This window comes from Gossypium raimondii, chromosome 11, assembly GCF_025698545.1.
Source record: "Gossypium raimondii isolate GPD5lz chromosome 11, ASM2569854v1, whole genome shotgun sequence".
NCBI lineage: Eukaryota > Viridiplantae > Streptophyta > Magnoliopsida > Malvales > Malvaceae > Gossypium > Gossypium raimondii.
In genome coordinates this window covers 12328755-12472933 of record NC_068575.1, presented here as the reverse complement: position 1 = coordinate 12472933, position 144179 = coordinate 12328755, and the positions used below count along the sequence as shown (strand labels likewise).

The following is a 144179-nucleotide window of genomic DNA, read 5'->3' as shown; positions in this document are numbered from 1 at the left end:
TACTTGAATTTTGAGTTAGCCACAAACCATTGGAAACACGAAAATATACACACTTTTTCATGACCTTTAAAACTCAAGTTCATGCAGTTTTGATAAAAATTATTGTCAAAAAATATTTAATTATTATAAAATAATTAAATTGTACTTAAATTATGAACATGTTTAATTTTACTTAATTTTATAATAAATTTTGATTAATTTTGATCATTTTCGACAAATTTATAAAAGGGGCGAAAAATAACTCAGCAGACACTGCTAGAAGCGCAAAACCGAAAAGCAATTTGAAGCATCAAGGCAAATTAATTTTTCAGCCTAAGACGGTCCAAATTATGTGTATTAATTCATAATATAATGAATTTTAATTTTGATCTAATTTAATTTGGGTTAAATAAATTATTATTAATTAATTATGAAAAATGACCCAATTGAGCTAAACCGAGAAAACCAATCCAATTGAGCACTGGGTAGCCCAAAACCGTCCCACATGATGATCCAATCAGCTTGCTTGGCTGATTATTTGGCTTGCAAAATGACCCTTGAAGACTCCTTCAAATTGCATTCAAACCCCTCCACTATTTATGCCTTTTTGGATTTGCCCCTACCTTAAATAACATGTTTGAAATCATCAAACATGCCACATGTGTGACGGCCATGGGAGGAGTCTTTGCTACTGATTTTGGCTATTTTTAACAGTCTTCTAAACCTATAAATACCCCATTGGCTGCTCACTTCAACATCATCTCAACCCTTCTCATCTCTTCACTTCTCTCATTTTTCTCTCTTCATTCCCTTCCATTGTTTTCATTTCCTTTCCCTATTCCCTTGTCGATTTCACCTCTTGAAAAAGAGTCAATCAACCACCATTTGGAGCAGCATTCAAGTGTTCGTAGAAGCCTCGGTTTGACAAGAACAAGCAGAGAAGGAGGAGTGGAGCAAACTAGTCAAGCCACGGATAAACACCGGATTTGATTCTTGTTCCCTATCCTTTTAATTTTGTTGTTGTTATGATGAACATGTCTATAAATATTTGTGATGTTGATATGTTTAATTTAATTAATATGGCTTAAATCTAATTCATGTTAGGTTGATTGCATTTCGTTTACTTAATTTATTAAAGTTGTGTTTGTGTTGTTATAGGCCTTGGTAAGATGTTTGATTAAGTAAAACCATGACTAAGTTATTCTTGCATTAGAAATTTTAAGGTAGCTAATGAATTAATCATTTAAATGGATTGAAATTGTAATTAATTGACACAATACTTAATTAGTGCATGTTTAATCATCTAAGGTAGCTGAGGGTTAAATTAGCAACGGTATCTAACGATACATTAGCCTTGCATAACTTGTAAGATTATTGTAATTAAACTGTTTCAAGGTAGAAATACATTGTTACCCCATGTAATCTTTTATGTGCTTATTGAATTGGCATAGGATATGTACAAGAGATTATTTTAATTTTATAAGTATGTATGTGCATTAATGCATTTGCTTATTAAAATTTATTTAATCGGTTGAATTGACATAGAGATATAGTTAAGAGATAAATGGATTTTGTAGGTGAATATGTTCATAAGTTAGGAAATTACCGAGTTGCCGTGAATTTATTTGTAACAACATAAACATGAGTTTAATAATTCTAATTAAGAAATGTAACTAATCTAACACAATTATGTCATCTTGATTAAAATCATCTTTTGAAATCGTGCATTGGAACTTTTATTTTATTTTTATTTATTTACTTTGTTAAATCCTAGTTTTTAATCACTTCTTCAAATCAAAATATTTTTCTTCACCAAAGTATTTTTTAAAATTGCGTTCATAAATAATTCTTTTCACAGTCCCTGTGAGTACGATAACTCGACATTTACTTGTCACTTTATTACTTGTTGCGATTGTGTACACTTGCACATTTTCGTCATTTCAAGTTTTTGGTGCTGTTGCCGGGGACTGTTTTAAAAAGTCATTATTTGTGAATTTGTTAATTTTTCATTTTGGTTTATTTTCCTGTTCAATTTTAACTTAATTATTTTTTCTGTATTTATTTTAGGTGTTTATGAGTATTGACCGAATTATCGATTTACTCCTTGTAGACCCTGAGATTGAAAGAACTTTTCGACAGCGAAGAAGACAAGCAAGTCAGAGAAGGACTGAAGAGATGAACTTCGAAAATTCGAATCAAGGAAACAGAGCAAACCCTATTCAAAATCCTATCCTTATCGTTGATGATAAAGATATAGCTCTAAGACAGTATGTTGTGCCAGTGTTTCACGATCTTAATTCGGGTATTAGGAGACCAAAATCAAGGTACAATAGTTCGAGCTAAAGCCAGTCATGTTCCAGATGCTTTAGATAGCATGCCAATTCAGTGGAATGCCTACTGAAGATCCGCACCTGCACTTAAGATTGTTTATAGAGGTGAGCAATTCTTTCAAGTTAGCCAGAGTACCCGAAGATGCATTACGATTGAAGCTATTCCCATATTCGCTAACGGATAGAGCTCGAACCTGGTTGAATTCATTGCAACCAAATTCAATTTCCACATGGCAAGAGTTAGCAAAAAGATTCCTCATAAAGTATTTCTCACCTAGCAAAAATGCTAAGTTGAGGAACGAGATCACTGCTTTCCAACAAATTGATGATGAGTCCTTGTATGAGGCATGGGAAAGGTATAAAGAATTATTACGGAAGTGCCCTCATCACGTAATCCCATATTGCATCCAACTTGAGCTGTTTTACAATGGTCTCAATGCCCACACGAGGATGGTAGTGGACCATTCTACTAATTGTACTCTCCTTTCTAAGTCTTATAATGAGGCTTATGAAATTATTGAGAGGATTGCCAACAACAATTATTAATGACCAACCAATCGAGCAGCGTTAGGAAGGCGAGTCACTAGAATACATGAAGTAGACACTTTTACTTCATTCGCATCTCAGGTATCGTCAATATCCTCAATGCTTAAAAATCTTACCACTAATGGGTTTAATAGTTTTACAGCACAGCCACCGAATCAATTTGAAAACGTAGCCTATATCTATTGTGGGGAAGGAAATTTGTTCGAAGAATGTCCATCAAACCCAGAATCTGTGCATTACATGGATAACTAAAACCAAAATCGAGAATTGCAAGGAATGCAATCCAATTTCTATAGCCCATCGTGGTAAAACCACTCGAGTTTTTCTTGAAGTAACTAAGGGGCTAGAACCAGTAACACTTACGCCCAACCTAGACCGACCCAACCACTTGGTTTCCCCCAACAAGTTTAGAAACCAACCCAAGCTAAACCGTTCAATAGCTTAGACAACCTATTGAATGCATACATGGCAAAAAATGACGCCACTCTAAGGAATTTGGAGAATTAAATGGGTTAACTTGTAACTAAACTCAAAAACTGACCACAAGGTGATTTACCTAGTGATACGGAGAATCTGAGAAATCTAGGGAAGGAGCATTGTAAATCATTAACATTAAGGAGAGGAAAGACATTAGAGCCCAACACCGTCGAAGTTGAAAAAGAGCCAGCTGATGCTCAAGGCTCAGAAGAAGTTCAATCGAGTGTTGAAATTCCAGTTTCACCGGAACCTGAATTTGCAAAATCTAATAAGGTAACTTCTAAACTAGCTAATTTTGATAAACTACAACTTCGTTAGATACAGAATTGCCATAGAAGACGAATCAACCAGTTCCAGTAAAGAAGCCTCCACCACCCTACCCTCAAAGACTTCAGAAGCAAAAGCGGGAAATTTAATTCAAGAAGTTCCTAGACGTACTCAAGCAACTTCATATTAACATCCCATTGATTGAAGCACTTGAACAAATGCCGAACTACGTCAAATTCATGAAGGACATCATCCTGTTTAAAAAATGAAGACTTAGAGGATTTGAGACGGTAACCTTGACAATGGAGTGTAGTGCATATCTTCAAGACGAACTACCCCCAGAGTTGAAGGATCCTAGATGTTTTACCATACCTTGCAACATTGGAGCAACATATTGTAGTAAGGCAATATGTGACTTAGGTGGGAGTATCAACTTGATGCCAATGTCAATATTTAGAAAGTTAGGGATATGTGAAGTTAGACCTACAACGATTACACTTCAATTAACAGATCGTTCCTTAGCATATCCAGAAGGAAAAATTAAGGACGTATTGGTACGTGTAGACAAATTTATTTTTCCTACTGACTTTGTGATTCTAGACTTTGAAACAGATAATGAAGTGTCAATCATCCTAGGAAGGCCTTTCCTAGCAACCGGAAGGACTCTTATTGATGTGCAAAAAGGAGAACTTATTATGCATGTTCAGGACGATCAAGTACCATTTAATGTTTTTAAGTCTATGCAATTTCCTAACACAATTGATGATTGTTCTGCAATTTCTAAATTAGAGGAATTAATTGTGGATAAGGAACTCAACTATGTTGAGGACCTATTGGAACATATTTGACATTAGACCCACCAAATGATGAAGAGGAGGATGAATACTTAGCTTTGCTAGAAGCTAACCAAAGGGGATTTAATTCGCAATCCCGTTTTGAATCTTTGGAGTTAAAGAATAGAGATCATGCCCAACCAAAAGCGTCAATCAAGGAGCCACCCAAATTAGAACTCAAGGTACTTCCTTCGCATTTAAAATATGTTTATTTAGGTAACGCTTCTACTTTGCATGTGATTGTTTCAGCGGAATCAACCATTGAGCAAGAAGAGAAACTCATCTTAGTATTGAAACAATTCAAAAAGGCTATCGAATGGACCATAGTCGATATTTGCGGCATTAGTCCGTCTGTATGCATGCACAAGATCATCCTAGAAGATGGTGAGAAAGGGACGATTGATGGACAACGAAGACTGAACCCCATCATGAAGGATGTGGTAAAGAAAGAAATCATCAAGTGGTTAGATGCGGGTATAATTTACCCCATCTCAGATAGTTTATGGGTAAGTCTGGTCCAATGCATGCCAAAGAAAGAAAGTATTATGGTCATTGAGAATGAGAATAACGAGTTGATACCGACTAGAACAGTTACGAGATGGAGAATTTGCATCGATTACCTGAAGCTAGACAAGGAAATTAGGAAATATCACTTTCCATTGCTGTTTTTAGACCAGATGCTGGATAGACTCGCGGGGCGAGACTACTACTATTTTATCGATGGATACTCGGGGTATAATCAGATTATAGTATCACTAGAAGATCAACACAAGACAACATTCACCTACTTGTACGGTACATTCGCATTTAGATGCATGTCATTTGGTTTATGTAATGCACCTGCTACATTTCAAAGATGTTTGATGTCCATTTTTATTGACATGGTTGAGAAATACTTAGAAGACATTATGGATATTTTTCAGTATTCGGAGATACATATGATGATTGTCTAGCCAATCTAGCCAAGGTACTAAGACGATGTGAAGAAACAAACCTCGTACTCAAATGAGAAAAGTGTCATTTCATGGTACGAGAAGGTATTGTTCTAGGGCATCGGATAATGAGACATGGGATTGAGGTAGATAAAACAAAGGTAGACGTTGTTGAGAAACTCCCACCTCCAACATCTATAAAGGGTGTTAAGAGCTTTTTGGCCACGCCGATTTCTATCGAAGATTTATCAATGACTTCTCCAAAATTGCTAAACCTTTATGCAAATTATTAGAGAAGGACATGGCATTCAAATTTGATGAGGAATGCTTAAGAGCTTTCAAATATTTGAAGAGTCGGTTAGTTTCGGCACCCATAATTGTCACACCAGATTGGGATTTTCCATTTGAATTGATGTGTGATGCAAGTGACTTCGCGATAGGAGCTATCATGGGCCAGCGAAGGAACAGAGTTTTTCATCTCATCTACTACGCGAGTCAGACTCTAACAAGAGCTTAACTAAATTTTACGGTAACAAAGAAAGAGTTACTTACTATTGTGTTTGCTTTTGACAAGTTCCAATCTTATCTTATAGGTACCAAAGTGACTGTCTATACAGACCATTCGGCAATTAAGTATTTACTTACCAAGAAAGACGGTAAGCCGAGACTGATCTGATGGGTACTGCTACTTCAAGAGTTTGATCTAGAAATTGAAGTTCGAAAGAGAGTAGAAAACCAAGTAGCAGACCACTTGTCCAGATTGGAGCTACAAGAAGCGAATTCTCCACTTATACCCATTCAGGAGACATTTCTAGATGAACACATACTAAAGGTAAATCATGTTCATAATACCCCCTGGTTTGATGATATTGCTAACTATTTAGCTTGTGGTTTGATGCCAATTGATAAGACGTATCATCAAAAAAAGTTTCTTCATTATGTGAAGTACTATTTCTAGGAATAACCATACTTGTTTAAAAGTGTGCAGATCAAATAATCAGGAGATGCATGGCAGAAGATGAAGTACATAAGATTATATATCATTGCCACTCAGCTCCGAGTGGGGGACACTTCGGAGGTACACGTACTGCGGCCAAAGTATTGCAAGCCAAATTCTTTTGGCCAACACTATTTAAAGACGCGTTTACTTACGTAAAGAGTTGTGATTGATGCCAAAGGGTTGGAAATGTCACCAACAGAAATGAGATGCCTCGAATAAACATTATTAAGGTAGAATTATTTGATATTTGGGATATTGACTTTCTCGGTCCTTTCGCTCCGTCTTTTGCTCTTAAGTACATATTGGTAACAGTAGACTATGTGTCTAAGTGGGTTGAGGCTGAGGTATATCCGACGAACGATGCTAAGGTTGTAATAAAGTTTTTGCAGAAGCATGTGTTCACAAGGTTTGGAACCCCAAGAGCCATCATTAGTGATGAAGGGTCCCATTTTGTGAACAAGTGGTTGAAATGGTTACTCGACAAACATGGAGTGAAGCTCAAAGTTGCCACAGCTTACCATCTGCAGGTGAATGGGCAAGCTGAACTGGCAAACAAGAGGATCAAAGGCATACTCGAGAAGGTAGTTTGCCCGAACCGATGAGATTGGTCCAAAAGACTGGATGATGCTTTATGGGCCTACAGGACAGCATACAAGACACCTTTAGGAATGTCACCCTATAAGTTGGTCTTTGGGAAAGCCTGTCATCTACTTTTGGAGTAAGAACACAAAGCTTACTGGGTTCTCCAACAACTCAACTTGGATCTTAAGCTTGCTAAAGAGAAACGGAAGCTCTAACTCAATGAGTTAGAAGAGTTCCGAATGTTCTCATACGAGAATGCCAAATTACTCAAGAAAAGAATTAAGAGATGGCATGACAAACACATTCGAGTTCGAGAATTTGAAGTAGGTTAGCAAGCCTTGTTATTCAATTCCAAGTTAAGGTTCTTTCCAGGTAAGTTAAAATTACGTTGGTCTCATCCATTTACGATTCACCAAGTTTATCCATATGGAGTTATCAAACTTCAAAGCAAGGGAGGTAATTTTTGAGTTAATGCTCAGCGCTTAAAACATTACTGGGGAGATAAAATTGAACGGGATCACATCTTGTCCATTTTATCTTATGATTAAACTTTCTTGTTTTCCTTTTTAAATAAATGATTAGAGTATATTTTCGGGATTAGTATGTTTAAATAAATTCTGTCTAGAAGATTGGAACTTAAGCGGTACCGCTTGTGACCCCTCCAATCTTTCCTCGGAATTGATTTTAACATAATTTTCTGAGAGATTATTCCTTAAATGGGAAAATAAATTTTTAAGTTTTCAAATAAAAGGGTCAATTTTGATCCAAGTTTTAAATTGCAACTCAATTTCAAATTTTCTTTAAGTCTAGGTACTTAATTGAACTATTTTCAAAATTTGGTTGCTCTTTTTGTAAATATTAAAAATTAGATGTCTTTTTGTAAATATTTTCAAAAGGCATCTAGAATAAATATTTTAATTTAATAAATAAGATGATAATCATTAATATATAATTATATCTATTATAATATATATTAATTATTATCAACTTTGAATAGAATTAGGATTAGTTTAAATTTGATCATATTTTATTTAATAAATATTTATTTTAATAAATTAATAGCAAATAATAATTTAATATGCATTATATTAATTATTAATTGTTGTTAACTATATGTAGAATTAGAACTTGAAATATCTTAATTATTAATTTGTTCTAAGAATTCTAATTAAACTCCTACTCTTTCACCCACTTTTGCCATTTTTTTCACTCATCCCTCCATAACATCCAAAACCCACCAAGTATCAAATTACCTAGTGCCGAACTTTCTAGCCATAACACCTCCCAGCCTCGCACATCACCCTCACACCCAGCAACCCCACGCACACCTTGAGTGCCAGCAGTGTGTTCCCTGTCGCCGCACTTGTTGCATGTCCTCCAGTAGCTCATCAGGCATGCTCGATGCACCTGCTTGCTACCCACTTCCCTGCATCCGTATGGAACACGCATGCCCTACGATAGGTGCGGTGAGTTTCACAATGTCTAATTACAGTCTCTAACATGTGTAATAAAGTCTCTACCAAGCCTAAATCTCTTGGAACTCTCTTACTCGGCTCCTCAGCTCCTCAAGCTCGATGATTGTCTGCGTGAACTGTGAGGGTATGAGCTTTAAAAAGCTCAATGAATGTTAATAAAATGACTAGTAAATCAATATCCAAATCATGCTTAGTTCACATCCAATCGATCACCAACTATCAGCTATAATAATAATATATGTCAATTTAACTTCTATATGCATTATTAATATCAAGAATCAATTATTCACGGCTTACAATCATTAAATGATTTAACAATCACACATAAATATATTTCATACACTTCTCATAGCTTAACCGAGTGATCATACATCGAATAAACGAATCTCCAAACTCCCACAAATAAAAAATACAATCCACCAAGTTGAGCGGGCCGAAGCACACGCTCCCTTATAGCGCCTCAAGTAACCAACTGAGTGGACAATCATGCACAACACTACCTTATCTACTCCAAACAAATAAGTCCACCTAAAATTATATACTCATAATGTCACAAATAAAGGTGAGTACTCACATATCCTATGGTATGCCAACTATATGTAATTAATCCACCATGCATGTTGCCAATATATTCAATCAAGCATAGCATATAAATTAGTCATTATTGTGCTCAATTTAATGTGACAAAATGTTTATGAGTAACATTTAACATAACCATTTAACATCCAATTAAATCAAGCATTTCATTTTCCATTTTCCAATATTCAATTACTAATTGTAACACCAACATATCATGATAAAAAACTCTAGTAAACATGCTTTAATCATCTTTATAATTAACCTAATTAAATAGCATAACATCACTCAAAAACTTACGTACCATTATTCAATAAAAATTCAATTCTTGCACATTTAATATCAATCTTGCAATAATTAGTCATTCAACCAAAATTAATCAATTGGAGTAATCAAATAAGCTATTAATTAAACATAAATGAGGGTCAATTTACCAAATCACCCTTATAAACACTCACCACACAATTTATCCTACTACAAACAAGTGATCAACCAAGCAAATCCAAGCTTCAATTCCGGTTATCTTGGTCCTCCTCAAGATACCTTAGCGGATTTGTAACATCAAGTCGAAAACTCGATTCCTCACAAAAACAATCTCTCCAACCCTGCTAAACACTTTCAATCATCAATACTAGACCAAATACTCTTATACCAAGCATCAACTTCATCTTTAAATCAATTTCACAAAACTCCGAAAAATTGGTTCATGAAGACGATGAACTTCAATTTTTTTTTAAATTACCTGCAAATCAAGTTTAATCTTGATAAATAAGATAAGAAAAACCTTTTAATAGATCTATTTTGAGTTGGAACAACCATTGATTTGTGGATTTTCTCTCAAAATTCAAGATCCACCATTCAAGAACCATGTGTTTAATGGTCACTAAACTAACTATAATTACGGCAAAGGCAAGCGCACCTATCGAACAATAGTACAGTTATGGTGAGTAGGAAAAATCGTATCCACGACGACTAAAAATACTAATAATTACCATTTTTCTATTATTTAGCCAAAAAATTAGAGTGATTGTTTTTAATCTAAAATTACTAAACTAATCTAATTAAGAATGCAATAGAAAATAAAATAGGAAAATAATCGAAGATAACCAATGAGATAGACAATACCCAGGAAAGAATCCACCTAGACTTCACCTATTATTTTGAATCTGAATTAAACGATTTACTCACTCGTGTCTTGATCCGTAGGAATCCTAAATTATGTTAATATCTCTTTTGAGAGTAAGAACAACTGACTCTAGGTTGATTAATTGAAATCTCTTTCTAATTAAAACCTCTATTGTTGCATTAACTCGATCTATGGATTCCCCTATTAGATTTGACTCTAATCCGTTGATTTATGTCCTCTTATTTCTAGGATTGCATGCAACTCCACTCAATTATACTAGATCTACTCTTAAACAGTGACTTTTATTCCATTGAAATAAGCACATTAAACATGAATAAATATCCTGAAAATATTAAAACACGAAATAAGCATACATAATTGAAAACAATAATCAAGTATTTATCATGTAAATCAGAAATAAAATAATAAGATTCATCATTGGTTTCATCTTCGCTAGGTATCTAGGGAATTTAGTTCATAATTTGGAACGAAAACATCTCAAAATTAGGATAACCACAAGAAAAAAAAGAAACTCAATAAAACTTCGAAGGAAATTAAATGGAAATCTTCAATCTTGAAGGAGAGCCGCTTCCGAGTTGATTCTAATGCCTTTCTTCGATTCTTTTCTTCAATCTTTCCTTGAATGCCCCCTTAGCTCTTCTTCTAATTGGTATTTATAGACTTTAGAATGCTCAAAAAGCCTGAAAACTGGGTTTTTCCGCGTATTTGAGAAGTAGGGTGCGATATTGACACGGGCTGGCACATGGGCATATGGCCAGCCCGTGTGGATACTGGAAACATCTCTATTTGTCTGATTTTGGCTCATTTTTCGCTCCTTTTGCTCCCAAATGTTCTCCTAATTATAAAGACATGAATTTAAAGGATTAGGGGCATCAAATTCACTAATTTACATAATTAATCATCCAAAAACACATCAAGAATGGGATTAAAACTATGTTACTTTTATGGCTTATCAAATATCCCCACACTTAAGCGTTGCTTGTCCTCAAGCAAAATCCTCAACTTTCAATTAAAATTAATCTTTCTCAACTTATAATTCTCATCAATGATGTTTCGTCATAATTCACAAATAATCATACATTGATAATTCAACTAAAACATCACTAAAGATTCAAACAATCCAAGTCGAACATTTTTAAAGCATGAAAACATAGGTATTTTCCCTTATCTAAGTAATTACCTTTAATTCAAAATTGACAAGAATCGACATCCTCACTAAATATTCACTCAAATCACTCAAAATGTTTAAGGTTCAATAATAAGCACTCAATAGTCAAACATGAAAAAGTCATTACCATATGCTTGCATGAAAATTAAATCTCCACAACTATAAAATGATATGATACACAAATCAAAAGGTCTTTAAGAGGTTGTAATAGGGCTTAGGTTCAGGGTGTGGAGAAAGGCCGAAAAAGATGGTTAAAATCAAGATTGGATTGATACATTACCAAACTAAAAAATAACGAATGTTGAATTAAAAATAAGTGCATAAATCAAGAAATATTCAAGAATAAGAAAATGAGCTTCTTCTCTAAATATGAATTTAACTGATCAAGCTTAATCATAGAACTAAATAATAATCAATTTTTTTATATTTTCTATTTTTTTTTACAATAAGAAATAATTTAGCAAATTAAACAAATGAGATTAGTTAGACAACTAACCAAATGAAATCTCGACAAAAAGAGAGTCAATAAAACGGGAAAAATTCTCAACGAACAAAAAAATGAGTTACGGGTGAACATTAATAGGTAAATCAAGAAACGGTGTGTTAGGCTCAACGGGGTTCACTAAGGGTTATTTATGTAGGTAGGCTTTTTTATGGGATAAGTGAGTTAAAACCTAAGTGCCTTTATCATCTCAGCATATCAAATCAAACGTGTGATCTAGACATGCATAATCAAAGCAAGTTCTAGAATAACAAATCAAATCGACACACTCATAACCAATAATAAAATGAGCAAGAAAAATGTATGCTCTAAAGGCTCAAAATCTCACAAAAAAATCATGGTTTTTGATGTCAATCTTGCAAATTTCAAACTTCAAGATAATACTTCAATTTAGAGAAACAACCTAAAATTTTTAATTCTAAAAAAAAACTTATCATGCTTGATTCTCTCATGTCTTAAAGTTTAAATCAACTAATACACAATTATCGACAAATTAATCTAAAACACATCAACAAAAATCACAAATCGATAAAAATTCATTCTAATAGAATTATGAGAAAATTACTTAAACACAAGACATAATTCAGGGATTTTCTAATAATTATATAAATAACCTCCCCACACATAAGATGTACAAACAGATATAATCATAGTAGAAGCATAATACCATAAGAGAGGAAGAAAACTGAATCTGCCTTGAATATTGGATGAAATTGTCAGAATGGTGAAAAGCGAAAGTGTAGACAAATCTGGATGTAGTGCATGATTCCGAGCAAACTAATAAGAAAATAAACACAAATAGTGAAGAAGATTAAGGAGTTACTACTCGAATAAAAACAACCATAAAAAAATATAGTTCAAAAGATAAAAAATGAGATAAGTCTAAGAAAATAACAATAAACATAAGAAGAAAAATAAAAATAAAAATAAAACAAATAAACTTAATGGTCCTCATCATCAGAAGCGTCGATGTCGTTAGTCGTCAGCGCTGAGGAAGAGATATGGAGATGCTGACAGATCTGCTGTAATATCACGTCAATACTGTCAAACCTCTGAAAGCAATATTGCTCGAAGTGAGTGAACCACTCAGAGAGGTCCTCTAACGTAGCAGCAGAAGACACATGATGGTGACACAAAGGTGGAGGATGAGATGGGACTTCGTGATGGAAAGGGACATCATCAATGAAGTTCTCGGGTTCATTCTGAGAGTCAAAATGAAATAATCGGTACTGAGAGGGATCAACTCCACGAAGTCGCTCGATCATCCTCATACGGGTCATGCTCGATATTCTCTGTGGAGACATCAAGTCGGCGAGTGTAAGTTTAGAGGACTACTCCAGTGTGTCAAGAAGACCGAAGTGTCGAACTAGTCAAGTCACATAAGGGCCTAAATAGATAGGACCCTTCCTGTTGCGATCTTTCTGATGGCGGAAAGTGAGGGCAACAAAGTATGTTAAATAAAAAATATGCCCAGTAGCCATACTCTATAGAAAATAGGCATCGATAATACTGACGACTCTGGTGCTCTCTCTCCTAGTGGTCAGAGCATGAGCTAAAAGGGCATGAATATATCGTAAAGCCGAAAGGAGAGAAGTTACCTTCGAGCAACTCGCATCATAAAGTGCCATACTCACCGTAAGATCTGCCCAACAACTCGATGGCGGTACTGGATGTGTCGGTGTAGGCAGAGAAAGTTCTTGGCACTCATAAACTCCTCAGTATATAATCCCAAAGTAGTGCCGAACTCAGGGACACTCATATGGCGCACCAGGCCACCGAGTCTAAAAGTGATGGAGTGTAAATGTCAAGCAGAACTCCAAAGTTAGCTCCATGTATGTGGGCCCGATGATAAAGAAGAACCGGTTCCATAGAGTTGTGACAATAAAGGCTCAAACAAGATCATCGAGGTAGACCTGCTCCAAAGTGGCCCAATCAATACATCGGTCTAAGTCGAGTGGTCACAATCGAAGTAGCTGAAATAATTCCTCTTGAGGACCCACTAAAAATCAAAGATAAGGGTGGCGGGTCTCGGTGGAAGCGCTCGATGAGGAAGGTGCACTAGGGGTCTTCCGCTTTTTTGAAGCGGGGACAGCAACCTTGGACTTGCTATGAGTGTTCTTCATGATGAATCTGCAAGAAAATCAAACAGTCAAGTATTAAAACAAAACGAAACAAACGGATGAACCGAACATAATAGAAGGAAACGTATATCTTATGCTATACTCAAAGGTAACATCAGTAACTAAACAAATTAAAGAAATCGATAGTGAACAGACTATAAACAAGAACTACAATTTGGAGATATCAAAAGACATAAGACGTAGTTTTAACCAATCAAGAATCATGGTACTAAAAATAATAAGAGGCCTATAAAAATCAAACTAAATTAAAAATAACTACTGAATCAAATTTTTTAGACTAAACGATATATTCATAAATGGAACAAAACAAAATGTAGTAGCAAAACCTTGAACAAAATATAATAAAATACAACGAAATAATAAAGAAAACTTAAAAGAAAAACTAAAGTTAAAGCAGAATAAAACAAATAAATAATAATAATAGCAAGAAAAGAGGAATAAAATAAAAATAAAGGATAAAAAAGTACGAATATTAATCAAATAAATAAAATAAAAATAAAGAATGGACAAATAGTGGTGGCGGCTACGAGGAAAGGACAGTGGCATGGTGGTGGGTCGGGTCGGGTCGGGTTGTGCTCGTAGGTGTGTGAATGAGGGGGAGGTGCTGATTATGGGAAAGCTAGTGGGTCGAGACGTGCGTTGGTGGTGGAAAGGGGTATGCGCATAAGGGGAAATCAGGGAGAGGGACGGTTGCAATGGGAAAGAAGGGAGGCACAAGCGACGAGGGTTAATGACGGTGGCCCTAAAAGGGTGAAAAGGGTAAGAACGGTGGCTAGGGTTTGTTGGTAATTTGGGGAAGATGAAAGTAAAAAGAAGTTAGGGTTTGAGGGTTAAAAAGGGAGACACGGTCGTGTAAGGGCCCGTGTTGGGCTACATAGCCGTGTCACACGCCCGTGTGAAAGCCCACACGTCCGTGTGACTCGGCCGTGTCTTACACATGGTCGTGTGCCTTGCCCGTGTAACTCATTAACTTGATTTAAAAATTAAAAAATTAGCTCCAGGTTTCACACAACCAAGGACATGCCCATGTGTCCAGGCCGTGTAACTTACTATCGAACCCCTTTTAGTGCACACGACCTGGGACATGCCTGTGTGTCCAGGTAGTGTGGCTCAAAAACACATTTTTTTTAATTTTGAAAATTAATTAGTTTTAAAAATAACATGAAATAAAATTAAAATAATTAGCAGTGTCAACACTCGGGTTGCCTCCCGAGAAGCTCTTATTTAAAGTCTATGCTCGACCTACTCTGCATTTGCACGGTCACGATGGTTCGAGGAGTCGAAACTCCTCTTTCTCATTATCAATTCTATTATCAACATAAGGTTTAAGTCAAGTACTATTTACCTTAAATGTGCCAAATTCAGAATGAGTTACCTTAACTGTACAGTATGGGAAGACATTTTGTACCGTAAAGGGATTTGATCCGTTTGCTTCAAGCTCTGAAGTGGCAATTCGACAATCCATTTTATCTAAAAGTACCTTGTCTCCAACATTAAATTGTTTTGTTCCATCCACATTCTTATCATGGTGTCTCCTTAACTCTTCATCGTGTTTTTGTGTTTTCTCATTAACATGTGTTCACCATTCATCTAGTTCATCAATTTGCAACATCCGTTCATCATGAGTCGTTCTGTTTCTGTCACATGGACTGGAACGTGGCTCCATCACATTTTTTCGAAGGGTTTCCTGCAAAGAAGTTTCAGCCACATGGTTACTCATATTAACATCACTTGTAAAATCATCTCGATCATTAGATGTCTTAACAGAATCATGAACTTGGAGAGTAATCGTTTCGTCACCTACACGAAGTACTAACTCACATGTACCAACATCAATAATAGTTCTTGTAGTTGCTAAAAATGGTCTTCCTAAAATTAAAGGTACTTCATTACCCTCATCCATGTCTAAAATAACGAAATCAATTGGGAATATGAATTTATCCATTTTTACGAGAACATCTTCAATAATACCTCTAGGAAATCTAATGGTTTATCTGCTAATTAAATAATCATCCTAGTTTGTTTGGATTTCCCAAGACCTAATTGTTTAAACATTTTCTAGGGCATGACATTTATACTCACCCTAAATCAGGCCAAAGCATTATTAATATTCAAACTACCAATTAAACAAGGAATAGTAAAACTCCCTGGATCTTTCAATTTGTTGGGTAGTTTATTTTGCAAAATGGCTGAGCAAACTACATTTAGCTCCACATGCGACGAATCATCTAACTTCCTCTTGTTTGCCAAAGGCTCCTTTAAAAATTTAACGGAATTGGGCATCTACGAAATAACTTTAATAAACAGTAAGTTAATATGTAATTCTTTTAGAAGTTTAAGAAATTTACCAAATTCTTCATTTGTGTGGTCTTTCTTCGTCGCGTTAGGATATGAAACTCGAGGTTTATATTTTTTACCAATCAGTTTTTGTTCATTCTGGCTTACCTCAAGCTTACTGTTACTTACCATACTTTCTTGCCTCAGTTCTGATTCAGATTCAACCAACCCTGCTTCTTCTCAAACGGTAATTGCATGAAGCTGCTCTCTTGGGTTAGTTTCGGTATTACTAGGCAAGCTACCTTGTGGTCTTTCTAAGAATAGCTTAGCAAGTTGACCTATTTGGTTCTCGATCCCTTGAATTGATGTTTGTTGATTTTTAAGTGCTACTTCAGTGTTTTGAAAGTGGATTTCCGACACTGAGATAAACTTCGTCAACATCTCCTTAAGATTCAGCTTCTTCTCTTATTGGTAAGGTTATTGTTGGAAGCCTGGATGGAGTTGTGCTCTTTGATTTCCTTGATCACCCCAATAAAAATTGGGATGGTTCCTCCAACCTGCATTATAGGTGTTACTGTAAAGATTATTTTGAGGCCTAGAATTATTACCCATATAGTTGATTTGTTCGTTCTCTATGCTAGGAATGTAGGGTAAATATTCTGGATTGTTCATTCCTCCTCCATTCGTATCGCATTTCATCACCAGACGTACCTACGTAGAAACACATAAACCATCAATTTTCTTATTTAATAGTTCTACCTAATTTGATAATGTGGTGACGGCATCTAAGTTGAAAACATCGGCTGCTTTCATCGGCTTCATCCTCATGACTTTCCACTAATAATTATTCAATGCCATCTCCTCTATAAATTCATAAGCCGCTTCGGGTGTTTTATTGTTAAGTGTTCAAACCATTGTAGAAGGTCTGAAACTGTAGCCATAGAGGTAACCCATCATGAGGGCACCGTCTCAATAAGTCGTTATACCTCTCTCATGAATCATATAGGGTCTCTAAGTTAATCTGAACGAATGAAGAGATATCATTCCTCAACTTAGCTGTCTTAACCAGTGTAAAGTACTTTAGTAAGAATTTCTCAGTCATTTGATCCCATGTAGTGATAAAACCTCGTGGTTAAGAATTCAACCATTGTTTAGCTTTGTTCCTCAACAAGAAGGTAAATAACCGTAGGCGAATGGCATCTCCAGAAATGTCATTTATCTTGAAAGTATCACAGACTTCCAAAAAAATTAGCCAAATAAGTATTTGGATCTCCGTCTTGCAAACCATCAAACTAAACAAATTGTTGTACCATCTGAATAGTGTTCGACTTCAGTTCAAAATTATTTGAGGCAATAGTAGGTCTCACAATACTAGATTCAACCCCAGTTAGAGTGGGCTTGGCATAATCGTACATAGTACGAGGAGAAAGATTTGGATTTACAAGATCTGCAGCAACCACAGCAAGCAGCTGATTATTTTGATTATCACCCATCTCCTCAATAACAAAAATGGCCTCTTGCTCGTCAACTATACTCTGTCAACTCTGCCTTGCTTCTCTACAATTTCTATGAGCCGTACTTTCAATTTTTCTATTAAACAATAATGGTTTCGACGGGTTTCTTCTAGTCATAAACTAAAAGGACCTGCTAGAAGCAAATAAAAGAAAAAATAGAAAACAAAAATTAAACTAAAAACAAAAATAAAATTCAATAAAAATAAATGGCTAAATTAATAAAAATCAAGTGTTCCTAATATTTTATTCCCTGGTAACGGCGCCAAAAACTTGATAGTCACTAAACTAACTATAATTACGACAAAGGCAAGCGCACCTATCGAACAATAGTATAGTTATGGTGAGTATGGAATATCGTGTCCACGAAGACTAAAAATACTAATAATTACCTTTTTTCTATTATTTAGCCAACAAATTGGAGTGATTGTTTTTAATCTAAAATTACTAAACTAATCTAACTAAGAACGCAACAGAGAATGAAATAGGAAAATAATCGAAGATAATCAATGAGATAAACAATACCCAGGAAAGAATCCACCTAGACTTCACCTATTATTATGAATCTGAATTAAAAGATTTATTCACTTGTGTCTTGATATGTAAGAATCCCTAAATTATATTAATATCTTTTTTGAGAGTAAGAACAACTGACTCTAGGTTGATTAATTGAAATCTCTTTCTAAGTCAAACCTATATTGTCACATTAACTCGATCTATGGATTCCCCTATTAGATTTGACTCTAATATAGTAGATTTATGTCGTTCTATTTCTAGGATTGCATGCAAATCCACTCAATTATGCTAGATCTACTCTTAAACAGGGACTTTTGCTCCACTGAAATAAGCATATTAAACATGAATTAATATCGTAAAAATATTAAAACATGAAATAAGCATACATAATTGAAAACAAGGACCAAGTATTTATCATGTAAATTGGAAATCAAATAATAAGATTCATCATAGGTTTCATCTTCCCTAGGTATCTAGGGAATTTAGTTCATAATCTGGAATAAAAAATCTCAAAATTAGGATAGCAACAAGACATAAAGAAACTCAATAAAACTTCGAAGGAAATTAAATAGAGATCTTCAATCTTGAAGAAAATCCGCTTCCGAGTTGATTCTGATGGCGTTCTTTGAGTCTTTTCTTCAATCTTCCCCTGAGTGCCCCCTTAGGTATTCTTCTAATTGGTATTTATAGACTTTAGAATGCTCAGAAAGCCTAAAAATTAGATTTTTTTGCATATTTAGGAAGCAAGGTGCAATATCGACACGGGCTGGCACATGGGCATGTGGCCAACCCATATGGCTCAGACGAGTGTGTGGCCAGCCCGTGTGGAAATGCCCAGGCCGTATGGATATTGGAAGCAGCTCTATTTGTTTGATTTTGGCTCATTTTTCGCTCCTTTTGCTCTCAAATATTCTCCTAAGTATAAAGACATGAATTTAAAGGATTAGAAGCTTCAAATTCACTAATTTACATAATTAATCATCCAAAAACGCATCAAGAATAGGATTAAAAATATCTTACTTTTATGGCTTATCAGTGTTCTTGGAAGAAGATGACATTGATAAAAATCATTTCATTGACTCTCAAATCATGTAAAAATGTTTCTAATCATCATAAAAACAAGTTTAGGATTGAAGATTACCTTTGATTCACTCTAAATTCGTTGATTGAAAATCTTGATTGAAGAAACTTGAGAAATTTAAAATATTTTTTGCTACTTTTGAGAATAATTGCAGGTAAATTGAAAGAGTATTTTGACAAGGAAACTGATTTATTTTCTCTAATGATAGATCTTTAAAATCATGCAAAGAAAATAAATTTTAAAGCTCTCTAATCTAATGCAAAATGTGTAAAAAGTGGGCTAGATACATTTGTTTTAAAATTGAAACCACCCACCCAGAAATTTAAAAATTGAGAAATTTGCCTAATGGCCACTCCAACATTTCCCTTATTTTACCATTTAATCATTTCCCTCCAAAATTCAGAATTTTAAGGTATACTTGTCATATAAATACTTTAAATTTTCCTTTGTTTTACAATTAAATCCTATTTAATTAATATTTAAATTTTACTCAATACCCCCAATAAAAATTATTTTAAAATTCTTTTCAACCCAAATTGATTATTTTCACTAATAATTATTTAAAATATTTTAAATTAATTTTTGAAAAAAATTTTAAAATTTTCTAGATTATTGTTTTAATCGATTTTAGATGAAATTAACTTCCTAAATTAAATTAAAATTACTACAAACCCTATAAATTCCTAGTTTCACACTCAAAACCCGAAAATTATACCCGAAACTACTAGACCCAATTTAGGGATATTACAAATAATATTGTGTCAGACTACTGTAGCACCCGTATGAGTTTAGTTATTGAACACATTCTTGAAATTAAATAGAAAGAGGGTATTTATATTTTCACTTGACAGACACAGACAATGTCATCACCTATTTATATGTAGTTTCTAGAACTTGGGGTAATTGAAATTGTTGGTGTTTTAAGCCAAGAAGAACATAGAACAAAATTAGAAAAGTGCAGCAAAGAAGCATGAAAAATAGCAGCTACTTCATTAAATTAGAAAAGTAATACCAATCCTACTAATGACATAAAAACAAGAAAAACTTAACTTGCACTCAAGGTAATTATGTCAATCAGCACCTAATTACATAAAAGAAATGAAAAAATAAGTTTATTTTCTATAGAATAACATAACAAGAGAACTAAACAAAAATTGAACCAAGTCAGCATGTTATCGAGCTGACTTAGCATGCAACAGAAAAGTAATAACTGCATGGTTGGCCAGCTTTCAACACTCCTCCTTGGCCTCCATACTGTAAATACCAATATCATTCCTTAATTTTTCAAACATGGTAGTCCCAAAAGTCTTTGTTACAATATTTGCAAGCTGATCTTCAAAACTACAATGAATCAATTTTATCTCTTTTGATTGCTCCACTTCCCTTACAGAGTGATATTTGATCTTAAAGAGTTTTGTTTTGTTTTTAAACACTAGATTCTTTGCAATTGCAACAGCAAATTGATTATCATTTTAATCTTTGTTGTTTCCTCTTGGCTCAAGTTCAAATCAATCAAAAGTTACCTTAACCAAATGGCATGGTTGACAGTTGCAGCAACTACAACATACTCTATTTTAGCTGTTGATTGATCCACCGATTGTTACTTCTTTAAGCTCCAACAGAGAACACTTGAGCTTAAAGTGGAAAAACAACCTGAGGTGTTTTTCATATCTTCAATTGATCCTACCCAGTCACTATTTGTGTAACCAATCAGCTTAACTTCATCAATTTTCATGAATTTAACCCCAAAGTTGAGTGTTCCTTTCACATACCTCAAAACTCTCTTAGTTGTTTTGTAATAAGTCATATTGCTGCAATGTATGAACCTTGACAAAAGACTTACATCAAACATAATATCAGGTCTGGATGTTGTCAAATATAACATGCGTCCAACTAAGCTCTTGTAGCTTGTTTCATTCACCCTTTCAAAGTCTCCCTTATTGGTGAGCTTCTCTCCTTGAGCAATGGAAGTGCTTGTTGGTTTACAATTCTCCATACAATATCTGTTCAGAATCTTCAAGCAAAAGTCATTTGACTTATGAAAATTGTTTGATCAATCTGCAACACTTTTATGCCAAGGATATATGTCATCTCCCCTAATTCTGACATCTCAATACTTGTTGCATCTGCTTTTTAAACTCGACAACTAACACAATGTTGTTGTCAATCACTAGTAAATCATTAACATACAATACACTACCAGCAATGTTTCTTTCTCAACTTTTTTCACATGCAAGGTTGGCTCACTTGTGCTTCTTTCAAATCCCAATCATGCTAGATGATTTTCAATTCTTTCATACCAGGCTCTTGGAGCCTATTTTAGGCCATATAAGGCCCTCTTCAATCTGTAAACTTTAGTCTCAGTTTCAGCTACAACAAAGCCTTGAAGCTGATCAACATAAATTTCCTCCTTTAGAAAGTCATTTAAGAAGGTTGACTTTACATATAGTTGATGTATCTTTCATCCTTTTTGAGCTGCAAGAGTAAGCAACAACCTAATTTTGTCTAACATTGCCACTGGTGCAAAGGTTTCACCATAGTCTACACCATATTACTGATTAAATCCCTTTGAATTCAGCCTAACCTACAATTTGTTGACTGAACCATCAGGATTCATTTTAGTTTGATTACCCATTGGACCCCAATGATCTTCTTGTGAATTGGTCTATCTACAAGTTATCATATCTGATTCTTGTTGATCATGTTGATTTCATCCTTCATGGCTTCCCTCCAATTAATTTCTTGTTTTGTTTTTTCAAAACTAACTGGCTCCAATATTGCTAAGTTACATCTTTGATAAACTTCAGTAATAGGCTTGGTACCACTAACTGGAAAGTGATCAAACCCTTCACTAACTTGTGCTTCATCTTCTTTAAATTGCAAGTCCAATTCAAGCTCACTTTGCTTGAGCATTTCTTCTTCAATCACATCTCATTTCCATGTTCTGCTTTCATTAAACTTCACATCTCTACTTACCTTGCTTGTAAAAGGATCAAAGACCCTATAACCTTTCTATTGTTGTTGTATCCAACAAAGATATCTGACTTTGATCTTCTTTCTAGTTTTCTCTTCTTCACTAATGGTATGTGAGCAAAGCAGATACAACAAAATACTTTCAAATGAAAAACAAAATGTTTTTGTCCAAACCAAGCTTCAAATAGAGTCTTTCCCTTCACTATCTCAGCTTCTTTCATCTTCAAATTTTCAAAATCTCTCCTTTATGAGTTGTTCCTGCCTTGTCTTGCCTAAGCCTTGAAACTCCTCCTTCAGTCTGTCCTAAACTTGTTTGGGAGTCTCACATGCCATGATTCTGGTAAAGATTACATTTAAAACATTATTTTGGAGGCATGACATTACTTTATGCTTTTTGGCACACTCCTCATTATGTTGCCTTAATTGAGCTAATGAGTTATGAAACCAAAAAATCTGACTAAAGCAAGTGCACCTATCAATTAATAGTATATGTACGGTGAGCATAGATATCGTTCCCACGAAGACTAAAAGCACTAGTAATTACCATCTTTCTATTATTGAACCGATAAATTTGAGTGATTGATTAAAAATAAAATTAACTAATTTAATTAACTAATGAACATGATAAAGAACAAAACAAGCAAATAAAGAATTAACAACCAAGAAGCGAAACAATATCCAAGAAAGAATTCACCTAGATTTCATCTGTCATTATCAATCTAAATTATGCAATTTCTTTACTTAGTATTTTGATCCGTAGAAATCCCAAGATTATGCTAATATCTCTTTCGAGAATAAGAGCAACTGACTTTAGGTTGATTAATTGAAATTTCTTTCTAATTAAAACCCCTATTATTGCATTAACTCGATCTATGGATTCCCTATTAGATTTGACTCTAATCTGGTAGATTTATGTTGTCCTATTTCTAAGATTGCATGCAACTCCAGTCAATTACACAATATCTACTATTAAACAGGGTCTATTCCTCCTCTGATTTAAGCACATCAAACATGGATCAATAATCTAGAAATACCAAACCAAGAATTAAGCACACATAATTGAGAATAAGATCTAAGTAGTTATTGCATAAAATAAAATTCATATGACATAATTCATCATAGGGTTCATCTCCCCTGGGTATTTAGAATTTTAGTTCATGCTTGAAAATAAAAAAAAACATTTAAGACACAATATAACCGAAAGAAATAAAGAAACTTATGATAATCTCTTGAGAAAACAATTGAGAGTCTTCAATCTTGGCGGAAATCTAATTCAAAATCGACTTCAATGGTGTTTTATGAGTTATTTCTTGAATATTCTATGACGACTCCCTCTTATCTTTTTATGTTTGTCATATATACATCTTAAAATGCCAGAAAAACCTAAAAATGTGTTTCCCCATAGTTCAGAGTGCCAATTTGCTAAATTGACATGGCTTGCCACTTAGCCGTGTGGCAGCTCGTGTTGATAGCCCATGTGGCTCCTGCAGCTTGCTTTGCTTTTTCGGGTTTTGTTCGTTTTTCATTTATTTTACTCTCAAATGATCTCCTAAGTATAAAAACATGAATTTAAAATATTAGAAGCATAAAATTCACCATTAACATCAAATAATCACCCAAAAACGAATTAAGAATGAAATTAAAACATGTTATTTTTAGCACTTATCATGAGCAATAATTGGATTTGCACTCAATATTAGTGGCTCGATGTCAGCATTTACAACTTCCCACAAATCAAAAGCTTGAACATAAATCTTCATCTTGACTACCTAAATGTGGTAGTTCTCACCAGTAAAGACAAGAGGTGGATGTGGTGAAAAGCTTGTTGAAGACATACAAGTAACAACAAAGTAGAAAAAAGATAAAACGTATCTTTCTCGGCAACAAACTCAAAAACATAAACAATGACCCTCAAAGATGGTTTGCTCTAGGTACTAATTATTGGTGTTTTAAGCCAAGAAGAACAAAAAACAAAGAACAAAAACAGAAAAGTGCAGCAAAAAAGCATGAAAAGTATCAGCAACTTCATTCAATTAGAAAAGTAATACATTTTAGTGATAAAACACTACCAAATACACAACTACTCCCACTAATAACATGGAAACAAGAAAAACTTAACTTGCACTTGTGCTGATTCTGTTAATCATCACCTATTTACATAAAAAAAATTTAACAACTAAGTTCATTTTCAACAAAATAACATAACAAGGAAACTAAACAAAAACTAAACCAAGTCAAAATGCTATCGAGGAGACTTAGCATGCAACAAAAAAGTAACAGCTACATGGTTGGCCAGCTTTCGACAGAAACATTTCTTTTCTTAAAACTATCATTGTAAGTGATTACACACTGTTAAGAAGATTGGTAGGTGTAAGATAATTAAACCATTGGCAGTGTTGGAAACTTGAATTTTTGCTGTGAAAAGTGATTAATGCAATTTATGACAAGCATAAATAGTCAAAACATATCGTTTTGAAACTCTCTCATGGAGTTGGAATGGTTTTCATCTCCATTAACACAACAGTTACTAGAAGATAAGCATTAAATAACATTGTACCAAAACATATGAAATCCAACAACTATTAGCCACGAAATTAAATGGGCTAGTGACTAATGACGCATTATCAGAAACTCAAGCTCCCAAGAACTTCTTAGCAATCTTGAGAAGGGAATTTCAATTTATGTCTGGAAATTGGAAAGTCTATTGACCTGATTTGTCAACTATTAATATCCCATTCCTACGAAGTGGATTATGGAAATTTGTTATTTTGCGGGCCATTAGCACAATTCTTCTTCAACTAAGGCTCTGTTTATTTCAAGGTAAAAGTTTTTAATATTTTCCGATGTTTGTTTCATGTAAAATAGGATAGTCAACGTAAAAGGCTTTCCAGCCAACGTAAAATTACCCCCTTATTCCCGTAAAATATTTTACTAATTTTTTTTCCGTAAGACATTTTCAAACTGATAAGACTCTATTCACTGTAACACCCCCATACCTGACTTGAGTATCAGGTCAAAACATTGAGATGTTACATTCTCTACTAAATTCATTTATCAAATATTTTCTTATAAACTTTCATAACTTTTCAATTTAGTCCCTTTTTGTCATAAAAGTTCAATATTTACTAATTAATCATATTAAATCAACTTTCTTTCTTGTTACACTTTAACCATATAATTTATCTCAATATTTTGTTTCACATATCAAATTTCTATGTATTTCACTTCTATTATTTCATCCATCTCAAGTTTAACAATTTAGTCATTGTCGTAATAAAAATTTATATTTTTCCACAATTTCACTTTTACAATACTTTATGCATATTTCATCATCTCATAACACATTCATTAAACTTTTATCATAATTTTCTTATTCACATATTAAATTGTTTCATACTTAAATTTTTACAATTTTCAATTTAGTCCCCATTGCCATGTAATTTATTTTTCATCATATAAGCGCTTTAATCAAATAATTCATTATATATCTTATTTCACATAACAAATTTTCATGCATATCACTTCTTTTGTTTCAATTATAAATTTTAGAAAGTTTACAATTTAATCATTAACATCATGAACACTCATTATTTACTATAATTTCACCTTAACATCACTTTGTAATCAATTCACTACTTCATTTAAACTCTTTATCATAAATCTCAAATGTATGTTTGTTTCATTAAAAACAACTTTTACGAAATATTTTCAAGAAATCGCCAAACAACACAAATATTTTACAGATTCATCCAAACACAAAAAAATATTAGTTTTTCCGGATAAGTAAGTCATTTTTTAGAAATCATTTTCTGAAGCCATTTTCAATAAAACAAACGGAGCCTAAGTTCATAATAAAAATTCTTCTATTAATTGGTGTGCTCTAATTGAGTTCATTTGAATTTTTGTAATTTTAAATTTTTCATTTAAGTAACTGAACTATTCAAAAGTTTTTACTTAAGTCATTGAGCTGTTAAGTTTTTTTTTTTTAAGTTCCATTAGTGAGCTCCAAGTGATGATTTGATGATTGGTACGGTGGATCACTACCCATCGACAAGTAGAATAACATACCTTAGATCCAAGCCAATCTAATGGTCAACGTTGTTTCATGAAAAAAATGAATTGTAAAAGGGAAGGGGAAAAATAGATTTTAATTAGTGTAGACAGTGCAAACTAGAAAAATTCGTATAGCATCGGTTTTAACAACTCAATGACTTAAATGAGAACTTTTGAATAGTTCAGTGACCAAATTATAACTTTTTTTTAGTTAAGTGACTAAAATGAAAACTCACCCATAGTTTAGTGACTAATGGTGTAGTTTACCCTTTTGAAATTTATGTCTCAACCTAAATGGTAGTACTTAAATCCATTAAAGTTAAATTTTATAATTAATCTCGTACTATGTGTAAGTTGTGAATTTAGTTCTTATTTTTAATATGATCATTTTAGTTTCTTATACTTTTCAAAATTTGAAATTTTAATTATAACTGAAATAGTAGCCGTTAAATTCACGAACTAAAATGACTCGATTTCTTTTCTACATATTTTGTGGAAAAAACAAGAAGACGTGATATTACAAATGTGATAATACATTTATTGTATGAAATTTTGAAAATAACATAATTTAACTTAATAAATTTAACAATTATCTTTTGAATTAAGACTAACATTTTAAATTTAAAAATATAAAAACTAAAATTAACGAAATTAGAAGATAAAGATTTAATTTACAACTTATTCGTAATATAGGGGTTAATAGAAGAATTTAACTTTTAAATATAAGTTATGGGTATGGGATTTTTCTTTACATGTTATTCAAGATTTAATAAATTATTTTTATATTTAAAATTCAAAAATAAAATAGAATAATTTAGTAATTTTTTCATATTTGTAATTTTACATATATTAGTATTTTTTGTTATTTCTTAATGAATCTATCGAAGCGAACCCAATAATTAATCTTTCGCATTTTCTAAGACCATTAAGGGGTAGATACTATCCACAAGTTTTAAAACTGCTCCATACCCAAGACGAGGACCGAACCCTCGAACACCAGTTAAGATAGGAGAGACCCTTATCGTTTCACCTAACTCCCGTGATTATACTAATATATTTTAATGTTAAGTGTTTTTTATTCAACAAATAAAATATTTTTATTTCATGTAATTAATATGAAATTAATATTATTATACTTAATTAAAATATATTAATTATTTTGATAATTAAAATATTAAAACAATAAACAAACTTCAAACTGTAATTAAAATTTGAATTGAAATAATAATGAAAATTTAAAAAAGAATTTTGTGATTTCTAACAACAAATTAAACACATTTTTTATAGTAAATTTGAGTTTGAAATATTGACAGTAGAGCAACTCAACTTTAAACAATTTAAAATTAGAATGGGCGTGTAATTTACTAGTAAAAATAAAGAGTTGAAAACGTGCATTATATATGTATTCATTATATATGTCTTAACAAATTCCCTTCGATTAGGCGGGAGACAAATGTTATAAGTACTTTCTTAATATAGACTTCACCACTCCTATATCCTTATGACGCAACTTCATCAATCAACACTTTAATAAGAGCAATACGTTACTAAAATTAAACTTTGTGATATATGTAAAAATAAAATGGAGAGAATTTTCCTTTTCAACTAAAAATGCAAGTGATTTAAAATTTAAAAATATTATTACTTCAGGCCATGTAGTTTAAACATTAAAAATATTACTTCTAACAGGGAGAAGTGGTGGATTGTCTGGTGGTTGGTCTCTGAGTGGGGCGGAGAACCACTAGAAACGGAGTTGATCTTTGGTGGGAAAGTTTAGGAGGAAGAAGTTTCCAATATGGAAAAGGAAATTAATCTTCTTCAACTATTGTTGTGGGCTTTTATACTGGAAGGTAAGGTTATATATGTGTCTAGAGATGGTTGATAGTGAGATTATATCCGGTTCTCTTACAGTGACAGTGAATATAATGTTTTTTTTTTTGTTACATGAATATCAAATGAATATTTTTGCACCGATAAATTTAATTGAAAAAAATATAACAACAAATGAATCTAAATTTTTAAATCCAAAAAGTAGTGAGAGATTAAATTCCAAATATACAAAATGTAACAACAAATAATGTTTTACTCTATATTATACTAAAAAATAAATAATTAACCCAAGTTGGTGAAACCATACTTGCACAATCTAAAAGTGGCAGGAAGCACACAAAGTCTTACAGATTTTTGAACAACTACACATTATTTGTTTCCTTCTTCCCCTATAGAACTGTAAATACCTAGAATTGAACATATCTTTCTTCATGTCTACTTTTTAGCATCAAGGCGACCTCTTTCGGTTGACAATTTGGTCAAACTCACTATCATGGACCACATAGTATGACTCTTGAGTAATGGAAAAGTAATTGCCATTTCACGGTGAACTTGATGAAGCAAAATCTTCAAAGTTTTTACCTGGTTTCTTGGTTCTTTTCAATCACTTGTACTCTTCCCACTTCCTGCAAAAAAAATTGTCGTCTCGGATTATAAATTAAAATAAATATAAGACTTTTTGCTACTTTGAAGAAGAAAGTGTTTTTTGAGATCATAAGTGTGGAGAAATAGAGTTGTTTTACCGTTCATCATATTGAATATTAATTCCAGCTACAATAAGTTTTATAGTAGAGCAAACCAAAAATTTTTGTTTTGATATATTATAGAAGTGAGATATTCTATTGAATATTTCTCATCTCAATTCATTTTAATTCGTAGAGTGAAAAATAATTAATCATAAGAGAAGAATGAGCTTTCCTCACCGGAGCTACAATCAGCTATAAATTTAAGAGCTGCTCTGCTCACAATGCGAGCAACTATAAGTTTCTCCCTTATCTTCATCCTCTGAATGCGAGCTTCATTGAAGGGCAACCACTTCTGGTAATCGAACAATTCTACAAGCAAGGTGGATGGTGGGTTTAAAGCTTTAAGTACCTCTTCTTTCTTTATATTCGGTGAGCAGATCCATATATCTGTTCTCTTGAGATGTATTTTATTGTGAAGCTTGGCTCTATTAGCTTCAGCCCAATTTAGTGCATCTCCTATCAACTCAACACAAAGGCTTCCACCCAGGAGGTCTAAATTTTCTAGATCCCCAATACTGAATTCATTACCATCACTTTGATCTACTCTCATCCTGATACCACTTAATCTCGTGAGAGAAGTTAAATGACGTATCCCTTTAGGGTAGTAACTCAGACGAGGACATTCCTTAATACAAAGATACCTCAAGTTAATCAGTTTCCCCATTCCAACTGCCAGTTTCTTAAGATCCAAGCAATCTCGAAGATTCAAAGATTGTAAATTAATCAATTCACAAACTGATTCAGGTAGATTTTCTAACCCCGAGCAAGATATCAAGCTAAGGTACCTCAAGTGAATCAAATTTTTCATGCCAACAGCAATTTGTTCAGGGCGTAGACGAAGCCAATCAAACTCCAAGAACCTTAGCAGCTTGGATCGGCTGAACAAATCTTGTAAGCCATCACCGGATGATAAACCATCGGAGACTACTACAAGGCTTCGCAATTTCTCTATGAGGCAAGTGGACAAAGGAGAAGCGTCCCAACTTGGAATTTCCAACCTCAAATGGCGAACTCTTTTGGAAGATAAGTCCAATGTAGAATTTCTAGCCACCACTTCTGTCACAAATCTATGTTCAGTCAAAAACTGAACAAATTCATGTACCATGTCATGCATCTTACAAGAAATTATGCTGCCAGAAGTATCTTTTTCAAAATCTTGGAAAAAAGAACGAGTGGCTAAGTACTTAAAGTAATCTTCCCCTTTCAATTCTCTTCTTCTGTTGCCATCAGAGTTCAGATAACCTTGTGCCATCCAACATTGGATCAATTCATCTTTATAAATTGTAAAGCTATTAGGAAAGATTGCACAATATGATAAACATTGCCTTATGGGTGAGGGCAAATCATGATAACTCAATAATAGAGGTGAAAAAATTTCATGTGCAAAACTTGATTTCCAGATCACATTATTTAAAACATCTTGCCACTCTTCTCTTCCTTTTTTATCTTGTAGTAAACCTCCAATAGTTTTTGCTGCAAGGGGTAAACCTTTGCACTTGTTTGCAATCTCCCTTCCAATGTCTTCCAAAATTTCACGGCTCGCTTGGCTCCTTCCAGAAAATGCTTTTTGAGAAAGTATCAACCAACACATTTCCTCAGATAAAAGTTGTAGAGGAACAACATGAGGCGACTCCAGTCGCCTAGCAACTGATTCCTTACGAGTAGTCACTAAAATACAACTCCCAGGCATGCCGTATTTAAAAGCCACTTTTAATGTTTCCCAATCTTGATCACGATCCGTCCACACATCATCAAAAACAAACAGGAATTTCTCCCTTGTAAGCCTTTCGGTTATTTTACTTAAAACACTTTGCAATGTTGGAGTTTTGAGGGATATTAGTGAATCAGGGTCAAGATCACCCAGAATTGCTCTTGCAATTTGGGTTTGATCAAAGGGATCCGACGCACAAACCCAGATTGTTTTGCTGAAATGAGTCTGAATTCTATGATCGTTATAAATCAATTGGGCTAGAGCGGTTTTCCCTATCCCTCCCATCCCTACTAAAGTGATAGTGGGAACATTTCTACACTTATAATCACATAGCAAAATGCTGATTATCTCTTCTTTCATTGCATCTCGACCAATTAACTCTGAAACATCCACAAAAGAAGTAGTTTCTGGACGTTTGGGTTGCTTGATTTTTCTTTTTATCAACTCAAACCTAACTTTGTCTTTAACAATCTCATCTACTTCTTCATTGACTTTCTTTATTTTGGTAGCAATATTATAACGCCTGACAACTTGAGAACCGGAAGAAAAGCATGAAACAAAGGGGCATACCTTCCACTTACGAACAGAAGCAGAGCCAGAAGGATCTGTTTGCAACTGCTGAACTGCAGTTTCCCACTCATCTAATACATCTTCCATGTCATAAGAAACATCTCTGAACTTGTCTAACCAATGTTTAACCCGTTTGTCCACGTATTCTTTCTCCTCTGCATCTTCAAGCTCCAACCGGAGTGCTTTAAAATTGGTTTCAAGTCTTTTCACCTCTTTCTCAGCACCTTGCACCAGACTCCAGGCTTCGATTGCTTTATCAATGGTGATTGCAGTCATCTGCTCCAAGATCGCCGAAACAATCGCTTCCGCCATATCTTCAAACACTGATCGATATATAGGAAGTACAAAGTAGAGAGTTGCAGTCGACGTTCAGTGGGTAACTAAAACACTGCGTAGAATTTATTTTGAGATATGGATACTGCAAAAGCAGTAAGAATCACTGGATCTGAGTGATGGCGTGTACCGTGTGAAGTCAATAATTTTTTATTTTTATTTTTTGGCTCTGTAACAACCCCCAGGACTACATTTAGGTCAAACAACAGGGTGTTCCTTAAGCTATTTCCATATTTAAGAGATCGTTCCAGGGCATGATTAAATGCTTTATCGTCAGGAACAATGGTATCATAGAATGACCTTTGTTAGAGATTTTTGTTACAGAATAATCCTCCACTATAAATGCTAAGTTGAGAAACTATATTACATATTTTCGGCAATTTGAAGATGAGACGTTATATTTAAGGAGTTGATTAGGAAATATCTGATGCGAGCTAAATGCACATACACGAATGGTAGTTGATGTCTCGAAAAATGGTATTTTGTTGGACAAGACATATGATGAAGCATGCGAAATTTTGGAAAAAAATTGTCAACAATGATAACCAGTATCTGACTACACGAGTTGGGATGGGTAAGAGATCTGTCGGTACCATTGAGCTCGATGCAATCACTTCATTGACAATCTAGGTATCTTTTCTAGCTAATATAATTAAAACCATGAAATCTTCAACTATTATGCAGGAAATAAAAGGCAGTTGAATCATCATGTGTTTATTGTGGTGAAAGTCACATGTTTGATGAATGTCTGTCTAGTCCAATGTAAATATACTATATGGGGAACCCTAATCAAAACAATAATCCATACTCCAATACCTACAATTCGAGGTGGAGACAACATCCAAATTTTAGTTAGAATAATCAAAGTGTAGGAAATTTCAATACTGTCGCAATGCAAAATGTCAACAATGTATCGCCAGGATACATTCAACCAATGCCCCGACAAAATAATCAGTATGGTCAGGCGTAATCATCTACTTCTATGGAAGCTTTGTTAAAGGAGTATATGGCCAAGAATGATGTTGTGATCTAGAGTTAGGCTGCATCCTTCCTAGCACTTGAGAATCAAGTGGGGCAGATAGCCAATGCTTGGAACATAAGACCGTATGGAGCATTACCCAGTGACACTGAAAATTTGGGGACATAAGACAAGGAGCAATGCAAGGCTATTACTCTCAGAAGTGGGACTTAGTTAGATGATGTTGTTCAAAATGTCGCGACAGAAGAGGACGACTCAAGACATGACCAGGTAAAGATCCTAGAGCCATCTGAAAAATATACTGCACTTGAAAAGGGTAAGCAAAATAATGTTGTGGTAGAACCAGATCAGGCTACCAACAAAAATGCCACAGCAAAATAGTATCAGCAACCTGAAAGACGACCACCTCTACCATTTCCTCAGCGATTTCATAATTCTAGGAAAGATACTTAGTTTAAAAGATTTTTAGATGTCTTGAAACAACTTCATATCAACATACTGCTAGTTGAAGCATTAGAGCAAATGCCCAACTACATAAAATCCATGAAGGACATATTGTCGAAGAAACACACACATCGGTGGGGCAGGCTCGGACACATTTAGTACACCCAATACATGTATCATAAATTTTTAGTAAATGTGACATGAGATCTATAAATTTTTGAACATCATAAAATTTCAATCTAGTAAACTTGTAAATAAATATAGATTGGGAGAATTTGATATTGTTACTCTCATTGAAGGGTGCATAGCAATATTGATAAATAAATTACCTCCGAAGTTAAAAGATCCTGAAAGTTTCACTATCTAACGTGCAATTGGAAACCATTATGTAGGTAAGGCATTATGTGATTTAGGAGTGAGTATGAATTTGATGCCTATGTTTATTTTCAGGAAGTTAGGAATTGGGAAAGCGAGACCTACTACGGTTACATTGCAACTGGCTGATCGATTTTATGCCTATCTAGAAGGTAAAATTGAAGACATATTGGTAAGGGTAAATAAATTTATCTTTCCTGCATATTTTCTTATTTTAGAATGTGAAGCTGACCATGTCGTGCTAATTATTCTTGGAAGACCTTTTCTTGGTACCATTATTTGCATCTATCCCAACAACTACAAGCAAGTAGCCACCATAATAGCCCTTTAAGAAATATCCATCTAAACCTACTATCCTCCTACAACCAACCTTATAGCCATTTTTGCATACCTGCAGACAGACATACATCCTTTGAAACAACCTGTTATCCAGATAACAGATTGTTGTTGTTCCCTCATTTTAGGTCCTAACCTCCAACAAATACTCATAAATCTTCTCATATTGAGCCTTATGAGAGCCTTCAATTAATTCCAATGCTTTAAGTTTAGCCTTCCTACATTTTGTTAGTGAGACTATGCAACATAAATCTCTTTTGACATCTTGTTCTAATGATTTCAGAGAATAATTAGGATCAACAATGAATTTTTCTTTATAATGTTCACCTATCCAAGCTGAGGTTACATTCTTATTTTTATGGACTTTAGAACAAGTATGGTTAGGGTTTGAACTCCTAATTTGTCAAGTCTGGTCAGTAGGGTCATTAGGGTTTAGTCTAGAGGCCCATATGAACCAAGAACATTTTTCACTGCAGACTACCTTTAACCTTTTTAAATCATTTTTGGGAAACTTAATAAAATAACTATTCAACCTACCATATTGCTTGACAGCTTCTTTTAGACTGTCTTTAGACTTAAATAACATTCCAACCTTAAGTCTAAGATTACTCATGTCATTCTCTAGGTTGAACTCAGGCCAATTTTGGCCATCTGAGTCAGATTCATGTGCACTATCTAACCTCCCAGAATCATCACTATCACACAGTTAACCTACTTCTATATCTTCCATGTTTAAACCATCTAAATTAACTCTTATCCTATTCGACACATCACTTTCAAATGCATCACTACCAGACATATCACTGCCAGAAATTTCTTCTTCATTCTCATTAAAATTGTCATCAATTAAACCTACCAAACAAATTACTCATCAATAAAGGCAGACAACATAGGCAAACACTTTAACCATTTTTGTCAGAAAATGACCAATACAAAATAATTTAATACAAACTCAACCATTTCTGTCATGCACATGGCAGACAACAACCAATACAAAAATAATTTAATACAAACACAACCATTTTTGTCATGCACATGGCAGACAATAATATACAATAACTAGTACAATATAGAAGGTAAATAACAAATTTGATATTGCCACATTATAGCAACTTGGATACAAACAATGGCAGATATAAACAATAAACATCAGTTCGATAATGCCATTCATACAATGGCAGAAACAAACAATATACATCATGCACATGGCATACAATACACATTCTATGTCATTCACTTTAATAACCAAACCCTAATATGTCATGCATATTAATAACAAATAAAACTAAAATTGAAATAACCTTAAATCGAAATCGAAATCGAAATCGAAATCGAAATCGAAATCGAAATCGAAATCAAAATCAAAATCAAAATCAAAATCAAAATCAAAATTGAAATCAAAGTCAAAATCAAAATCAGTGAGTGTTTCAAAATTGAAATCAAAATCAAAATCGAAATCAAAATTAGAATCATAATCGAAATCAAAATTGAAATCGAAATCGAAATAACCCTAAATAACCCTAAATTGAAATAACCCTAAATTCGAAAAATAAAAAACTAAATATAACAACTTACCCGTTAAAGTGGATGTAACAACATTGGCAACTTCTTTTCTGTTGCCCATTGTCGCTGAGAATCAAAAATATTGAATGGTTTCTGGTTTCGTGTTATTTTCTCCCTAAACAAAAAAGACCAATCGTACCCTAAACCCTTATACCCTGTTAATCAATTATTGAATCTATTTCTAACCCTAAACCAACTTTTTTAATCGATTCCCGAATCAGTTTCAAACCAAAACCAACCCAAATCACAATCGAAATTTCCCCAAATTGATTATCTCCCCCCCCCCCAAATCCCCTTAATCGGAATCTATTTCTAATTTTTTACCTAAACCCCATAACCCTTCAATTTTTTTCCCTAAACCCGCCCCAAACCAAGACCTATCAGCCACTTCACCAACATGGCAAGTTAACTTGCCACATCAGTTGGATAACTTGCCACATCAGTGGTCCCGTTAACACCCTAATAGAAATTGTTAATCAATGACTATTTTGTCACTTTTTTATAGCGTTAGTGACTATTTTGTAACTTTTCTGTAACATCCTGATTTTGGGCCTAGTCGAAATAGTAGTTTCGGGATCACAAATCCGATGAGGAAAAATTAATTTTTCTTATATTTTTATGGTCTACAATTTCACAGAATTATTTTTTAAAAATTTCGTTCAAAAATTTCGACGTTTGGGCACTCAATTTAGTCAAAAGGACTAAATTGTAAAAAGTGCAAAAGTTGAGTTCTACATGTTAGAGGTGTCCAATTGTTATGAAATTTTAAATCGAAGGTCCTTATATGGTAATTAGACCATTGGTTAAGTTGGTAGACAAAAATGGACATGGTTAGGCATGTTTCCAAAGTTTTTCATTAAGGGCATTTTGGTCATTTAGTTATTAAAATGAATTAAAAACAAAATTAAAAGCCAATTTTTGCCCATCTTCAACCCCATGGCCGAATTTCACAAGGGGAAACCATGGCTAGGGTTTTTCAAGCTTCCAAGCTCGATTATCAAGAAGAACAAAGTTCGGAGTTAGACCGGGGAAAGAAAAAGGTTGAGGACTAAAGTGCTAGGTTTGATCATATTTTGTACCGAGGTAAGTTTACAGTAAATAAATGCAATATTTTGATAATTATTATTAATGTTGTTATTTTTCAGCAATTATGTATTTATTTCATGAAAATATCTAATGTTAACTCAAGTATGAGATGACAGAGAATCAGTGTTAAAAGGCCCTGTTGAAACATGAGGAATGTATTGGATACAAATGTCATGACATTTGGGTAAAGAGATCCCATGTAAGACTATGTCTGGGACATGGCATTGGCATCATTGAGATTATGAGAGGTCCCATGTAAGACCATGTCTGGGACATGGCGTTGGCACCGAGATGAGAGGTCTCATATAAGACCATGTCTGGGACATGGCGTTGGCACCGAGATAAGAGGTCCCATGTAAGACCATGTCTGGGACATGGCGTTGGCACCGAGATGAAAGGTCCCCCGTAAGACCATGTCTGGGACATGGCATAGGCACCTATATTAGAACTCTCATGTAAGACCATATCTGGGATATGGCTTTGGCAGTACAAGAAACATCCCATGTAAGACTGTCTCGGACATAGCTTTGGCATGTTATATTCAAACAGGAGACCGAGTATCCTTAGTATTCCAAGTGATTCAACTGGCTAATAAATAGACGATGTTACATGAAAGTTCAGGTAAAAGCCTAATAGACAAGTTCAGGTGAGTTAATAAGATTAAGAGTATCTCAGTTATCAGTTCAGAAAAGAAATTTCAGCAACGAAGGAGTAAGTTAAGCAAGCAAGCAAGTAAGTAAACGAGTAAGAGAGTAAGTAAAGAAGAAAGTAAAGATCTTAATGCTTAATAAAAATTTATGAATATAATTGTTTATGATAAATGTTGTTATTTATTTACTTGTAAACTTACTAAGCTTTATGCTTATTTCTTTTATTTATTTTTCTTTCATATAGTATTATCAAGTATAGTCGGGATCTTGAAGACGTCGGAGAGCGTTCACACTATCAATCACCACAACTCGGTATTTTAAGACGATAAATGTTTTGAGCTATGGCATGTATAGGGACTTGGTCATTTCAATTTATACTCTTAAGATATGACCAAAAGATGATATGTAAATATTTGATGATGAATAGTTATTAAAATGGCTAAGTATGAAGGTGTTTGTTGTTATAAATGTCTAGGTGATAAATTATGCATAGAAATCATGAAAAAGTAAAAATTGGTAGTGAATTAGTTTTGAGACAGCGTAGTGACGTGAATTTGAAAAATCACCAAGGATAGTAGAAAATGAATTAGAGGGTGGATGAGAAATATAATTAAAGCTTATTGAGTCTATTTTCAAAGAAAAATAACGGTGTAGACAAAGGAATTATATATTTTGAGATATTTGCATTTTAGTTAGACAATGTCAAAGTGGTTTTCGGAATCCCCTGTTCTGATTTTGGAAAATCATTAAAAATTTTAAAAAAATATTTATGAGTTGTAATTTATATGTCTAGATTCCTTATTGAGTCTATTTTTTGTAGAAATAAGTGAGAACACCATATGAAGTCTGTAAAATGAGATAATTGAATTTTAGTGACGAGAGGTCAGGACAGTCGATCAGTGAAACAGGAGAGATTTTAACTAATAAATTGTACTAATTGGCTGAACCAAAAATTCTAAAAACTTTATGGTAAAAATATATATGAGTCTAGTTTCAGGGAAAATTTACGGATCTAAATTTTGAGTTTCGCATCTCGAGTTATAATTTATTTAGTGACTGCTGCGCAGGTGGACAGCCTTATTATGAACAGTGAAATAACTTTTAAAAGTAAATTTTTATGTCCCGAACTTTTAAGTTAAGTCCAGCAACGGTCTCGGGTAAGGGGTGTTACATTTTTAAAAGCTAAGTGACTGAAATGAAACCTAGGTGACTGTTTTGTTAACTACCCCAAAGCTGGGTGACTGTTGGTGTAATTTACCCTTCTCAGAATTTCCTATTTTGCTGGCCATTAACGTGATTCTTGCTCAACTAAGTTCGTATTAAAAACTCTGCTATGCACGACTAGTAATTAAATTATGGATAAGTTCTTTTTTTGGTCACTTAATTAACAAAATTATAATTTAGTCACTGAACTATTCGAAAATTTTTGTTTTAGGTCATTGAACTATTCAAAAGTTCTTACTTAAGTCACTGGGCTATCAAGTTTTTTTTTAAAAGTTCCATCAGTGAGCTCCAAGTGATGATTTGATGATTGACACGATGGATCACTACCCGCATCGATAAGTAGAAGAACATACCTTAAATTCAAGTCGATCTAACGGTCAAAGTTATTTCTTGAAAAAAAATTTTAACTGTAGAAAAGAATGGGAAATAGAGTTTTTGATTGACTGAGGCAATACGAACAGAGAAAGCCATATAGCATCAATTTTAACAACCCATTAACTTAAATGAAAACTTTGGAATAGTTCAGTGACCAATTTGTAACTTTTTTTAATTAAGTAACCAAAATGAAAACTCGCTCATAATTTAGTGATTAACGATGTAGTTTACCGTTTTGAAATTTATGTCTCAACCTAAATGGTAGTACTTAAATCCGTTGAAGTTAAATTGTATGTAAGTTGTGAATTTAGTCCTTATTTTCCAATATGGTGATGTTTAGTTTTGAGGTTTTAATTATAACTGAAATAGTAGTAGTTAAATTCACAAACTAAAATGACATGATTTTTTCTAAATGTTTTGTGGAAAAAGTAAGAAGACATGATATTACAAATGTAATAATATGTTTATTGTATGAAATTTTGAAAATAATATAATTTAACTTAATAAATTTAACAGTTATATCTTTTGGGTTAAGACTAAAATTTCAAATTTAAAAAGTATAAAGATTAAAATTGACCAAATTAGAGCATAAAGATTTAATTTACAACTTATTTATAATACAAGGGACTAATACAAGAATTTAACCTTAAAAATAAGTTTTTCTGCTGTCATGGGATAATATTTTGTCAAACAACTATAGGATTTTTGTTTTACATGTTATTCAAGTTTAATAAATTAATTTTTTATATTTAAAATTCAAAAATAAAATAGAATACTAATGCTTATTTAGCAATTATTTTCCATATACTAGTATATTTTAATGTTAAGTGTCTTTTATTCAACAAATAAAATATTTTTATTTCATGTAATTAATACGAAATTAATATTATTAAACTTAATTAATATATTAATTATTTTGATAATTAAAATATTACAACAATAAACAAACTGTAATTAAAGTTTGGATGGAAATAATAATGAAAATTTTTAAAAAAATCCAGTGATTTCTAACTACAAATCAAATGAAAATATCTGAATGTTGAATATTAATACATTTTTATAGTAAATTTGGATTTGAAATATTGACAGTGCAACTCAACATTAAATAATATAAATTACAATGGACGTGTAATTTAACATGGATATATATTTCTTTAACAAATATTGATATAAAATTTAATAGTAAAAAATAAAGATTAAGAGTTGAAAACGTGCGTTATACATCTATTCATTATTACAATCTAAGAACGTAGATTATCTTGACAAATGTCACTTTATAACTTCCTTTCGTTTGAGAGGAACAAGTACCTTGCTCATGTAACTTCACCACCCTTATATCTATGTAACACAACTTTGCCAATCAACACTTTGCCAAGAGTAACACGTTGCTGAGACTGAAATTTGTGAACATACACATGACACTTGAAACTCTTATGATTCATCTCGTCAAAGATAGGTGTTGGGTCTTTTTTTTACATCACTCACATGTGAGACCTTACCTAGTTATCTCTATCTCATCGTTGGTTATCTAGAAAACTATAGTGTTTCCCAAGTGACTGATCAAGATAGAACTTGCGTCATACATATTTCACAACTCAAAGCTAAAAAGAGGGTCACCCTCACTTATAAATACTTGTCATTATCCCTAAAAAGGATTCATGTTTTTCCATTGCATCTCCATTTACGATATGTCTCTCATCTTGTGAGCTTTTATCTCTCTTCTTTCTTTTATTTATCTTTAATAAAAACAAATAATTAGTTGAATAATAAAATATAAATAATTATAAATAAAATTAAAATATAAAAATAAATAATTATGGATGAAATAAAGGTAAAAATGTTTCAAGTCTCATTGATTTTCACTATTATTATTTTCAACCTTTTTATTTTTCTAATTTTGATTTAAGTATTGGAAAATATGTTGAAGTTAAAACTCTAATACCTTTTAATTATCTTTTATCTAACATATCATTATCTAAACTCACCGGAAAGAGTCATCAACAATTGGTGTTATATGTAAGGATGAGGCTCTAGAGAGAACTTATTGTAATTGAGTATTTAGAGTGTACTTTTTAAACTATTAGCTGCTTAGATCTAAAAATCAGCTCTTGTTTAATTAATAAGACATCTACTTAGGGACGTTAGTAGCTCACACTTTGTGAATGGTTTATGAGATATATGTTAGAAAATATGGACATTATATATATAATAAGAGTAATTATATATTATTATTTATTATCATAAAAGGTTAGTCTAAATTAAACGTGATCTAATTTAGTTAAGATTTATTGGGCTTTAGTTATTAAATAAAGTATGGGCCAAAGATGTCTAGATACTCTAGTAACTAATTTCTAATTAATGATAGACTGATTAGAAATTAGAGTTAATATGCAAAAGTTATATGTTAAGGTTACGGTCACCAAATTGCACATACGTAACTTTTCTAATATCTCATCTTCATAAAAGAGAGGGCCACCCTTCTTTAAAATATTTATGTGTTAATTTGGAAGATCAAAACCACAAGTCTTGAAGATTTCAAGATATCGATGGATTCAAGTACGTTTCCGCACCTAGTTTGAGTCTTGATTTATTATTAAATATAATTTGATATGACAGATCCTGGTTTACAGTTTTAAATTTATATTAGATCTTGCTTTACAATTCTAACAAGTGGTATCAAAGTTTCATCATATTGAATTATTAAAAACGAATTAATTCTCTATTAATTTTGGATTGAATCTTTTGAAGTCTTTAGATTCTTTGATTAATTATGCATTGCAGTTATGAAGAATTTATTATGGGCAGTGGCGAAACTAAGGGGGGCTGGTAGGGGCCCGACCCCCCTAAAATGAAATATTTTTCATATGACCCCTTTAAAATTTTTAAAATTTTAAATTAGTAAAGGTAAAATCACAATTTGCCCCCTTAAAAATATAAAAATTTGATTTAATTCTTTAAAAATTATAAAGATATAGTCTATTAAAACGATAAATTTATATTTTTTCTATCGTAAAAATTATAATTTAATGTCGACCCTAAAAACGCTTACTTGAAGAACTGAAAATCTAATAATTGATACTCTTTAATAATTATGAGTGATGTATGTGAAATATTAGTTGACCGAATGATAAATTTCAGTTCAAAGATTTAGTTTCAAAGTTATGTACATGGGTTATTTCGATTCTGTGTTTCTATTTCTATTTGCCAATTCTATACATACTCTTGGTATTTAGTTAAAAAAAAAAAAGTAGTCCTAAGTGCCATCACCATCGAGTACCCTAAATATGTTGGCTCTTTCTTTGCTTGGTCTTTGTGCTGTCTCACCTTTGCTACTCTGTTTTTGCAAATACCTCAATGTTTTGTAAGGATAAACAAATCTGATATGAAGATTTAAAACGAGGCAATAGAAAAAGATAGAAGGGTTTGAGATGAGTTTTTTTTTTTTTTTTTTTTGGGAAATAAATAGGAAATAATGAAATTTGTGATTCATGCAATTCTTGCTCAACTAAGTTCATATTAAAAATTCTGCTCTGCTCTGAGTTAATATTAATTTTTATACTTTTAAATTATTAAAAAGGGTAAACTATACCATTAGTTACCAAACTATAGTTAGATTTTTGTTCTGGTCATTGAACTATTCGAAAGTTTTCGTTTAAGCCACTGAATTATTCAAAAGTTCTTAGTTAAGTCATTGAGTTGTTAAGTTTTTTTATCGATTTTAATTTATAATAGACTTATTCATAAGTTAGGCTACTTGCTCAAGTTCGAAGGTTCGTCTAAATTTTGAGAGGATTTGAGCAAAATTATTAGGTCCATTTAAAATATGAGTTGGGTTTGAGCTTAAACATTTAAGGTTTAAGCCTGATCCAACCCATTTTTGAGTGTCATATTTTATATTATGTAATTTATAATAAATGAAAATTAAATATATATAATAGTATACAATATTACCATAATGTAAACATTTAAAAATGTAAAGATAATTATCTTTAAAATTTTAATAAAAATATTAAATAAAAAATATAAATATTAGAATACAAATATTAAACTTACAACTTATACATAATTTAGGAACTAATAGAAAATTTTAACCTTAAAAAATAAGTTTTCTGCTGTCATGGGATAATATTATGTCAAACAACTATAAGATTTTTCTTTACATGTTATTCAAGATTTAATAAATTAATTTTTGTTATTCAAAATTAAAAATAAAACAGAATACTAATGCTTATTTAGTAATTTTTTCCCATATTTGTACAAATAAAATATTTTTATTTCATGTAATTAATGTAAAACAATAATTATAATTAACGTTATTAAAATTATTAAACATAATCAAAATATACTAACTATTTTAATAATTAAAATATTACAACAATAAACAAACTTCAAACTATAATTAAAGTTTGGATGGTAATAATAATGAAATTAAAAAAAAAATCTTGTGCAACTCAACATTGAATCATTTACATTACAATGGAGGTGTAATTTAATATAGATATAAAATTTAAGAGTAAAAAATAAGGATTAAAAGTTGAAAACGTGTATTACACGTGAACAAATCAAGAACGTAAATTGTGTTGAATGCCACTTTATAATCTCCCCTTGTTTGGGAGGCAATTGTTATGTCATACAGATTTTGTCATTCCTTGGGCCACAACTTTGCCAATCAACACCTTACAAAGAGCAACACGTTGTCGAGACTGAACTTTGTGAACATACATACACATGACATGTAAAACTCCTACAATCTACCTCGTCAAAGATAAGTGTTGTGTCCTTATATAACTCACACGTGGACCTTACTTAGTTATCTCCATCCCATCGTTGTTTATTTGCAGGACTATAGTGCTCCCCAAGTGACTGACTGAGATAGAACTTGCGCCGTACACATTTCAAGACCCAATGCTAAAAAGAGGATCATCCTCACTTATAAATACTTATCATTATCCCTAAATAGGATTCATGTTTCTGCATTGCATAACATATTGTCTTTACTTACGACTCTTTGTACGTCCTTTACCGTGTGAGCTTTCACCTCTCCTCTTTCCCTTATTTATCTTTAATAAAAATAAATAAATAGTTGAATAAAAAGATATAATTATGAATAAAATCAAAATATAAAAATAAATAATTATGAATGAAATAAACAAATAAATGAATGAATGCAATAATTAAAAGTAAAAATGTTTTAAGTCCAGCACGTTTGGTTCGCTGTATTGGATTAGAGGTGTATTGGATTAGAGGTGTAATGGAATAGAGGTGTAATGGAAAAGCTGTGTAATAGCAAATCAACTGTTTGGTTGAATGTAATGGAATAGAGCGTAATAGTAATCACATGTTTGGTTGAGTGTAATAGAGGTGTAATAGCATAATGAAAAACTAAAATGACTAGAATACCCTTAGCGAAATTTGTTTTGGTAAATGATTATTGTTATTGTTATTTAAATTTTAATAAGATTATTATTATCAATAATAAATAATTTAATCATATTTAAACATAATTATTATTAAATATATTTTAATTAAAATATATAATTTAATAAAATTCTTAATAATTAGCATAAATTTGTTTTGGTAAATTATTATTGTTATTGTTATTTAAATTTTAATAAGATTAATATCAATAATAAATAATTTAATCATATTTAAACATAATTATTATTAAATATATTATAATTAAAATATATAATTTAATATGAATTTACTCAAATCATAATATATGATACTGTAAAATATAAATTAACATAATTATTATTAAATATATTATAATTAAAATATATAATTTAATAAAATTCTTAATAAATAAAATTCTTCTATGAATTTACTCAAATCATAATATATGATACTATAAAAGAAAATTTCAAATAATTAATATTAAATATGATTTAATTAAATATATGATTTAATAAAATTTAAAATTATTATAACTAATATGATTATAGTTTATGAATTTGTATAATTTAAAATAATAATTATTACATATAATTTAATAATAATATATAATTTCATAAAATTCTTGATAATAAAAATTTTCTTATATGAATTTATACAATTTAAAATAATTAATATTAAATATAATTATATAGTGATATATAATTTCATAAAATTCTTAATAATAAAATGTTCTTATATGAATTTACTAAAATCAATATATAACTTGAGAATTATATTATGCATAAACATAATTAACTTATATTAAGAAAAGGTTAGATGAAAATGAAATTGTACATTAAAATCCATATGTTATATAGTTTTACAACATCAAAAGTTTGAACATTGATATTTAATGGTAAGAAAGAAATCTCTAACCCATTCCAATCCAACAGCTGAAGGTAAACTAAAGAAAACGATCATTTGAGTTGGATGGTCGGAATTTTACTCAATGCATCATACCGATCGATCGTCGGTTAAACCTTCAATTGACCATAAGGCTGAATATAAATTTGAAGCTCTCTCTTCCATATGTTGTTCTGACTTCTGCTGAACTACCACCTCGGAGGCAAAACTCCTACTGATTTGATCGCCAACGGCCTGGATTTTCTCCCGAACAAAGTGATGACCTCATTAAATGAAGAAAACACATTATCACGAGCATCGATTTCTTCTTTCTCTTGTTTGAAGATGAGGAACCCCTTGGTCTCGATCTCCTCGCGGATCCGTACCAGAAACATCCATGTCATCTAAAGAGACGTCAGCTTCGCAGTCATAGAATGTGTTTCTCTCTTCATTCATATCTGTAGTACGTTCATCATCAAGCATGTATTTCTTCAAAAACATCAAGAATTTGTTTGAGCATCTCTCCCGTTGCTCGATCTCTTGCATATATGGTAGTAATTTGGTCATAGTAAGGAAAGTACGAAATCTGAATTGGCGGCTTCTTTGTGACTCTAAAAATGAGGAAATCATATTAGTCATAAGTTTGGTAAAAATAATATAATAAAGACTTGAAATAATCTTACCTTTAAATAGGACTCCCAAACCGCATCTTCAAAGAACAACGAGTCATTTATGCTCGTCCCAACCAAAACCGCTATTGTTTTGGCCATTAAGCATGTCGAGACGATTGACCACTCCTTTTAAGTAACCTAATCCTTGATTCAATATTAGGTTTCGCCTTCAACATTGCATTTGGTAAAACCGTTTGTAGCATTCTTTCCAACTCGTTCAAATAATCGGCTTTGAACCCTATCGACATTAAATGTTCCAACATTGTGCAGTCCACCATCTTTGAAACTAATCTCGCATCTTCTCTGAACCCATTTTCTTTTGCTTCCTCGAGAAGCTTGAGCATTTGATTCGGAACACCGACATAATGATCTTAAGAACAAAAAAAACAAATTATATTAATTACTATTTTAATATCATGATTCAAAAGGTCAACACTTTATAAAATCTAAGTAATTAAGTTGAATATCATGAATCAAAAGTTCCATAGCACAAAAATTTAAAATTATAACACATGTGAATTAGAAGAAATTATATTATAATTTCGTAGTTTAGTACAATACAAAAATCAATACAAAAGTTTCACAAAAGTTTCACAAACTAATTTCTAGATGCTTGCCATTCATCGAACATTTGGTTGGCTAGTTCCATCCTCCAAGTAGCCCAAGCATCCGATGGATGAATATTTGTGATATTCGGTTCATCGTCATCCACCACATTAATTGTAGGTAATCCTTCTCCCACCTCCGCTTCAATGGGATCACTACTCATATGGGTTCGAATAAAATTATGGAGCAAACAACATGCAATAATAATTCTATTGTGCACCCTTACAGGATAGAACGATGGACTCTAAGTATTCCCCATCTAAGTTTTAATAAGCCAAAGCATCTTTCAATGACATTACGTGCTGAGGCATGTTTCATATTAAAAAACTCTTGCGGAGAACTTGGCTGATAACCCTGACGCCACTCGTTCAAATGATATCGTTGTCCTCTAAATGGTGCAAGAAATCCCTCACAATTTGTGTATCCAGCATCAACTAGATAATAACAACCTATAAAATAAGTTTCATATTAAAAAATGATTAATTCAGCACACAAAGTGTGATCTTAATGAATAAATCAAAGTCCTCTAACTATACACTTTACCATGAGGAACTTTTAATCCATGTCTTCTACTAATGGCATCTCAAGAACCCGTCCATCAAGAATCGAACCTTCCCAACCGGAAGAACATAAACAAATTGCATCTCGGTGTACAAACACCTAGCATATTTGTTGCTATGTCACCTTTTCGTCCAATATCTAGGTTTATCAACTGTTGGAACCCTAATCTTGATGTGGGTTCCATCAAGAGCACCTAAGCAATTCTATATCACATGATATAAAACCTTGAGTTAGAATACTAATTTAAATCTAAATCAAGTAAATGTTGTTGAAGCTATATATAAAACTTAGTCCTATACCTTAAACCATTTCCACCTTGTGTCGGAAGAATCTACGTAATTGGCTCCGGGTTTTAAATAACACATCTTGCAAGCGTATGACAAGATTTAAAACACTATGAAATGCTCGCTAACAGCTTCCGGACCTTCTAAAGTGATGCTTGATAACTCGATTTTTCGGTGATGGGAGATGATATGTAAAAACATTGCTACTTGCTCGTCAACAAGCATGAACCTTGTCGACTTCAATCCCCTATCGATTCTAACATCTCACATAATTTAAAAAGGCACTCTATTCATCCTAACTTGTTCAATACAAGTCTCGTCACTAGCATATACAAGCCTATTCACATAATCCCGTTTTGCATAAAATCTACGGTATAGGACCTAATCCTTGGTCTATGTAGGCTAAGGTGGCACCCATTCTAAATAAGAACCAAATCGCGATTCTCTGATTTCCAACCATATTGTCACAAAGAATACTAATTCTTTTCGCCTCACACTTTGTGCAATTAAAGGCATTGAGCCATTATCGCAACATTTTAAAATTAGAACACACTATCAAAGAATTGAAGTTGCAATTACACATTATCAAATAAAATAAACAGCACAAATTTAGAACACACGAAGCAAAAATTATCTACTAAATGATATCGTTGCAACTTTAATTTCATTTCTTTATCAATCACCCAAATAATAATGAAAGAGTATATTTAATTATCGATGATTAGTTTAATTAAGGTTTTCTTATTTCAAAATAAGTAAAATGAAGAATGAGGATTTGGTTTAATAATGAAATTGAAGTTTTATAACTTTTATAACATTTTAAATGGTAATTTCATTTTGTAAAAATATATATAACTTTGAAGAGGACTTATTTTTACAAGAATTGTTACTTATCTTTCTAGTATCAAGTTTAAAATACATGTTTAGCATTTTTCATCAAAAATTATTATTATTAAAATTTCGAATTCTATAGAATTTATTAATTTAATGACCAAATTTGACTTTTTAAGTAAAATTTGTATAATTTTATTTATCATATTATATATCGTTAATTTTAAAAACTTCCTTACACTTTCACAATTATAATTTATGTATTATAGGAAATCATATTATGAATGAGGAATATTTTATGTATAATGTAATTGACTTAAAATCTAAGATAGAATTAGACAATAATAAATTTCAGTCCATTTATCCATTTTTATAATTAAGATAACATTATTTCCATTATAGGGAAAAATAATGTTTGAATCAATTAACATTTGTTTTAAATAACATGTATTGCGTGCATAAAAGGTTAATTATAATCCATGAGCATTTAATTTCTTCAAAACTTATATTAAATTTTAATATATTATGTATAATTGAGGTAAAATTAATTGAGGTAAAATTTGAAGGTTGGTATTTGTTAGATTATAACTAAACTCATTATAATTTGGACATTTAAATATATTGATTAGTTAATTAAAATCACCCAAATTAATTGACCTAAAATGATATCGTATAAATATATTGATTAGTTACTTAAAGCATGTTCAAAGTTTGATCATTGAAAATTTTTTATTGATGATTAGTTTAGTTAAGGTTTTCTAATTTCAAATTAAATAAAATGAAGAATGAAGATTTAGTTTAATAATGAAATTGAAGTTTTAAAACTAGATAATAACATTTTAAATGGTAATATAATTTCATAAAAATATATAACTTTTATCTCATTTACATGTACAAATTTATTATTAATGTATTGTATTTACATGTACAAATAATTGTGATTTGAAGCCCATTATTTGTAGGCATAATGCTCTTTAAAAAAATGTTACCTAATAGTAAAAACATATAACTTGGTGATAAATTAAAAAGAACAATGGTCATGCAACAATAACCATAACCATACAAACAAAAGCTTTAATGAGCATTACAAACATACAAACAAAACCATATTCATTTGGGAAACAATGAAACTGCTACATCAATACTAACTGTAATGCTCAAATGGGACGATTGCGATGTGGAAGTGTTGGAAAATGTTACTGTAATGAGAAAAGTGCTCGGATCAACCTTTTTTTGGGGAAAATATTTATGCTATAGCTAAATATAGTATATCAAAGCACGAACAACCATACACCAATCATCATCCATGATCCATATTTTAAATATGATATCGATCAAAACAGATCTAGATAGTTTATTAAATCCCTTGCCTACCAATCATCAATACTTACAATTATGCAACAATCACCTTTTAAGTACTTAAATGGACCGTTAACTTTCTAGAGTAGTCTTACCTTACGCTCTATTCCAGAACTTTGAGAACTTTCTTATTAACCTCTCTCTTCTTGTAAAAACATAAGAAAAATAAAACATTTAGCCATGGTTATAGGCTTATAGCAGAATCTTGATAAGCGGGAACACAAAAGAGGAACTATGAAACTATTAAATCCAATTGCATAGCTTTCAAAGGATTCATTGGATTTTCTTTGTTCGTATGATACCAAAGCGACAAACCATTAAACCCAATTCCAAGTTCAATAACCTACACTGAATCGCCTCCTCATTTCCCTCATTATTTGTAATTAGTTCTCACCTCCCTTTTCTTCCTAATAAAAGGCCGAACCAACAAGTGTCCTCTTTTCATTACAATATGAGAAGACTAGATAATAATTTTTCTTTTGTTTTTCAAGAATGTTGGAAGCAGTCATGGCACAACCATAAAACCAACCATATTAAGTAAATTCAGTGCCTAACATCCTACATGTAGTAAGTTGCACTTAGTTAATACATAACAAACCACCGGCCTCTAATTCCCCACATTCATCCCCATTAGCAAACAACACAATGCAGCATATGTATCATCAACCGAGCAAAAAGATTCAAACTAACTTCAAAAGTGATTTGATGCTCATAATTTATCCATCAAACCTAATTTCAAAAGGAGACAACAACAATTGATAAGCTACTTTAGCCAATGATTTGGTGAAGAATGTAGGAGAAACATCATTTGCTTTAGATATGCAATCATCAAACATGACCAAAAATTTCTAGTTCATAGCATGAGCAATAGCATGCAATTATCTAGATTCTAGAGGTTCATAGTTAAGACAAAGCTTAGCATCGAACAAAGTAAGCTTCCAAAAATTTAAGAACAAAATCAAAAGAGCGGTTCAAAACCAAGTAAATGACAAAGGTCGACACTAAAATGTATAATCACTTACGAGTAAATTAATAACGTTTTACAACCTTACCACAACTAGAAACTATTAACCATAATATTAAACTGATATACAAGAAATTAAAAAAAAACAACGCACCATAAACAATTAAACAACAAAGAAAACCACACGAATTTTCACTAATACAACAAAAGCTTCTCTTTGATTTTCATGGACTTCACCGGTTTTCACATATCGCTTGCGAGTGTTTGTGAATTTGACAAATATAAACAAGATATCTACTCTCTAAATCATATTCTTGAATTCATGGAACTTTAACAAAACATAAAAATATTGCACGGAATAATGTGCCATCTTTGGTCGCAATGAGGAAAATAGAAACTCAACTCATGAATGCAAAATTTGTCATACGAAAATGGAAATATGATTTCTTGAAAGAAGTATATGCTTTAAACTTTTGATGTTGCTCTTTGAATAAATCAGATTTATAAATTACACACATATAATTTATATGAAATCACCATCGAAAGCAAGGGATATTAAACCCGAAAAACTTTCGTTAACTAAAAGCTGCAGAAGAGTAAAAGATTCATAACCATGAAATCAAGCATTAAACTCTTGAAGAATAAAAAGCCACAAGTGCAATTATACAATAATTCCAATGAAATCAAGCAACAATTTCATAAAATAAAATAGCAATTTCAATGAAACTCATCAAGACTAAAGATTCATAACCATGCAAAATATTTGATAAAAGATTGTCGAACAAAAGAATTGGCGATTAATTTGGGTCGTAATTAAAACTCACCCGATCTTGGATTAGAGGTGATGACCCAAAAACGCTTCACTCTTTTTCAATGGATTCACTATCGTATTTCCAATTTTGTGAAAATATTGAAGAACAGAGAGAGTTGAGATAGGGTTGGGAGGAAATGGGAGGAGACAGAGATCAAGAAACGATGAGGACGAATAATAAACAAAAACGGTGGGAGATGGAAGGAGAAATTTTGAGGATGAATAGGAGAGGGTCGGGTAGGGAGGGAGGGTAAAAGCAGAGAGCGGGGACGGAAGGCGGACGTAATAGGTATTCTGAGGATTTGGGAAGGGATTACAAAAGCAATGAAAAAGGAATTAGGTCGGGATTGGTTTACGCCCGTAATGCCTATTACAGCGAACCAAACGCCGAATTAGAGGCGTCATGTAATACGCGCGTATTCGGCCTGTATTGTATTAGGTAATACACTGAACCAAACGCCCTCTCATTGTTATACAGGCCTACAACAAAGTCGGTTTTTTAATATTCTTCATGTCCGTTTTACAGTTAATGTTCGGGATTTGTGGTTGCTTCTCTCAACAATATCGCCTCCAAGGTTTGAACCTATGTCTCCCATTGAGAATACAATATGTTTTACCATTACACTCAATACTTGTTGATCTAAACAACGTGATCTTTCTATTTTATATTTAATATTAAATTTTATTATTTTATTTTATTAAAAAAATTACTTTACGAAGAATTCCAAATATAAACAACAAAATAAACATGTAATATATATATATATATATAAGATTTGCATTAACATTCAAATTCAATTCTAAGCAATCTCTTCTCCTTATAAAAAAATTAATTTATAAAATTGACCTGAAAAATAATTTTATCAATAAAATTATGAAAAAATTAATTTTGGATCGTAATATAATGATAAATTTGATTTTAAATCCCAGAAGGAAATAAAAGGACTATAAAATAAAATTTGATATGTATCTCCCTTGATGATGAAATGATTGATGAAAGTGGTGGGTTTGGCATAAATCCATGTATGACAACATAAGGAATGTCCCTACAAAATAATGGCATAATTTGAGTGCATATTATTTTATATAAGGAAACTGCCCCTTTGCACATGGTTTCCAGCCTTCTCCACCTTCACTTATGCTTTGCATTATTACCCTTTCATCTATTATCTCTAATTATTCACACACACACATATATATATATATTTCTCTCATATTGGATTCTTACTATATAATAATTGCTAGAGGCCAGATAGGTACATGTGAATATATATCAAGAAATGGGCTATAAAGTTTTTTAAAGAAGGAATAGTGTTTGGTGAGCAAGAAAATGGAGTTCAATATTTCATTATTATGATCCATCAAGCTTTCTCTCTTAGAAAGTTCCAAGTTGTCTATTTGTTCCCCTTTTTAAAAAAAAAAAATTGGTAAACTCTATAACATGAACATGAAGAGATGCTTTTCTTTTCTGCAAAAAATATATATATATATATATATATTTATACTTATGTTTGTTCATGCACAATAGTAATTTATCATTATAGTTCGAACAATACTTGTATATCATAATTATAAATTTAGTAATAGTTTACGAATGAATTTTTATGTATAATTCGTATCATTTATGTAAATATAAATACAATAAAAAAATTACATGTATCGAAATTTTAAATATATTTTTATGTTTATTGAATCCATTAAAATTAATTATCTCAAATTAAAATTTTGATTGGGGAATGGATTGGGAAATGGACAACTCAGTTTAAAATATTCTCTGTACTGTGTAAGAATAAATAATTGGTATGTCCTTTGGCTTTATTATTAAACTGTTATAATTATGGTATAATGATAGAGAATGATTGTGAGAAATGTTGCTTTGTTTAGAAGCCAAAACTACATATTTATAGAAAAATGCAAATAAAAGAGATAAATTCAACCAGGTAAAATACATATATATATATAATTGCTTTGATACTGTCAAAACGAATATTTAATGAAAAATAAAAGTGGGACTTAATGATAGCTTTAATTTCCACCATGAAACAGGAAAATAACTTGGGAAAATATTTTTAACTAGTTAATCTCCCACATTGGGTTGACTTATACTATGATAAATGATTGAAGAAGAAAAATATAAAGAACAATCTCTGGGAACACATTCCATCCATGTTTTAGTGTCTTGGAGATTTGTAATAAGTCCAAAGCTTTACAGTCATTAATGGTAGATAATTATCTGGTGTCAATCCCAAGAACCCACGAACTGATATTAAATTAATCAATCTACCCTGGTCACTGAGTTTTATTAACTATTACTAAGCTAATTATAAGCTTAATTATTCTCATATGTCCTATATATTAACTTTCGTGGTCTTCCTCTAACTCCTTTGTTCCACCATACCCAAAAATGCAAAACTTTTAGTAGGAACAAACTTAGAACACAATATTTTTCTTTTTTCTTTTTTTAAATGGAACCCAAATCTTGCTTGCTGTTCTTCTACTGTTGCATTGGTCTCTTTCTGGTTATTGCAGAGGGTGCTAATAGCATTCCAGTGCCAAATGATGAAGAATCAACCTTACTTTTGATGAAAAGAAGTTTGATCGATCCGTTGAAGAAGCTCGAAGATTGGAAAGCGGTGAGTAATGCGGCGGAAACCAGATTGGCTCATTGTAACTGGACTGGTGTTTGGTGTAACTCCAGAGGCTTTGTTGAGAAACTTGATCTTTCTAATATGAATCTCAGTGGCATTGTATCGGATCGTATTCAAGGTCTGCGCAGTCTCTTGATTCTCAACCTTTACAACAACAGTTTCGATACGTCTTTGCCAAAGTCATTTGCGAATCTCACTTCACTGCAGAGCATTGATGTGAGTCAAAACAACTTCATTGGCAGCTTTCCAACAGGTCTTGGGATGGCTTCAGGATTGACTTATGTGAATGCATCAAGCAACAATTTCTCAGGGTTTCTCCCTGAGGATCTTGGTAATGCAACTTCACTTGAAACTTTAGATTTCAGAGGCAGTTTCTTGGAGGGCACGATTCCTACATCTTTCAAGAATTTGCAGAAACTGAAGTTTCTTGGGCTTTCAGGCAATAATCTGACTGGAAAGCTTCCGAGAGAGCTCGGACAACTTTCAGCATTGGAAACTATCATTCTCGGTTACAACGAGTTCGTAGGCGAAATACCAGAAGAATTTGGCAATCTCACCAATCTGCAGTACCTTGATTTGGCTGTTGGAACTCTCAGTGGTCAAATCCCATCATCATTGGGTAGGCTTAAACAGCTAACTACAGTTTATTTGTATAAAAATAATTTCACAGGAAGGATCCCACCAGAGCTTGGCAATGCTACTTCGTTGGTTTTCTTGGATCTTTCCGATAATCAGATATCAGGAGAGATACCAGTAGAGTTAGCAGAGTTGAAGGATTTGCAGCTATTGAATTTGATGACAAATCAGTTGAATGGTTCAGTTCCTGTTAAACTTGGAGAATTGACCAAACTAGAGGTACTTGAGCTATGGAAAAATTCATTCACAGGTTCTTTGCCGATGAATCTAGGACGAAACTCGCCTTTACAGTGGTTAGATGTGTCATCAAATTCATTGTCAGGTGAGATTCCACCAGGTTTATGTGATTCAGGAAATCTGACTAAACTTATCCTCTTCAACAACTCCTTTTCTGGTCCAATCCCAGTAGGTTTATCAACATGTAAGTCACTGGTTCGTGTTCGAGTACAAAACAATCTGATTTCCGGGACTATTCCTATCGGCTTTGGAAACCTCCCTCTACTTCAACGTCTGGAATTGGCAAAAAACAATCTTACAGGCCAAATTCCAGACGATATAGCTTTGTCAACATCTCTTTCTTTCATTGATGTATCTTGGAACCACCTTGAATCAACCCTTCCTTCCAGCATCATTTCCCTCCCTAATCTCCAAACAATCATTGTCTCCCACAATTACTTGGCAGGCAAAATTCCTGATCAGTTTCAAGATTGCCCATTGTTATCTGTGCTTGATCTTTCGAGCAACCATTTCTCTGGAGAAATTCCAGAAAGTATAGCTTCTTGTGAAAAGCTGGTAACTCTAAACCTTAGAAACAATCAGTTCAGTGGAGAAATCCCAAAAGCACTTGCAACAATGCCCACGCTAGCCATGCTTGACTTGTCGAATAATTCTCTAGTTGGCTCAATACCGTTAAATCTCGGCACCCCACCAGCCTTGGAAATGCTGAACCTGTCATACAACAAGCTTGAAGGTCCGGTCCCTGCTAATGGTTTGTTGATAACAATAAATCCTGAGGACCTTGCAGGCAATGCTGGTCTTTGTGGTGGCATACTCCCACCGTGCTCTTCAAGTCCGATAAAAGCACCAGAGCAACCAAGGAAAATGCACATTAAACATGTTGCGGCCGGGTTTATCATCGGAGCATTGGTAATATTATCTGTTGGCATAACATTTTTTGCAGGAAGATGGGCATATCAAAGATGGTACTTATATAACAGTTTCCTCAGTGACTTGTTCGAAAAAAGTAACAATCAATGGCCTTGGAGATTGGTTGCATTTCAAAGGCTAAGTTTTACAAGTAGTGATATCCTAGCCTGTATAAAAGAATCAAACATCATCGGCATGGGAGGAACCGGTGTAGTTTATAAGGCTGAAGTCCATCGTCCACGAGCAGTGGTTGCAGTTAAGAAGCTGTGGAGATCACAGACCGATATTGAAAGCAGTGACGATCTATTCGGAGAAGTGAGTCTCCTCGGAAGACTTCGGCACCGTAACATTGTAAGATTGTTGGGGTATGTTCACAATGAGACTAATCTATTGATAGTATATGAGTACATGCCGAATGGAAATCTTGGGACAGCTTTGCACGGTAAACAAGCAGGGAAGGTGTTGGTAGACTGGGTTTCAAGGTACAACATAGCAGTTGGTATTGCACAAGGGCTGAATTATCTCCACCATGACTGCCATCCCCCAGTCATTCACCGGGATATCAAGTCAAACAACATTCTTCTCAATGCAAATCTAGAGGCAAGAATCGCGGATTTCGGACTAGCAAGGATGATGATTCATAAGAACGAAACCGTTTCAATGGTTGCTGGATCTTATGGATATATTGCTCCTGGTACGTTTCAAATCTATGATTTTATATATCAAAGCTTGTTTTCTTCGACAAGAACCCTTTACTAATGTTATTATTGAAACCTTTCTTATGACAGAATTTGGGTACACTCTGAAGGTTGACGAAAAGATCGACATCTATAGCTTTGGCGTAGTTCTGTTAGAGCTTCTATCTGGGAAAATGCCATTAGATCCTTCCTTCGGAGAATCAGTCGATATAGTCGAGTGGACTCGAATGAAAATCAAGAAAAACAGAGGGTTCGAAGTACTGGATCCAGCCATAGCCGGTCAATGCAAACATGTCCAAGAAGAGATGCAACTTGTCCTAAGGATTGCACTTCTTTGTACTGCAAAGCTCCCAAAGGACAGACCATCCATGAGAGACATCATTACAATGCTTGCTGAGGCAAAGCCCAGAAGGAAAAGTGTGTGTCAAAATGGAGGTCACAATTCTAGCAAAGAGGCTCCTATTTTTAGCACCTCACCTGTAACCGGGCTTATGTAACAGTTCCATTAAAATTTCTTTTTCAGGCTAATGTTTTTCATTACTTTCTTGTTTATGTAAATTTTATTGAAAAGCCGGCTCTATTGTAGGCTCAGTTGCAACCATGCAGGCAAAGGGATAAATGTTCATATACAAAAGTATCTTTAATCTTTTGCAGAATACATAATAAACTTAATACTCGATAATACTTCGATCCCTCTGCCTCTATGACAGGAAAGAGATTGCATGTACAAGTAGTACTTGTTTATAAATGTGAAGTCAAATAGATCTTGCAATAAGCCTTTGTATTGATGATTGCAAGACAAGCATAACTAAAATCTACAGTCAGAACATTTGATACTTATCCTCTATTATGTTTTGTCCCGCAATAAGTTAACAAATCAAAAGATACTACAGAAAAGAATGGAGAAATAAAGGAAAGAACAAGGAACAGGAGTATAACCGGAATTTCAATATTTTTCCAAGCCACAAACAATTACATATACAGTCATCACCTTGGCCATGAACACTGGAAAATGTTATCTTTAGCAGATTTGAAGTTCCTCCATGAATTTCCTTGCAAACAACGGATTGAGGATTTTATTTTTTTTTGCTACCATATCCAGAAGATGATCCCCGAGCAGTGAAAACTGGACACTTGATGTGGATACAAATATAATTATACATGCTGAGCACAAAATATTCCTTAAAACATGTTTCATTTTGATAAGAACATCAAGGAAACAATTACCTGAATCATTACTGACCTTTAAATCCAGTAACATAAAGATAAGGTTGAGAAGGAAAAATATGACACCTCTTCTCAATCCAAAGAAAGGTTACCCCTCTGTACAACTGCTTTCATATCCTAAGCTCAAAAGATTGAAAACCTTTTGCACAATTTGCCTTTGAGGTATGAATGTAAGAGCTGGATGTTATTTTGGTCCTATGCCGCAACATCTAGAAAGGTGGTTCCTGATGCACTCCCTTCATCAAGAAAGCTTCTAGACAATGGCTGGAAAATAATAACAGATAAAGAGACTCAGTGCTTAAATCAAGTTAGATAACTTTAAAAAGTAAATAGTCATATTTGGCATCAATATGGATTCTAATGAGAAAGTAGCAAAATGTTTCCATCACAAATTTTTAAAACTTTATTAAACCAAAAATAATACCAAAAGAATAAATGTCTAGAGTATACCTCCTTATAATCAACGTGCAATAAAGAAAAAGGCTCCTTCTCTCTGAGACCTCCATTTTCATTTAATATTCTGTCCAAATCCTGCAAAAAGAATGAGCCAACTATGAGACTTACATTACTTGTAATTCCTGAAAAATGTATGGACACAATATGAGTCAATCCAACTCTTTAAGATGTTCTACGCTTTAACTAAAGAGGTGAATAAAAGCACCAAGCATAAAATATTAGAACATGTTTCACAATGCAGATACAAAGTATTTTGTGCACCACCTTTGCAAGCCAACATAGAAGATGGGGATCGCAGACCGATTACCCCCACAAGTTTCATTATCAACTAATTGGCTAGTCTAAATTTTCCAACTATAATATTGCAACATAACTGGACAACAGCTTCAACAGAGCCTTAATTCAATCACCTCAACATTCCCTTACATTTCAAAGTTCCCTATATAAGTTTATAAATGCGTAACTGCAAGCAGAGACCATATAAGAGAAAAACCAAGTTCAGAAAAGCTGTATGATATTTTAATTTAAACAATTTAAACCAACCATTTTACCTTTCCAGTCAAGATTTCAAACTCAAGCAACTCTTCCACAATCTTTTCAAGAACTTGACGATTTTTCTTAAGCATTTCCCTTGCCTTTTCATATGCTAAATCGTAAATCTGCATATATAACAAGCATCGTTATAGAGTTACAATAGTAAATCAACCTCAATGGTTTTATCAAGAATCACACAGTTAAATGAATCTGTGTATCAAACTTGGCATATACCTTTTCAACTTTAGCTGCCATCTCAAACTCGTGATTGTTTCCCATGCTCAAAGCTGTAACCTAATATCAATGAAGAAAAGTCCAACATAAACAATCTATTGAGCAGTTGCAGCAGATATCAACAAAGCATATTATTCCAGAACTTAAATAAGAATCATATGCAATTGTTTCAGTATTTGGATCTATAAAGAAAAGAGAGTACCGCATTAGTACTATAGTAAACTGCAGGACTATCATCAGGACCCCATCCATACTGAATCACCATCCTTGTAGCTATCTATTGCAATTTTCACAAAAGTAACCCAGACATAATAGTTAAAATGAAAATTATTTCAAGTAACAAAGTTAATATGCTCAGGCACATGAATCAGTAAGAATAGGATTATATCAACCTCCTGAGCCTGCTTTAATTCTGACGCAGAAAGAAAATTTTCTTCTCCAAAAGGTAGCAGCAGTTGGGCTGCAATATGTGATCCAAAGCAGAATACAAGCTTCTTTTCAAGGTAAGACCTTGATTCTGCATTTCCATACATAGACCCTTCATTTCTTGCCTTGGTAATCTTTGTACATCCAATTCCCTGAAAGACAGAAACAGTTAATTAGTACTATATTCATCCTGCCCTAAACACAGGCTGATTACTGGTGTCTGTTGCCAGTAAAATATGCAAGAATTATAGATTCACATATTTAGAATACAAAAAACACAGCAACTGTGATGTAGACAAAAGAGTTTAAATAAAAAGATGAGCTGAAAAACAATATAAACTAGCCATGCTCCCATAGAGCTTTCCTGCGGTTCACCAGTTCCTGATCCATCTTCATGCAGGCAGAATAAAGAACCACTATTTTTGGCCTAAAGTGTAGCATCATAATCATTTGATGTGCATCACCCTCTTATTTTCTGAGAAGAACCATGTTTTGTTTCTCATGGGTAATTTGAATTGGCAGATGTCTCATAAAGCTTACAAGCATACTATATATTTAGATTCTCCCTATACTATTTTTTGTAATCTACCTAAGCAAAGGATGCCCCCTACAGCAGATACAAGACTGCAATAAAATGGGGAGGGAGAATATGATGCTGCTACTGGTATCACAAAAATGGCAGGTAAGAACATTCTTTTAATCTTCGGCTATAAAAAGTTTCAACAAATAGATAACAAAGAATTAACATTGAACAGACAGAAAACAAGCAAAAACTAACATAATTGAAGTACCAGCATCATCAGTTTACTACTCATACCTAAAGAAAGCATTAAGAGCCCACTTGCAGTTTTGAATTAAGCATGAAAGCATAATAGTGGCACCATAGTCATAGACTCCTTAAAGATAAATAGCACTTATAAAACATACTTCAGAAATGTAATCTGAAGATATTAGAATTGCTAACCTCCCATGAACAAGGTTCAAGCCATAGATTATCCACAACATCAAAATTTGGTAGAAGTAGTGCAATGAGACCACGACCAGCAGCCCAAACAGAATGTGGGAACTTAGTCTCCCTTGTCCACTACAAATAATCACACCGACATTAATAAAACTTTCATGATAGAAGAAGGCCAAAAGTTTCTATCATTGTGAGTATCCGAGTACAAAAATCAATACAAAGATTTATAACCTCAAACTATCAAACAATTCCATTCATCTAAAGACATCCATAGAACATTTATGAGCACTATGTCATACTCATTTATCAGCTCTTAAAAAATTAACAGCATGTATGACCTTGCAATTCAATTAATCACCACATTTCATCCAGCAAGCACTTTATTGGCTTTCTATAAAATTTAAGATTCTTAGACTAGCCCCAGAAATTATTTTTCAGTCCAAAAAGAATCCAACAGAAAATTATTAATAGCAATTGACTTGCATATTTAAAATGACAAGCAAGTTAGTTACTGACATCAAGGGGAGGATTTAGATATTCTATTCCATTGCTTATCTGACCATATGGCTCCATTAAATCAACCACGTTCTGCAGATCATCTTTGGTCAAATTTAGTCCAAGGTGATTCACCAGCATTTGGCTAATTTGCTTGACAATTTTGGTTTTCCGCAGCCATTTTGGGATCATGCTGCTGAATGTCTGCAAGCAGTAACAAATTACACTTAGATAATTTGGTTAAAATTGCTTAGTGCCTAAAACATGAATTTACCACAATTAAGATGGATTAGTTAAATATGAAACTCAGAGAAACAGAGGTAAACATGTAAACTGAATGAAAACACTTAAATAACTGATTCTTCGAATTTCAGGAAGAATAAAACAAGACATTAATGAGATTATATTGACCTGGTAAGGTACTAACACCCACAACATAAGATCCTTGTAAAAGAATGAAAAAGGGCAACAGAAATATTATAGACGGTGAAGTATTAAACCATTCCAGGTACCATAAAATAGCAATAGGAGTCATTTCTTACCGCAAACCAGCTACAGTAGCTCATAAGTTCATCCGTATCAAGAAACTTGCTTCTAAATGCACTGCCTTCCAGGGCCACAGGAACAAGTTTAAGTTCTATAGGCCGCAGAAGAGCAGTCTTCTCAGCAACCTAAAGATATAGAAGGATCATGATTTAAGAGTATATTGGCAGACACAACTTAAATTTAAAATAAAAACCATTAACAACAACATAAATTCCGCAAACAAATACATGCAGACAGGCAAAATAGAGAGAGAGTGAGAGACCAGTAAGCAATGAAGGTTTAAAGATTCATTTAACAAAATTGATTCATAAATAAGAATAGCAATTGGCGATTTGGGTGGCAAAAGTTGAAAAGAAGCATGACTATGATATGACAGCTTAAACACATGGATGAACTTGCAAATGGAACTTCAAGAGAAAGAAGTTCAGAAACTACCTTTTTCCAGTCTACCATATCTATAAGCTCCTCATCCATGGTTTCTTTTGCAGCAATCTGTAGTATCCTCTCCCTTTCCGCTTGAGTTGGCCTTTGAAGATGAAATACTCTGTCCATACGACCAGGCCGTTGTAAGGCCTCATCAATTTGCTTGATATTTCTAGTAGTAGCCATCAAAACAACCCCATCTTGTTTCTCAAACCTGCAAAAGGTCCACAGTGCATTAGGAAAATAAAAAGATGCCAACCTTTCCTCTTTTGTTAATAAAGGTCAATGACTTCACACGGTATTGAAATTACATGAACACAACAAACTGTAAGGACAAAAAAGAAAATATCAGCTCCAAAAGGCGAGGATACATGATAGAAAAACAGGCAGCTTGGCAAACTATTTGAAAGCTTCCAACAGAACTTAGCAACCAGACCTTCCATAAGAGAAAGTTGTATCTCATTGCCCAATCTTTTAAAGAAAAGCTCCAAAAATTACGTTCAAAGATAGATTCCTTCCAGAAGATACACAGGCAGGAATAACTTAAAGCATAAATTATCAAATTATTAAAGCACTGTCTGCCTACTAGAATCCCCAGTCAGTTATCATGAGCAAGCCATATATCTCATGAGCATCTTAATTAATGCATGTAGAGAAAGTTTAGTGCCGGTGAACCATATGAACAAAAGGGAAACACAGTATATTACCCATCAAGTTCCACAAGAAGTTGATTGATGAAGGCCTCATGGTCCTGCTTTTTTGTGTGAATAAATTTTCCACGAACACCAGCAAAGAGGTCAAAATCCTCCACAAATATAATTACAGGTGCCTAGAAAAGGGGATTAGACAAGTCAGCAAAGATTGAATAAAATATGGTTATAAAGTGTATATAGTCCTCCCAAGGCTAGCAAATTTAAGAAACCATACAGACACCACAACTAAAAGGTTAGTTTTCTAAAAACTGAAAAATATTTTTTCAAGAACCAAATATATTTAGTTATTAAAACTACAACAGTTACAATTGTTTTATGCAAAAGAATGTTGGCTTACATCTATAAGATATAAACAGAAATGGTACAGTAACAGAAAGTGGAAAACAAATTGGTCACAATACGCTCCAAGTCCCTATACTCTTTGTACATTTGAAATTTAGTCCCTCTACTTTTATTTTCAGGAATTTAGTCCCTCTACTTTTATTTAACAGAAGAATGTTAACAATTAAGCTTGCATTTTCAAATCTGAAAAATAGAGGGACTAAATTTTAAATGTACGAAGAGTGTAGGGATTTGGAGCATATTTTAACCAGGCAAATTCTAAAAACAAAATCATATCATGTTGGAAATATAGCTAAATGGTTTGGTCAAGTCAAACAAAGCCCAAGGATAAACAAGGAGCAAATAGATAAAAAATTGCATGACTGAAGTACTAAGAAAAAAATTAGAATGGAAAAAAAGCATGATTTCGAAATGTAAGTTGAACATGGTGAAACATTGCCATTAGTAAGACAGACCAATTTTGGAGGAGAAACAAATGTACAAGGGAGATTGGAAACTAATGAAGAACCAAATCATCACCATCATTCCACATCTATAACTTACAAGTCTATTCTAGAGAGAGAAAAGGTATAGAAGAATGTAGAATGACATTATTGTATACTTTTGTATCTTTCACCAACATTTTAATCAGGGCAGTTAGACCTCGAATCTGAACCATGTTATACTTGCCAATAAATTATTTAATTTCTAGTAAGCAAAATCTGAAAATCAACAATAAGGCTCATAGAGGATTACCAAATCCCTGGCTGTCTGAAAAAGCTCCCTAACATTTGATGCACTTTGGCCAACCCACAGTCCAGCTTCCAATTGTTGTGCTTCAACATTGACAACTGGCACCCTTGCCTCAGCAGCTATGGCTAGTGCAAGAGATGTTTTTCCTGTTCCTCTCTCTCCAACAATAAGAACTCCCTGAAATATAATAACAGATTACCTGACCTTGTCCACACCAAATTCAACATGGATATCTATTTTCTCAAGTGAAGGATCTTTACAATGCACAGATTAATTTACATGCTCATGCTAACAAGTTAAAATGCAACATTTTTATGGTTGAATAGTTTAAAACAGTTTCAAATCACATTAACCTCAGAAAATATATAATAGAGGACAGATATTATGTTCATAACATTGATTGCATAATTTTTTTTCCAGCTGATTGCTGGTCTTCCATAAAATGGGAGAGATTGCTAAAACTATCCAAGTATAAACAGCTCTGTTAATGACTGAGATTACCACTGCAGTGGAAAGCTCCCCATAACAAATTTAGAACATGAGAACCAAAAAGGAATATTATCCAGTTTATTGGTTGTAAAAATCTGCCAAAGAAAAGAACCTGAAAAGCAGGACAACCTACAAAATCATCCTTCTCCCCTTCTCAGTGAGAGGAGATGGCAGCATGTCATGCTGTACTAGCCCAGAGGAATTCAAGACCATTATTTCTTTTTTATATTTTTATTTTTGAGATCAAACCATAATTTCATTTTAAGCATCAACACAAGAGTTTAGAAAGGAAAAAAGAACAGTTAAAAGGCATTCCAACTCCAAAATGATGCATAAAAAGGAAGAGGGAAATAATATTATGGCAGGATATGGGTCATTGTTAGAATAACATACCCTAGGTGCACGGGCACCCATTTCTTGGAATGCACCAGGGTTCTGTAGAAATGCAACTACTTCATTGATTTCCTCTCTCATAGACTCAATGCTAGCAAAATTCTTCAAGGGGATTGGAGGATTTTTCACTCTCTGCATGCCAAAACAAACTTAAAAATAATCTCATAGAAAACTCCAGTTATTGAATACTTAAATTGTGTGTCAGAATTGAACCTTCATTCCATCAAAAGCAGTTCTTATGGGATCAATGCCAGCCTTTTTCTTGCGTTTGATCCTCCTCAACCTATAATTAAAATAGCCTTTCTGCAAAGTAAGATAAAAACAATCTTAATACCAGACCAATCTTAATACCAGACCACAAAAGCCCAGTGTAGAGAAAACAAATGCCTAACAAAGCCACAAGAAACCCTCTACCAAAACAGCATCATAAGAATTTGCACTCATAAAAACGCTGTAGTTATAACAAAAAAAAATGGAATAAAGTAAAAAGGCAATATTAAAAAGGGAAGGAAATAATACCACTCTCCGCAGTTTTCTCATGTTTGGATCTTTACGTATAGGTCCATAACCAAGAACTCCTGGAACTTTTCTTCTAAGGAAGCGGAATGCATGATACAAAATATATCCATAGATAGCACTTCGAATGAGAAACCAAACAAACCATTTAAAGTCATCTGTCTTTCTGGACTTGAAATTCATTTCTGCTTCAGACTGCCATTTCAAATACCAAGTGGAGGCCACAGTTTGACCTATTTCCTCTGGCCATGCCATCCCCAACTGCATCCTAACCTGTAACCAGGGCAAAGCAGAACTTTTTGAAAAACATAAGCAATGAAAGAAATTGGGAACTATTTTCTGAATGCACTAACAGAATCCATACCGGGTAAGGAATGATATATTCAATGAGTGGAAATACAATAACCATCATTATATCATCGTTTATATTTCTAATTTTCTGATAAACCCAATCTTTTCCATATGATACAAATTTTGTCTTCCATAACCCAGTTAAGCATCGATGAGCCAGCCTTATTGTCAAGAGAAACTGTTGACGAAAATCCAACTCTGAGAAGGGGATATACATCAATTGAACAGCGGTTGGGATGCCGCAAGCAAGCATTTTCATGTATAACCCATCAAATCCTCCAAAATTCTCATATAGCATGTCAAATTCCTGGAATCAAAAGGAAAGGGAAAAGGAAAACATTAAGTAAGAAGAATGCCAATATCGCTCATGGAGTCACTAGAAAGGTTTCTACACTCATGTAACCTTGATGTCGACAAAATATTCCTTATCATCCCCTTTCAGTGCAATATACATCACAGCCCAGTCATGCCTGATTCGAGCATGCTCTACTAACTTCTTAGACACTGCATAAGGAACAGCCATTGGATCCATTTCCCACCTGCTTCTCTCTTCATTGTACCAAGTCTTTGCAACCACTCTATCTCGATCCAAGAGAATCCGTTCCTGCGATAAACATTTTATACAACATGAACCACACACTGAAAATAGTCTCATAATAGGTCTTTTCTTCAATATGTGGAAAATAAGGCTTATGATATCTGAAGATCAAATATACACCTTCCACATCATTGAGCTTCATGATATGAAGGAAGGATGAAATAACAGAACATTTGTAACGGTAACATATGCATCCTCCCCATTTAACTTTCTAAAATGAGTGTAAATTTAAAATATATATATCTCCACAAAACGAGCTTCTGTTAAGGGAAATGCTACCTGTCTTTGAGCTACATAATGTTTGCCAAAATCAACATCTTCCAACAAGTGTCTTTTCAGGTCAGCTTTAGCTTCTTCACGCCACTTCTTCCAACCATGGTGCAAATGTAGACCAATAGCTTTAGGAACAACAACTTCCTTATCTCCAAACATCCACTTCAGTTCAACTTCTGGAAATCCTTTCACAATTTCATCCTCAGGTGTTTTTACAACAAAACGCTTTTCACTGCCAAATTTTTTCATCTTTCTTCTTATGCGAGATTCCAGATTCCTTTGCATCTGCCTAGAATCTTTAAGACATTGTTTTATGCGTAAAGCAAAATCCATAGAATCTTGATTAAAGAATGGCCCAAGATCTTCAACCTCCACAACACTAGGCAAAATCATCTGTTCAAAGAGCTTTCTTTGTGCCATTTTAAGTTCATCTCGAATTTCAGACCTCGAAAGATTGGTAATAGAGCTTTTAGGCGGACTGCAAGCACAAACCCCAATACTTTAGATAAGGAGATGAAGAGTTATCTAACAAAAACATTTTCAAAGTGAAATTAAATTTCCAAAGGGAGATACTCAAGTACTCATGTAAATTATACAACAATTTAGAAAGACGATTACAGTCAATATATCAAAATCAGCATCAGGACAAAGTATGCCAAAACTGTTGGAAGCTAAACTTACAAATCATCCGCATCATCAAAGTTAAAAATGTTAAGAGTGGTTGCAAAGAAACTCCTTTAACACATGAAAGCTAGGCGCAAAGAAACTCCTTTAACAAGCACTGCAAACTAAAAGTAAAATAAAATAACAACTGCAACGCTATTTACTCTTTGTAAGAGGTAGAAAATAAACATTTAGATAACCAAATAATTGCATTTAGATTAGGTAATGAGATAACTTTAAGACTGCGAAGTCTATACCACAAAATAAAGAATGAAGAAGGGCAGAATAAGAGAAACAAGATAAAGTGATAAACCATCTGAGCAGATAAATATGGATTATAGGATACACCAAATATTTTATAATTTTACTCGAGCAAACTAATTCAGATTGAAATCCTATAGATGAGAAACAACATATACAAATATATAATAATCGGTAGAAAAGGTTTACCTCTGGAAAAGCTCCTTCCTCCTCATTTGGTTATTAAACCTTTGCACCAACTCCTCACACTCCCTCTCAATAAAACAAAGCTCCCTCACACCAATACTCAGTGCTGTGGTCTCTCTCCTCAGTATCTCATCCTCAATCTCCCCAATTCTCTCCCATATCCTACTATACTCCTCCTCCATTCTCTCTATTCCCTCTTCCAACTTCTCCACTGTATTCCGTCCTTGTCCTTGTCCTTTCCCCTTCCCCTTCCCCTTCCCCCCTCTCCCACTCATCACCTTCTCCTTCTCACTCCCCACTTTCACTGCCTTATCCACAATCTCCTCAGCTTTTTTCTCTAACTCCTCTTTCTCTCTCTTCAACTCCCTAAATTCCCTATACAACCCTTTCATTATCTCCCGTTGCAACTCCTCTTTCTTCACTTTCACAGCTTTTAACACTTGCCCAACTTCCTTAACATCACCATTTCCAGTCCTAACCTCCTCTACCCTGCTCAACAACTCCGAAACCACCTCTAACAACCTCCTTGTATAATCCGAAAACTCGTGCTCATTTTTCCTCAAAGCCCCTTCCTTTTCTTCTTCTTCTTTTCCCCTCACACTCAGTTTTTCCACTACTGCAGCCATTGCCACACATTTAAACTCCCCATTTGGACTGAAATTCGATAACCCAATTGCAAAACAAAGCAAAGTAAAAGCAAAACTCTTAACCAAACATTGAAATGAAGAATACCCAGACGAGACTTTGACTTCCTTTTCACAATTTTCCTTTCTGGGTAGCACCAAATTTTGATGTTTCACAGGTTTGGAGCCTTTGGGATTTCCTAGGAATGCAAAAGCTTTGAAGTTGAGCTTAATGGAGAGGGTTCTGGTGGGTTTCTTGATATACCTATGGGTTCTGATAAGATGCCTTGTTCTGAAATTGGGAGGGGAGAGTTGAGAGAGGCATGGTGAAGTGAAGATGGAGTCCATTGAAAGAGATGAATATTGGCGAAGCTAAGGAGAGTGAATTAATTGATAAGATGGTAGAAATTTGGTGATCATTTTGGAATGCAGGAAAACGTTTGAGGTTAGTTTCGGAAATAGAAAAGTTGGAAGACTGCAACAATGGAGGAGAAGAAGAAAGGTTTCAGAGACGGAGAGGTTTATGTAGGGATTAGACTTTAGAAGTGGGAGAGATATCATAAACCGATGTGGTTTTTTAACATTGTTTGATTTGGATTGAACCGGGTTCATAATTATCAGTTTTGTTTCTTAAGTTCATAAAAGAGGTCAAATTCTTATTTTTATCCCTCTACTATGTTCAAATTTATATTTTGACCCCTTTGTTTTAATTTGATAAAGTTTAGTCTTCTTTTTCTAAAATAAGTTTAATCTTCTACTTTATAATTTTATTAGGTAGCTCATGGAATTTTTTAAAATATAGTTTAAATTAATATTTTTAATTAGTGTGCTTTTTCTTTTAAAATAATTTTAGTACTTTAATAATTAATTAACAGTGTTCATCATTTAAATCAATTAATATATTATAAAAATAAAATAAAAAATCATATCAAATTAAAATATAGAAATTAAATTTCAAATTTAATTATAATAAAGGATTAAAATCTTAATTTATTTTTTCGAAAATGCCCTTCCAAAATGACACAATCACCAAAATCCCCCTATTAGAAGCACCCTAAAATTTGTTTTAAGAAAATAAAAAGAAAATGGTTTAAGCATTCAAAAAATAATAATAATTGTTTTAAAGATGATATAATTTAAAAGCCGAAATTTTTAGTTCTTTGGTTCTAATTTTTCAATTTTTTCCTTGTCCTAAAAAACGAAGTATATTAAACGTTTCCCTCCTCTAAGAAATCTGAGTTGGATTTCCGCTTCAATCGCGAATCTTCTTACCTTCTGGTGAGTCAACTCGTTCTCTTTGATCCCCGATTCCCAATTCACTAATCTTTTAGGCAGTGGCTTAGCAGAGTAGCTCGTGGTCGAAGTTGAATAGAGCTTGAACTTGGAATCGCGTGTTCGTTTTTTTATTATTTCTAGTCTTAGTTCTTCTGTTTCTATAAATTTCATTATTTTAGGGTTTTCAAGTGATTTAGCATTATGTTAATGGCGTTGTTGTTATAGGAGTTCAAGAGAGTTTTTATATAAAAATGAGAAAATTTGCAAATGTGAGGTTTTTAGGAGGGTTTTTTTACTGTTCCTAGAAGTTGATATTGTGTTCTAATTTTGATGTTTTATTACTTCTTTCTATCAAGGAATTGCTTAGTTCAAATTGATATTTCTGTGCTTTTCTTTTAGTTAGGGATTTTTTATTGCTTAACTCTCTTAGTATGAAGCAAATTTGTAGTTGGAAAAATATTAGGATTTGATTCCAAAAATCCTAACATAAATGTAGAAGTTTTAATTCCGTTTTCCTGAGTCATCCTTTTGTTCTAACAAAAGTTGGTGTTTTTTAATGCGTAATGTAACAATACAGAGACACCATTGGTGGAAGCCACTTGCAAGTAATTTTGAGGGTAGTTTGAGAAAATTAAGGAAACCAGTTTCAAGTAATCATGAATGTTTGCCATCTCTGTTTCCTTTTTGTTTTATGCCAAGACTATGTGATTCTCTTGGTTGATTGATCGGTGCGTTTCTTAGTTTGCTGATATGTTTAGTTGCCATCCTTTTAGCTGCTGCTGCTTTGGAGGGTTATTCTCTTTCTTGATGCAACTTGAATAAAGATGGAGGAAAAACATGATGAAGTTGAAGATGTTGACAGAGCCTCTAGTGGTTCTTTTATCGTTGATTCAGATGATGATGATGAACCATCAACATCTGGACAAGATGATGGGTTGCATTTTGAGGTAAGTCAATACTGATGTTTCTTATCATTATATTACTCATCTTTTTGATGGATTTTAAGAACTTCACCATCATCATCACTGTTGCTACTTATATTCTTCTGTGTTTCTAATGCTTGAATTCTTTTTGTACTTATACACACTTTTTTACATGAAATTTGCAGGAGCCATTGACTGAGAAGGAAATAGAAGAGCTGGTATCTGAGTTTTTGGAGGTTGAGAGCAAGGTACCATGTTTATTCAGGCAACTTTGATGCTTTATTTTTCTTTATTATGTTGGAATGTTTTCTCACATTCATTTCAGGCTGCAGAGGCTCAAGAAACACTTGAAAAGGAATCTCTTGCTAATGTGGAGAGTGAAGTGAGAGAGGAGCTGGCCCAAACTCTTAAGGGGGATGATGTTAGTAAACTCTCTTGGTTCTATCTCATCAAAATTATGCCGCTCTTTCCTATCTCTGATTCTTTTTACTTTGTTCATAGTTGGAGACAGCTATAGCAGATGAAATGACCACTTTTATAGAGCAGTGGGAAGCTGTGCTAGATGAGCTTGAAACAGAGAGTGCACAATTGTTGGTCTGCTTCTTTCTTCTATCTTGGTTAAAATCTTTGCTTCCTGATACATATATTTTTGTGTGAATGAGTATTATTATTCATAAAATTAATTTTATGTGGAAAATTAACATTTGAATGTCAGCTCGGATTTTATCTTTTATATTTTAACTTGTACTCTGTGGGCCAAACTTGACTTCTTTTCCTTGGGAGATGAAAAATTTTCTGTTCAATGATGTCTCAGCTCAGCTTTTCTTCTTTTGATGCAACCTAGAGACTAATCTTGAGTTTCTTTAATATTCCCTTTCAATCTTTTCCTTTCTTACTATATGTTCTTCCAATGAATTACTGGTAACCAATGTAATTAATAATTGCCTTTGGTATATCATTGTTAACTTTTTGAATCATATGATTCTTCTCCCGAAGTTTATTTTAGTGGCAAATACAGTTTCTTATGCTCCCCCACCCCCTTCTTTTTTTCTTTTTTCCTGCCTAGAAAGTATGGTTGTTCTTTACATCTGTCTTCTGAACAGGAACAACTTGATGGGGCTGGTATTGAATTACCCAGCCTTTATAAGTGGATTGAGAGTCAAGCTCCAAATGGTTGCTGCACTGAAGCTTGGAAAAGAAGAGCACACTGGGTAGGATCTCAGGTGACTAGTGAAACTGCTGAGTCTTTAGCTGATGCTGAAAAGCATCTTCAAACCCAGAGGCCTGTAAGGAGGTATGATTCTGTCTTAGGATTCTGAATTATTGAGTAGCAATGAACCAGTTAAATTTGGCCATACCATTTGAGAGAGTGTTGCTAAATGTATTGTACCATACAAAGTAGATAAATATTACCCTTGTCCATGTGTGACATTTTAATCCTTAGCTTTTATTTTTTATGCTTCTTGATTGTTGAATTATACAGAAAAAGAGGAGAAAATTCTGTTAGTGCTAGTTAATTAGCCACCATTTTGTGAAACATTGCTTTTGTATGTGTAGTTAATTAGCCAGCCACAGGTAACTACTGCTCAGCCTAAGGCCTTGACCTAAACCCAAGCTCCTAGTTTCAAGGTTTGATGTTATCTTGACATGTCTAATTCTAGAACTAAAACAAAGTATATGTGCTGTTAAAGTTCATCCACCACGTCAAGGTTTTAGCAATAAATTTGGTCCCCTTAGTTCTGCTCTAAAAGGCTTAAGTTGATTTGTAGATCAATGTTTTTGATTCAGGAAACATGGTAGACTATTGGAGGAAGGTGCTAGTGGATTTCTGCAAAAGAAGCTTTCTGATGATATGAGCCAGGAGGCACCAACAGGGAAATCGGACATAGAGTGGAGCTCTTTCATGAAAATTTGTTCTAATGGTTTACCTGAGGATGAAACTGGTTTTGGCAGCAAGAACTGGGCTTCTGTCTACTTGGCCAGCACCCCACAACAAGCTACATTAATGGGACTTAATTTTCCTGGAGTCAATGAGGTGACAAATTCCTTTTCTTTCATAAGCTAGGACTAAAACCCTTTTAGAAATCTTGTTCTTTTATCATCAACATGGTGTTTCTAGCTCTTAAAATTCCTTTTTCTTTCGTTCTTTTTTTCCCCCGGGGTATAGATGAGGAACTAGGGAGTATTGAAGGAGGGAATTGGACTTTGGACCACAAACCTTAGAATAATGTCTTCCCTAAAATTACCGCATGCAATTTTATCTTGTTATTTATCAGGCTGAGACAGATGCTCAAAAGCTTTTTGGATTCACCTGAGCATTTGGCTCCATGGTTAGTGAATTTGTCCCTTACTCAGAGCTGGATTTGAATCCCCTCATCCCTCCTCTACCCCTTGTACCAAAAAATAATCTAAGTGGCATGCCTTGACCCCTTACCTATTCTACCATGCCGTAGGATATTCTTCGTTTCTGGTTTTGGTACCAAAAAGTTTGGCAATCAATTTATACCTAGTCATTTTTTCCATTCATGGACATGATTTCTGTCAACTCAAATGTTGTATTTCTTCTTAACAAAAAGAATTTTACAATGATTACCTTTTATGTGCTTAAAATTTCTCTTTTTATAAAATCTTCAGTAGTCTGTATAGATTCAGTTGTTCTGTGGATGAAGTTTCTGGTAACCATTTTTTATAGGTGGAGGAGATTGAAGATGTTGACGGCAGTTCAGATAATCCACTGGTTGCAGATGCCATAGAAAATGAGAGAGAGCTGATTCTTTCTGAAGAGCAAAGGAAATATTTTAGAAAGGTTAGTCAGCATCGTTTGATGTAATTATTCTTCATTCCCAGAACCTTTACTGCATGGGAATGTATATTCAGTTTTTTATATATCAATCTATTGATATTTTTAATAGCAGCTCCCTGCATTGATCACCTTGAGCTGTATCAATTTTTCCAATAATTTTCTGTCATGTTTTGTAGTTGGTACATTGGAGTGGTCATCTCCTTTTCAAACACTTGTTTCTAAATGTTACTTTTTGTTTGAATCTCTTTTCCTCAAATTGATTATCTGGTCTTTTTTGGAAGATGCATCCTGGATGATATTCATCTGGGTAGTGACTACTGAGAGTTTGCTCAGGGTCATGGACATTCCATGGTGTAATATGTAACCATATGTTATCTTCTACAGTATCCTGCTTGTCAATATTCCAACTCCTACAGCTCATCTATCCTTGCATTAACATCTATGATGTATTGACAGGTCAAAGAGGAAGATGATCTAAATATTGACAAGAAATTTCAGCTGCATTTGAAAAAGAGGAGACATCGAAGGAGATCTAAACAGGTTTTATGGTCAATTACATTTATTGTTTTTCTTCTTGTGCTGCCCTAGATTAGTTCATGTGTCTATATGGGGACACCTTATCATTGACTTAAAGTAACAGAACTCTCATGCACTAAGGCTGAAGATTGATGAAATTTAAGTTCCCTTTGATATAGTATTTAATTAGTTTAACAGTAAATGAAATAGATCATGATGTTTAGTAACATATGACGTTATATTAGTGAATTGCTTACCCTTATATAGTACAAATCTGATAAATCATGTGGCTTTTTGGTGGGTTTGGCTCAAGAAATTTCAAGTGTTGCAGTTATAGTATAATAATAAGAAAAAGTTGCATGGATTTAAAGGTCATTTGGAGTTTGATCTAGTTATTCTTGAAGGAGTAATAGTGGTTTAATGGGACAACCGTGTTCCTTGTATCAATAAAAGTTGGATTCTCAGTTTTGCTTAGAAGGTCTATTGGTAAGAGTTGGGCAAAATATTTTTTGAAGGTTCAGTTGTTTGATGGCGCAAAGCAGAGGACTTGATTCCATTAGGACAAAGAAATTAGTTTAAGGGGTGATGCTTTTGTGTTGTCAATAGTTGTGAGGAAAAACAGTCAGTTTTGTTGTCAGAAATGTACTAGATAATGGGAAGTCTGATGATGGTATTTGCAGAGACTTCTGGACTAGTCCTTATGCTTCAAAGACTGTCTCCTGCATAGGAGACTACCTAATGGCACCCTCCCTTCTCAGGAAAAAAAGGAGCAACAAATTTTCAACTTTATTCCCATCACATGATACTCTAGGAACTGCTTAACAACAAAACCCAATTACACAAAAGAAGAAAGCTTCTTTGCATATTCATCTATGCTAGTTGATCAAATGGAAATAATTTAGCATGTCAGAGGACCTAACATTCTTTAGTGAAACTTAAATGATATATGACTATGCATGCCAGGACTTTTAACATTCTTTCTCCTTTTATGTTACTAAAACCTTGTCCCTCAGAGAATTTTGCTCTTTTGATCAGGTAACAGAAAGCAAATTAGATCAGTCCCAGCCTTTAGAAGACAATTCTAACTCAATTTCAAACAAGGCAAGTAGAGAAGATAGGGAATGCGTGCCTAATAATGAGAATGGGGTTGCTTGTCAGATTTTGAAGGATGATGTGCTTGAAAGTTTTGAATCATGTAAGCTGACCAGGACACAGTCTAGTCCTAATGGCATGTCCGAGTTAGATATGTCTGGTTCTGGAATATCTGTTGGGTCCAAGCGTTCAAATGAAGATATGGAGGCTAATGAAAATAATAAGAAGGCACGGACTGTTATCACAGCTAGTGATGATGAAGCCAATATTACAGTGAAGGATGACTTGATTTCCTCCAAATTGGACGATCAGTTTACTATTCCCGAAAAAAGTGATGCTGATGTGGGTGTTGAATCTATTTCTTCAGAGTGTCTGACTGACAAGTTCATTTGTACCGCTTGTCATAAACTGGCTGTTGAGGTGCAGCAACATCCACTTCTTAAAGTAATTATTTGCAGGGATTGCAAATGCTTCCTGGAAGAGAAAATGCATATGAAGGTACTAATGGTGCAGACTAATTGCATTGTTGACAATATGTTGGCGATGCTACTAAATAGTCCCATGAAATAACCACTGCATAATTTGTTATGTCAGATATGACCTTTTTTCTATTGTGACAGGACTCTGAGTGCTCAGAGTGTTATTGTGGATGGTGCGGACAAAGCAATGACCTATTGAGTTGCGAGTCATGCAAAACATTATTTTGTACAAAGTGTGTAAGGAAGAATATTGGTGAAAAATATTTGCTTGAGGTCCAGGCCTCCGGTTGGCAATGTTGTTGCTGCTCGCCAACTATTCTGCAAAAATTAACATCAGATTTAGAGAGAGCCATGGGATCTTCAGACACAACGGTTTCTAGCTCTGATAGTGAGTCAGAGAATTCAGATGCTGATATTAGTACTTCCGTCAGGTACCTGATATTCCTTTGAGATCTGAAAATTTTAGACAATCTGCATCTCTTTTTCATTTCTTTCTTTTTTTCATCATTTATTTGATTTAAAAATATTTATATATGCTTGTCTTCTCTGAGTTTGTATTAATAGTATTCTGCAACATCTTATTGGAGTCAAGAATGCTGTTGGCAAGTGTTGTTGTAGGATGTTAAGGTTGCTCGTTGCATAATTTTTATTGGTCATACAATAGAAGCTAATGTTTTCAGTACTCATACTTAATTTCTTCCCTGGAGTCATGGCAGACCCAATATGTTATAATTAATGCTTCAATGTATCCCTTGTTTCTAAACCATGCCTCTCATGCATGTGTCATTGATATGACACAAATATCATCATCTCTTGTTATATAAATTACTGTTCAGGCTTTTTTATATAGGTGCAGTTTGTGCAATTTATGCCCCTCCTTTTTTTGCAATTTAGCAATTTTTAGTAGTCTTCATTCAATGTCTTCTTTTTCATGGATATTCTGTGCCATTTTATTTACAATTTGACAGTTAAACTATGTGGTTGATTCAGCCAGTAGGTCTAATGTAATTATGCACCATTTTTCTATATAGCCTATGTCCTATTAGCCATCGATGTGAATGTGTAGGGGTTTCACGTTGTCTGTTTTGGCATATTTAAAATTTGACCAATTAGCATTTAACAATACCAAATATTCTAAGGCTTGTTTCTCTGAGTTAATAACCGGTTGGGTGCTTCTGTACTAGTTCTAAGCGAAAGCAAAAAAAGAAAATTCGAAGGATTCTCGATGATGCTGAATTAGGAGAAGAGACAAAGAGGAAAATTGCAATAGAAAAGGTATCTTATGCTAAGTTTATTCTTTTTAAATCGAACTGGTTTCTGGTACTGAGTTTTGCATTGTGTTCCAATTTTGTAGGAACGTCAAGAGCGCTTAAAATCAATGCAGTTTTCTGCCAAATATAACATGAACTCTTCAAGCTGCAGTAGGAACTTATTAGATGAAGCTAGTGTAGAGGTGCTTGGTGATGCCAATACTGGTTTTATAGTGAATGTTAGGAGGGAGGATGGTGAAGAAGCCGTAAGGGTTCCCCCAAGCATATCAGCCAAATTAAAAGTCCATCAGGTTTCGCTTTCATACTTGTATAAGTTATTGATATATAAGCTTGCAGTTGATATTGTTGTTTACTTGGGCTATTCATCATTTGTTTTGAGCAAGCTATCATTTAATTTGCTTGATTATGTCACATCCTATTGTACTGAAAATTGTCATCTGGTTGTAGTTACTCCCTTTTTTTAATTTGCTTGGTAACACATCCTATTATGTAGCTTTCAAGTTTTAATTCTGACATAGTAAACCTGGATTTCATGAGAGTTCTCATGAAAATATATTCTATTGCTCTTGATTGGGTCTAGATACATCAAACCATTCTCATAGCAATATTTTTACCCATTGACTGATATTACAACGCTTTATGTTATTTTGAACATACAGAAGTGGGGTTGGGGAGGGTGCGTTAAGATGGGTTTTTTTCTTCTTTCCACCCTTTTTGGTTCTGGCTCTTATTAGAGAATTTGGTTGAAAGTCTTTATTGATGATGCTGCTAGTAAGTTCAATCACTGTTGAATGTCTTTTTGGTTGATTTATTGCTGCAGATAGCTGGGATTCGATTTATGTGGGAAAACATTATACAGTCAATCACAAAAGTGAAGTCTGGGGATAAGGGTCTTGGTTGCATTCTAGCTCACACAATGGGCCTTGGTAAAACATTTCAGGTATATTTACTCCCTCTTCTTTATATTTCTTTATTCCTCTCTTTCGGCCCGTCCTCTTTTTGGTATGACCGTGCAGGCATGCCTGCTAGTATATGTTTTGGTGTCATTGTTCTGACCTTATGCTACTCCCATTGCTAACACTCAATTTGTGCTCCTTGTAGTCCAAGTTTTTTGGTGGTTAGCTTGCCTGACATGTCTAGTTCTAATTGCAGGTTATAGCTTTCTTATACACTGCAATGAGAAGTGTTGATTTGGGATTAAAAACTGCACTTATTGTCACTCCTGTAAATGTGCTGCACAACTGGCGCCAGGAGTTCATGAAGTGGAGACCTTCAGAATTAAAGCCCCTCCGTGTCTACATGTTAGAGGATGTGCCAAGGTTCAGTTAATGTTTTTTGAAATATTCAACTAGAAGTTTATCCTATTTTTCCATGCCTTACTATTGTTATAACCTTATATGAATGTTTTTTATGCGTGTAAATGATGGTGTACCCAAATTTTATGCCTCTGCAGGTGTCATTGTAAAACAAAGATTTGTTCTCTTTGGCAAGAGCACATTTGATCTGTATAATGTGGAAAATCCTGCCTTGCAGTTGCCCTTGGAGAACTGAAACTTGTTAGCATAAAATAGGATGCATTTTGTAGTTCTAGAAGCCAAGTTTTATAACATGTGTCGCTAGAGGAAGCAACCATGTGGCTAAGATTAGTTTTATCATTGTCAGGATAGGATAAGGGGGAAGTTTTGCATGTTCTTCTGGATGGTTACTAAGATAAAACTATGGGAAGAATAGGAGCTATAATTGGAATCATAAGTGTTGGAGTAATAAATTTGCATTATCTTAGAAATGATTGTGAACTTGCGTAATCAGGTCTTTTAGTGAAAAAAGAAAAAATGAAATGTTTGGGCTGCCCTACAAATATGCCAGTTAACTTTTATGAGACAGTTACCTGTTCTCTCTTCCATTTTGTGGAAAATTGCTACTGATTTAGGTGGGGGTAAAAAGGAAAATATCTACTGTCTAACTTGCTTGCTGCAATCATTATTTTCTTTCAGGGAGAGACGGGCAGAATTGCTTGCCAAGTGGAGAAGGAAAGGTGGAATTTTTTTAATAGGCTATACTGCTTTTCGAAACTTGTCTCTTGGAAAACATGTGAAGGATCGCAACATGGCTAGAGATATTTGTTATGCTTTGCAGGTGATTGTTATTAACTTCAACAACTTGCCAGGAAATTTTTATTGATTATTCAAATGGTATATTTGACTTGTAGGAATAGTGAAATGTATGGTCAACATAGATTATTATCTGACTAGTTTAAATATTGCTGCTTTATTAGCAAAACAGATTTAGATTGCATTGTATTGAAACCATTTGCCATGAGCATTCTTGGTTATAAACTAGTATAGCTTTTTTATGCACTGTGCTGCAATGCTAGGCCTGTGTGGTTATTGAAGCATTGCTTTGTTTTCAAATTGAAAATGGACGTGGATATTGTATGATTTGAGGTGATTTGACTGTGGTATAGGTCAGTGACTGATAATTTGCTACATATGTATGTATATCATATTTTGCATCATTTCTGGACAAACCGTCTCTGTTACATCCATTTATAAGGATTTTCTGTCTCTGACTCAAGCTTTATTTCTACTTCCAGGATGGTCCTGATATACTAGTTTGTGATGAAGCCCATACTATTAAGAACACCAGGGCTGATACAACCCAGGCGTTGAAACAAGTGAAGTGTCAGAGGAGGATTGCCTTAACTGGATCACCACTTCAGAACAATCTCATGGAGTACTACTGTGTAAGCTATTATTTTTTAGCTAGAAATCTCCTTTTCCCACGTACCAAACACTGTTCTTATTGGGTTTCCTTGGAACAGATGGTTGATTTTGTAAGAGAAGGTTTTCTTGGAAGCAGCCACGAGTTTAGGAACCGGCAAGGCGCTAACCTCTGTATCATCCTCATTCATCTATGTCTCCTTTTTTTGTCAATTTGATGTGATCTTGGTTTTCTGTGTATGCAGCTTCCAAAATCCAATAGAAAATGGTCAGCACACAAATTCAACGCATGAAGATGTAAAAATTATGAATCAAAGGTCCCACATCCTTTATGAACAGTTAAAAGGATTCGTTCAGAGGATGGATATGAGTGTGGTGAAAAAAGACTTGCCTCCTAAAACTGTCTTTGTTATTGCTGTAAAGCTTTCTCCACTACAGCGTAAGCTCTACAAGAGATTCCTTGATGTACATGGTTTTGCAAATGACAGACCTTCTAATGAAAAAATTAGGAAGAGCTTTTTTGCTGGGTACCAGGCCTTGGCTCAGGTACAATCTATACGGCTTGTTCTTTAAGTTTATAAAGCTGCTTTATCACATGATACATGCATGCATGGCAAAACAATCCCTGTATGTGTTAAGATTATGGTGGAAATGAGGATGTCCTGAATTTTGTATTGGCATGGTTGTCTATTAATGAACCACTCACAAAGAAGAAGATGAAAAAAAGAGGTAGAATCAGTTAACCAAATCAAATGTGTTGAGATGCATGGAAAACTTAAAACTTGAGCTCAAAACCGGTGAGGTTCCATATTATCCTGCTAGTCTCACCAAGAGTTGTCCAAAACTCTTTGTATGCAACATCCTTGAGTGTTAATGAATGCAAATACAAGCCACATCCCCCATTTCTTCAGAGGATCTTCAAGCCTAATGCCCTTCTGGAATTACTGTGTTAGATAAAAGTTGATTGTTAAAAAAAAATTATGAAATGACATGATAAGTTACAATAGGTTTACGCCTGAGATTTACAGGATTACCAAAGTAGATCCATGATATCTTATAGAACTGGACAAACCTTTATTAAACTAAAAGCAGGTGCACTTCAACCTTTTAGAAAATAATATGGTCTTCACTTTTTTTCAGTGTTTTATAGGCAGCCTTGTTTGAGTGATGCATATATCTTTGTTCTTAAAATATTTTGGTGCCTTATTTTTGAAATGATAGAACATGTTATCTATCTCATTAACTTTGGAGCATTATTTGAGTAATTCAAGAAAAGAGGCTCATTGATTGGTTTTAGTAAATTGTCAACTAATAGATATTTACAGTGAGAGATGAGAATTATGAACAAACCTAGATAATTTCCTAAGTTCTAGGTTCCATGATGCTTTTAGGATTCTTTTTACTTGCAATTAAATGTTTGAGCTTTTCTAGAATCTATGGGTTGAAAATGATATGGTAGAAGGGTTCATATCAATTTTTTTCTTGTTTTTCTCTCTCTACTTTTTCCCTTAAAAGAAATAATTTTGAATGCATGTTGTTTTGACTTAACTATTTCTTTTAATTAGTAGATATGGAACCATCCTGGGATACTGCAATTGAACAAAGAAGATAGAAACTATATCAGTCGTGAAGATGCTGCTGAAAACTTCCTTGCAGATGAGAGCTCTAGTGATGAAAATATAGATTATAATTTGGGTGTAGGAGGTATTCACTCTCTCTTCATATTTTCTGTACCTAGCATTATTTACATGTGGACATGTCAATTTGCTTGCTAAATATGTTAGTTTTGAATTTATGGCTCGACTAGATAAGGTTGATATTTTTTCTTTTCCCTGAATGCAGTGAACTAATGATGCGTGTTTAGATTCATATCTTGTTTGTTCTTATGATCTGTGGAATTTGTAGGGTATTAGTTTTTTTTATTGAACTGCTAATAATAACAATATATATGCTCATTATTAGTAAGTTGGATAAATCTAGAGTAAGTCTCAACTTATTAGCATGTATGAAAAAATAATAATAAATAAAAGAGAGTGAGGCGGCGGAATCAGAAACATAGTCTTTTTAGGGTGTGAAATTGCAGAGTTAGTGTGACACATAGTGGGTGATAGCTTTGATTTTCCAAGTATTTTGATATAACAAATCGTCAAGATTAAAATTATATTTTATATCCCTTAACAGTTTTAATTGAATAGGTCTCAAATGTCTTCTAGTGTCAAATAAGCTCCAACACAGGCTCTATATGTGTTTTATACTTGATCAAATGTTTTTGAGTTGCTCCTAAAGTATTTTCAAGTGTTTTAAATGTTTTCAAGGCAATAAGGGATAAGAATTGATACCAGAGGTCCAGGAATTAGTACATGGCAAGTCAGTAGTCAAATTTGCAAAACAAGGGAGCAATGTATCTGTACATAGATGGGATGTATCAGTACAAGTCTAGTCAGTAGCCAAATTTGCAAAACAGGGGTGCAAGGTATCAGTACCTGCCTGAAGGTATCGGAACTTGCTTATGAGGTATTAGTACATGTCTTGAAGTACTGATACCCTGGCTTTTCCAACAGCTATATTTTTAGCAAAGTCTCGAGACTTGACCCTGTAGACTGCATATAATGCACGAAATAAATACTTGCGACGGCTCTAATTCATCTCCAACAACTCCAAACTGCTAGATTTCACTTCTTTGATATAAATGCAAGCCAAGAACATTTCAGGATACGAGAGATATTCAAGCATCAAACACGAGAATTAGCTTCAAATATTCATTTTCTTCATTTCTCTTGTACATGTTCTTTTGAGAGCTTATTGTAATATCTTTAATCACTCTCATTTCATTTCTTTGGGATCTTAAATTGTGTAGACATATTCCTTATAGAGGATTTCTTTGTTTACCTGCATTCATTCATCAATTGTAAACTGGGAGTATTCTAGTTGAGCCACAAAAGGTATCAATTTTAAGTAGTGAAAAGATAGTGTTGCAAAGTTTATACCTTATCCTCAAAAGGTATCAATTTTAAGTAGTAAATTGTGAAATACTTGGTTGAGGTATACCAAGGTAATGGAGGTAAGCAATTGGGGCTGAACCACTATAAATTGAATTTGTAAGCTTTTCTCCTTTCTCTTTTAATTTTTAAAAAAGTTTGTAGATATTTTAGAATATCAATTCACCCCCTCTTGGTATTTCCGGACCTAACAGGGGGCAATCTGGTAGGTTTCCAGGTCTGGTCTGCTTACTGCTTTCCCTACCCAGGCAATTAATGTTACTGATTATATCAGTAAATGAGATTGAAAACAAACTTTGAGTAATTTGTAGTCAATGAGAATTGATTTTTGCAGCCTCGTCCATTTCAAGTCATTGAGCCATGTTTATAGTTTATAGAGTAATTGGATAGCTTTCTCTGTTCAATAGGTTTTCATATATTTAACCTTGGTGTCTAAATGGTCTGGCTTCTTGTACTTCAGATAAAACAAGGAGTATGAATGATTCTCTGCATGAAAAAAATGATTACGGGTTTATTCAGAAGGTATGTGAATGTTTTTTGGGTTTTGTTTTTTTAATGTGCCGTTGTGAATCTTCATTAGACAATAGCTTATGTATATATTAGTTTTCTTATCTCGCTGATGCTTGAATGTTTCTCCTTAATAGGGTTGGTGGAGAGATCTTCTTCACCAAAATAATTATAAGGAACTTGACTACAGTGGCAAAATGGTTTTGTTGCTTGACATCATAACCATGTGTTCAAATGTGGGTGACAAGGCACTGATTTTTAGTCAGAGCATTCCAACTTTAGATCTGATAGAACTATATCTTTCAAGATTACCTAGACGCGGAAAAAAAGGGAAGTTCTGGAAAAAGGGGAAAGACTGGTATAGGTGTGTATATCACTGGAAACTGTTTGGAAGTTGTTAAATTTTTTTAATATCATCCTCTTTTGACACCGTATCTTTCATGTTAATTTACTTATTTTTATGGTGAAAGTGTGTTTGCATTTATAGGATTTTTCTACGAATGGTTCTTGCTGCATAAGCATTTTTTTAATTATGCTGTAAGCTTCTCCAAAAATGTACCTGATTTTGCTGGGAAGCTGGTTTATTTTTAATATATAGCATATTGTGATCCTTAACAAGACTGCTATTCGTAAATATGATTGTTATAAGAAATTCTGAAAACAAAGATGTCTCATGCACTCTTTTCTTTGCCATGCACCATACAGGTTGGATGGAAGAACAGAAAGTTCTGAAAGGCAAAAGTTGGTTGAGAAGTTTAATGAGCCAATGAATAAAAGAGCCAAGTGTACTTTGATCTCTACCAGAGCTGGATCTCTTGGGATTAATCTATATGCTGCAAATCGTGTAATTATTGTTGACGGTTCTTGGAACCCTACATATGATCTTCAAGCTATATATCGGGCCTGGAGGTGGGTTTAAGTCAATTATTTCTGTTAAATTTGACTCACATGTTTTGACTGCATAATATGTTTGTTATTATTATAGGTATGGCCAGACAAAGCCGGTGTTTGCTTATCGATTGATGGCACATGGGACTATGGAAGAAAAAATTTATAAGCGTCAGGTAAGAGAAACTTTGTCCTTCTTTGGTTTTTGTTTCTTGAATAACCTTTTGACTTGAAAATGGTGCAAATAGGTGACGAAAGAAGGTCTTGCTGCAAGGGTTGTAGATAGACAACAAGTACATAGGACTATCTCCAAGGAGGAGATGTTACATCTGTTTGAATTTGGTGAGGAAGAGAACTTTGATACTTTAATGGAACTTAGTGAAGAGAACGGAAACCAAAATATGGCTAGTGAAGTTGGAAAGTCACTGAACCCGAAGATTCCTCTCTCCCATGGAAGCTGTTCCTCTGACAAAGTAATGGAAAGTTTACTTAGTAAACATCATCCAAGGTACGGTCAATCTGTTTTTGTCTATTGGTCTCAGCTTTTATTAGCAAGGAATAGGTATTCTCCATTCTTTCTGTTGCGGTTATGTTCATTTTCGTTTAAAAAACAAACCAGCAAAATTAGAAGCTTCTTTATCTGATTCTGCTGTTTGAGTGCTATGTTATACAACATTTGTTCCCGTAATAATTAGAGTAACTTAACTACTATTGATGTTTTTAGGTGGATTGCCAATTTCCATGAACATGAGACCCTTTTGCAAGAGAATGAAGACGAAAAGCTCTCGAAAGAAGAGCAAGATATGGCTTGGGAAGTCTTTCGGAAAACCTTAGAATGGGAGGAGGTACAGCGAGTATCCCTTGATGAATCTGCAGCAGAGCGCAGGCCTGTTGTTCCTGATGTGGCCCCTCCTCCTAAACCAGAGCCTGTGATGAATCACTTAACAAAACCCCAGGGTATTTTCAGGAGTCGGATTGTGCAACGAAAATGTACTAATCTTGCCCACCTACTTACTCTCAGAAGCCAGGGGACAAAATTTGGTTGTAGTACTGTATGTGGGGAATGTGCCCAGGAGATAAGCTGGGAGGACTTAAATAGGGACAGCAAAATAGCAAGGTAACAAAGATAATGATCATTATTTTTTCCTTCATAATATGGTCATTCCAGTGTAATTTGTTGTGATTGTACATGACAACTTATATGATGTCAGTTCAATCCCCTTTTGAACACAATACATTCTTTCTGGGGCCCCTTCATTTACAGTCATTTTTGTGTATGTTTCTTTGGGGGCATGCTGAGGCCTGGGGTGTAGGATTCATGTTCTGGTTTGATGAAGATCATGAAGGTAACCTTTTTTGAAATTTTTGAAAGGGCACACAGGTTGGAGGCAGTGAAAATTTGGACTGGCTGGAATTTGCCCTCTGTTAATCTGAGTTCTAATATATATTTTATTGAAATGAGTACATCAAAGTTTTATCTGCTTCTCTGCCTTATTATAAAAGCTTTTGCTATTATTTTCATGCTAAAGAGGTGAAGTCTGAAATAGGCGAAAATTACAGAATTTTGGACTATGCTGCTCCAAATTGCAACTCTTTTTGGATATCAAGTTTTAATACATCCTTAAGGCTTTAATGGTACTTTGTATTAGTATGTTTATGGAGTTATTACAGCTCATAACCAGTTAAGATTTAATCTAAAGGCAAGGGTACATATCCATCTAGAGTGTCAAGCCATGGTTTGTGATGTACAGGACAGCCATCTATTATTACATACCTTAAGATAAGCTTGATTGCACTAAATGTCTTTTTACGTGTTAAAAACTAAATTGGTTGTATAATTTCTGAAGTTTCTAGTTGAGTTTTAATATTATTACTATTCTTTCATTCAAGTCTTCCATTAGTTTTTTTTTTTTTTTTGCGGAAGTTGTGCATTTAATTCTTATATTTTTCTTTGATCAATTTTAGTTTATATAGTTTTCAAATTTTGAAATTTCAAATTTTAGTCTTGATTCAAACAATAGCGGTTAAACTCATTTGGTTAAATTCAACTATTAGTCTTGTACTATTTATATGGTTGTTTGGCGCATTAGACTTTACAAGTATCGAATTTAATGAATTTAATAATTACTGGTTTGTGAGTATTAAAATTTTATAAAATTTTAAAAGTATAAGGATTAAATCTATTTTTTATTAGATGATGTTTCATTATCTGGTTGTAGGCTTGCAGCATGTTTCATTATTTTCTTTTAGTTCTCTTTTCCTTATTCACACTTTTTATCTTTTCATTTTCATTAACAAATACAAATTAAAATAAAAATAATGTCATGATTAAAATAATTTTAGATTTATAATGAATTATAATTAATTGTATCACTTTTATGAAAAAAATAATATCCTTTTTATATGAATATATCATAATTTGAATTAAATGTTTTAATGAAATATTTTATGAATTATTATTGAACTTGTTCATAATTTATAATTTAATAGTAATGCTTATTGCTTTTCATTCTTTTTCATTTTTTCTTCTTTAATCTACAAGGAAAAACAAATAATATTATTTCTTCACATTTCTTCTTTTCGTTTTCTTTATTTTTTTTTTCAATTTTTCCTCGTTAGAATACAAACAAACAAATAAAATTGTATCTTCCTATTTTCTCTTCTTTTTTTTTTTTTGCAATTTGTTTTTCTTTAGAATACAAGCAAAAATAAAATAAAATTTATTGGCTCATAAAAATACTTAAAATATTTTTCTTATATTTTTTATAATTTTTCTTTTATCTATTTATAAATAAATATGAAAAACAAGGAATAGTTCATATCAATAAGTATTTTAGTTGCACTAATTTAATTGAAGCAAATAAAATAAATAAAGTAAAATATAATGTGTAGTATTAATTAAGTAATGTAAATAAAATTTTTGTACTTCATAAATAATGTATTTTTTACATAATTATTTTACTCAAAAGAAAAATAGGTGTTGGGGGGAGAATACTTTAATTATGGTCAAATTTTATTATTTTTGTCCATTTATAAAAGGGAACCTAATAGATGTGGCCATCCACGCCACCAACTGAAATCTATTGGAAGTCCAACAAAAATAGAAATCTAATAGAAAAGTTAATGAAATGGTTGTTGGAAGAACCAAATTAGAATGATAATGACAATTTGAGGACTCAATTTTGAAGTTTAAATTTTAAATCGTAATTCAGGGACCCCCGGTGCAAATGCAATTAACCCCAATAAGACAGAAAAATTGGAGGAGAATGACAACAGGTTTCACATATACTTTCGGTTTCAGATTTTACAGATCAAACTCAAGGACTAGGACACAACCTTTAACCATAACACTATACATTTAAGGATCAATGCCAAACAACACATTTTTATAGAACTTCCCCCATTTCAACCTACTCTCTATCCACGTTAAAAGAATTTGTATATAGCCACACGGATGCATACTACCTCTGCACTCTGCATTCTGCATTTGATTCATCAATTTGTGGTTTCTCGCTATGCCGGGAGCATGGGCACATCCTTTGTTCTCGACCGGTTCCCCATGCCGACTTTAAACAGTGGAAGGTCTATGAATGCCATGCCAGTATGAATGTACACAAAGCAAGATAAGGTATCAACTTCTTTCATCTCCTACCCAATTATCCTTTTCCTTGGGTCCAGTCGGACCTTCCTCACCGTAAAGCTCTGTTGGAAACAGGTCAAAGATGTTCTCCACCGAAAACCGAACAAACAATGGGAGGAGGCTAATTATCTTATCCAGTTCAGACCTTGAATCATATACTATGGTTGGACCCCATTCTCTCATGTACTGCAACCAACACGGTTCTGTAACTACTCCTCCAAGATACTCAGCTGCAACAATCTGATACCTAGTGCTTGAATCTACAAAATAATTGCTTCGAGCAGTATCGTTTCTAATTCCAATTCCGAGTTTATCTGACCCCTGAAGGTAAATCCCGGGATGTGGAAAACTAGCATGCCCGTGTTTGGATGAGTAAACGATCGGCTTATTACCTTCAATAAATTCCAAGTTGAAAGCATCAACCCACTCACCACCACTATGCTGTGAGAAGTATACTTGCCATAGTTCACCCGTGAAGTTGCTTATCTGAAGAGTGAAGTGTTCCCAGTCACCTACATGTTGCCCGATTTTGTTCATTTGTATATTCATTAACCCGATCTTAAGGTTAGCCGGTCCGTTGAAGGGACAAAATATCCACATGACAATATCAGTAAATGTTCCACCCAATGCTGGTTTTACATGAACATAGAGCTCTGCACTTTCCAAGTTCCCATTTCTAACATTTTTTCTTGCATTATCGTCTCTTGGTAAATCTATCCAAAATGCACCATCATTTGTCCCTCCACTCGGCAAGTTAGAGCCCAAATAATCAATAGGTTCACCATTAACCTTGCCATCTTTGTACAAAAGTGCCCCGTTTTTGAAAAACCATTGCACAGATGACGGCATACAATCTTCCTTGGGATGAAAGAAAACCGTTGCACCATAGTGCTTGATGACAGCGTGAATTTGGTCCAAATTTGGCATTGCGTGTAATGAAGGGTCAAGATTCTTCAAGCATGCAATCTCCAGCTCTTGATTTTCAGAAATAAAGTAGGTGCAACAGAAGAAAGTCCCAACCGAAACGCCTTTGCAGAACATTCCCCTTTTGCAAGGTCTAGTGGTCCAAACCTGAAATGTGTTTGCATCAGTAGCAAGTATGGTGTCCATAATTTCACAAGTCTCGGTAAGATCTTCCCTGACACATCTAACTTCTTCCACATCAGGCTCATCCTGGGTGTCGGTAACCAAAATCCCCATCGCTTTGTATCCCAAAGGCGGGTTCGGCAGCCAGAAGAAACCACAACCACTACCACAATCTGTACTCCAAATCAATGAGTAGTTAACAGGCTTTCTCAGTGCAGGAAAATCTGTATCGGAGTCATAGTCACAATAAACTTCTGTACTCGAAGCTACCCTCTCCCGAGCCGCAAGAACATACCCTCTCAACGGCTGGTCATTTGGTTGACAATAATAACCGAGACAGAAGAATCCATCCGGAATCCCCACAGGCTTATAAAACGTGACACCTTCCGCTTTACCTCGCAGCAAACTGCAGCTCCATACCCTCTCAAACTCAGTAATTTTAACCACTTCTAATTCCCCTAGGTTAATTTTTCCAGTACCAAATCCTTGACCTGAGAAAAATATGGAAGTACATCATTATCAAAGTGAATAATAAAGCTCAACTACCATATAATGATTGAATAATAAAGTAGGCAAGCTTATCAGTTGTTCAAACAAGAAATTTTGCAGGGAATGTTAGTTAGCTTGTTTCTTGGTTATCAAGTCATCAAGAAAACAACCATCATATTGCTACCCTCTTTGAAGTAAAGGGTAAGGGGATAGATACCCCACACCTCCAAAAGCAATCTAGAATGTTTGTAAAAAATAGAAATATTGACTAACTTGTTCAAGTTGCTTAAGCTATTGAAATTCTTCTTGAAACAAGAAATAACCATTTTTTTACAAAAGGAAAAAAGAAATAAAATAATGCAACTAAAGGTATTGGAAATGAAAATATACATTAAAAAAACAGACAAACAATATCCTTATGACTTTTTCTTTCTGACTGTGGTGTGGAGTCCCAAAGAAAAGGATGACTTTATTAAAGAAAATGTTGGTAAACATCTAACATCATTGGTAAAACAATATTTATAGAAAGAAAAACATGCTATTTTATTTTTTTAAGAATTGGTAATTAAATAAAATATTTTATTTATGAATATTAATTAAAATTTAATATTTGGGATCCTAATTGAACGAAAACAGTGGTGTATATATAATGTAGAAGTTAATTTGATGTCAAAAGAGTATGGAGAGAAATTCTTTCAAAAGGGGGGGAAGAAAAATAAGAAAACATGGTTACATTGATAAAGGCAACAAAGAGTAAAGAAAGTTTTAGATTTTTGGAGGCAAGCAAGTTTCTCCAGAGTTCCAATGCGTCAAAGAGCCATTAATTTACAAAATCCAAAGCAAATATTGGGGTCACCACCACATCCATAAATGCTTTTTAATTTTTATGTAAGGTAAGAGAAAGGAAGCAAAAGCCTCTAGAGCCATACAAGCATATTCCTTCTGCTACTTAATTTTGTTTATATTCATAAATTTATATTTAATAATAATAACCATATTTTTTTGGATTAACTATTTTTTAAAATAATGTTTATATTATTATCCAAATAATTAGCTAAAAATCTTCATAATCATCATACGACATAGTAAATTTTATTCAATAATTAAAAGAAATCAATTGTTGCAGAAGAAAATAGTGGGAAAAAGGAGAGAGAAAAAAACCCTCCATATCTCAAGTAATCATGATTATATTTAGGAAGGGAAAATAAACACATAATTTGAATCAGAAATTCCTGAAAATTAAGAAGAAATCAAAGGGAATAATGGGTTGTGAATAGAAAAAGAGAAAGGCATACCTAAAGGCCATTCTGGAATTGGAGAAGGCAAGAAAAAAGGCTGAGGCTGAGGCAAAGGGTATTGATGATCAGTATGTTTGCGCCAACAAAAACATTCACACCCAAACATCTTACCTCCCAATAACTCAAACATAAATCCCACCCACAAAATTATCTTCAACTGTATCACCCCCAAACCCTCTTTCCACTTCAATTCCTTTTCATACTTCAATACAAAGAAACTCCAGGAGAAAGAGAAGATGGAGGAAAAGGAGAGAGAGAGCTCTCCTTCTCTCTGTGAAAAGAACAAACAAAGATGACTAAACAGAAAGTCTCTAACTTTTTGGTTTTATAAAAGAGGAGAAAGTCTGGGTTTTGAGGGAAAGTTTTGATGGGTCGTGATGACGGGAATTATGTTAAAACTTGTACTCTAATACAACACAAATACATACATATATATATATATATTATAATAGCTTTCATATGTATGTATGTATGTATGGTGTTTTTAATTGTTTGGTTTGGGTTTGGAGTTTACTTTGCTTCAAATATTCATTATAGGAGGAACTACCATTATTTTCTTTTAATATTTCACACCAAATATTCCTACTCTCTCTTTAAAGAAATTGTACTTCACTCTCTCCTCTTCTTATTTTCTTTCGACAAATCTCAAGTTTGATAAAAAAAAATTTAGGTTACATTAGGTTTCAAATCCCTGTATTGTTCTGTATTCTTCGTACATTTAAATTTTAATTTTATTTTTATTTTTGAATTTCAAAATTCAAATCTAATTCATTTTCTTTTCAAATGCTTTTATTATTTTAATAGATTTCATTATCAATGATATTTTTTTATTTTTTTATCATTGCAATAGTGATATTTAATTTAAATAAAACTAGTTTAATGTATTTATTTCAAATATAATTGAATTAATATAAGTTCAAAATATTTAAAATTTGCTTGAATTAAATATAATTTAATTTACCGATGGAGTATTAACTCGATTGGTATGAGCATTACTATCAATGCAAGAGGACGTAGGTTCGAGTGTGTTGAAGCAGATTATCCTCCCATTTATGTATTGGAGAGAGGCTATGAGTAGTTTTAGGCACTATGTCAAAAAGAACAAGATCAAATGAGATTATATAAATATACATAATTTAATATTATAGAAATTTAAGATAATTTTAAAACCATTTAAATTTTCATTATTTAGTAATTAAAATTTTAAAAAGAGTATAATTAATTTTATTTCAAAAAAATAAGGAGATAAATGTATTTTTCCAAGAAACGTGAACTTTAGGCTGCTTTTAATATGTCTTCCATCATGTGGCCCACATTTTGGCTCTTCCTTTTGTTTTCGTCTTTTTCAATCTTTTATTTGAGGATTTATTTTCACTCACATTTCCAACTTTAATAATTAATTTATCCATAATTCTTCTTTCTAAACATGATTCAAGTAATAAGTCTACCAACTTTATTTTACTAATGTGAATTTTATTTTAGTTTATTTACATAAACATTTAATTAATTTAATATTTTAATTTCATTTTAGCATTTATAAACTCTATTTTATCTCTTATGCTAACATTAGGGCGAGTTTCGTTCGAATCAAGTGAAAAAATTTCGAACTAATCAAATTGACAAGTCCTATTTTATCATCCTAACTCGATTTGAATTTTTTTTCGAATCAAGTCGAGTAAAATAAAATTCAAGTATAATCAAATCGGTGAAACTGTTCGAGTTAAATTAAAAATTAAACATGTCAAATTAAATTCTTGTTATAGTATAGCACATGAATTTGAAAATTTTTTCAAAGTAAAATAATAATAATAAATAATAAGATACTTTAGTGTGATAAACTTGAATCATTAATTAACTTATTTAGGTCCCAAAATTATTATTGTAGAAAATTTTAAATTTTTTATTTTTTATTTTTTTTTTGTAATTTTTGTTGAGAGAGAGATCAATTTGCTCATTTTCAAAATTGACAGAGACTAAAGTGGTATTGTAACGCCCTCAACTCGAACCGGTTCGCCGGGTCTGGGTCTCGACAGTTACTACATAGAATACTTAACTGAATTATCGAAACAGTTGACAAATACTCCTTACTGAAAATATTTTTCTTATTATTTTAATTGAAATACTAAATATCTAAGAACAAAGGAAAGTATTTAAAATAAAATAAAATATTACAGCAGGCTTGTTACAACTCATTACAGGATAAAAGTTCGTTAAAGACAGACTCTTAAGGGTAACCCTAAATTACACCATTATCCCTCTGCAGGCATAATAACTCATTTCGCCGCTAACTTGGTGTGTTCCTAGCCTAACCCTCCTAGCGCATTCAAACAACTGTCACACTTGAAAACAAGAGCAAATCTTATAAGTTCAATAGAACTTGGTGAGGTTTATCACAAAAATACTCTGGCGAATAGTTAATCAAATTGGAAGAACATCAATGTGCCAGCTACTTTTTTGAACCACTTACTTCCATTTCGGGCGGATACTATCATAGTTTTGGCTTACACTTACACGCCGACTATCATACTTTTAACATATCAATTCTTTCTTAGCTGTCTATCTGAAAATCCTTCTAAACATTTCATAAATCATAAGTACTTCTCAAGAGAATATACATTTATAGCCCCATTTCATATAGACCATCTCTTAACACACACACTTACTCCAGAACAGTTGTTCACATATATTAATCACTAGCGGATACATACACATTTGGCGAATACTTATGCAGATTTGAATATCATCAAACTCATAATGATAATATACTACATAGATCATTCAGATGAATTCCACAACCACTTTATCATAACATCCCAAATACTCATGATAAAAATAACCCAGATCCTATTCGATTTTGGAAGAAGACATAATACAACTTAGATATGGCAAATTCCAAACAACTTAAATTTATCGATTACATAACTCAGACAAACTCACATTAACAATTTCTTATGTCTATCATAACTACGAATACACCTAATTTCAACACTAATAGAATATCATGGTGGATACCCTTTTTTAACACATAGATACATACTTTTTTTCAAAACTTCCTTTATCTAATTCAACCAAATTAACCTTAGAGGTTTCATAACCTTATCATAGCAGTATCTATCACAAAACAATTAGAATTTATCTAGAACTTACCATAAAGGCGGATAACTACGTCTTACCATATAGACTTAGCTGAGCACACCACAAAGGCCAACCAGAATACACCATAAGGCTTCATACAGAATCGCGTGCTCACTGTCCCAGTGAACTATTACAGAAGGTGTCATGGGTTTCTTCCTCATGAATTTATACATAATTTCATGTATCGTGATCTACCATTTATATTCATACATTATCGAACCATGAACATACATACAAACATATCTTACCATGGGTCTTAGCAAGATGGACTTACACACACATTCATGTATCTAACCTGCCATTCCTAACTTCATCTTACTGGAGGCTACACCGTGTGTAGTTCCAAAACATATTAAGATGTCATGGGTCTCAACCTTATGGTCTTACTCTTGTTTTCATATTGTGATCTACCTGTCTGGTTAGCAATATAACTGCCCTACCAAAGGCATCACAGAGGAACATTTTCTTAATAATCACTTACCCAGATGATCACATTTTTCTGATTCATACAACTCGTTTATCAGACCTTACCTACATGTTTACCAAAAATTATTCTTTTAACAGAACCTTATACATATCATCATGGTACATTTCTCATCTTTACTATACTTACACTCTTACCAATTACTGTAGACATCATCATCCCATATATCTATACTTCTTATTTGAACAGTTCATATGAAAAACTCAGGATAGAAACTCACTTGACACTCACCTACTATAGTTCAAAGCTCCAGGCTCAACCTTCCTTCTCGAACGAACAACAACAACTGCTTACAAAACATAAGATCACCATTAAAACTCATTTACATACAACTTATTATCATCTTAATCACTAATAACCCCAATGCAAAATCTTATACTTATAACTTACTGTTCAAATACCACATACAGACTTACTCATTCAGAACTCGACATGCAGAGCTGTAATACTTACCCGAAGATGGAATAACCACTCATTAACTAAGAATAATAGCTTCCAACTTAACGAAGAAGAGATACCATTAGACTTAAGAAAAAGAATTAGAGAGTACTTTTGAAGGAAGAAGATGAACCTTTCTCAGAACCCCTTTCATAGGTATAAATATGACCCATCCTATTTAGTGGAACTTAACAAGTGTCACACATTTCATAATTTTCCTTCTTAATGGTCTACAGTTTTCCGAGTGAACCTTGTAGTTACAAATATCATACTAATCTATCCAGATGATTCCTAATCAGATTACTTTCCAACCTAATTAGCACAGTACTTCAGACAAACAAGGCGTACTATACCTTTGACCATAACTCATATCATACTTACCCATTTTCGCTCAACACCATCTTGTCCTTTAAATACCAGAATATCTTGAAATAAAATATTTACTTACTTATATGGCGGCTACTATACGCTCACACATATACGCCAAAATAAGCAACTGGGCAGATTATACTTCGCCAGACAAATTAGTTTACTAGAATACGCCTAAATCTTAGACCTGTCAGACTTGGGATGTGACAGGTATTTACATCAACCTGTTATTCGAATTATTCGAGTTGTTTGAATTGTAAAATTCAACTCGATTCGAACTTGAAACTCAAATTACTTATTTGAGTTGACTTAAATAACTCAATTCGATTAACTCAAAATTCGAATTTTTTTTGATTTTTTGAATCGAATTGAGTTTTACTCACCCCTACATTACATATTGGAATTTTGAAAAAACTTGAATATATTTGTATCTAGATCATAATAAAGTTGGATAGGACTCATGGTGAGACGGAAACCCTAAATAATTTAGAAAAACACACATGACATTTACATATGATAAGACTCGAACCTTATCTAGGGACGAAGCTAAAAGGGCAAGCAAGGGCTCTGCCCTCTCCACCACCACCCCCCCCAAAAAAAATTGAAAATTTAGTCCCTTAAGCATTTGTAAAATTTTAAGATCATTTCATAGTAAAATTATATTTCAATCCCTCTCAAAATTTAAAATTCATTATGCTCTCTCTAAAAATAAAAAAATTATAATTTAATCCTTTTAAAGTTATAAAATTTTACATTAATAAAATGTCAAAATTACAATTTTAACTCTCCTAAAATTTTATAATTTAAATTCAACCCTTTCTTAACGTTATCCATTAAGATCCAAAACCTTAACCTTTCCAACATAACATCATCAGCAACAATAACTTTTTATACCTACGAAGTGTCAAACTACTTTATGAACATTTTAAGATGTTGATATTATCTAAAACTTAATGATTTTAAAATATAAATTATAGGATCAATATTTTCATGTAGTGAATCCATAAATCGGAATTATTATTTTTAAATCCCTGTAAGTTTTTAAAATTTTGTGATTTTTAAGTGCAATTCTAAGTATTCAAATAATATTATGATGGGGTTTCAGGTGGAGGTGGCCCGGCCAGACGGTCCGCCCGAAATATGGGAGGGTTCGGGTAAAAATATAAACCCGAAATATGGATTTGGGCAAAAAAACGAGGCCAGTTTAGAAAACGGGCTAGGCCTTAGGCACCACTTTTTTGGCCCGGGCCCGGCCCGGTCCGGCCTAAATATATAATAAAATTTTTTTATTTTTTTAATTTTAAAATATTTTTAAAATAAATTTTTGGTGTTTATTAAAAAAATGGGCCGGGCTCGGGCTTAAAAATTTTTTCCTGGACCGGTCCTGGATAAAATTTTAGACCCATATTTCAGGCCGGGCCGAGCCCGTGCCAAAATTTTTTTGGGCCCAATCCGGCCCGACCCATGAGCACCTCTAGTTTCAGGTATTAGAAGCACATCTAAAGGCGATGAAATTTTGAGGGACTTGTATAATTTATAGTGGCTAAATATAATGGGAGCCAAAAGGGTTTTGCCTCAAAATTTTGGAAAATTTTCGTTAATTTTTTGAAAATTTTAAATAGACCCTCAAATTATTTTAAAAGTTCTTATTAAATCCTTCAAAAGTTTTGGAAATTTTATTTACTTTTCAAAACATTTAAAAGTTTTCATTAATCCTTTTAAAATTTTAATCAAAGCTTCAAATTTTTAAAAGAAAATTTTCATTAATATTTCCAACTTTTTTTTTTAAGATTTTAAGTAAACATCTCAAAATTTATTAAAAAATTAAATTAAATAGGGTCCTCCAAAATCTGATGTTCTGGCGCTGCCGATTTATATACACACGACAAGACTCACGCCCCCCCCCCACCGGCCATGTTGGATAGTGAGGTGATCTCATAATAAATGCTCTGCATTCGGCTGTGTTTCTATTTTTATTTTTTTTAATTTACAAATAAATTTAAAATTTTATCAATTCTCTTAGTTATATAAATATATTCAGCATTATAATAGATTTAGAGAATAAATTATTTGAAAGAGTAACTATAAACTTCGAATGTATTGTAAAGCAAATATAAATAATATAAAAGAATCAATTATAAAAGTTACTAAATTAAGAATTTATACTAAGTAAATCTTAACTCGGTTAGTATTTGTATTATTACTATTTTGAGAAGATAAATGTTTGAACACATTAGAACACGTCTAACTTTTTATTTAAGAGTTAGGAAGGAAATTATAAATACTTTTAGAAGAAATTATTTTATGTACGCTTCTCACCATATCATTTATGGTCCCTTTCTAATTATTTAATGATATTTCGATAATTTTTTTATGTTATTTATATAAAAATTTTGATTTTTTATCTAGAATCCTAAACCTCGAATCTCAAACTCTAAATCTTAAATCTAAAATTCATAATCCTAAACATTAAACCCCAAATCTTGATTCAGGATTCGAGATTCAAGATTCGGGTACGAAGTTTAGGATTAGGGTTCAAATTAAAAAAAACCAAAAATTATATATTAATTACATAAAAAAATTGATAAAATGTTATTAAATAATTAAAAAAGAACCATAAATAATATAATGGGAAGAATCTGTAAAATAATTTATGATATTTTTAGGCATTGTAATTAAATTATAATAATCAAAACAAACAAAACATGAAACACGTGGAGTTTTGGAATTGAACCAGCAACTTTTGGTAAACAATGTAAAAACGTGTTCGTTTATACTTACTTCTTCGACAGGGGTAGTTAGGGCTACGCGTCCTAAAAAAAAAAAAGTTTTTTAAAATTTTAAATTAATAAAAATAAAATTATATTTTAATCTCTTAAAATTAATAATAATTTAATTTAATCATTAAAATTATAAAAATATAGACTATTAAAATGATAAAATTATATTTTACTATCATAAAATTACAATTTAATTTTAACCCTAATAAATTTTTCTAACTTATAATTTATTATTTTAAAAATTAAAAGTATAAAATATTGTAAACTGTTATTTTAAGTTTATTAAAAAACGCATTTAGAATTAAGTTTGACATATTTATGTTTAAATTCGTTTGAATTTAAAAATGGTTTATAGGTAACGAAACTTTTTAATAATTTTATATTTTTATAATTTCAAAGAAAAAAATTCTAATTTTAATGGGATGAGCTTGAGATGCATTTACCCAGTTTCATTATCAACATGCAAACTTTTCCCAAAAATTGTGCATTTTAATAATATTTTATATTTTTATAATAAATAATGTAAAAGAATCTCATACTTCTATTTTTTTTTATAAATTTATATGATTTATTTGTTATAATTTTGTATGAATTCTAATATTTACTTATTTAAATTATTTATAAGTTTTGTAAATTTCTAAGATTTTCTTAAAATCTAATTAATGATTTTGTCATCCGAGTTTTTACTATTTGACCGAATTCAAATTCAAGAACTAATATAAAAAAAATTCAGTTACTTATTTGAAAAAATAAAAAATTAAGCCTCTGTTTGTTTCAACGTAAAAGCTTTTACGAAAAATATTTTCAATTTTTCCGATGTTTCATGTAAAATAGGATAATCAACATAAAAGATTTTCCGGTTAACGTAAAATTACCCCCTTATTCTCCTAAAATGTCTTATCAATTTTTTCCCGTAAGACATTTTCCAAATTGATAAGACTCTGTCCACTGTAGCACCCTCATACCCAACCCGCATCGGGTCAAAGCACCGGAACGTTACATTCTCTACCACATTCTTCACTTATCAAATATTTTCTTATAAACTTTCATAACTTTTTAATTTAGTTCCTTTTTGTCATAAGAGTTCAATATTCAGTAATTAATCATATTAAATCAATTTTCTTTCTTGTAATACATACCTTGTTTCACATATCAAATTTATATGTATTTCACTTCTATATTTCATTCACATATTTTCTCAAGTTTAACAATTTAGTCCTTGTCATCATAAAAATTCTATATTTTTCCACAAGTCACTTTTATAATACTTTATGTGTTTTCATAATCTCATAACACATTCATTAAACTTATATCATAATTTTCTTATTCACATGTTAAACTGTTTCACACTAAAACTTTTGTACAATTTTCAATTTAATCCCTATTACCATGTAATTTATTTTCACCGTCTAAGCACTTCAATGAAATAATTGATTATAATATTTTATTTCACATAACAAATTTTCATGCATATCACTTCTCTTATTTCAATTATAAATTTCACAAAGTTTACAATTTGATCCTTAATATGATGAAAATTCATTATTTACTATAATTTCACCTTAACATCACTTTGTAATCAATTCACTACTTCATTTAAACTCTTTATCATAAATCTCAAATATTTTACACAAAAAATAACTTTTATGAAGTCAAACACCAAAAAATATTTTACACAAATTTATCTAAACACCAAAAAATATTAATTTAAAAAAAAACAAATCATTTTCCAAAACAGCTAAAAAGCTTCATTGCAAAACAAAAACTTGAAAAATGCAAAATAGCAGCATTTAATTAAATGTACAAATCACGCGCCTCAAGACACGTGAGGTTTTGTTTATTTTTTCCAAGCATTTAAAGTGCCGTTAGCTAAAAGCCTAAAACTCTCTCTAAACAAGTAGAATAAACGGTGTGTTTTCAACTAGCTACACTTCGGAGCAGTAGCACTAGATTTTTTAGAAAATTCACCCAATTATTAACATATCTAAATTCTTTTATTTTAGTCTTTAATATTATCAAAATTTAATATTTTGATTACTTTTCTGTTAAATTATTAAACATTTTTATTGGTATAATAACAAATTTTGTCCTCCAATTTCTATAAATTTTATCATAAATATAAAAAGTTCAACAATTTACCCTCAACTTTATATATTCTATCAGGTTAATATTGATTCTTAAAATAAAAATTATTTAAAATTTCATTTTAAATAAAATACATAAAAATTACAAATAACATTTATAAATAAATGAATATATATTATTTTCTAACACAAAATTTATTTATTAAAATACTAATTTTATAAGTAAAGCAATTTAAGGGGAAAAATCATGAATAAGACTTATGCAAATTCAACTTTTTCCCTTTTCAATATTAATGATCACCATGTTCATGTTGGATCAAAAACTACAATCTAAGGTTGAAACGAGTAAGACTCTATGTTTTTAGGTTGTTGCCCAAAATGACTTTGTTGCATTTGAGGACAAGAATGATTGAGGAATATTTTGGCGAATATGAGGTCTTAAAGATTTAGAAGGTGAAAGGTCATGTTGGCAATTCCATAACCAATTTTTAGTTCATTGAAGCGATGATGGAGGATGTGGAAATCGAGGAGTTTGAAGTAAGGGTTATTTGTGTCAGTGGTTGTGGACAAAGATGATGCCCAACGCTTGACAAATTTGATTAGGGCTAAGGAGTAAGGCTAAATGTATAATAAAATTTATTATTTAAAAATAATCTAAAAAAAGTTTAAATCTAGTAAGTACTGTTTATGGGTTTTTTTTAAATATATGTTTTATTTACAAAATTAATATTTGATAAATAAATTTCATATAAAAAAGAGAAAAATGGTATTCATTTATTTTAGATTTACATGTATTATTATAAAATTTTATGTATTTTTATCAAAATCAAACTTTTAAATCATTTTATTTTTAAAATTTTAGAAAAAATTAACTTTGGATTTTAAGAAGTGAAATGAAATTGACAAAATGTATAAAGTTGAGGGCTAAATTTATTATTATGCTAATAAAAAGGTCATTATTAGTGATTTAATGAACGAGTGATCAAAATATTAAATTTTAATTATTAATTAAAATAAAAAATTTAAACTTGGGCGACCAAAAATAAAAGAAGCTAATGATTGAGTGAATAATGTATAGTTTAGCCAATTTTTATTAAAAATAATGCTTTTTACAATAAAATATTACTTTTTTGTTAACTACAAAATCAGACCAATTTGTTTTTGTTTCTTTATTTTTTTACTTTCTCTTTTTTCCATACCTCCTTATTTGTAAGATAAATAATTAAATAATTAGAGTAAATTATTTTTTCTTCTATATGTTTATTTGATTGTGAAATATTTACATTGCGTGTTTGTCACTATCTCACTAAAATATTATTATTTTGTATAACCTAAATTAATATTAAAGAAATAAATAATTCATAACTTGAGTTTTAAAATATTATTATTAATCCAAGGTTAGTATGATTAATGAATTATAAAAATTGATGATGATGGAAGGTCTTTACATAGCAAAGCATATCCACCATTTGCTCATTAAACAATATTTAAAAGGCTATAGCCAGCCCAAAAAGATAACAATAAAGTCAAATAAAATACTTAGTTAGAATTTGACCTTATCAATCTCCTATTCAAACCGGCTCTGGTTTAATAATAATAAACTTCACATTTTAGGTTGGGTCCAATTCCCAACTTACGAAATTATGTATGGCTTTTCAATTGAAATTTAGTTTGGTTTTAAGTATCATTTCTAGTTTTAGCTTAGGTTTAAATGTATTTCGATTTTAGTATTTTATTGAAATGATTAATTCCAGTCGTAATTATACGAATGTATTACTTGTTACTATAATATCGCTTGTACATTGTATCGATTGATTTCTAGTTAGCTCATCGACGTCCTTTGCATGATTCAAGGGAAGAAGGGCCCTTTGTATGGTCAAGATGGCGCTCTTTGTTTTCTTCACAGCACCACTGTCAACATGAGAAACCTCTCATTGCCTTATGTGAAAAGTTGTCATGGGATTCCTACACATATATTTAATAAGCATATAAAGCAAATTTCTTGCAAGAAAAGAACAAACAACATTAGTAGAGGATCACCAATGTAAAGAATGATAAAACTTGAACACACACCGAAATTCTCTAGAGCTAAAGATTCTTGAATATCCTGTCTTGCAATATAAACAATTATTCCCTCGTCTGGAAGAGAGGGAGTAGAAAGATGAACCCTCCACTTCTTTAGAATTAAAAAGCAATAAATTTTTTTTTTATCATTTGCAGTCACTAAAATTGTAAGAGGAATAATAGTTTTTGTCATCATGTTATTAGGACCCATACCTACATCCGCAACTTCGCCAATGGTCATAGCAATAGCCTTGGTATCATTTTCAATTTCGTATCCAAATTTTCATCTACTTTAGTATTTTGAGCAATAGGCTCAACCACTACCACTAACAATAAGCTTGTAATGCGTTTTTCTCTTTAACCTTCATGGGTGGGAACAAATACAATCCTTACCAAAGTTGTAGCTCACTAGTTCTTGTCCAAGCCAATTCATCCTTAGCCCCAAGGGCCATTTATCACGCTGCATAGGCTAATTTGAAATGTCTAATGTTCCCTTGAAATGGTTTGCATAAAAAAGACCCGTCCCATTTGGGTTTTTCTCCTCCATCCAGAAAACTCAAATCTTATTCAACTTTAAAAGGTTCCTAATGGAGAAACAGGAGTCACAAGCATAACAAGTAACTTAATATATGGCGATGTTATCCTCTATGACAAGCATTTACATCATCAAAACACAAGCATTTTCTAAGATGTGGGAAAAGGAAAATCATTCCTTTACATATCCTCCTTGTCACTGAAATTTTAATCAAGACTTGGCCATAATGGATTGGAGACCCTGGGTTATTTTATATGTTTCAATTTGATCCTACATCCTATTTGTACCAAATTGTAAATTTTGGAGGCTAAATTGGGCATTATGAGGATTGTAATTTTTTTTGAAAGACTTGTTGGGAAAAATGGCTCGTTCTAGTATTTTATATTAAAATTGGGTTAGTGCTTGCATGGAAAATGTTAAACGGCCAGTATAAGAGTGGTTATATAAGGGGACATGGAAAACAATTAACATATATTATTTTTCCTTTTTCCATCTTCTTCTCAATTGACATTTTCTCTCTGAATATTTTGGGACCATAGACAGAGGAATGAAGGGATCGAGCTGCATGAGGGTGAAAAATAGCAATTTAGTTTAATCACATGCGAAATTTTTGAACTGGTAACATTCCTATACTCTTATGTATCTTTTTTATTTTGAAGGAAAGAAATAAACTATGGATATCCAGCTAAATGTTGGTTGCAAGGAAAAAGAAGAATGTTAAGTAGAGAATTTACTATGCATGTTGTCAGAGCTCGATTATTATACTCGTAAATGTCTCACTATAACACCCTATACCCGATCCAATCACCTGACCAGAGCTATAAGGTATTACAGTTGTAAAACATTACTACCATACAAAGATTCGACATAAATAATCAACAAGTCTATTAAACATCATTAATACAAGTGTGATGTGATTTACAATCAAAGTCGGGAATTAATTAAGCATACAAAACCTTTAAACCAATTCAAAATCAACTTAGGACTAAACTGAAACTTGTACAAAAATTCAGGTAAAAAATGCAATAGGGGTCACATGGTCGTGTGGCCAGGCCATGTGACAAGGTTGAGATCGTGTGGTCCTAAGACATGGTCGTGTTGCCTAACTGTGTGACAAACTGATGTCATGTAATCCAGTGTCACATGGCCGTGTAACAAACTGATGTCGTGTGAACAAACTTGCACCAAAATCAAACAGACCATATGGTTGTGTAATGCAACCGTGTGTGGCACACGACTGTGTGCACCTAAAATGCCTTCTAAACCAAGCAATCTCACCTAAGTTCACTTGTGTTAGAAGCCATGCAATACACCAACCATTTAACCTATTCAAATGCATCAAAAACCTGTCAAAATATACCAAATGACATCCATCCTGAGTGTCTAACCAATATACCATAATTGGTACCACAATTCAAGCATATTGCCATTAGCATTCAATACCATTCAATCACATTATATTTTTGATTCCATGGCTATCATAATACCAACCAAAGTTCACTAAGTTACCTAAAACATATAGATAAATTCAACAATCTAAAATGTATTTAGGTACCAAAATATGTCTATGTCATCACACACCACAACCAACCAAAATAACCATTAAAGATTTACATTTAAATACATATCTCATATCTCAAATGGTACAAAACATAACCAAAGCGCTTATAAACATACATAGCCAAGATCCTATTTACATGCCACTTATAACCGGGCTAAAATAAGTGAATAGCTACCAAAAGTATTTACGGATAGTGTGATCTCCAATGACGATCCAATCGACAACTCGAATCCGAAAATCCACAAGAAAATCAAAAGAAACGAGGTAAGCTTACTTAAAGCTTAGTAAGTTCGTAAAAATTAAATATCGCATACCTGTCATTTAAAGCATATAATCTAATTTAACATATAACAACAATCCTTGCCATAATTCACATTACCTACCATACCAAAAGATTAGTAATATTCATAACATTGGCAAGATTCACAAGATAAGTGTTCCACGTACCATTTCACTTCTATATAAGTAAGCAACCATTCATGCCACAAGTTCCATTTTTGTATATTTCACTAATTGTTTTGCATGGAGAACTTTAGTAACTAACTTTGGATACATAGGGAAATAACTGCTCACACGAGCTGATCATTGAGACGTTAACTAATACACAATGTTGCTTACACAAGCTGACGAGAATTTGCAACATTAAAAAATATTAAAATTTATAAAATGATTAGTAATTTATAACTTTTAATGAGAAGTAATTTTCTATTCTTGTAATTTTTAAATTTTTATAAAATTTTAATAAATTTTTATAAAATTTTAATAAATTTTTATAAAATTTTAATAAATTTTAATAAAATTTAAAAACTTTTTTAATAAAAGATTACAGCTCTTTTTTATTTTCCTTCACACACTATCTTACGTCATACCTTAGTTCATCCTTATCGAGTTCCCTCACAAACCTCTCTTCAACCAAAATATTACTCATTGCTTACCTTAAGCCACTAAACATTAAACTCATTGTCACTCAAACATTTTACTCGACATCCCATTCAAGTGTTGGGAAATATGTTCATATTGTAGTAAACATGTAATTATTTTCTATGTATTTAAATAATTAATAAATAAATTTCACATTCACTGTTATGTCTTTTGTATTTCTGTCTTTCATATTTTGCATGCATAGCAAAATTGTGACAAGAAAATATTAGCTCATTGATTGTCCAAGTTCAAACTGATAATAAGTGGCATTGTAAGAACATTTACGCACTACAGCAGAACAGGTTTTTAGCGGCGTTTTTTTAGGTCTTTAGCAGTGCTTTTTAACGCCACTAACTCCATTTCCGGCGCTTGTAGAAGTGCCACAAAAAATACCGCTAACGACAACGTCGCTAACTTTTGCGGCGCTTACATAAAAAAACACCGCTAAAGATCATGTTTTTTAGCAGCGCTTAGAAAAAAACGTCGCTAAAGATCATGTTCTTTAGCGGCGCTTAGAAAAAAACACCGCTAGAGATCATGTTCTTTAGCAGCGCTTAGAAACAAACGCTGCTAAAGATCATGTTCTTTAGCGGCGCTTAGGAAAAAAACGCCGCTAAAGATCATGTTCTTTAGCGGCGCTTTGGAGGAAAACACCTCTAAAAGTAATGTTCTATAGCGGCGCTTGTTCAAAAACGCCGCTAAAAGTAGTGTTCTTTAGCGGTGCTTATTTCACAAACGCCACTGTTTTGATATGACTTTTAGCGGTAGCTTTTTAAAAACGCCATTAATTTTGGGATTTTTAAAATAAAATTTTTGTTTTTTCACCCTCGCAACAACAAATCAAAAGCAACCAAATCTAAACTAACCAAAAACAATAAATTTATATAATATTTCAAATTAAATGACTAAAATAATATTAATTGATAAATAAAAGTGAATTCATACTTTTCTTTACAAAAGCGTTAAAAGTATTTATCGACATACACTATATGGCGGAAGTTATGATTCTTTGAAACATCTTCATCATAATCTGAAAATTTCATTGTTGAAGTTCGTCGTACTTTTTGCTCTGCTTTCTGCTTCTCTCGATGCCGCATCTTTTTGAAGTCGTAGCTGTAGTTCTTCATATTTCTTTTGAACCTCTGCTTCTATTGCTGCTTCTCTCGCTGTAGCCTCTGCTTCCCTCGTTGCCGCCTCTGCTTTAAGTTGCTGCTGAAGTTCTTCATATTTCCTTTGAACCTCAAATGTGGTCGCTTGCATCTGAGCCATCTGGTCTTTTAACCTCTGAACTTCAGCTTGAGATTGACTCCCCGAAGCCATGTATTGGTGCGAGCTGGATCCAAAATATTGGGTTGGGCTGATAAAAGATCCTTGAAATCGAACCCGACCATACTTTTCAGGACCCAAAACTTGATAATAATCCGGTTTATCAATGTCTTCAAGATGAATCGAACTATCGGTAGAAGCAATAAACCGTACTCAAATCTTTTTTCCTTTAGTTTTTCCTAATAAATAAATCACATAGTTAGGAGCATAATATATAGTAAAAAACAAATGCAATATAACAATAGTTGCATTACATGCAATGAATTAAACCATTAGAAAATAAACACTATAAATAACTAAAACAAGTGAAATCGTATTAAGTAAGCGTACCATAATTTCACCGACTTGAGTCATAGCAGATCCATCTTTCTTCTTATGTGTAATTTCAAAAAGTTGTAGGCGTCCAACTTTTGACCGGACGACTATTCCTACAATATAGTAGTAAAATATTATTTAATAGAAAGTTATACATATTTGAGAATATTAAAAATTAAAAATACCTCCGCCTCACTACACATGCAAAACTTCTCGACATTTGTGTGAGTGAATTTTTGTTCTTTGCCATTGCTTTTTCCAACTCGTTCACGATCCTACATTATAAAATCTTTAGTACGTAAATAGTAAATACTATAAACCAAAATAATTACAATAGTTTGGAAGTACGTCGTACTTCGCCTTTCTTAGAATGCCAAAATCTAACCGCATCTTCCCATTGGTACCTCAACATACCCGGCGTGACATTTTGTAATTTCTCATCGAGGGTTGTTTTTGTCTTATAATAATTTTTCTTCAAAGTACTTTTATTGTCTCCATATTTTTCCCAATGCCTTCTTTACATAAGCATCGGAGACCTCTAAAGCAAACCTCGCCTACAAAAAACACAAGTTAATAAAGTAAATATAAATGAAACTATTTCCCAAGCATTACAGATGACATTAACATTTTGTTACCTTAATATTATCGAGGGCTTAGTTTTTGTTGCTATCAGACATTTGACGCCATGACTCGTAGTTGATAGGCAACATATTCCCATTTCGTGCTAAAATGCCCATGTATCCTGCTAAAAGTCGAGCTCCTGATCCAACAGGCTAACCAAAACTGTTTCTGCATACCTTGACACGCTCGACTGGATCTAACTCGTATAACTCTCTAAGTATCGTACGTCCTCGACCTCTACGCGTCCCACCATTTTCAGCTACAAATGGTATATTATAATATAAGAATTTGAAAAATAAATCAATTATAAGTCAACACGCATGGAATTAATGTAAGTTACTTTGAACTTCCGTAGGATCCTCGTGTGTAATCAGAACATTCGAAGATCCAATTGCTGTCTGTTGTTCAGTACTATTTGTTTCTGTCGAGTTTGGATTATTTTGAACAATGCTTTCCATTATAATTTTTCTTCTAGGCATTTTATCTGCAATACACAAAATGTAATTAAACTTAATAACTAATTACAACAATAACAGCACATATAAAATAGTTGAGTTATATAATAAGACCAAGATTTAATACTAATGTAAGTTACATATAATTAAACAATTGTAAAATCTTACTACATCATTATTCGTAAATATCTTCATCCGTATCCTGACGAACCCATTGAAATTGTGCATTAGTACTAGGGATATTATCGTTTAAGTTTTGTTCTGGAAATGGCAAAGTTTCTGATCTGTCGTCGATGTTATCTCTACTTCCACTGCCCATGTCAAACAAGTCTCTAGGGATGTTACGGAGTACAACGTACCAACCCTCATCAGTTGGATCTTTTGAGTAAAAAACTTGTTTGACTTGACTTGAGAATACATACGGCTCATCTATCAGTTGTTGTCCTGTGTGAATCAATCGGTCAAAGTTCACCATTGTAAAACCAAATTGATCTTGCTTGATTCCACGAGTTGTATTAACATCGGCCCAATCAGCTCGAAATAAGACAACTTTCCATTTGCCGTAGTAATCCAACTCAATTATGTCGATGGTCGTCGAAATATTCCACATTTCCCTCGACAGATTATTGTCCTAGCGCTAGCATAACTTGTAATTGCAGAATTAACAACTATTCCACAATTTTGCGTTCTCCTCAACCTTTCGCGATATTTTGTATGAAATTTGAATCCGTTGATGAGGAACGCACTATATCTTTTAACCACTCGATTTGGACCTTGGGAGAGCCATTTAACTTCGTCGTTTACGCTCTTCCCATTCCAAACCTATTGAATGGAAAGTAAACTAAGTAATTAAAAAAGTTATGAGAAAGCATTATAATTTGTAAGCGAAAGCTCCAACCACATACCGTTTGGCTTAACCATTCGTAAAAAGATTCTGTAAACAACTTATTGATATCTCGATGTTTTGTTCTTGGGAGCTTGACGAGATCTCAATATTTGTGCATACTCACTATGTTAAAAAAATGTGATCTTTGTTAGAAGATAAACAATTTTTAGTTTGATAAATATTTATAAAATTTGTAGAACTTACTTCCGTAAAGGTTCCAATGATTCATGGTGAAATAGAACATATCGATGTGCTTGTACCCACGATAAATTATCTAATTCCATAATTTCAAGTTTGCCGATTGGTTGTCCAAAACTTTGGAACAAATAAGTATCGGCTAAGTCATAGTCCGTGAGTCCAGCATTCCTATTTGGTGCATTCAACCTTGTTTCGACATCTTCCAAATATCTCGGCGGAAGGTCATACATTCCTCTTAAGTAGCCTTGACAATCGATCCTTACGGATATCGCATTGCGGCGATAAGACTTTAATTTGGATAGGAACCTAAACACAATATACAACATTATCAAAAGTTGTAACTAGAGGCATAGAGGTGAATGAAGGAAAATTTTAAAAATAAATCTTTAAAACCTTTCTATGGGATACATCCATCGATAGGAAACGGGTCCGCCAAGAATTGCTTCATACGGGAGATGAATTATCAAGTGAACCATAATGGTGAAGAAGGAAGGTGGGAAGATTTTCTCCATGTTGTATAAAGTCAAAGCGGCTCGATCCTGTACCTTCTGAAGTTCTTGAACATCCAAAACTTTGCCACAAATGGCTTTCATTATGTTGGATAGTTCAATGATCCAAGACGTCACCTTCTTGGACATACAACATCGTAGAGCAACTGGCATTAAATCTTGCATCAAGATGTGATAGTCATGTGATTTTAGCGAATATAATCGTCGATCTTTAACACTAACACATCGAGATATATTTGATGCATACGCATCCGGAACCTTTATATCCTTCAACACCATGCAAAACAATTCTTTCTCCATCTTGGACATTGAGAAAATAGAAGGCGGCAATCGATATTTCCCATTCGGAAGTGGATTGGGATGAAGATCAGGCCGAATTCCCATTTGGACTAAATCAAGTCGACTCTGAAGATTGTCTTTTGATTTTTCGTCGACGTTCAAAATTGTACCCACAATGTTCTCGCAGACATTTTTCTCAATCTGCATAACATCAAGATTGTGTCGTAAAAGGTGATGCTCCCAATAAGGCAACTCAAAAAAAAATATTTCTTTTTTTCCACAAGTCCGCCTCATTAGGATCGTCCTCTTCGTCGGAGCTTTCATCGGCTTCATCATTTGATATTCTGTTTCTCTGCGTGTTTGGCGGTTGGTTCATTTTCTCATAAATGAAATTCATATCTTCCAACATGAATAAGATTTGAGCCTTGGTGCGGGAAGGAGCTTCTCGAACTCTTGAAGGTCAAATCTGAACTCGAAATCTAAATCTATGATTTTCCGGTAACCACCGACGATGCCCCATGTAAGAGAACTTCTTCCCATTGTACAACTATTGCGAGCATGTTTGTGCAGCACAACAAGGACACGCATAACGACCCTTAGTACTCCAACCGGATAAATTGGCATAAGCGGGAAAGTCATTAATGGTCCACATCAAAGCTGCACGTAAATTAAAGTTCTCCTTTCTCAGCGCATCGTATGTCTCGACACCAGCCCATAATTGTTTTAACTCTTCAATAAGTGGCTGTAAATAAATGTCGATATCATTCCCGGGCCCTTTCTCTCCAGGGATAATCATAGATAAGATAAGGGAAGATTGCTTCATGCAAATCCACGGAGGCAGATTGTAAGGAACAAGCACTACTGGCCAAGTACTGTAGGCAGTGCTCATGATTTTGAAAGGATTAAATCCATCAGATGCTAGCCCAGGCCTAACACTCCTAGGATCGCTTGCAAAGCTTGGAAATTTATTGTCAAATGCTTTCCAAGCTAAAGAATCTGCCGGATGCCTTAGTAATCCATCATCGGTTCGTCCATCATGGTGCCACGTCATTGACTCCGCCGTCTTCGACGACATGAAAAGCCTTTGAAGCCTTGGTATCAACGGAAAATACCGCAAAATCTTAACTGGCTTCTTCCTCGACTGTGCATCATTTTCATCGTCGTTCCCATCTTCTGTGTTTCTATTTATCCAACGGGATTGGCCGCATACATGACAGCACTGTTGGTTTTTTCGTTCACCCCAATACAACATGCAGTCATTTGGGCAACTATGGATTTTGTTATACCCAAGGCCTAAATCTTTTATCATTTTCTTCATATCCTTGCATGACTGAGGGATTTTTGCAAACGGAAACATCTCTCTCAAGAACTCTAATATCATTGTCAACGAGTTTCCAGTCCACCCCCCCCAAACATTTTAACTGAAAAAGACGAACACAGAAGGCCATTTTTGAAAATTTTGATCCCTCATACAGTTCTTCGTTCATGTCATTAAGTAGAGCGTAGAACTTTGCCGCTTCTCCATTTGGCTCTTCATGAGGTACACTACTTCCCGGTTCGGTAAAAGCAGTTCCACCAATATTACAATCATCAGATGCCATAAAATCCTCTAGGAACGATTGCACACCATGATTGTGCATATTAAATGCATCCATAACATACCTTCCATGTCATCCCTCTATCGGTGATGGTAGCGATGCCGGGATAAGATACATCTATCGTTGAAGAGGAAGTACTTCTAGGGCATTCTCCATGAAAAAGCCATTGCTTATAACCCTTAACAAACCCATCAACAATTAGATGCTCGTATACAACCTCACGGTAATGCCAGTTTATGTTGACACACTTCTTACATGGGCAAAGAATCATGTTCTCTTGGCTTGCATATCGAAATGCAAAATTTAGAAAACTCTGCACCCCATTTCGATAACCGTTGCTAACCCTTGACAAATTCATCCAAGAACGGTCCATTTCTTAATTCTTGAAGTCTGACATTGACAATAAATTGCACGGGTTTAGGATTTAGGAATAACTTATTTATTATGTAAGTTATGTAAGTTGTGTAAGTTATGTAAGCTATGTAAGTTGTGTATTATGCAACTTATGTAAGTTGTGTATTATGTAAGTTATGTCAGTTGTGTATTATGAAACTTATGTAAGTTATGTCTTTTGTAAGTGACGTAAAATATGTATTATGTAAGTTATGTCGGTTGTGTATTATGTAAATTATGTATTATGTAAGTTATGTAATTTGTGTATTATGTAACTTATTTAATTTATGTAAGTATGTATTATTATGTAATTTATTATGTAGGATATTATCTAAGTTATGTAAGTTTTTTTTGGTGTATCATGTAACTTATTTAATTTATATACAGTATGTGTTATTATGTAAGTTCTTTATTATGTTTGTTATGTACTTATGTATTATGTAAGATATATAAGCTTATATATAATTATTTAAAAACTTAAAAATTTAATACTAATAAATTTAATATTTGAACAATATTTATAATTATTTAGAAAACTTTTAAATTTTATAGGTTATATTAAAACAATATTTATAATACTAATATAGATATTAAAACAATATTTATAATTATTTATAAATTTAATAATAATAAATTTAATACTAATATAAAAACCTTATAAATTTAGAAAACTTATATAGATATTAAAACAATATTTATAATTATTTAGAAAATGTTATCATTATAAAAATTGAAATATAGGTTATATATCCATATTAATTTATGCAATATATAAAAAGAATCTAAATTTACTGTGTTTTTGGCACGAATGATTTCGTTTTTTGCACGAACGGTCCAAATCATATTCCTTTCAAAGTTGCTGCTGGAAAATATTAACATGCTAGATGGACTATGACAATTATGTGTTCATTTTCTAAGCATTGCAAATTGTTACCAATTAATTAAAATATTTCATTTCAAATAATTAAAACTGAATTCATAAATGAATCCGATTACAAACCATAAATGAGTAGTTTATAAACCGAATTCATAGTTTACAAACCACAAACCGAATAGATAGTAATTGGTAACACGGATTCTAGAACACATAGACCCATTTTCAATCGGCTAATTAAATTTTAGGTTTTTTACTAATGTACCACTTATATAATCACAAATTGCAATAAGAATCTGCCGGAAAAACAATTTTAACAAACAAACAAAGATGATATATTTTCGGGTTAAAATCTGACTAAAAAACAACATGGCCTAATAAATTTCAACTTAAAAATCATCTTCATTACCTGGACATGTTTAAAGCAAAATTATAAATTACGAGAACAGTTATATAATCACCAACCAATATAAAATCAAATAAAAAATCTAACAAATACGAGAACACCCAATCTATAAAATACGCAGCATTGATTTAAATACCCAGATGCAATTGCCGATTGCCAAGTTTAAAGCAAAATTAAAAGTCCCCTAATCTTCTTGTCTATGAATTCAATAGTTTAACGCAAATCAAATTTTGAACCCCCAAATCAGTAACTTACCCTTGCAGCAGATGAACAACTCCCCAAGCCTTAATCCTCCACTAGAATAGTTGCTCTGTGACCTTGAACAAAATAATCCAAAATATTAATATCAAAAACATGCACCCGATTCAACAAGGTAACAAATATTACGGAATAATGGGCTTTAATCCGAAGAAATATAACCTTAACCGAATAGAAGAAACATTGAATAGAAGAAGTAGACGACTGTAAAAGCGGGTTATAGAGCGACCGTCGGAGTGGAGCCGACTGCAATGACATGGGGGATTTGGGAATTTGGGGATTTAGGGAAATTAAATCGGGGAAACTGGGGGAATAGGAATTGGGGGGAAATGAAATCGGGGAATTGGGGGGAATACGAAATGGGAAATTAGGGAATGAATTTGGGGAAATCAAAGAGGGGGTGAACTAAGGAAATTACAGACGAAAAAAGCAGCCGTTTACGTTAGTTCAGTATAAATTTACGGCTTTTATAATAAATTTAGCATATCCCGTAAATGTGGAAAAAAGAAATTTAAACCCTAAACCATAGGCCCCTAACTTTAACCCGTAACCTTTAAACTTTAAACCCGTAACCTTTAAACTTTAAACTCTTAAACCCTAAACTACAAACCTTACACTCTAAACCCGTAACCTTACACTCAAAACCATGCATTGTAAGCCTTAAATTATAAACTACAAACCGTTAACTAGAAGCATCAAGCCTTAAAATACTAATTAATCCCAAACCCCAAAACTTAAACCCCAAACTACTAACCCTAAACCCAAGACACCAAAACCTACATCATAAACCCTAAACTCAAAACTCTAATATTCATAAAATAATAAACTTTATACAATGATTAACCTTAAAACCCTAAACTATATACGATAAACTTTTTAACTTATAATAATCACTGAACCTTAATCATCAAACTTTCAAACCCTAAACTAAAAACACTAAACCTACATCGTAGACCTTAAACCCTAAACTATAATCTAAAAATACTAAACATTATATAATGAACTCTAATAACCTAAACCTAAACCAAATATGATAAACTAAATATATAATAACCTACATTATATAATGCATGGTTAAGACCAAATTACTGTTAACATATTTTGCGGCGCTTTCACTAATTTTAGTATACATAACGACAAAAACGCTGCGTTTTGTTTAAGGTATTTTGCTTTTTTGTGGCGTTTTAACGTCAGCACCACTAATTGAAGTATACATCGAGACCAAAACGGTGCGTTTTGGTTCAGATATTTTACGGCATTTTCATATAAGCGCCACTAAATGTAACATAGCTTAAGACAAAACACTGCGTTTTGTTAAGATACGTTGCGGCGCTTGACCCAAAGCGCCGCTAAATCTATTCTTTAACGGCATTTTCTAGTAAGCGCCACTAATATAAGTATACATCAAAATTAAAACTACGCGTTTTAGTTAAGATATTTTTGCGGCGTTTCAACGTCAGCGCCACTAATTGAAGTATACATCGAGACCAAAACGGTGTGTTTTGGTTCAGATATTTTGCGGCGTTTTCATATAAGCGCCACTAAATGTAACATAGCTTAAGACAAAACACTGCGTTTTGTTAAGATACTTTGCGGCGCTTGACCCAAAGCGCCGCTAAATCTATTCTTTAACGGCGTTTTCTAGTAAGCGCCACTAATATAATCAAAATTAAAACTACGCGTTTTAGTTAAGATATTTTTGCGGCGTTTTAACGTCAGCGCCACTAATTAAAGTATACATCAAGACCAAAACGGTGCGTTTTGGTTCAGATTTTTTGCGGCGTTTTCCTATAAGCGCCACTAAATGTAACATAGCTTAAGACCAAACACTGCGTTTTGTTAAGATATGTTGCGGCGCTTTGGCTCAATCGCCGCTAAAGATATTCTTTAACGGCGTTTTCTAGTAAGTGCCACTAATATAAGTATACATCAAAATTAAAACTACGCGTTTTAGTAAAGATATTTTGCGGCGCTTTAAACGAAATGCCGCTAATACGGTGCTTTAGCAGCGCATATCAAAAAGCGCCACTAAATCTAGGATACATCAACACCAAAAACGATGCGTTTTGGTTAAGATATTTTGCGGCGCATATCGCAAAATGCCGCTAAGATACTTTAGCGGCGTTTTTTTCGAAGCGCCACTAATTCTAGGATACATCAACACTGAAAACGATGCATTTTGGTTAGGAGAAATTACGGCGCGTTGTTGTAAAACGCCGCTAAGACACTTTAGCGGCGTGTTTTTTGAGGCGCCACTAATTCTTGCATACATAAAGACGAAAACGTTGCGTTTTGGATAGGAGATTTTGTGGCGCGTGGTTGTAAACGCCGCTAATGATATTCTTTTACGGTGTTTAGTTCACTGCGCCACTAATACTGGAATTTTAGCGACATTTGTCATGCAAACGCCACAAAATATGCCGCTAAAAGCATATTTTGGTGTAGTGACGTTGTGAGAAAGACAACCTACTTTAGTAGATAATCTAAACGAGTCTGTAATCCCGTAAAAGAATCAAAGTGAACATTTGATTCAAATATTGAGAAGGACTTTTATGTTGTCTACAATTTCAATTGAGGAGATGGCTAGTCTTGGCTATCGGAGCAGTTGACTCTAAGGGTAGAGATATAGATGTATTCTTTGGGAGAATGATAAATTGGACTAGACCCAAGATGAATTAATTTTGAATTCATTTGTGAATTAATTCACTTGTGACATTCATGGTGTAACCTAAATCCTGAGTTAGTCACTGACCATGTGTATGTAACTCATGTGCTTTGATATGAGTGGATGTTTATGCTCTAAAAATGATCGAGTCGATAGCCGGTATGTTGGGTACTTAAATTCATGCCATACACAAGTCAAAGTAAAAATAAATTTGATAAAGTAAAAATAAATTAATTAAAATTAATATAATATTTTTGGAAATTCAATTTCAAGTTAGAAAATTTGCCCAATGGGTAATTGAACTTGAAAATTAAATATGAAATCGTAAATTGGGTCTGGAAGCCTAAAACCGAGACTAAGATCCAAAAATTGATCGAACGGGGCCTGGTATGTGAAACTGGATCGACAATTCAATCGGTGGCTAGATCGGATTGGTCGGGCCGTCACTGGCTTTGACTAAACCAACGGAAATCGAACCGCTCGGGGTGCCGACGACTGTGACGGCGGCATTCCGATGGTCGGCAAATGGTCGGCGGTGGTGGGTCTTCGGTGGTTGAGCTGTGGAAAAATTACACTCCTACTAATACTCTACTACAAAATTTGATTTCAGATTAAATATTCAAAAAATAATATTATTTAATAGATTTAATATTAAATTTAATCTAATATTTTTAGATTAAATTTAATATTAAAGTGATTAAGTTTAATTATAGTTGAACTCTCTAAACTCTCCATTTATAAAGAAAACTTTGGGTCATCATTATTTACACACTTGAATTCAAAAGAAAGTTGTAGAAAGAAAATTCTATAAATAAATTATTTAAAAAAATTTCTAGAAATATTTTTTATTTACAACTTGACCCAAAAGTTTAGAGAAATTACGAAATTACCCTACTGATAATTTTTGTGAAAAATTTTCTGATTCAAGTGAGTCTACACTCGGTAGATATGAGCTTGAGGATAGTAGAGAAGACTACTCAATCAAAGCGTTAATCCTAGACGAATAAAAAAGGTACAATTTTGATTAAGTGTTTATTACTTTAGATATCACAATCAAGTTCTTATTTTAAAATTCTTTTTAAAACTCTGGTTTTTTCCTAAATTTATTTTCCGTTACGTTTTCCAAACTCGATTTTCCGACAACAAGTCCGATCACCATCTCACTTTAAGCTCTCATTTCCTTATTATTGAATCCAAAGACTCCAACCTTCAAAATAACAAACATTTTTATATATATTTTTATATTTTTCATAACTATTTAATATATATTTTAATTTTTTATCATTTTAATATTTTTATATAACTTTCTATAAGTTCTATTGTTTTTTCATTATTTTAATAACTTTTAGGGTAAACTACCATGTTAGTCACCCTAAAATAAAGATCGTTCTATTTTAATCACTTTAATTTTTTTATCAATTTAGTCATGACAATTAGAAAAATTGTTCAAAATGGTCATTCAATTGTTTTCTCATTAGTGGACCACGTCAACATTTTTTTCACAATATTCTATTGAAAAAATTACAAAAAAATGAAAAAGAATTGTTCTATTAGTCCCTTTAAAAATGACAAGTTTTAAGTTAATTCCTTAAATCCTTGTCAAAAACCTAAAAATGCTAGAACCAACTTTCAATATGCTTTTGTTGTCGTCTTCCCCCTCTATCTTGTCTAATCTCAACACCAAGTGAGTATTAGTTTTTCAACCAGTACTTTCCAAGCTCCGTCACATTACAACTATCGATGCCTTTGTTGGAAAATAGTTATGAGTGATGAATGATAATTGTATCTCTTGGTTTAATAGTGTATTTTTCCATACAATTGTATCTTTTGAAAAAATGTATCTCTTGGCTTAATATTGAATTTTTTTATTCATTGTCTCTATTCACCCATGTCTATTAATTTTTCAACAAATCTCTTCATTCATTTCATCTCCTCTATATAAAGCCAAGTTAGGAGATTTCAAAAACATATCATCAAAATTATCAATATAAAAAATTCCTTTTAAATTCATTTCTCCTGGTAATAGAGAAAGGTAAGATTGTGTTTGATTGATCACTGTTGTTGTGCTACTATTGTGATTGTTTGTTGTTGTATCATGGGGCCAAACGTCCAACATTACTCAAAGCACCGAAGAGAGGACGAATCTTTCTTAAGGAAACTATTTATATAGGCCTTGACAAAATTCTTTTTCTAATTTTTAACTTTGTCCGATTACAGGTATTTTATTGTGTTACTGTTACTGCATTGTACTGGATTATCATTGTTACTGACATATTAATACTACATACAATATAATATTTTCTTACATTCTTAAGACAAATTAATTGTTGTAGTTTTAATCCAAGGCGTACATTTTACCATCATAACTTATTTAAAGATTGATTTATACTTCTATTTCAGATTTTAATTTATATACATATTCTGGTTCTTTATTCCAATTACAAAAATGTCTCATACGTCAAACAAATCATCCAATTCAAAGGCTAAGGCGATTGTTGCTATTTAGGCTCATGCTGTAAGCCAAACGTTACCTGTGACTATGAGTCACAATGAAAAGCCTGCGAAATTTACTGGAGAGAATTTTAAAACATGGCAACATAAAATGTTTTTCTATTTGACCATGTTGAATATGACAATTTTCTGAAAGATGATCCTCCTATTTTTAGAGAGGATGAGGAAGATGCTATTACTGCCTTCAACATTGTCGAAGTATGGAACAACTCTGATTTCCTATGTCGTAACTACATTTTGAACAGTTTATCTGATGAACTTTATGAAGTATACAGTATCAAGAAAAATGATAAGGAATAATGAGAATTGCTGGACCATAAATAAAAAACTGAAGATGCTGATGCTAAGAAATTATTAGTTGCCAAGTTCTTAAAATTTGTAATGGTTGATTCTAAAGCTGTTGTAAATCAGGTGCAGGAATTCCAACTGATCATTCATGGTATTCTTACAGAAGGGATGGAGATAAGTGAATCATTTCAGGTGACAACCATTATTGAAAAACTTCCCATACTTGGAATGACTTTAAGAACTATCTTAAACATAAGAGAAAGGAAATGACGGTGGAGGATCTAATTGTCAGACTTTGAATTGAAGAAGACAATCGAAGTGCAGCTAAGAGGCTAAACAAAGCAGCCAGTCCTAACTTTGCCAAGGCAAACGTAGTGAAAGTAAAGAAGGACTTCAAGAAAGAAAACATTCTCAGACTAGGTCTAAACTAGGCCCAAAAAGCGGTGTTTTCAAGAAGCCAAAGTTCCAAGAAGAATACTTTAATTGCAATAAGATGGGACACAAGTCATCCGATTGTAGGCTTCCAAAGAGGGTTTGAACAAACGAGGCCAACACTGTGGAAAATATTTCTAAGGAAGTATTTGATCTTGACCTCTACGCTGTGATTTTTGAAGTAAACTTGGTTGATTCAAATCCAAGAGAATGGTGGCTTGATACTGGTGCTACACGTCATATTTGTTGTAATAATGACTCTTTTGTTGAGTTGGTTCCGTGTGAGAAAGGGGAGAAACTCCATATGGGCAACGCTGCAACTTCCAAGATTAAGGGGAAATGCACTGTGATTTTAAAGTTGACTTCTAGCAAAGAGTTGAAACTTCAAAATGTGTTATGTGTGCTTGACATACGAAAGAATCTTGACTTTGGGACCTTCCTAAGTATGCATGGCTTTAGGATGGTATTTGAATCCCTGAAGTTAGTTTTGTTAAAAGGGGGAATATTTGCGGGAAAGGGATATGTATTAAATGATATGTGGAAACTCAATGCTATCTCTGTAAAATCTAATACTATGAATAAGAATAATGCTTATTTTTTTTATTTATATGCTTCAGTCATTTAATTTATGGTATGGTCGGCTCAGACATGTTAATTCTAATACTTCACGTAGATTAACTAACATAAAGCACATTCATTCATTTCACATTAATTATAATCATAAATGTGAAACGTGTGTTGAGGCAAAACTAACAAGGTCTTCATCTTAATCTGTTGAAAGAAATATTGAATCACTTGATCTAATACATAGTGATATTTGTAACTTAAAGTTTATTCAAACTAGAGGAGGGAATAAATATTTTATTACCTTCATTGATGATAGCACAAAATATTGCTATGTATATTTGCTTAAAAGCAAAGATGAAGCTATAGAGAAATTTATTCTCTATAGGCAGGAAGTTGAAACCCAACTTAATAAAAGAATTAAGAGGGTGAGAAGTGACCGTGGTGGTGAATATGTTGAACCATTTGGTAAATTTTGTGCACAACATGATATTATTCATGAAGTGACACCACCATACTCTCCTCAATGCAATAGAGTGGTAGAGCGTAAAAATTGAACCCTAAAGGAAATGATGAACGCAATACTAAAAACTTTTGGGTTGTCACAAAACATGTGGGGGAGTTATTTTATTAGCAAATTACATTTTAAATAAGATGCCTTGTAAGAAAAAGAACAAAACACCATATGAGTTATGGAAGGGCAGAAAACCTTCCTACAACTACTTGAAAGTGTGGGGGTGTCTTGCAAAGGTAATGGTTCATTTGCCGAAGCAAATGAAAATAGGTCCTAAAATGGTAGATTATATTTTTATTGGTTATTCACGTCATAGCAATGCATATCGATTTCTTGTACATGAATCAAAGAATCCTGAAATTATCAAGAATACGATATTGAAATCTAAAAATGCTTCATTCTTTGAAAATATATTCCTTTGTAAGAATAGGGAAGATAAGTCAAGTTCAAGAAACCGAACTTCAGAAACTATTGATAATCAAGGCTTCAACAATAAGTTGAAGTCAAGGCAGAACCAAGAAAAAGTAAAAGGGCAAGGGTGGAAAAGTCCTTTGGATAAAATTTTTTAACCTATACGCTAGAAACTGAACCTCAAATTTATAGTGAAGCTATATGCTCAGTTGAAAGCAGTTTTTTGGAAAAATGCTATTAAAAGTGAAATTGATTCCATCATGAAAAATCATACGTGGGAATTAGTGGATCTACCTCAGAGAATTAAACCACTAAATTTTAAATGGATTTTCAAACAAAAAATGAAAACAGATGGAACAATTGATAAGTACAATGCCAGATTGGTTATAAAAGGTTATAGACAAAAGGAAGGTATTGATTACTTTGATAAATTTTCTCCTGTATCAAGAATAACTTTTATAAGAATGATACTTGCTATTGCCGCTTTGCGAAATCTAGAAGTTCATCAAATGGATGTTAAGACAGCTTTTCAAAATGAAGATCTTGTTAAGGAGATTTGCATGAAACAACCTGATGGTCATATAGCTCTAGGGCAAGAAAGAAAAGTCTGTAGATTGGTAAAATCTTTGTATGGACTTAATCAAGCACCAAAGCAGTGGCATGAAAAGTTTGACAGTGTCATGATATCAAATGGATATAAAATTAATGAGTGTGACAAATGTGTATGTGTCAAAACCACTGTTAATGGATATGTAAGTCTATGTTTATATGTTGATGATATACTCATTGTTGGAAGTAACAATAAAATGGTAAAACGTACCAAATAATTGTTAAATTCAAGATTTGATATGAAAGATATGAGACTTACTGACGTGATATTGGGCATCCAAATTAAAAGGTCATCTAAAGGTTTCGTATTGGCTCAATCACACTACATAGACAAGATTCTTGAGAAATTTTGTAATGATGATTTTGGTGTAGCTAGAACTCCGATAGATATAAATCAACATTTGTCCAAAAACAAAGGTGAAAATATTGACCAAGTGGAATAAGCAAGGGTCATAGGCAGTCTAATGTACCTTATGAGTTGCACTAGACTGATATTGCTTTCACTGTAAGCAGTTTAAACAGATTCACAAGTAATCTAAGGGAGAACTATTGGTAAGTGATTGTTAGGGTACTGAGATATCTCAGATATACTCAGAACTACAAATTACATTATTCCAAAGATCCTGTTGTAGTAGAAGGATTCTCCGATGCCAATTGGATATCTGGTATTCAAGATACCAAAGGCACAAGTTGTTATATTTTCAAATTGGGAGGAGGAGCTGTGTCGTAGAAATCCTCAACGCAAACGATTATAACAAGATCCACAATAGAATCTGAGTTTGTAGCTCTAGACAAATCTGAAGAAAAGGCAGAATGGCTATGAAACTTTTTAGAGTATTGTGCCCACAATATGCATATATTGTGATAACTAAGCAACAATTGGTAGAGCACAGAATGTAATCTATAATGGTAAGTCAAGACACATGCGTCGTCGACACAATACCATTAGACAATTGATCTCAACTAAAGTTATCTCTATTGAATTTATAAGATCAAAAGATAACATTGCGGATCCGCTAACCAAAAGGTTAAATCGAGATCAAGTTGATAAAACATCGAAAGGAATGAGACTAAAGCCCATGAATATTTAAGGCGCTATGTGAAGGAAAACCCAACCTAGTTGATTGAAGATCTCAAGATCTAGGTTCAATGGGATAAGCTACTTGCATAGACCTTGTGAGGTTACTGTGGGGGTTCTTATCCCAACTCCATTCCTATGATGAAAATGGTGATTAAAATGTGGAAAAGGTTAAGCAATGTTTTTAATGACCATTGTTTGTTTCGATGAAACGGACAAAATAAGTCACCCATGTGAGAGTGAAATGGGGCCGCTTCAAGGAGACTATTGGGGCATAATTCTCTAAGCTCTTGTAGAACCACGAAGATGTTCACTGCCATATGAACATGCTTATGAGAACCAAAAATCTTGTTAGGAAAGTATTTGCATGAGGAATATCATCGTTTACATAAACGGCAGAACAGTTCAAGGACACCGTGTCTACTGGTTAGCTAGTAAAGTAAAGATAATTTCACAAGGGAAGGTTCAAGGGTTGATGCCTATCTATCCTATGCAAATATCGAACATAGAATCTATCACCTCTTTGAGTCTTTGAGTTTTGTTGACCCACCAATTTCATTTGTGTGGGGGATTGTTGGAAAATAGTTATAAGTGATGAATGATAATTGTATCTCTTGGTTTAATAGTGCATTTTTCCAAACAGTTGTATCTTTTGAAAAAAAGAATGTATCTCTTGGTTTAATATTGATTTTTTTCATTTATTGTCTCTATTCACTCATGTCTATTAATTTTTCAATAAATCTCTTCATTCATTTCCTCTCCTCTATATAAAGCCAAGTTAGGAGATTTCAAAAACATATCATCAAAACTATTAATATAAAAAATTCCTTTTAAATTCATTTCTCTTGGTAATAGAGAAAGGTAAGATTGTGTTCGATTGATCACTGTTGTTGTGCTAGTACTGTGATTGTTTGTTGTTGTATCCTGGGAGACAGACGTCCAACGTTACTCAAAGCACCAAGAAGAGGATGAATATATTTTTAGGAAACTGTTTATATAGGCCTCGACAAAATTCTTTTTCTAATTTTTAACTTTGTCCGATTACAGGTATTCTATTGTGTTACTGCTACTGCATTGTATTGCATTATCATTGTTACTGACACATTAATACTACATACGATATCAGATTTTCTTACAGTTTTCCCCCAAAGTAATGGCAAGGGAAGATTCAATTTAACATCGAATAAATTTGAAGGAATAGTAATTTTCCCTACCAACTCAAGCAAAACAAAAAAAACTTCAAATTTGTTCAACCATTTCTATACATATATCCTGCAATTTTGATCGTTGATTGTAGCCAAGAACCTCACACTGTTTTTCCACTAAATGCCTTCTAGTGTTTCATCTCTAATTCCATGTGAATCAAATGATGTTGATATTGGAAAACGCAACATCTTCATCCTTCCTAGACATCATAAATATATATATTTTAGAAGTGCTCTTCTAATTGTTGACCTATGAGTTCTCCTTGCATTGGGTGAATGTCTTAAACCAATAGAATTCAACCAAGAAAACTACCAAATCCATAGTTTCTTAAGGGGTATAACTTGCTCGAGATGTAATGCCTATTGCTTGACAAACTAATTTTATCCATTCAGTGTGGCACTTTGAGGGAAGATGGCGGTGGTTGTGCTGTGACGGAGCTCAGAAAGTAACGGTTAGAAAACTTACATGCACTTAGTGTCAAGATCAGAAGAGGAAATGGAGGAGATAGTAGGAGAAGGCGACGACGGAAGCATATTAGAGGCTGGATCTAGCATTTTTGGGTTTTTTATGGGGATTTAATGGATTAACTTAAAATTTTGTAATTTTTAAAGAGATTAAAAAAAGAAATTTTCATTTTGTAATTTTTTCAAGAAAATATGATGAAAAAAAATGTTGAAGTGCAAGTTCAGTCAGCAACCTATTAATGAGATAACAATTGAGTGACCATTTTGAATATTTTTTTAACTGCAGTGACTAAATTGACAAAAAAAATTAGAGTGATCATATTTTAGGGCGACTAATGGGGTAGTTTACCCTAATTTTTTTTTAATTTCTAAATCTTTTATAATTCTTTCATTTTTTTATAATATATTAACAATATTTTATAATATTTAATACTTTTTTTATAATTCTAAGTTTTTTTTAATAATTTATAAAATTTTATAATGGTTTTCGTAATATTAATAACATTTTGTAATATTTAATAATTTTAGCGTTCAATTAATTGTAGCTTTTAATTAAAAACTTGAATGCCCTCTAAAGAAGTAAACGACTAGTCATGAAATGTGACACATTATCATAAACAAATATTGAACCTTCAACCATATGATCAATGGATGAGGTCAGCCACCATACCCTACCCCATTTTAGAAATTAATTATATTTTGATGTATAAAAATATGAGCAATAGTAAATTTTTGTAATCGCAATTAATAAGTTAGGTTCCGATTGGATCAGATTCAGAATAGTTTTTTAGTGTTTAATCAGCTCGACTCATTTTATTTTATTGTTTCAATAGTAAAATATTTTTAGTTTTTAATTTTATCATTAAAGTTTAATATTTATTGTATCTCAATATTTTGAATAATAAATGGTAAACTATAAAAATAGACGTTAACTTTTTAATTTAGTCACTCTCCCATCAGTTCCCATTAGATAAGTGACAGAAAGTTGACTTGGGCTTGTTTTGTTAGCTTAATAATAAATTCAGCCCTCTAATATTTACATATTCTATCAATTTTATCTTAAATCTAAAAATTCAACAAATTTAACCCTCAATGTTTACAAAATTAGTCATTTTAGTTCTAATTCTAAAAAATCAATAAATTTAACCCTAAACATTTACAAAAAATTACCAATTTAGTTCAAATTCTAAAAGTTTAAAAAATGCTTTAAAGATGTAAAAAACCTTCAAACTTTTTCAAAAAAAAAAAACAATTAAAGCCCTGCTCTTTTTTTTGCACTCATTTGGGTACTTGAACTATCAAAATGCATCAAAAGGCCTTTTGACTGTTTATTTTAATATTGACCATTAAAGTTAGCTGTATCTATTTTTTTTTCAGTTAAGCCACCGCGTGTCATAACCATGACATGACATGTGGCAAAAAAATATAAAAATAAAAATCTATAAAAATTATAAAAATCGTAAAAAAATATAAAGTGTATCAAAAAGGCCCTTTAACTGTTGACCATTAAAGTTAATGACCCCCAGTTTACTTAGTTAAAGTCATCACGTGTCGTAACGCAACATGACATGTGGCGAAAAATGATAAAAAAATAAAAATGAATAAAAGTTATAAAAATATTAAAGTTTTATTAAAAATAGAAATTTTTTTATAAAAGCACAAATTATAAAAAATTGTAAAGAATTTATGAAAATTTTAATTTTTTAATAAAAATCTTTAAAAAAATTAAAATTTTTTAAATAATTTCTTTTATGATTTTTTATTTTTAATAAAATTTAAATTTTATATTTTTATTAAAATTTAATACTTTTTTATAATTTTATTTTTATCATTTTTGTCACATGTTAAGTCTGTAATTGTGACACGTGGTGACTTTAATTGAAAAATTAGGGCAATTAACTTTAACAGATCAACTGTTAAAGTTCTGATTAAATAAATTTTTATGCATTTTAATAGTTCAAGTACCCAATTAAAAAAAAAGAAAATTACTTTTCTTAAAAAAATTTGAGGGTCACTCTTAAACCTTTAAAATTATTTCTGAATTAAAAATATAAAATGATTTAAAAATGGAAAAAGTACAAAGAGATGGTAATGAATCACATCGTAATAGACATGTATCGAATTTGGACAATATTATTTATGCGTTTGATCAATAAACTCCTAAATTGATAGAATGTGAGTCACTTGTTTTGCCATCTCAACCAAATACCAATACTTAACTAATTGTAACAACTCTAATCCCTTGTTTTGCAAAACTAAAATGGAGATCCTCATCTTCAACCTTCCTGCTTTTCTTTTACTCTTTCCAAATCCAGTCCCTATACCTTCTTAATTTCTTTTTTTATTTTTTTAAAATTAGAACCAAATTGATAAACTTTAATATTTATTCACGTAACAATCACGTGTCAACCTTTTTATTACTTTTATTAGTTACATAAACATTCATTACCTATCAATGATAATTTTTTTCTAATTAAGTTTTTATAGCTAAAAACTTAGTTGAGTACTAAATTATGTTATCAAAATTTAATTAAGATAAAAAAAGATCCAATATTGGTAATAAACATATATTTCCTCTCTTTATAAATTTTTTTATTAATTTTATTATAAGTTCAGATCGTTCTTATTTTTATTTTACACAATATTTAAAACTACCCACAATTTATTCCCAACTCATAAATAAAAAATAATACGTGATCATTATTTATCCATTTCTTCTAAAATTATAGATAGAGTTAGAAAAAAAAAAAAAAAGGGCACCAACCAAGATGCTTGGGATCTTTTGTTATATGCTCATATCCTTCCAATTAATTTTTTGAAATAATGTTTCCCCAAATTTCATTATCAAAATCATAAAGCTTTTGGTTGGTTCAGAAATTAATTAATTCAGCCGCCTTCTATTATTATATTCACCACAAAGCTGGACACCGAATTTATTTGGAGGAGTATATGAGTTGGAAGAATGTAAAGCTTTTCTTCGTTTTTATCAAGGAAAATTGGATAATTTACTCTGTTAGTCACTCTAAAATTATTTTATTCTTGTTTTGGTCATTTTAATTTTTTTTTGTCAAATATAACCTTGCCATTAATAACTATTCCTGTTTTGATCACTGTTCTGTTAAAACTCAAATGAAAATCTGACTAGGCTGTCATACGTATATATCATTTTAAACATATCAAAAGTAACAGTCCCAAAAAATAAATGGCGTTTCAAACAGTAAAGTAGAAAATATTAAAAAACTGGAGGTAAAATATATGGTTTTTCTCGAAAATTTTGAGATATTTTTGGGATTTTTATTTTAATGTGTAAAATTATATATACATGTGACGGATTTTAACAATAATGTTATATTTAACAAAAAAAATTAAAGTGATCAAAACAAAAACAAAATAAATTTAAAGTCATTATCTGAATAATTTTTTATTATTCTCAAAAGAGAAGTTTTTTTACCAAATATCTGCAAATCCAATCACACGATTTTATAATAAGAACAAGAGATTTTTCTCGACTAATCTCTTTGCCCCTTGTTCTTCGAGAATCAAAAATATCATTCTTGTTATTTTTTTTATTCCCTTCCATCATTCCCTAAGTCCCATAGGTTTTATACTAAGAATCTGACACATTTTCTCATTGAATGAGGGGTACAAAATCAATTAGATTGATTTTTCGATCAAAAGCAGTATGTAAAATCTTCAATTTTTCCTCTTTCTCTATCCCTATCCCATAAGTAACATTTGAATCAATAGAAAATCTTTTCCTCCTATATGAATCAATATTATTACTTTATTAGATTCCAATTCTTTACTATTAATTATGCATCAATTACCAAGGGGCAGTTATCTTATTCAGAATTTTCTTTTTTGGGATTCCATTGGTCTCTAAACATTGCTATTTGGGTAGTTATGAGAGAGGATATATAACCAAAATGTATTCTAATATCCTTTTTCCATTTTTTTAAACAAATTTTAATATTTTCTTTTACTTAATCATGACGTATGGTGTAATAGTTGTTTCTCATCTTTCAATTATAACCGTAATGGTGGTAGGCTAAGATTGAGTTGTCTTCAGATTTGGATCAGCTCGGACTCTAATATTTTTGGACTTAAACCTTTTTTGAGCTCAAAAATTTTCAAGTTTAGATTTTCTCATATTCTATCGGGTCTGGTTGGGCATGCTTAAATAAATTCAAATGATTTTTTATATTTTATAAATTATATTTCAAATGTAATAATTGCTTTTGCTTTTAAATGATCATAATATAATAAAAATTTGCTTCATATAAAGCAGGAATTTTATATAAATGTTTTATTTTAATAGAAATGTTGTGTATAACAACAAAAATGCTTATTTATATGTAATGTTTATGATTATATAATATATAAGAATTTTATAAACACAATTATTATATAATATGTATATGAATTTGTATGTCATATTTATGGTTCTATAATATGTATACAAAATTTATTTATTTAAATTATTATCTAATATATATATAACACGAGTTTGGAAAAATTTTAAATTTACAAAATAATATTTATTATTTATTATATTACTAAATTTACATTTGAATTATTTATATTTTATTATTAAATTTTGAATATTAAAATATATTCATTATATTTAGGCTCAAGGGTAAGAAAAGTCTTTAGTAAAATTTTTTAAAAATAAATCCTTAAGAAAACACTCAATTCAACCTTCAAAGACAAAAAATAAAAATAAAATAAAATTAACTGGACTGAAAACTGTAAATCAGTGAGAAACTAGTACATGACATGTCATCGGGACAAATATATTGATGTGACATGTCACGTACCATATATTAAAAAGATTTAAAATTTATAAAATACACTAAAATGCATGTCTAGAATACTTGGACAAATGAACGTTCAAGTTTATTTGAATTTAAACACTAATTTGTCCAACTCATTCTAAATGTAGTTATGAATATTACAAAAAATATAAAAAATTTAAAATGTTGTAAAATATTATAAAATTATAATAATTAACTATAAATAATAAAATTTTCTAATAAACTACAAAAATGATAAAATGTTAAAATATAAAAAAATCTAGATTTTGTCCATGTCATGTGGTCCTTATAGAATTTTTGAAACCTACTGAAATGGACACAAAAGTCATGTTATTTGATCAGTTTCGTAATTCAAGTTGGTATTCATCAGAAAGTCTCAAATTAACAATAAAAATTATTTTAAGAGGTTTTCATTTTCATTTTCATATGAATTATAGGTACAATAAACACATTCAAAAATGACTTTTCCTTAACTACAAGTTTAATAAATTCGATAAGTAAATTCTTTAGGCTTAATTTGATTTTCACATCATTAATTTAATATATTACATTGTTATATATATTTAAATTTTGTAAATTTGAATAATTACTAACTTTGAATATTTATTATAAATATATAATAATTACATTAAAAGTTATTTTATATTCATAAATAATGTTTTTATAATTTATTTTAATTTATAATTTAACATAGATATATTTTGTTATTTATAAATTTTTAATATAATTATATAGTATTTAAAATATATTTTCATAATTTCAGACTTTTTCGGGTTTTAGATTCAAGTTATCTCAGGCTTAAGCTTGGATCGATCTCAGGCCCGAGTTCAATCTCGAATTATTTCGGGCTTGGGCTTTTTCAAGGTTGGATTTTTCTCGAATTTGGACTCTTTTGTACTCGAATTTTTTTAGGTTCAAATCGTTACAAGCTAAAATTGAACGGACGAGCTTTTAAGCTCGAGCTTGTTTTGCTAGCTCTATATGGTCGGAGGGTTTGATCTTCGTCTATGAGAATGGAACACGTTTCATGATTAGTCGTTTACCTCTTTGAATAGCACTTGCAACGAAGGAATTAAGCATTGCTCCAAACGAATATTCTCTAGTTACAATTTTTTATTATTATAAATTTTGTGTTTGATTTTTGAATTTGATAACTATTTTAAATATGATGTAATGGACTTCAAATGTATAAACGGTTTCAAAGAATTGAGTTGTGTCAAACACTTTCACTTTGTATTTGACAATTCATCTCTTCTAGTTGATTACAGATATATCATTTGTGAACGATACAACTTAAATTTCTCTCTCTATAATAAATATCTATCCTTTAAATGTAAACTACATTGTTGCATGTGATTTTACGTGTTTAATATTTAATTAACTTTTTAAATTATTTTATTTTTAAGTGTAATAATTGAGTAAAATAATATTTATTATTTATTATAATAGAAAATTTTCAAATAATAATTAAAACATTTTAAAGTGATAATTAATGCAAAATTTTAAAAGCAGATCAGATCAAATTAAAGATATTAAGCATAACAAAATTTTGTTCTTGAAATAATTTTGATTGAGTTATTAATATGTTTTTTGATATAAGGAAAAAAATGAAGAAAGGAAAATAAGATATGATTCGACTCGAATTTTATTTCACCCGACTCGATTAAAAAAAATTCAAATCGAGTTAGGATAATAAAATAGGACTCGTTAATTCGGTTAACTCAAATTTTTTAATCGATTCAACCGAACGCTTAGTACCGCAAATATTCATCTAGAGAAAGAAGTATTTATATTAGCCTGTCTATTTTCTTTTTTGAAAAAATCCATTTAATTAATTTCCAGTGTTTACCAAAGAAAAAAGATTTGAGAAAAACCATTGATGAATTTACTGATACAAGAAGTGAAAGTAGTATTTAGTGAAGTAAATCCAAAGGACTTCATCACCTACCTACTTCTTTGCAAATTCACCTACTCTGGGGACTCCATGTATGTACAAATTTTGTATGTCACCTCAAAAATGGGAGATAAATAATTTTATAACGTAATTTCAAATCAAGAGTTTACTTTTCAAGAATCATTAAGACTTAATTTTTCAAAACAAGTTTAAAGAATTGTTTTGGTCGATGGGATTTACTTTAAGGGTTATTTAGATTTGATATTGAAGAATGAGTTCGATCTCTTTTATATTGTAGAAATAATATTGAAAAGATTTTTGATCTAAGGGTCTTCAAAATTTAATCTTAGATAACTGAGTTCGCTTCAAATATTGTCGAGACTTAATATTAAAGAATATATTTTATCCTTTTTTATGTTGGCTAAACAAAATCAAAGAACAACTGTTGAAAGTTATTCAAAACTGATGTAGATTTTTTCGGAATTTCTTTAAGTTCTTCAATTCCTTTAAAGACTTATTTAGATTTTAAAGAGTTTCGTTCTTCAAAATCTTCTCAAACTTCTAAATTTTGCACCTGTGAACTGGTGTTGAAAGGTTTGGAATTCACCTCTTATAATGCTAATGATTGAGTTCTTTTAGAATATAGTTGCTTAGGTAAATGACTCACAAAGATTATTTCTTTTATTTATTATTTGTTTCATGATTAATTAGAGATGATGTGGCATTATAAAATTGTATTTCACATCATCACCTGAAAATATTTAAAATATCAAAGTTGACCTACTTGTCAAGTTTAATAGCTAAAAATTGTATTAACCCTTATATCAATTAGGTCATTCTGTTAATCTATTGTCAATTTAGGTGTTAAATGTCAGTTCATATCTAAAGTGAAGCATACTTAATACTGAGGATCAAATTGTAAATAGGTCCATCCCTACTACATAGACAACCTGGATTTGACGTGTAAAAAAAACTGTGTTAATAAAACTTAGATTTAGAAGGGTTATTTTATTTTTTTTAACACATCATATCTACATATTTTAAATATATTTCACATCATATTTGAATTGACATTTAACATTCAATTTATGGGTTAGGTTTGATTAAAAGACTTGATTGATATCATATTAATACTTTTAATGACTCAATTAAAATATTTTGAAATTTAGTATTGTTATACTTATACCTAGTAAGCTTGCCTTGTGGGTTAGCACCTTTGTCTATGGGGGATCACCTTCTTAGGTACATGGATGGGATGCCTACTATTCACATGTCACATATATTTATTTCCCAAATATGTCAGCACATACATTAAGACCTTCCCAATACAACCAACGATGACAAGACGTCAATAAACCAACTAACTTATAGGGAGTTTGAAACTAATATAGGAGCGACATGTAGCACCTTGGGAACTATTAGAGAGAACCTCCTTAAAGGCTTTTGGGCACCAAGAAAAAGGGGTTGATACCTTCTCCTCTAACTAAACTCTCAATTCTTTCCTCCCCTCTTTAATCCTCTTCCAACACTCATATTCTGGTCATTCTAACCCATCTAGGACTCTCCACCCTTCAGCGGGTAGAGATGTTCAAACAATCGATTTGGTTATTAATTGAATCGAACCACCATTAACTAAAGTTTTAGAACTCTTAGTCATTAATTGAATTAATTTTTTTTCAAAAATAATTAATTGAAAGTTAATTCGATCGATTTTCGAATTAACCGGAATTTGTAACATGTTTTTTTCTTTTCTTTTGGTTCAAACAAGTTTAAAATATGACTAAAATTACAATGATAGTATTTTTTTTCTTTGTTTTTAGTTCAAATAAGTTTAATATATGAAAAAAAAAAAAAACAAAGAACATAATGGCAAGAATTGCATTCATCTCTTACTCATGTCATGGGATCAAGTCACAAGAATTATGTGCCAGTGATTTATGCTGTGTTGTAGTGATTTGCTCCTATATATGAGTTGTACCAAAAATTCAACACAATAATAACACTAAATTAAAATTATTTCTCTAAATACGTTGTTCTTAATTCTTAATAGTTTTTTTTTATTTTAATTAAATTCATAAAACTTTTTTTCTTTGGCCCATTATATCACATTCAATTGGGCCTATTAAGTTAAAAAATATACTAGGCTTATATATAATATTTATTGTTATTAATTTCAGTTAATTGGTTAATTAAACATTTTGAAATGAATTAATTGATAATAAACATTTACAAAACTTTTAATCAATCGCAATCAGTCTAATTTTGATGGTTGACTGATTAATTTAACTAATTTGATTTAGTTGATTGGTCATGTTGAGAAATATGAAATGACTGAGACGTGCTTGAGGAAGTTTGCTTAGTTCCTTCCCCAATGCGATAGATAACAACTTTCCATATTTAGGAGATTGGTAATTTATTAAGTCATATCTTTGGATTAAGATGAGATCGTAAATTATATTTAGCCCATCAACGAAGATCATATTAGGAGATATATTTTATTGTTAATTTGTTACTATGTTATTTTTTGGTTTGACTAAGGGTGGGTTGAATGGAACATTAGGTGTAGTGCGGTGCGTTTAATTTACTTTTTGTCTCACGCTATAGTATCGCCACAGTATTCAATCTCACCGCCATTCCTGTTTTTACACTAACCGCAGGTAAACGCACCACCCATCCAAACCCACCTAAGTTATTAAAAGTGTGATCTTCTAAGTTATCATTATCTTAGGAGTTTGTCAGTCATGTTTACCCATGTTCCTTTATTTTAGCTGAGTTTATTGATGTAATTGCCCATAAAAGGCACTCTTTTGATGGAATGATTGAATTACATTTCAACTTATTATTTTCTTTACTTTCTGACACATATCACTTGGAGAAACTTATTTGGATGATCAAAATGGATTGGATTAATTTTATCTAATCCTTTGGATCGAGGAAGTTGGATCAGATTGAAATGTTGAAGACTTAGTTGTCAGCAGTCCTCGTTTACCTTATTTGTTATTATTATGTTGTATTCAATTAGTTTAGTTGTTGTTTAAATTTAATAGAGATTGTGATAGATCTTCATTATGTTAGCAAGTTTTGAAAACTTCATATAATTGAGAGACTTGTATAGGTAGATATAGTAATTTTCTAGAGGACTTAATCTGTTGAAGTAAGGAAACATTATTTGCGATAGTGCATTTGATTGTAAAAAGCTAAGTTCACACGGAAGAATTTGGTGGTGAAAGTTCTATAGTCTTCAAATATACAAAAGTGAATAAATTATCATTAGGGTACGATGGATTTAACTTCACTTTTGTAAGTGTTTGAAGATAGTGAATACTTTTTACTAAACGAGATTCCACAAATATAGAGAAACCGAACTATGAAAACAAACTTGACTGTCACTGTTGTGTCTATATTTTCATAATAGTTAGAAAAATACCAACTTCTGTAGTCACTTTTCTCAATACTTGTTATTTAGCAACTTGCTTTGAAGTCAACAATTGATATTAAGCATGCACAACCCTACTTTTGGATGAACCGTCTCAAACAAATATCAATTTAAAACCTAAGCATCATTCAATTAATCCTTGCGGTATATATATTTTATATAGAATGCTCAAACATTACAAACAAAATACAATATGAGAACGAAAACTATAGTAATAAGCAAATAACCACACACTATGAGAAAAACTAAATTAAAGTTAAAATAAAAAGAGCTTAACAATGGCTCCTTTTGCCTTTTACATCGATTCATCATTTTTTTGGTTTCTTCATTCCCCCATCCAACTCTCCATTCTCCACTGCTTCTTGCTCATTGTTCAATTGAGGAGATCGTGGCTGAAAACGATATAAATTGGCTCCTTCGTTGTCAATGAACGTTATGCTAACCTGCTTCGTCACTTCTTTGCGATGAAAATTCCGATGACAACCACACGCTTCACAATCAAAATCCATGACATGTCCCGTTTTGGGAGCGAACTCTCCACAACCATCCACAACATTGATACCAAGTTGAGGTGCATGGTTACGCTTGCATTCTTTGTATTTAACGTCGAGTGTTTTCGTTCTCCTGGCTATGATCTCAAAAGGTGGCTTGAAGGGCTTTTGTTCGAAGAAATTGCTGGCCATGACCAAAGGAAAAACAGAGAAAACAATGGGGGTTTGGGTTTGTGTTGAGGCAAAGGGGGGTTTGATTGATTTATAGTTGGAAGCTGGTACCTGCTTCATTGTCTCTATTGGTTGCATGGCTGACACACAAGACAACTGTGATGATTAAGCGTTAAGGATGATGAGCTTGTGAGCGTTAGAAATTGCATGTGTATCAATATCTATAAGATTCTTTCACCTTTTCATAAACACATTCATTTTGTTTTTCAAATTTTCCGAGTTTATTTATTTTTGGTTTAATATATTCTTTCCTACTTGAATTTAACATTTTTCTCTAATATAGTACCTCAGTTATTTTTAGTCCAATACTTATATTTGACAAAATTATATATTTTGATACTTGAAAATAACGGTGTTAACTTTTTCAAGGCTTAATTTAGAATTAGGATTGATTTGACGAAAGTTAATTTCTAAAATTATAAAGTTCAATTTTTTCTTGATTTTTTAATAGAATAAAATTAGTTTTGATTGTAAATTTGTTTAATTTTGCTTTTAATTTGTCAAATGCAATGATGGATATGATTTAATTTGGATTTAATAGTCGATTTGATAAAAATAATAGTTAATATTATTAATTAATTTTGAATTGTCATCGAATCGACTCTATAACCCAAATTAAAACTAAAACTTTAGATACTAAAATGTATAACTTTTAAATACATGTACCACATCGGACCAAAAATAACTCAAGTACCACATTAAAAAGAGTGTCAAGTACCAAATTATATATTAAAATTTTTTGAATGAAGATAATTCAATGTGTTTATTATTTCAAAGAAGAAATGAAAATGAAAAAAAAGTATGATAATTAAAACCAAGAGGTATTTTACGATTTTTGTGGATTATAAACGATGAGTTATTTGCATCGATATTCCTAAATTATGACATTCATTTTAAATTGGTTTTAAATTTTAAAACATTTTAATTACATTTTTAAACTATCGATGTTATATCAATTACATTCTTTCATTATTAAATCTGTTAATTTAACTATTAAATGACACGTCAAATCTTATAGAATTAAATTTAAAATGAAAAATTGAATGTTGCTAAGATGACACTTTTGGGCCGACACTTTCTTAAGTGTCGGGATAGACTCTTTGTATAAGGGTTGGGATATGAATGCCTGATGCAACGCTTAAATAAGAGTTGGCTTTGTCCAACACTATGTCGACTTTTGTTATACTTTTCTCAACTATATAAAAGTGTAGCCATATGAAAAGCCTAAGATGATTCTTTTTTGACTATGCCGGCCTTTTTTGTATCGTTTAAATTTGTACCTTTAAGCAACTTTTTTGGGTGTTGGCAAAATCTAACTATATCATTACTTTTTAGGAAAAGTTGGGAAAATGTTAACTTATCCCAACTTTTATTTTCGTTGGCAAATATTTTAAATCGATTTTTTTCTTCTTTGAATCGATTGTTTTAGAATCGATTAATATTTGTAACAAATTGATTAATATTCATTATTGTCGTTTTAAATTGATTCTTTACTTCTTTGAATCGATTGTTTGTTGTTTTATTTATTAAATCAATTATTTAATTGATTCTTTGCTTCTTTAATAAATTAATTAACAATGTTCATCGTTTAAATTAATTAATAATATTATAAAATAAAAAAACATATCAAATTAAAATAAAAATATTAAAATTCAAATTTAATCATAATAAAGGATTAAAATCTTAATTTAATATCTTCAAAAATCCCCTTCCAAAATGACACAATCACTAAAATCCCCCTATTAGAAACAAAATTTTGTGTTAATTTATTAATTTAGAAGGGTCAATTGATGTTAATTTAGTGCTTCCCCTCTTGAAATTCAAAACCTCTCAAAATTTCCATTTTGGATCCCCGCCTTTTTGAATCTCAATTTTCCCTCTTTCCCCCAAATTTACCTCTCTTTATAATCGTCTAAAAACTGCCATCCCAAAATCCAACGGCTCTTATCCTATGGCTCCAAACTACTTCTTGTTGTTGTTTTTATTTGTTAATGGTGCACTGTAACGCCCCAAAACTTGACTTTTTGATTTTTTTTTTAAATTTACCAAGTAGTTTGTTTTGTTTTAGTGGTTAAGTGTGGTGTTTATGTGTGAAAGGTTCTGGGTTTGAATCATTCTCTTTAAATTTTTTGCTATTGCTGTCCTCATCTTTATCTCTGAACATCTGACTCAAATTTAATTTCCGCACAAATATTGATAGAACGTGTTTGTTGGTTTAGTGGCAAGACTTTAACTTATCCTTTGGTCTTTTATTTGAATCCCTACGTGAGCAAAATAAAATTATTTTTGCTAATATCCTTGTATGCCGCCCATCTACTGGTATGTGGGTTAAATTCGAACCCTAGCAAATCCCTTTAGATAAGGATCAAATTAGTGGTTAGTTTTCCTTTTGCCATTTCCTTTTCCTGCTCTCCCCAATTTCCCAATCGTTTTCTTTTTTTTGGTTGGCCTCAACTTGTTTTCTTCTTCTTGCTACTTTTCTGTTCTTTAATCACAAACCTTCACCACTTTGGGTTCTTTTTCCTTTCGTGGCCATCTCCTTGCCATTTTTTCTTTTCCATTCACTCATTAGTTTTTGTGTTGGCTGCTAATGGGTAGAAAGTTTCGGTCTGGTAAGCGAGTCTTTCTTTGGTATCATTCGTTTATTGCGTAAGTACATTGTTTTGGGTTTGTGTGAAATTTTGAATGATGATTTGGTTGTTCAATTGGGAATAGGTTTAATTATCTTTGGAATTATTATTTTAGGCTAGACTCTTAAGATAAACCCTTCTCCGACAATTTAGTACGGTTGGAAGTTGTGAGTTCTTCGATTAAGGGTAAATGCCTAATTGCTCATTGGGAGCGAATTGTTGGTTTCATGGTTGAATTTTTGATTAGGTTGTGCGTAGTATTGCTAAATAACTTGTTTAATTGTCGATTTAGGTACTAGAAATCTCACTTTTGGGTTCACATCAGCATACATCTAGGTCTGTGACTCGATATCATAAAAACAACGAATGACGGAAAGCTAAAAACCCCACTGTTGATGTCACACGTCCGTGTGCCAGATCATGTGAGGCACACGATTTAGGTTGTTTAGGCCATGTGTAAACTATGTGGGCCACACGGGCTGGGCTAGTTGGGCCATTTGGGCCACACGAGTGCGTGGGCCCATTTTTTAAAATTGTCACCTAGAGCCGTTTGGATCTGTGATTCGTATTTAGACTCATTGTAGGGTTATAATGCTTAAATAAGACTTAGAAATATGATATCTATTAATATTCCTCTGTGTGTGATATGATTAAGGTATGTGATTTATACATGTATGATTTGTGTTTAGATAATTCTGAAAGCATGACTACATATGAAAATCATGCATGACATCTATATATTGAATTTCTATTAATATGTACATGTGCATTGGGTTGGGGTATGATATGACGGAGGAAGTGTTGGTAGTCTAGTTATCTGCCTTATTTTGTAGTTTAAAACCACATATATATGTTCTGGTGGCTCAGCCACATATTTATGTTTCTAGCGAATTACCACATATTATTATCTAGCAGCTTGCCTGCACTACTTCTGAAAAGTGATAGATGCATACTTATTGGTGTGTGGGGTTGGATAAGTATTTGATACCTTATTTGATGTGCAGGGATGGACATAGATGGTGTGTAGTGGATGAAAGTAGGATCTGTTTATGCATCTGTATTTGAATCTATTTATGAAATGCATCTGATTTCGTATTTGAGCATATATATGAAATATCACCTGTTAAATCATTTGTATCTGATTTATTGATTGAGATAAGTTACACATTGAGCTTATAAGCTTACTTTCTGTTTGTTTTCCTCCCAAGTAATCGACAAACTTAGGATGGATTGGTGCGACAGGAGCTCGGTTTAAAATTTGTTGATTCATACTTTTTTATTAAGTTTAAGCATTAATTTCAATTGGATTGTTTTTGGACTTTTGGAGAATGTTTTATGTTTTGGATTTTATTTCTCGTTTTGAACTTGTAATAACTCATTTTTCAGTGATGTTAGAAACGATGGTTTTAAAACCTCAAATCCAGCGAGTGAGTCCGTAAATATTATTATTTAATATTTAGGAGTAAAATAAAGTATTATAATAAATTTTGATTTGATAATTTTTGTTATTTGAATGAATATTTAAGTTCAAGTGGTTTGTTGCTTAAGTCAAGTGGTTTTGGAAAATGAGGTTTCGAGACCTCATTTTTGTAAACCGAGCTCGTAAATTAAAAATATTTATGGAGTGATTATTTTGGTACATCGAAATTTGGTTTAGAAATTTTGATATTTGGTTAGTTAATTAAGTAAAAAGGACTAAATCGTAAAAATTATAAAAGTTAATCGTTATTAATTTATTTGTGCTAAATGGTTATGAAAACATAATTGAATGGATTTATACGGTAATTTAACCATATTTAAAGTGTTGGACGGTAGATATATATGAATCAATGTCATTTTGGTAAATAATAAAAGATTAAATAATAAAAAAACTTCATCTTCTTCATTTTGGCTTTGAAAATCGATTCCTCTATGCTTAAAGAACAGAAGCTTCAACCTTGACAAATTTCTATTGCATGGTGAGTATTTCTTGTCCGTTTTTAAAAAAATTTATGTTTTTGAGTTCGTTTTAGCTTAATTTAGCTAACTTAGGGAGTAATTTGTGAAACTATCAAATGTTTTGAGTTATGCCATGGATGAATTTGTGATTTTTTTGAAGTTTAATGATAGATTTATAAGCTTGATTGTTAAATATGACAATTTTGTAGAGTGGATTTGGTTAATTTTAAAGTTTAAGGACTAAGTTGTTAAAATTGTAAAGTTACATGAAATCTTTGTAAAAATATGATAAATATGGGCTGTAAGGGAATTATATAAAATTTGGCTAGCCTTGTTTGGATTATTGAAAGTTTCGGGTTTAGGACTAATTTGAATAAAAGGTAAAAGTTTAGGGTAAAAGTGTAAAATATTGATAAAAGGTCAAATATGTGAATTTTACTATTTAAAAGTATTTGAATTGGATAATTAAATTAAATTATTATATTTAGATCAAGAAATGAGTCAATTGGACATTAATTGCGGGAAAAGAAAGTTAGCGGAGTAATCGTCAGTGTTGCGTTCGTAACTGTTTTTGATTAGGTAAGTTTGTATGTTGATTAAACTAGTTAATTGTTGTTTTTGATAATTTATAAAATATTATATATATTTAATTTATGTAATTAATTGAATTATATATATGGCAACTAATGAATTGAAATAAATTGCAGAGTTAGCCAAGTTGATGATTATGTCTAAAAATGGAAACTATATGGATGAGTTTTTGTAATGGTATAACGTGAATAAAGTTAAATTGTAACACCCCTAACCTGTATCCATCGCCGGAACCGGATTATGAAGCATTACCGGAGTTTATAGATCAAACAGACAAAAATTTCAAACATTTTATATTATATAATATTCAGATCAGAAACCAATCAGTTCATACATACTGTCCCTTATTCGGGCCCTCGAGGCCCAAAATACTCGTTAGAAACAAATCGGGACTAATTCGAAAACTCAAAATTTTTTTCAAAACTGCAGGGTTCACACGGGTGTGTGGTCAGGTCGTGCCTGTGCCCGTGTAACTCTCTGACGTGGGTCACACGGCCAAGCCACACGCCCATGTGTCAGGCCGTGTACCTTTTCGAAATGGCCTCGCACGTCCATGTGCTAGCTGTGTGTCTCACACGGTCGAGTCACATGCCTGTGTGATTGGCCGTGTGGACCTAAAATGTGCACAAAACAACAAATTTACCATTTCCTACATGCTTGGACATTAAACAACTCAAAACCCATTCATTTAACCATTTCAAAACATGATCAAACACATTCAAATCTAAATTATAAACATACCAATTTCAATACATTTTGCCTAGCTCATAAGCACTTAAACACTAACTTAAATTCACATGCACATATCTAGATTTAGTTCAATTTACCATGCCATAATATGGCTTCAAAAACAAACACATGTTTATATATATACCAAACCAACATTAAACCTATAACCTCATTTACAATCAATCTACAAAATAACTATTATTTAGACACCCTAGGTACATGCCGACACAAAAGATAGACATCACCACATTTGAGTTCGGGATCATTGTTGGATGCTGAAACTGCGATAAAAAAGTTAAGTACCTAACTTGCGCACGGAAAACAAAACCATACGCTGAGTAAAACTCAGTGGTATTTCTATAATCCGAATATTAAACACAAGATAATATTATATGCACAATTTAATTATAAGCATATATTAATATCTAGTATCATAACTATCAAATTTCATTTGTTAAACAATGTCCCAATCCACACAATTGCTATATAAATAATTATTCACATATCAAACCACCTTTATTCATACAATGGCATTAGCCATTCAATACTCAACTCAACTCATGAATACATCATCTGTTATATAATAGCTTTTCACAATTTGATCCACATATCATTTAAACAATAACATTATCCATTTCATATTCAATTCATAAGTACATAACTCATGTATTTCATATTCATGTTTCAAATTACTATTCCATTTTCAATTCACATACAATATCATCCAATATCAATCATAGTATTATTCTATTTAATTACCCGTATTAACACGACTCGGACTCAAACGGATACACAGATCCAACCAACACACTAGTTTGGCACCTAGTGCCTCATCGGATAAATCCGAAGTAGTAACCATGCCTAGAGCTATATAAATTTGACACCTAGTGTCTCATCAGTTAAACCGAAGTAAATTGGCACCCAGTGCCTCATCGACTTGAAGTCAAAAAAATCCCTAAACTCTTTCAATCCTATGGCATGCCATCTATATTCGACTCATTCTGATACAGTTAATAGGGTTCCAATTCACTTTTCAAATATAACCAATATCCAATATCAAATTTTCATATAATCACATTATCACATATATACATATGAATTCAATTCAATTCATATAAATTCAATAAATTCATCACATACCGAATCAATCAATTTCAATTGTAAAACATAATAGTTCTGACCTCCAATACTTACCATAAGCAAGAAATCAAAATGCAATAATTTTACAACTTAGTTCGGATTATAGAAATACAAACCAGGAATTCTGAGCTATTCAACGTCGACTTTATCTTTCCTCTTTTTAGTCGAGGGTTTCGGTACGATGTTAGCTATGGAATTAAAACAATTAAAATTCATCAATATAACACAATTCAATTTCATATTGAATATTTCAATTTTTTACTCAATATTTGTCTAATTTCGATTTAGTCCCTAAACCGAGACTAATTTTTATTCTTCACATTTAATTCTATATTTTCATACAAATTCCACTTTAAACTAAATTTAACCCCCTATTTTCACTTAAATCCCTAAATTTCAAAATTTTTACAATTTAGTCCCTATTACTCAAAATTTACAATTTATTCTACAATTTAATCCTTTTTCATTTCTAGCTTAAAAATCTATCGATTTAATCCCTAATACTAAAACTATTCAACATTAACAACCTTTAAAAACTCAATCAATGCTAAAATTTCGACATGAGTTGGGTAATACTTAACACCGGAATTCCAAAAACATAAAAATTACAAGAAAAAGGAACTAAATTGACTAACCAATTGAACTTGGAAACTTTGAAACCCCTAAGCTTGGCGTCTGTTTCTTTCTTCTTTTCTTTATTTTTCTTTCTCAATTTTGATTTTGCTTTTGTCTTTCTTTATTTCATTTACTTATTTGTTTTATTATATTTTATTTATTATTATATTATATATTTATATATATACTTAATACTTAAGTAAACATATTATAATATATTTTAACTTTAATATTATAATATATATAAAATAAATTTAAACATGAAAGTTACTAATACTGATCCACTTAATGGAATAAGGTATAATTGCTTCTTTAGTCCCTTTAATTATTCTTTAATCTATAATTCACTCTATATGCAATTTAGTCCTTGTACCTAATTACTTTTAATTCAAGCAAATTCACTTAACCAAAACTTAATTAACTATACAAATATCTTCATAAATATTTTTAAAAAATATTTACGATTTTGATTTACGGGAATTGTAACACCCCAAACTCGGCCTAGACGTTATTGTCGAATCTGATGTGTTACATTGAAATATTTTTCGAAACCATGTTTTCATTGAAAACCCTTCTTGAAATTTCAAACTTCTTACCATTTAAAACTTGTACAAAACATCAGTTTGCGTTTACTTATTTTTAATCGAGGTTTATTAAAGAAACGTTGTTACTTTCAAAACCTTATTGTTGCGGAAGCTTAATTTAAAACAAATGATTTGCAAAAATGTGTTATTTAAAAATTGAGTTGCGGAAACATAGCGTTTGAAAATTGTTATTGTTTTGAAAAATCGAGTTCTCTTTCTAGGAGATAAGAATCACAATCAATAAAATCCCGAATTTAAAATTCAGAATTTTTGAGGCCTTATTACAACCCGACACAAAATCAAAGTGCTTTAGTAAATGAGCAAAATAGAATAAAACTTGTGCAGTTGTGTGGCCCTCTCCGAGCCCCTCGCAGCTCCGAACCGTCTAACGCTAGAGATTACGTGAAAGGTTAAAAACGGGGTACGTTTACAAAAACTCAGTGTGTAATCCCTTATCATTCAGTCAGTAATATAAGCAGTAACAATCTGGGCCTGAGACTTTTTCAGTAACAAAACTATGTGGCTTTAGCCCAAAACAGTAAAAGTGTAGTGTGGGCCGTAGCCCATTACAGTATCAGAATCAAAAATAGAATACATGTGGGCCTAAGCCTAATACAGTGACAGAATCAGTAATAGAAATGCAACAATGCAATCATGCAACCCATCCCAATCTAGCCAACACACCACCCGTACCAACCAACATACCATGTGGGGATAAAATCAACCTACCCAGCCAATACACTAATATTAGCACCTGTTGCGACACTAATCAGTATCGCAGCAAAGCTGCCAGTAACCAGAATGACTAAGAGCTGTAAACAGGATAGCTATAAGCTATAAACAGAATAACTACAAGCCATAAGTATAGTAATATAATTGGTACAAAGCCATCAGTAGTAGTGATATGATCGACACACAACCATCAGTAACGGTAATATGATCGGCACAAAGCCATTAGTAGCATTACCGCAAAGCTGCTAGCAATAGTATTACAGCAAAGCTACCAGTAATAGTATATGTGGCCAAGCCATCGGTAACAGTGATTATGGCAGAGCCACCAGTACAGTACTTCCTCCATAACAGTATCCTAACCCCATGCAGTATGTCATGTATGTAGAATGCCATGCTCAGAATCAGTAATACAAATCACAGACAAATCAATCATACCAATCACAGACAAATTAGTCATTTAAATCACAAACAAATCAGTCATTTACATCATGGACAAATCAATCATTTAAACTCGAGGGGTAAAATAGTCATTTACCCTCTAGGGGCATTACGATCATTTTACCTTACAGGGGTATTTCGGCCATTTAATCCTATAAGGGTATTACGATTATTTTACCCTACAAGGGCATTACGGTCATTTTACCTTATGAGGGGTTTTTCGGTCATTTTACACTACAGAGGTATTACGATTGTTTTATCTTATTGGGACATTACAGTCATTTTATCCTACGGGGGCATTACGATCATTTTACCCTACAAGGGTATTACAATCATTTTACAAATATTGGGGTCTCGATACTTATTATGACCTCCTAAAAGGTCTATCGTTGCTTCGAGTGACTCAGATAACCTACACGACTAGAACAATGTATATGGGCCCAAAACTCGCTATTGGGCCCAAGTGGGCCTACACGCTCGTGTGGCCCATTTAGTCCAGATTCACATACGGTATCGTGAGCCTTATAAACCAACCTACCAATGATCACTTACTGAGGATTTTACCCGTGTGGGCCCATAAGCCCATGAGACCCATGCGGCTTATTTCGACCTATCGAGGCCCATAACGGCCCCCGCTATGCAAACGTCACAGTCCAACAACACTTACCACATCACATACATTTTATCCGTGTAGCCCATAAGCCCACTGGGCCCACACAACCCATTTTGGCCCAACGAAGCCCAAAATAGCCCAAGACCACGAGATTGTTCTTGGTGGCCTCTACAGACTAACGCCCGATCGCATGCTCGTGTGGCATCATAGCCATATTTCTGACTTTTTGGCATTTTTCCGATCTACAGTCATAGCAGTGTAACAACACATACTTTCGACTTTTCAGCTGATCATCGAATATTGCATACAAATACACGAAGAGTGCAAATAATCTGGAGCACAAAACCTATAACCAACACAACACAAGATTAACGCATACTCTTAATCTATAAACTTTATTTACTAAACCACAAACACTCACCTTGCTAGATCTAACAGATACTAGCGCCTCACTGCTGATCAAGGGCGAATCCCCCCTCCTAACATGATTCGGCAGATCAAAAGTTGTTAGAAAACAACCATACATTTGGCCCCTAAGAGAAAGAAAAGGGAAAATCGAAGC

At 32.4% G+C, this 144179-nt stretch overlaps 5 protein-coding genes and 2 non-coding genes across 12 annotated transcripts; 3 read left to right on the top strand and 4 right to left on the bottom strand.

Moving 5' to 3' along the window:
• Nucleotides 1-2597: 2597 nt before the first annotated feature.
• LOC128034992 (small nucleolar RNA R71) lies at nucleotides 2598-2701 on the bottom strand. The gene has a single exon (XR_008191396.1). It is a non-coding gene; the product is annotated as a small nucleolar RNA R71 (small nucleolar RNA).
• Nucleotides 2702-17179: 14478 nt separating this feature from the next.
• On the top strand, nucleotides 17180-17286 carry LOC128035137 (small nucleolar RNA R71). The gene has a single exon (XR_008191538.1). It is a non-coding gene; the product is annotated as a small nucleolar RNA R71 (small nucleolar RNA).
• An 11095-nt stretch (nucleotides 17287-28381) lies between these two features.
• LOC105804594 (putative disease resistance protein RGA3) lies at nucleotides 28382-31733 on the bottom strand. Its single transcript, XM_012637266.2, has 2 exons — nucleotides 29120-31733; nucleotides 28382-28822 (listed from the first exon to the last, which is right to left on the bottom strand). The coding sequence occupies exons 1-2, from the start codon at nucleotides 31533-31535 to the stop codon at nucleotides 28797-28799; spliced, it is 2442 nt and encodes an 813-aa protein (XP_012492720.1). The 5' UTR covers nucleotides 31536-31733; the 3' UTR covers nucleotides 28382-28796.
• Nucleotides 31734-53121: 21388 nt separating this feature from the next.
• Nucleotides 53122-56764, top strand: LOC105804598 (leucine-rich repeat receptor-like protein kinase PXL1). Its single transcript, XM_012637269.2, has 2 exons — nucleotides 53122-56078; nucleotides 56173-56764. Exons 1-2 carry the CDS (start codon nucleotides 53420-53422, stop codon nucleotides 56577-56579), a joined length of 3066 nt encoding a protein of 1021 aa, XP_012492723.2. The 5' UTR covers nucleotides 53122-53419; the 3' UTR covers nucleotides 56580-56764.
• Nucleotides 56765-56832: 68 nt separating this feature from the next.
• LOC105804596 (probable inactive ATP-dependent zinc metalloprotease FTSHI 5, chloroplastic) lies at nucleotides 56833-68094 on the bottom strand. Of its 5 annotated transcripts, none has more exons than XR_001137041.2 (20): nucleotides 66905-68094; nucleotides 65798-66269; nucleotides 65324-65524; nucleotides 64934-65227; nucleotides 64573-64842; nucleotides 64267-64356; nucleotides 64054-64185; nucleotides 63175-63348; nucleotides 62092-62213; nucleotides 61397-61598; nucleotides 60958-61086; nucleotides 60437-60619; nucleotides 59924-60043; nucleotides 58926-59111; nucleotides 58736-58810; nucleotides 58534-58593; nucleotides 58317-58424; nucleotides 57760-57840; nucleotides 57310-57573; nucleotides 56833-57215 (listed from the first exon to the last, which is right to left on the bottom strand). XR_001137041.2 is itself a non-coding variant. In XM_012637268.2 (19 exons), the coding sequence occupies exons 1-19, from the start codon at nucleotides 67870-67872 to the stop codon at nucleotides 57505-57507; spliced, it is 3936 nt and encodes a 1311-aa protein (XP_012492722.1). In that variant the 5' UTR covers nucleotides 67873-68094; the 3' UTR covers nucleotides 56833-57504. The 5 variants fall into 5 exon arrangements, 1 of the variants encoding a protein (XP_012492722.1); XR_001137042.2 differs by having other exon boundaries at nucleotides 56833-57208; XR_001137043.2 differs by having other exon boundaries at nucleotides 57326-57573.
• A 541-nt stretch (nucleotides 68095-68635) lies between these two features.
• On the top strand, nucleotides 68636-84468 carry LOC105804599 (protein CHROMATIN REMODELING 20). Of its 2 annotated transcripts, XM_012637272.2 has the most exons (27): nucleotides 68654-68802; nucleotides 69377-69449; nucleotides 69573-69746; nucleotides 69908-69970; nucleotides 70048-70143; nucleotides 70224-70316; nucleotides 70826-71016; nucleotides 71511-71757; nucleotides 72415-72528; nucleotides 72982-73065; nucleotides 74077-74631; nucleotides 74754-75043; nucleotides 75797-75887; nucleotides 75967-76173; nucleotides 76704-76823; nucleotides 77036-77202; nucleotides 77878-78019; nucleotides 78477-78626; nucleotides 78705-78760; nucleotides 78849-79149; nucleotides 80172-80307; nucleotides 82063-82124; nucleotides 82247-82473; nucleotides 82815-83018; nucleotides 83095-83173; nucleotides 83246-83505; nucleotides 83722-84468. In XM_012637272.2, the coding sequence occupies exons 3-27, from the start codon at nucleotides 69624-69626 to the stop codon at nucleotides 84116-84118; spliced, it is 4455 nt and encodes a 1484-aa protein (XP_012492726.1). In that variant the 5' UTR covers nucleotides 68654-68802; nucleotides 69377-69449; nucleotides 69573-69623; the 3' UTR covers nucleotides 84119-84468. The 2 variants fall into 2 exon arrangements, with proteins under 2 accessions (XP_012492727.1, XP_012492726.1); XM_012637273.2 differs by lacking the exon at nucleotides 69377-69449 and having other exon boundaries at nucleotides 68636-68802.
• A 1785-nt stretch (nucleotides 84469-86253) lies between these two features.
• LOC105804600 (hypothetical protein At1g04090) lies at nucleotides 86254-89911 on the bottom strand. The gene is made up of 2 exons (XM_012637274.2): nucleotides 89508-89911; nucleotides 86254-88214 (listed from the first exon to the last, which is right to left on the bottom strand). Exons 1-2 carry the CDS (start codon nucleotides 89638-89640, stop codon nucleotides 86629-86631), a joined length of 1719 nt encoding a protein of 572 aa, XP_012492728.1. The 5' UTR covers nucleotides 89641-89911; the 3' UTR covers nucleotides 86254-86628.
• Nucleotides 89912-144179: the final 54268 nt, after the last annotated feature.

Bases quoted from the DNA above. Each gene is read 5' to 3' on its own strand.
- LOC105804594 (XM_012637266.2), bottom strand. From the start codon at position 31,535: ATGGCGGAAGCGATTGTTTCGGCGATCTTGGAGCAGATGACTGCAATC. The intron at 28,823-29,119 runs GTGAGGAAAGCT...TTTTTTTTGCAG, and splicing joins TATAGCTGATTGTAGCTCCG to GAAGTGGGAAGAGTACAAGT.
- LOC105804599 (XM_012637273.2), top strand. From the start codon at position 69,624: ATGGAGGAAAAACATGATGAAGTTGAAGATGTTGACAGAGCCTCTAGT. The intron at 71,017-71,510 runs GTATGATTCTGT...TTTTTGATTCAG, and splicing joins ACCCAGAGGCCTGTAAGGAG to GAAACATGGTAGACTATTGG. The intron at 78,761-78,848 runs GCAAGGCGCTAA...CTGTGTATGCAG, and splicing joins AGCCACGAGTTTAGGAACCG to CTTCCAAAATCCAATAGAAA.
- LOC105804598 (XM_012637269.2), top strand. From the start codon at position 53,420: ATGGAACCCAAATCTTGCTTGCTGTTCTTCTACTGTTGCATTGGTCTC. The intron at 56,079-56,172 runs GTACGTTTCAAA...TTCTTATGACAG, and splicing joins TTATGGATATATTGCTCCTG to AATTTGGGTACACTCTGAAG.
- LOC105804600 (XM_012637274.2), bottom strand. From the start codon at position 89,640: ATGTTTGAGTTATTGGGAGGTAAGATGTTTGGGTGTGAATGTTTTTGT. The intron at 88,215-89,507 runs GTATGCCTTTCT...TATTTTTCTCAG, and splicing joins AATTCCAGAATGGCCTTTAG to GTCAAGGATTTGGTACTGGA.
- LOC105804596 (XM_012637268.2), bottom strand. From the start codon at position 67,872: ATGGACTCCATCTTCACTTCACCATGCCTCTCTCAACTCTCCCCTCCC. The intron at 61,087-61,396 runs GTAGTTTCTGAA...CTATATCTTTAG, and splicing joins ATATGGTAGACTGGAAAAAG to GTTGCTGAGAAGACTGCTCT. The intron at 58,811-58,925 runs GTTGATATAATC...AAATTGCAATAG, and splicing joins AATTAAAGCAGGCTCAGGAG to ATAGCTACAAGGATGGTGAT.